Source organism: Elgaria multicarinata, chromosome 9, assembly GCF_023053635.1.
Source record: "Elgaria multicarinata webbii isolate HBS135686 ecotype San Diego chromosome 9, rElgMul1.1.pri, whole genome shotgun sequence".
Taxonomy (NCBI): domain Eukaryota; kingdom Metazoa; phylum Chordata; class Lepidosauria; order Squamata; family Anguidae; genus Elgaria; species Elgaria multicarinata.
Window position 1 is genome coordinate 78091515 of NC_086179.1, and position 144179 is coordinate 78235693.

A 144179-nucleotide genomic window follows, 5' to 3' on the forward strand; every position below is an offset into this window, starting at 1 on the left:
ATAGATTAGCCATGTGACAATGCAGCCGTCAACTGAAGAAAAGGTGCCCACCCCTGCTCTAAGGTTGGACAACACGCAGCTCACAAGCCCATGCGGCCTCCACCCTTTCTTGCAGACCGTGCCATCGCTAAATTACCACTGCTGTGCTGCTGAATTCTGGCATTGTGCAGGGGTGGCAAGAACAAAGCTGGTGGCCGGTGGCTACTAGGAGGAGGGCTTTCTCTGCTGTGACATCCTGGCTGTGGAATGAGCATCCCAGAGAGGTTCACTTGGTGCCTACAGTGTACACCTTTTGTTGCCAGCTGAAGACCTTTTTATTTTCTCAGCATTTTAACGCTTAATTTAACTTAAATTTAAACTTTGCTGTTTTAATTCTATATTTTAACCTATATCAATTTTTGCTGTGTGGTTTTAATCCCGGTTGTGCTTTTTATATTGTATTTTGTATTCATGTTTTTAAATTGTTGGTTGTTTTTATGCTTTTCATGGTTTTAATTTTTGTGAACCACCCAGAGAGCTTCGGCTATTGGACGGTATAAAAATGTAATAAATAAATAAATAAATAAATAAATAAATAAATAAAATAAACACTTTCCCTTTAAAACAAGGTGCACAGAGTGCGTGCACCTTGTTATGCTGCAAAATCACACTTCCCCGGGGCTTCCGGGAGTGCGATTTTGCATTAAAACAAGGCCCATGCTGCTCACGCACTAGTTTGGAAGGGGAAATGCAGCTTTGTTCTTGCCACTGAATTTACTGCCAAAATTCAGCAGCATGTTTTCAGTTGTGGCTCCCAGTGGGTTCCAGAGCCAGAAATTGGCTCCTGGAGCCTCCAAAGTTGCCAACCCATGGTCTAGACAATTCAATTATTATTTATTTATTACAGTCGCAGACCAGCAAAATCAATATAAAACATACAAAGGATAAATAAAAAGTGACATAAAAACAAAACACAGCTTTGTGAAGTCCTCCTCTCAGGAGGATTGCAACATTATTTTTCTAATTTGCATTGAGGTCATAGGAAACTTAGAGACCCTTTCAGTACTATGGGAGGGCACATCCCTTAAACAAATTAATAGCAAGGTTGTGGGTTTACATCCAGAAAAGTCTGTTTATAATGGAAAGATTAAATTCTTTCTGCATTCTTCATATATGTTACAATGGCAAAACGACATGCTGGACAGATTCTATTGCTCCAGAACCACAGGGACATATCTGTTACGGATGGTCTAGACAAAAGCAGAATGTTAGTAACTGGTTCTCTATATAAGATTTAAGACATAGGAGGTGGTTTTTTAAAAAAATAAAAAATAAAATGTTGATTATTATCATTATTTCCAAATTGTGGAGTTATGGTTGAGAACACCTTTTTGCACATATGTTAGACATGCCCTATTTTGGAACACTTGCTTATTTATCATTCCATAACTGTAATCCGTTGTACCAACTGGTCTCTGTAATTATATAGTCCCTGCCTTAAATCCAAACAACAGTCTAATAATTCCATTTCCACTAACTTTAGCCTGCTTAAAGAACGTCGCAGGGAAATAATGATAATCGCTGCTGTGTCTTTCTGGTTGTCATAGCTTTCTAGACGTCATGGAAACCAACAAGCAAGGATGCAAAAGGACTCACCTCTAGAACTGATGTTGATGTTGCTATTAAAGAAATGCTTAACTGCCAATATTTCACTGAGTTGGCAAACAGAGATACCATCTGCTCTGAGAATATTCTGCTATCTGCAAAAGGAAGCAAATCTGTTGCTTTTAATGGTTGATGTGCTTCAGCGGCAACCTTAGCATTTGGTCAATCTGGACTATTTCGTATCACAGAAAAAAGAGAGCCTTTTTACTGTTAAACCAACATTTCAGAATTGCATTTGTAAACGGCAAGGCCGATTGTCCAGGGAAAAACCTGGAAAAACATCAAGTTTCTGTGGATTCTTATCACTTTCACCTCTAGGCAAGAGATTTATATCCCTAGTATTTAGATAACACTAAGTTATCAGTTAACTAGCTGATCTAAATTCTCCTAGCGAGGAAATGCAGCCTAACAGCCATTTTATCATGGCTCCAATAGGCAGTTCAACTTGACAAAATAAATACATCAAATGCTTGAGATTTGTTCTTTATAAGAAACCAATTTTAGATCCTATGGTTTCAGATAAGTACCACCCTGTGTCAAATTTGCCATTTTGGGACAATGTGCCGGAGCATGTGGTGGCCTCAGAATTCCAAGCCATTTTGTATGAAACTGAGTACCTAGATCCATTCCAGTCAGGTTTGGTAGCACTTGTTGATGACTTATGCCAGGGAATGCATGTGGGGAGTGCAACCCTGTTGGTTCTTCTGGACCTCTCAGTGGCTTTCAATACCATCGCCCATGGTATCCTTCTGGATTGTTTATCTGCATTGGGATTGGAAGTACAGCTTTAAAGTTCCAGTCCTTTCTGGAGGAGCAGTCTCAGAAGGTGATGGTGGACTTCTGTTCCCTCCCCCATGGCCATTAGCCTGTGGGGTGCCGCAAGCTTCTATCTTGTCCCCCATGCTCTACATGAAATGCTAGGGTAAGTCATCAGGTGGATTGGGCTGAAATGTAATCAATATGCAGATGATACTCAACTCTACCTCTTGTTTCTATCTGCACATCTCAGGAAGGCTGTGGAACTCTTGAACCAGTGTCTGGCATAAGTGTGTACAAGGGGTGTGCCCAGGCACACACTAATATCTTAAGCAGTAAGTGCTGAATTGAGGGGGCGATTGAGTAAGGATCCAGAGGGGTATCTAGACACAGTAGGAATGGTCCTCTGGCTGCCCTCTGGCTGCTCCGCTGAGGTGCCAAAGAACCTCCGAGAGAGCACCATTGCTTCCAGCAGCAGGAACGAAAAAGGAATCGGTCTTATTTTTCCTTGCTGAATGAAGAGGGCATGTGAAGCGTTTAACATGGCTTTCATAGAGAGTTATTGTTGCTAGGGGAAAACACTTAATTGCTGGCCATGACCTATTTGGCTAGTCTATCTATTTTACATCACTGGCTCAACTGGAAGGGGGGGGGTGAAATGTGCTAGATGAATTCCATGCAGTTCAAACATTGCTCATATCTGTGCCACTGAGTCATTTGAAGCTCGCCCAGCGCTTTTTGACAAAACAGGTCAGTATTAATGGACTTGATTCTACTCTTTTATTAACCCGAATTAAACTAGCATGTATATTCCAACTAGGAAATGCAACACACTGAAAAGAAGTTCAATATTTGAATGGGCATGAATTCTTTGGGGAGAAGCCATAAGCAATTGAGAAGGCAACTATTTTGCCTGTCTTTATCCCCTCAGGGCAGCCGTTAACTAGACAGGGTAAGACACCTTACCTCAGGCAACAGTAGTACCATCCAAAGGCAGCAAATACTTGATCATTTCATCTATTTTTGTAATATTTACTACCCTGGAGATTTCTGTGCAACCTAAGCACAGAATCGCCCAGAGATCTCTGGCTATTGGGCGGTATAAAAAATGAAATAAATAAATAAATAAATAAATAAGCTTCAGTTCTTTCCAAGGCTGGCCATATTATGCAAGTATATCAGGGTGCAGTACAACTCAAGGGATGCTAACCACGTTGGAAGCTGCATCTCACATTCTCACATTGCTGCCTCCAATACAGCCAGATCTCCACATGAATTGAGAGCAAGTCCCAGAAATGGAACTGCCAGATGGAGGTGTCCTAGCACTACCAATCAAGAGGCATTGTGGAGCTCTTCTGCCTTTTCCTCCTTAACAGATTTTTTTTCCTAGTAAGAAAAAAGATGGAAGAAACAAAGGAGGGTTACAAATGGAGATAATGGCACAGTTCAGACAACACGTTTCTCAACGGTGCTTTTAGAACTCCACAGTGGAGTTTTTACACCACCTTTGAGAAATGTGTTGTCTGTAGGGAAAACTCCATGCAATGGTAGAGTTGGGTGTTTTTTTAGAAAATCCTCCACGCTGAATATCCACGCTGTACAGATTTGAGTTCCTGCACAACTGTTGTGTGTAGGGCTCCGTGGAATTTCCCGTTGCGTTGACTTTTCCCACTGGCTACAGAGTTCCCTGGCAAGAGCGTCAAAAGGAGCAAGTGCTGCTCTTGGAGAGCCATCGGGATTTTTAATTCTTTTTTTACATAAATGGCTGATGGGATACCATCGGGAGGACTGGGGGAGGAGAGAGGGTGGAGGAACTATCAAAATGTCGCATTGAGTTTTAGTCAATTCCACGGAATCCCCCAGTTACACAATGGTGGAGTTAGGACATGTTGTGTGGTGAGTACCCCCTACAAACTCAACCATTGAGTGGATTTTTCCCACTGCATAGAGAAACGTGTTGTCTGAACTGAGTGAATGACATCTAGATCCCCCTGTACATTTCTGTGTTTGAAGAAGGACCAATGCAAGATAAAAGCTTGGTCTGGAAGCTCCCAATTTCTTTTCATGAAGTAGGTAGTCTGTGACACACTCTGGCTTCACGTTGAGATGCTATGGCTCCAGTGTACCAAGGGGAGAAGGAAAATACTGAGGCAGCTCTGAATCCAGCGCCGAATCTACATTACTGTAGCTGTAACATTATAGATAGCCCTGGATGACGTCAGTGATCACATGATGTGTTCCTTATAACGTTATACAGAAAGGTTTTGTACCGTTTTACCTTTCGTTGGAACACTTCTGTGTCGTTAGACTTCTTTCAATGTGCTCCATTGTTACTATGCCTTCTGTGTCACATTGCAAAACTAATGTCACATGATCCCTCACCGGGCTTCCTGTCTGATGTAACTTCCTCTACGCGCCTTCAGTAACCGTTGTTAGAACTGGTGAACGGAATGTGTTAAATCTTCCTCATTTTTAAAACATTATTTCCTTGGCATTACATGCAACCTACCTCGGGTAAAAACTTTTTTTAAAAAAAAAAATATTAAAGGATGCGCATGCTCTTAATTTCAAATTTTTGTGGCAGGAGTTCTTCAGAGAGAGTGGTTTGTGGATTGTCGGAGTTGTCTGTCTCTTGAGGAAAGTGTAGGGATGCCTGGTGAACGGAATGTGTTAAATCTTTCTCATTTTTTAAACATTATTTCCATGGCATTACATGCAACCTACCTCAGGTAAAAACTTTTTTTAAAAAAAAATTATTAAAGGATGCGCATATGCGCATCCTTAATTTTTTAAAAAATAAATTAAATTATGCGCATATGTGCATCGTTTAATTTTTTTTAAAAAAAAAAAGTTTTTACCTGAGGTAGGTTGCATGTAATGCCACGGAAATAATGTTTAAAAAATGAGAAAGATTTAACACATTCCGTCCACCTGGCATCCCTACACTTTCCTCAAGAGACAGACAACTCCGACAATCCACAAACCACTCTCTCTGAAAAACTCCTGCCACAAAGATTTGAAATTAACAGCATGCGCATAAAGGAATGTTAGCTAGAGAGGCACGGAAAATACAAAAACAAGGAAGTGGGAGGCGCAGAGAAAGGACAGTCTGGGAATTGCAAGGATCACAGAAACGAGTAGAAGAAACAACACAGACAACAGGGCAATGAACAGTGTGCTCCGCAACAAGGTTACAAGAAAAGGTAAGTAACGCTACTGAGCAACGGTATACAAGTTACAATGTTACAAAGGCTCAAAAAATTGATATAAAGAGAAGTGTAGATCCACACCCTGGCACTTCCTGTTAAAAGTTTTGAAGTAGAAGATGTGGAAAAGCCTTCTGCCCAGGATTCTGAGGAGTTGTCAGTCATGGCTAGATGGACCAGTGACAGAATTTAGTGTAAGGCAGCATCTTAAAAACACAAACATTTGCCCAACAGATATTCCTGACTTTCCAATAACTGTTCTACTTCAGGGTCTTGGCTTCCACTGGAAAATAAACAATCACCACAAAATGAGTTATTTTAAATAACTGTCATCTGCCTGAGGTGGTTGTGATAGAATTGCTCTGTTTGACTCAGCGATTCCCCAGCTGGAGAAGGGGGGCCTGACTCAGCCAGCCCAGGCACACGCCCCTTGCTGCCGCTTGTTAACCCTTTGTAGTCTACGTTCTCAAGGAAACAATGCCACACTCCAGAAATAGGGACCAAACACTTTTATTCTTCAAACTACACACTTTCATAAGGGCCCACATATTAAGGTAAACACATAAGAGGTTTGGGGGAAAACATGGACAAAGGAATGACACACTTAGGACAGCAGGGACTAATACCTTATCCTCCCCCTTTATACGCTCAAGCCTAATAGAATTCGCACTCACTCCCCGCTTTTACCACCCACCAGCTGTATCTCCGGCAAGGTCTCTTGCCCAATTGTACCCAAACCTGGACTAAAACAAAACAAACATATAACTCTGTGACTCAGCCTCTTGTTGCTCACTCCGACTTGGCTTCACGCCACTCGAATTAAGACTCCTTCCCTCAGCAGCTGCATGGAGCCTCCACCATCCAGCCGGCCCGGCCTGGATGCTCTGACTCATCACACACACACTGGACTCCTGACACCTACAGGAAAGAGAGTGGACCCTTAGGTGCCTAAGCCTTTTATCCCTTTCTGGGACACCCTTGTCTCCAGACCCACCCTGACCAATAGAAACCCCATAGCAACCCACACCTCTCCCAAAGGGAGGGGGAATGCTCCCGGACATTGCACAGCTGCAACTTGTTACTTTCCCTCCGGTACCAGCCCGGGGAGGCGTTATCAGATGCCAGGTGCTTCTCGCCCAGCGCAGCCTTGGCATTTCACTTGCTACTTCCTTTTCAGACACAAAGAAACCCCACTCCCTCTCCCTAGGATGAAGCAAAATATGTTCTCTTAAAGGAACCATGGGCTCAGCCCATGACAGTGGTCACTTTCCTTTGCCTAATGGTATGTCTGGCCCTGCTGGTCACCACCCCTGTATGAATGCCCAGAGGCATCTGCTGAGTCAGAAACAGAATTCTGAACTAGATGGACTTTTGAATACTTTTGCAAATTCAATGTTCTGCATGACATTTAAATACTAGCAACCATATAAAAAAGTTGTGAACACAAAGCCTAGGACCTTCTTCTGCAGATATACCATTATACGTTCTTGACATGTCTATAGTCCAGACTGACTTATTTATAAGCAAAACTGCAAGAAGCACAATCTTCTCAACTTGCTGACAATATTTTCTGAAGAGTGGCGGAGATAAAGCAGGACTTAGCTGCAGGATTCCATCTCACACAGTCTCTCTCGCTCCTGCACCAGATGGAAATAATGGAGGAAACACCAAAAATAGTGCTTTCCACTGTGGGCTTCAACAGCAGCTTTGTTCATTATCCTGCTGAGGCTGACTTTAAGTACAGTCAACTGCTCTGGGAGGTGGGGGGAAAGGGGGGGGTATTTTCCCTGCGCTTCTTGGAACAGATTGTCCATAGAATGAATAGACTGTTTACATAACGATTCAAACACTGGGGGGGGGGGGGAATTAGAATGTAAGACTGAAAGACAAGAAAGAAACACACACCCTGAAATAGGAACACCATTGTTTGGAATTCACAGCCCACACATACAGTCCATGACATGCAGCCATTCAAGACTCTCTTTCAGAGGAATGACTCAAGGTTCAGATGCTGACCGGCCTCCAGAGCAGCAGGGGGTGCTCTGATCACAGTGGTGGAAATGGGAAAAGTGTCACTGTAATAAGAGCGCAACATACAATGAGTACTGGAAAGAAGGAACTCTTTGTTTCTCTGCCTCAACTATAGATCATGCAAAAAAAAAAAAAAAAAAAAAAGCTTCAACTCATCGGCTTAGTGGATGTTGATGTACGTAGCATTCTTTCTCCACATGTAAGAGGGATGCTTCCCACTGAAGTAAACAGTATTATGTGGGAAACTAATTCAAATATCATTAGAAAAGTGATTTGCAGAAACAATTACATCTGCTTAACTAGATAGATGATAGATAGATAGATAGATCCATCGATAAGAAACTGACTTGTTCCCATAAATTTTATGCATAAACCATGGGAGGCTGATGGCTTTTCAAGACTAGGGTGGGTATATTCCTCCATATGAGGGCTGACTTCCCTCATGGAAAGGCTATCAGAATATCAAGTACATTTTCCATGAGGTCTATGTGGTAGAATAGTCCTCCCAAAGAGTAATCTAGCCACCCTAGTTTAGAATGTCCATCTATCAGCCCCAAATGCTTTACAGCAGGGGTGGGCAACCTTTTTGCCCCTGAGGGCTGCATGATATGGAGGTTGGGGCCCACATGCTGGTAGTGGGCATGGCCAAAGCTGGGGGTCCAGTTCCCCCCCTTCCTCTCTCTGGCCTGGTTTGGACAATATATTAGGCAACAGAGGGGGGAATAGCATGTTTAGCCTGGAGAAGAAAAGATTGAGGGGATACATGATAGCACTTTTCAAATACTTGAAAGGTTGTCACACAGAGAAGGGCCAGGATCTCTTCTTGATCATCCCAAAGTGCAGGACACAGAATAATGGGCTCAAGTTACGGGAAGCCAGATTCCGGCTGGACATCAGGAAAAACTTCCTGACTGTTAGAGCAGTACAACAATGAAACCAGTTACGTAGGGAGGTTGTGGGCTCTCCCACACTAGAGGCCTTCAAGAGGCAACTGGACAACCATCTGTCAGGTATGCTGTAGGGTGGATTCCTGCATTGAGCAAGGGGTTGGCCTCAATGGCCTCATAGGCCCCTTCCAACTCCACTATTCTATGATTCTAATACTCACTGTGCATTATTTTGCTGGTACTCACCACACGACATGTTGCCCCTCCCCCTGTCACACAGCTGAAAGTCCCGGTGTCCTTCTGGTCTGCTGGTGCTCCTTCCTCCCTCTTCCCTCAGTCCTCCCGGCCATATCCCATTAGCCATTGCGAATTATGTTGACTGTACAGGAGAAGCCAGGGTGTTTTTGGCTGCTCCTGCCAGAGAACTCTGTGGCCAATGAATCATCCCAAGACTGCAGGAAAAATTGAAAAGGAAGGGTAGGGCAATATCCTGGGAGAAGGCTTCCCTGTGTGCTCCCAGGATGCCTTGTGCGTCATGTGGACGCACAGGGACAATCCCGGCATGATCCCCAGAATATTGCCCCATCTAGACATGCCCAGAGATGTACTGTGCAGCTGCTGAAGATGAATGGGGGGGGGGGGAGAGATGCAATGCACAGATGTTGAAAGAGGAAGAACAATGTGGACCTGCACCAGAAGGGTCCTCTGTGGTAGCGTCTGTGCCAAAACGGCTCCTGCTTAAAAAAATCACTTCCCACCTTTTGTGTCCTTTGGCTGACTTGTTCCCGCCATTTTGATGCTGAATTAAGATGGAGCTTTTAAAATGAAAACAAAGAGGGGTGAACGGGCAGTGAGAGACAGGAGACGTTTTCAGTCCCCCACTCACATCCTCCTCTGTTGCCTCATTCCTTTGCCCACTCACATTTCCTCCCCTACGAATCTTCGGAGCTCCGCAGATAAGATTTATAGCTTCGTTCGGCTCTACTCTATAGCATCGTGTATGAACTAATGTGATAACGCGTATGTGCGCATTAATAACGGCACTATAAAAAAATTCAGGAAATAAATCGCTGTGTGACGCTCTTTACCTAGATGCCTACATCAATGAAAATTTGGGTTTATACTTAATGAGGAGCAATCCCATTGTCATATAGACGGGGGCTTGCTGTAGTCCTCCCAAGAGCTGGGGGGAATGAATTTTACAAACAATATATTATTCCCTGTTGTAATGCAAAGTCTTCTCAGGTCTCTTATTATTATTTATTTTTATTTATTGCATTTTTATACTGCCCAACAGCCAAAGCTCCCTGGGCGGTTCACAAAAACTAAAACCATTCAAAGTATAAAACAAACAGTATAAAAACATGATTGGCCTTGAATGGGCAGTTAAACCCCATTCACTTTGGAAAAGACCTGCTGCTGGTGGAGATGAAAACTGTGAGAACTGGTTTGTTGAAGTGTATCTACACAACTGGAGGCTCTTCTTGGAGGCGTGTGGCTATGGGAATTCTCGTGGTGAGAGCCTGCATTCCATGTTTAACACTACACCACTGCTCTAGAGGAAGGGGAAGAATCTACAAAGTTTGGTCATCTTCAAATATCCATTTGCCGAGGGTTAAGTTAGCCCCGTAACCACTTGATGAGCGACTGCGAGTCCTGTGGATTATGCCACCAGGTGGAGATGAGAATTTAGCACATATCTGCACTCGTCAGAAATTGAGGGAAGCAGGGATGACCCTTACTACTTGGAAGGCGGTTACAGGTGAACAGCTTACCGCATGCTTGCATACATACTGGGGCCAGAATTGGGCACCTGCTGAGACCCAAACCCATGCATGGGGTTAACTTCCAGTTCCATTGCTGGCAGTTTCCTGGGCCCTGTTGCTTTTCATTGGTGTCACTGCCTGTTGACATGCATGCCTCGCCCCACCCTTCGAGCATGCAAGCAGCCGCAAGAGTGAGGAGGCAGAGTAGCTCCTTTCATTTGCCTTGTGCTCGTCTTCTGGGCAGTGGTAAAGATTGGCCCCAGAGGAATGGGTACAGGGGCAGAAGTGAGGATTTCTCCTCCCAAATCTGGAGCCAGCTAATGTATAGAAAAATAGAATGCTAACTGGTTATCTATTTAACCCTGCCTGCTCCATAAGTAGACATATTGCTTGTTGTTACTCTTTATTTTTAATCCAGTGTTTCCAGGATCAGATATGTATTGTGGCATTCTTATTGCGCTTCCTCTTATATTCTGAGTTCTATAGAGAGAGTTATTTTCTTTAGCAACCATAGCAGGATCAACTGCTGGGCAGGCTGACTCTATGCATCAGATTGATCTGCCAGGCCATAAATAATGGTTTGTGCTATGGCAGCTAAAAGCAATATGGCAAATGGAGCAGAAATGGCCTGCTTAATCTTGCTTGTCATAAAATCCCCTTGCTGTGGTGGGATATGTTTGTCTTTCTGCGTTCTAGTTCAAAACTGTCGTGGCTTCACCTGAGTGATGGTTTCATTGCCAGGGCTCACGTGAACTGGTGGACTGGTAACTATCGATTTGTGTGTGCAGTGTGCAGTTCTCCGCACATAAACAGCCTCTGCCCTCCCTGTCCTGCAAATCAGAGGATGCAATTTCAAAGCAGTTTTGAACCTCAGCACCCCAAAGCTTCCTGTGATAATGCAAGTACAATATTTTCCCCAGAGAACATGGCTTTTCTTCTCTTTTCCATAGAAATTAGCACAAAAAAGCTATCATTCCATCTCCCCACCCCCAAAATAGAAGTTCATCGCCTTGAGCTTAAACATAACCAATCTTGTGTCCATGACAGATGGATTTAGATCACCCAGGCCCAAAGAGGGGACAAATGTTGTCAAAACTCACAGCGTCATCCAATTACATCAGGGGTTGGCAACTTGGGGCCCTCCAGGTGTTTTGGCCCATCATCCCTCACCATTGCTTATGCTAACTAGGGTTGATGAAAGTTGTAAGGTAAAACATCTGGTGGGCGGGGCCACAAGTTACCCTCCCGATTGACATGTAGTGTTCCCAATTTGGAATGGGAGCTACGCAGACAGGCCCACTCTTAAAGGCAATGATCCTGGTCTGTTTTCTGATCCAGGAAGAGATGGAGTAGAACCATCTTCTATGTGCATTTTGTTCCTTCTGAACCAGGGTACATATCTTTCACACCTTGTATACCTGTGTGTGACTGTAAAAGAACACCTGTCACATTATTATTATTATTATTATTATTATTATTATTATTATTATTAGCATTTTTATACCACCCAATAGCCGAAGCTCCCTGGGTGGTTCACAAAAACTAAAACAATTCAAAGTGTAAAACAAACAGTATAAAAACATGATATAAAATACACATTAAAACGAATTAAAACATACCATACATGATTAAAACATCTTTAAAACATTCTAAAATTTCACTGGATAGGCCTGCCGGAATAGATCAGTCTTTATTGCTTTTTGAAATTCTAAAAGACTGTCAAGTTGACGAATCTCCCCCGGCTGGCCATTCCACAGTCTGGGAGCAGCAGAAGAGAAGGTCCTCTGGGTAACAGTTGTTAATCTAGTTTTTGCTAGCTGAAGTGGATTCTTGCCAGAGGACCTGAGTGTGCGGGGCAGATTGTACGGGAGAAGGCGATCCCGCAGGTAGCCTGGACCCAAACCATGTAGGGCTTTAAAGGTAATAACTAACACTTTGTACTTCGCCCGGAAACTAATTGGCAGCCAGTGAAGATATTTTAAAACTGGTGTAATGTGGTCACCCCTAGGTGTACCAGTGACCAGCCTGGCTGTGATATTTTGAACTAATTGAAGTTTCCGGACTAGGCACAGAGGTAGCCCCATTACAGAAGTCAAGCCTCGAAGTTACCAGTGTGTGCACTACCGTCTTTAGGTCTTCCAACTCTAGGAAGGGGCGCAGCTGGCGTATCAGCCGAAGCTGATAGTAGGCACTCCTGGCCATCGCATCTATCTGGGCTGTCATTTGGAGCGATGGATCCAGAAGCACCCCCAAGCTGCGAACACAGTCTTTCAGGGGGAGTGTAACCCCATCCAGAACTGGTTGACGCACCTCCAAACGCAGGTTGTGGACTTTGACAGCAAGCACCTCCGTCTTGCCTGGATTCAGCTTCAGTTTGTTTTTCCTCAGCCAGCCCATTACCACCTCCAAGCATTCATTCAGAGGAGACACACTATCCTTAGCTGACGCTATTATTGAAGGCATAGAGAAATATATTTGGGTGTCATCAGCATACTGATAGCACCCCGCCCCATGCCTCTGGATGATCTCTTCCAGCGGTTTCATGTAAATATTAAATAGCATTGGGGAAAGGATGGCACCTTGCGGTACACCGCATAGCAGCTCCTTTTTTGAGGAGCAGCTATCCCCAAGCATCACCATATGGAACCTGCCCGAGAGGTAGGACTGGAACCACCAAAGGACAGTGCCTCCAATTCCCAATCCCCTCAGGTGATCCAGAAGGATACCGTGGCCAATGGTATCGAAAGCCGCTGAGAGGTCCAAAAGTACCAGTAGGGACACACTCCCCCTGTCAATACTCAGGCATAGATCATCCGCTAAGGCGACCATGGCGGTCTCAACTCCGTATCCTGCTCTAAAGCCAGCTTGAAATGGGTCTAGAAAATCTGTGTAATCCAAAACTGCTTGGAGTTGGTGAGCAACTGCCCTCTTGATCACCTTGCCCAGAAATGGAAGATTTGATACTGGTCGATAGTTGTTAAGATCCAGAGGGTCCAGGGAGGGCTTTTTTAGAAGTGGCCGTACCACCGCTTCTTTTAAACATGATGGAAAACTCCCCTCCCTGAGAGATGCATTAATAATACATTGTAGTTGTAATCTAACTGCATCTCCTCCCTGGGCGACCAACCAAGAAGGACAGGGATCGAGAGGGCAAGTCGTCTTCCTCACCCTTCCAAGCAGCTTGTCCACATCCTCGGTACTCACCAACTGAAACTGATCCAGTGTACTTAACCCTCGGCAAATGGATATTTGAAGATGACCAAACTTTGTAGATTCTTCCCCTTCCTCTAGAGCAGTGGTGTAGTGTTAAATGAGTCATAATCTCATTTATTTATTCTAACATGCCCAGCAACACATAAAGGATTAATATACATTACATTAAATGGGTGGTGAAACCGCCCTCCCCAGATGACCCCGCCCCTTTCCTTAGCCCTGCCCCTTTCCCTGCCTCCAACCACTGATCATTTGGTAGTTTCCTAGCTTTTGTGGATCTTTTCTCCCTATTCTAAAAGGATGAAATATCTTTCCTCAGGCTTAGTTACTGGCAATATCCTATATCAATTTCTGCTGTGTGGTTTTATCCTGGTTGTGCTTTTTATATTGTATTTTGTATTTGGGTTTTTAGATTATTGGTTGTTTTATCGTGTTCCTCATGGTTTTAATTTTTGTGAACCTCTCAGAGAGCTTCGGCTATTGGGCAGTATAAAAATGTAATAGATAAATAAAATAAATAAATAAATAAATAAAAGCTTTAAACTACAATATGCTGGTAGTTTTTGTATTCTTGGCCCTGTTCCCTTTGGCCTTGCTCATCTTTGCATTCAGCCCCTGAGAGCTTCTCTGAAACTGAATTTGGCCTTCGGGATGAAACAGTTTGTCTACCTCCAGTGTGGTGCAGTGGCTAAGGTGTTGGACTGGGAGTCAGGAGATCTGGGTTCTAGTCTCCTCTCAGCCATGCAAACCCACTGGGTGACTTTGGGCCAGTCACAGACTCTCAGCCCAGCCTACCTCACAGGGTTGTTGTTGTGAGGATAAAGGGAGAGGAGGAGGATTATGTATGCTGCCTTGGGTTCCTTGCAGGAAAAAGGTGGGATATAAATATAATAAATAAATAAATAAAACATTTTAAAATAAAGATAAATGCATATGTGAAATAAAAGGGATGAAATCAATAAAATCATGCAAAGCTATGGTATAAAAAGTAAAACCAATTATGCTGAAATACCTGGTGCCAAAATGATCACAGGATTGGTGTCAGGCAATTTTCCGTAGGGGTGGCCTTTCACAGCCATGGGCACCACAAGTGGAAAAGTCCACTCTGTGGCCACCACTGGCCTAACCTCAGATGGGGGGTGACCAGGAGTGAATCAATATGGCTGCTTTAATGCCGAGTGGGAGCAATTTTGGGTTGTTCGTGACACATGACGTTGTCAGCAATCAGCAGCAACCCTGTACATTCCCTCTGGAAAAGGCACATTTTCACTGGGTCTGTTTAGTCCGTCCCCCCTCTTAATGCAGCTGCCGTGCCGTTCAGCTGCTGTTTGTCTCATTCCTCCAGATTAAAACCGGCATGATGGGTGTGCCCAGGGATGCGTCTTTCACCTGGCTGTGACCTCAGTCAAGTGGTCCCAACCCTGTTGTGCTTTTCCTCTATTTCGGGGTAACCTGCGCAGATACAGCTCAGGTTTTTGTCATTTGTCACTCACTATAATTTATTCTTCTTTCTTTCTCCACCCCTCTGAAGTTAACAATCTGGGTTTAGCTGCCCAGTTTTCTAGAAGCACTAATTCTCTAAATCTCTAAATTGCTAAACCTCCAAAATCCCCAAACCACTGTAGTGCTTTAGTGGTATATCATGGCTTGCTATGTGCGATATATTGCTGTATGGTTCCATCTAGCAGTAGGGACATTTCTGTGGAGAAAGACTGGCAAGCACACTTGTTGGTGGCATGTAGGGAAACATTCACACAAAAGGCTCTGCTCCTCTTCTCTGGATGCCCGATATGCCTTACAATACATTTCCTTTCCTTGAGCAGGGGAAGGGGGGCGGGTACCAAGCCTCCCATACCTGGTTCATGACATTCATTTTGACTGGCAGGGCTGCAGCCAATCCACCCAACATAAGGCGGATTTCAGTGCAGTGTGATCTGTGCCTTTGGCTCTGCCCTATTTGTATTCACCCCCCAAGAGTTTCTCAGCCCTTTTTCACCTAGTATGCTGCTGACGGACCAAAGTCAATTTCAGGGGAAAACGGAGAAAAACTGAAAGCGATTCCCAATGCATTGCTCTGGAGAAGGGCCTCAGAGGAAGGAAGAAAAGATTTAGGCAGGCTTGTGTGGAAGAATAAGATGAAGTTATTACATAGGCTAGTTCCGTTCTTTGGCCTCAGTTAAGCCACCAAGTATTGTGATCTTCTTTGCCGTTGCTAGACAGCTCATGAAGGCTCTAGCAGTTAATTGAAGAAGGGATGAAAAGAAGAAAAATACAGAGCAGAGGACAAAGGGATTGGGAAAAAACAGTTTAGAGTGGGAAAGAAATGAAATGAAATGAAAAAAGGGGCAGTGTTATGTTTGCATCTATCATATCGAACTGCAGTCATGTAGCACATCCATAGCAAAGTGCCTCACTTCTAAGCTGTCCGCATGTTGGGTATTACTCTCATTCTGTATGTTGGACACTTACGGCTCATCTACACCAAGCAGATATTCCACTATGAAAGTGGTATGAAAGCGGTATATAAAAGGCAGGAGCCACACTACTTTATAGTGGTATTGAAGAAAGTGCACTGACAACTGTTGGCACATAATATATACCGCTTTCATACCATTTTCATAGTGTTATATCCTGCTTGGTGTAGATGTGTCATGGGCTCCAACAGTTGTCAGTGCACTTCAGTACCACTATAATGCAGTAGTGTAGATCCTGCAGTGCACTTCAATACCACTATAAAGCAGTAGTACTGACGTGCACTGCAGGATCTACACGACTGCTTTATTGTGGAACTGACAACTGTTGGGGCCCATGACACATCTACACCAAGCAGGATATGAAAGTGGTATGAAAGGGGTATATGGTATGTGTCAATGGGCCCCAACAGTTGTCAGTGCACTTCAATACTACCATAAAGCAGTAGTGTGGCTCCTGACTTTTATATACCGCTTTCATACCACTTTCATAGTGGAATATCCTGCTTGGTGTAGATGAGCCCAAAGAGATTTTCCCTGCCTGGGAAGGGGGAGTAGGCCAGTGGGCGAACCCCTGCAGGCAATACTGCTCCAAGGATGGGAGATCCCCATCTCTGAAGTCCAAACCCAAGCTTCCAGCATTCAGACTTCATACCAAAACACAGGCAATCAGAGAGAGAGATTGGTGGAACACAAGGACATAAGAAGAACCCTGCTAGATCAGATGAAAAGTATATCTAGGGCAGCATCCTGTTTCTCACAGTAGTCAAACTGGAAGGCCACAAATAGGACATGAAGGCAATGCCCTCCCCTGCTGCTGCTCCCAAACAACTGGTATTGAGGGGCATACTGCCTCTGAACATGGAGTTTGCAGATAGTTATCATGACTGGTTGCTATCAATAGAACTGCTCTTCATGAATTTGTCTAATCCCTTTTTAAAGTCATCCAAGCGATTGGCTGTTATCACATTCTGCGATAGCACATTCCATCAATGAAAGTTGCACTGTGTGAGGAAGGTATATTGTCGATAAGGTGTATTGAGAGCTGACTTTCTCAGAAGGGTGACCTGAGAAATACAAATTAGACTTCTAAATTGATCATATGTATGCCTTGGCAGAGAGAGATTACTTGATTGATATCATGGCTCTACGTAGCACATGTCAGCAAGAGATATGGCTCCTTGAATGCCTCTTTCCCCTCAAACAGATGTGAATCTCCCCTTAGGAAGCCATTAATTATTACAGATAACCTAATCATCTGCACAGAGGTGTGTGTGCAACTCAGGATTAACTGACGTTTCTGCATGGTCAACATGACACAACGGAATATTATCTCTGAAAACACTTAGAGCTGCTATAAGAGCTCATTTTGCTCAAGCATTAATTGGGGGGATGAGGGGGAGATGAACAGTTTGCTGAACTCTTCCACTTATGTCAAGCTTTTTCTGTTAAGTATTTAATTAATATGTTAAAATGATATTAATCCCAGTCCACATCCTACAAGGCCAGCAATCAGTTCTATCCATTTAACTGACTGGCAGTAAATTGGTATAGTTTATAGACTATAACCAAGGGCGGTATCTAGGGTAGGCATGGTTGGGCTCATGTTGAAGGTCCACACCCAGCTGGGGCCCACTGACAAGAGCCCCCTGGACTTGCTCCACCTCTTCACCACTGCAGCCTTTCTCTCACTCTGGACCAGACAACGGAGGTGGTGAGAAGGAGGAGCAATAGAAGCCATGGGGGGGATCCGCACGTCGCTCCCAGAGCGCTTCTATGCGACCCCAGAGCACCGCGAAAACGATAGTCTGACTTCCCTGTAAAAGAAACGAGGAAGAGCCGTCCATGCCGATGACGACGACGACGACGAGGAGAGCTCTCCGCCGGAGAGGAGAGCTCAGCAAAAGAAGGCGGGGTGAAGAGCGGAAGAAGCTCTCTAACCCACCTTCTTTTGCCGAGCTCTCCTCTCCGGCAGACAGCTCTTCTCGTCGTCGGTGTCGGCGGCGGCGGCATGGATGGCTCTTCCTCGTTTCTTTTACAGGGAAGTCAGACTATCGTTTTCTGGGTGCTCTGGGGTCGCATAGAAGCGCTCTGGGAGCAACGTGCAGATCCCCCCATGGCCTACTTGCTCCCTGGTTTTTTGCCTGTCAAATAAGCAAGTAGTAGCGATGCTAAGAAAGGGTAGGAGGAGCAATAGCAGCTAGTGGTGATGGTGGTGAGAAGCTAGACTCACTGAGGGAAGGTTTGAGACAATATAATAAAGATGGCTTTCCTTTCTTTAAAAGATAGAGGTGAGGTCGTTTTTATCTTAATTTTTTTTACCTCATAAATATTGAGAGAGTCTTGTCCAAGGCCTCTCCAAAACCTTGGAGCCAGCACTGACTGTAATATCTCCATGAGGGAAGCTTTTGAGGATCTTGAATAAAAGTGACAGTTTCTGTTTATGAAGTAACAATTTTTAAGATAAAACTCCCTCACTCCTATCATTTATAGAAAGGAAAGCCATCTTTATTATTTTGTATCACACTGCTGAAGTGATCCAATGCTCTGAGCTTCCCAATGTTGTGTCTAGCTAGGGATCCCACCCCCCATCATCCAGTGTTCATCAGCCATGACATTAAACACAGCAAATTGCCAACTGCCTGTTCATAATGTCAGCTGCAGTGAACATCCGTTCCCAAGGGTGGTCTTGATTTAAAGGCAATTTTCTTTGTCAAGCAAAGATACTTTTGGGAATGCAAAGGGAATTCTCTCCACAAGGGTTATTATCTTTGTGATTCTGGTAAGTTTCTTAAATCTCTGAGTAAGGGTAGGATCCAAAGAAAGCTGAAATATTTTTAAATCTAAGATTCATGCATGTGTTTACCTATCAAGTGGAAATCCATAGGACTGAACATTTCCCAAGGATAGTTAAACACATACATAAATTTTAGATCTAAAAATGCTTAACTTTGCTTGGATCGTGTCATATTGTTTTAGTTAGTCACTAACTAAAGTTTCCAGGTCAAATTGCAAATTTCTGTTGTAAATAGTGTTGCCAGGCCTGGAAATGTGTGGGTAGCTTTACATTCCTGAGGGTAGTACCGTATTTCTTCGATTGTAAGACGCCATCAATTGTAAGACACACACTAATTTCCGTACCACCAGCAGAAAAAAAACACCCAAGACACACCTGCGATTCTAAGACGCATCCCATTTTTAGAGATGTTTATATGGGGGAAAAAGTGCATCTTAGAATCGAAGAAATAGGGTAGATGAGGCATTTTTCCCTGCCCATTTCCCATCCCACCTCATTCACTTCCCCACCCCCTGTGCAGAATGTAGAGGACTCTAGGTGAGAAAGAAGCAACAGGGAGGGAAAAGCTGCCACTGTCCAGCAGCAGTGGCTGGTACCCACTGGGACTGGTGGGGTGGAAAACAGGGCTTCCAGAGGTGGAACCAAGTGGGCCACAAACTCATACACACATTCTCTGGGTTACAAAATAGCACCCCTCTTTTAAACTCTGCTGAGTCAATAAAATAGTCTGGGGAGTTGGTGAAAGAGCAGTTTAAAGGGGAAATTGAAAGACAAATTCAATTTAAAACACCATGAGACGTGATTTTCATGTTTTTGTGGTTCAGGGCTATTAAACTGCTTGTTGATCTCCGTGGATGAAGTCTGGAGTTTCTGTGGATATCACTTCTAAGAGTAAGCTCAGAAATTCTCACAATTTGTGTGCATGTTACTAAGGTGGAAGAAAAGGAGAAGGGTTACAGATTATTGCCTGTGTTATTTCAAGACATATACCACATACAGGCTCCCAAGAAATACACAGGAAATGCTCCGTTTTCAAACTTTGTGGGGGAGAAAACCCTTGAAGTGTTTCTTTCTACAGCTCTGCCCTCACCAGCCCTGGAAGCAGAATCTTGGAGTAGCTACAAGCTGTACTGTCACTGCAAAACAGAGCAATCCCTCTTGAAGAAGCACCCTCAGTCATCCAAGCCCTCTGTTGTCTATCAATTGTGGCAGGCCTGGATGTGCCAGAGCAGGAAAAGGGAAGGAATCAGGATTTTTATCAGTAAGCACTCAGGCTCCTAATGAAACAGGCCCTGTTATTAGAGTGGGATTAATGTGAACAAGGCTGCATGTGTTTTCCTTTCCCTGCTGCTGCTTTATTCCTGATAGAACCAGATAATGAGATGCCTGGTGCCTACAATCGTTTAGTTTTCATTATAATCATCATCATTTAAGCACTCCACAAAGGGCGACGGCTGAGAGTAGAAAACGGAAACTGGAATAACATGTAGAGTTGAGGTTGGCGTACAAGTTTGGTGGAGGAGCCCAGCTTCGTCGGGGCTATTTGGGGTGCATAAAATTAAGCAACCTCTACCCAGCTCCGTGTCAACACATGGGAAGCTTAGAAGGGCTTGTTTGAATGTAATAAAGGTTCAAAGAAACAGCGCATGGGGGGGGGGAAACTTGAATGCGCAGTGCAGCAAAAGTAGGCTCTACTAGGGATGTGCTCCGCTCCGATTAGGAGCGTAGAAGCAGTAGCGGATTGGCCTGCTCCGCCTTACCCAGAGGCGGAGTAGGAGCAGACCGCGGACCCCCTAGAAGCAAGGCGAAGAGAAGCGACCATTTTTCGGAGCTCCGAGTTCAGGCGGAGCGCTCCGGTCGCCATCTTGAAAACATTTCGCCATAGGATTGCATTGCGGCAAATAATCGCGCATAACTACGTTGTTTTTGAAGCTATCATTCTGGAAATTCTTGTGCACAGAGAGTCGTGGATGGGGGTCATTTTGAGACCACTCTCAACTTTCTGCGTTGTCTGGGTCGCGGGCTATATTTTTGTGAAAATCGGGTCAACCGCGCGGCTCAAACTGCGTTTTCGGCTTTTCGCCCATAGGATTGCATTGAGGGAAAGAATCGGGGATAACTGGGGGGGGTTTTAAGCTATCGTTCTGGAAATTCTTGTGCACAGAGAGTCGTGGATGGGGGTCATTTTGAGACCACTCTCAACTTTCTGCGTTGTCTGGGTCGCGGGCTATATTTTTGTGAAAATCGGGTCAACCGCGCGGCTCAAACTGCGTTTTCGGCTTTTCGCCCATAGGATTGCATTGAGGGAAAGAATCGGGGATAACTGGGGGGGGGTTTAAAGCTATCGTTCTGGAAATTCTTGTGCACAGAGAGTCGTGGATGGGGGTCATTTTGAGACCACTCTCAACTTTCTGCATCGTACGGGTCGCGGGCTAGACGTTTTTAAAAAATCGGCGGGAAAAATACCTTTTTCAAAGGGCTGAGGGGCAGAGTCAGCTCCCGGTCATGATGATCCCAAAGTTGGAGGAGGGCATAGGCAAAACAGGTAACTTGGGATTCTGGGAAACTTCTCTTTCTTCATCTGAACGGGCTTTTCCCCGTGTTTTTTAACACAGTAGCCCCACCAAATGCACAAACACAACCTGAAATCATATACTAAGCCAAGAATAAGAGATAGAAACACAGCACTGCTCTCCATCCTAACCTTGGGGAACAACTGAATCGATGTGGTGCAAGGGGATGAGCTCCCCTAGGGCATCTCATCGTGGACGTGCCCCCACTCTCTCCTGCACTGGAAGGCCATTAGAGCCTTCCAAAGAGAGTAAAACGGTGGAGCAATGCCTATCATGAGTTGAAGTGAATGGTCACTTTTCAGTGGTGGAGCAATGCCTGTTCTGAGTCGAAGTGAGCGTTTTACTTCTCAGAGCTGTGGCTGTCAGTGTCTTGAACTGGCAGCTACTTCCCCCTCCCCCGGGCACGTCCCCCTATTGCTGGTAAAAGACAGATATAGCCTTTTAAAAAAAGTTCTTCTTGTTGTTTATTGAGCAACACTGCTGCTTTTAATTCCACCCCTCCTTTGTTTATTGATTGATTTATTCCATTTTATATGCATTACTGGCTTATCCTTGGCTCACTTCCTTATGCCCCCAGAAATGCCAGCTGCATGCCTGCCTGCCTTCCCTCCCTCCTCCCCTGCCCACCTCGCAGGGATGTTGTGTGTGGGGTGCCCGATTTTCAAAAATTCGCCAAAAATCAGGGGATGATGGGATTGCTTTGAAACTTGGCATGCGTGTGTATATCCCCATGAGGTGTCATGGTGCCAAACATGAGGTTTCTAACTTGAACAGAAAAAAAGTTGTATAATTTTTTAGCTTTCAATGCAAGCCTATGGGGGGGGGGGGAAACGGAGCTCCGGATCCGGATCCGGAGCTCCGGGCGGAGCGGAGCGGAAGTGGGCGGAGCGGGGGCGGGGCGGAGCGGCCCGATCCGGAAAATGGCGGATCTGCAAGTGAAGCGGAGCGGGGGGTCTGTGCACACCCCTAGGCTCTACATTAGTATTATAGGCTGATTTTAAGGGAATGCAACTTTGAGTCTGTAAAGCAGGGTGGGCAACCAAAGCAGGGTGGGGTTATTTGGTCCACTCTCTGTGGGCCAAATAACATCAAAAGGGGCTACTTTCCTGGCATAATTTGGTTCCTGGTGGGTGCATTGGAAGTATGATCCTCTTGGCACATCCACCAGGAACAGGCTTTGCTGTGCCTGCTCTGTGCCTTCTCACACCGGGGAGATGAAGCTGTTCATTTGATCTTCAGCAGGCATGACAAAAAGATGGTCCTCCCAGCACATCCCCTTGGGAACTGGCTTTGATGCCCATGGGCCTCCTCCCATTGGCCAGAGGTTGCCATCCCCTGGTGTAAAGGCATCCTACAATATGTATACAAATGGCAGAATTTCACATATTACATTTCATCAGGTGTACACCCAAGTTTGCCTGTTTGTACATCTAAATTGTAATGTGTGAATATGGCAAGTGTGTGTGTGTGTGTGTGTGTGTGTGTGTGTGAGAGAGAGAGAGAGAGAGAGAGAGAGAGAGAGAGAGAGAGAAGAATATGAGATTGACCCCAGCTCCCTGGTGTGAACATTCAGTACAATTTATATACATGTGTGAAATGGCTCGAGAATTACAATGTATCCCCCCCCCCCAAATAAAATAAAAATATAGCAATGTATTTGCCCTATTGTCAGTACTAAGGGATGTGCGTACAGACAAAACTCAAGCTCACCAACATTCACCAAATTTCACCTTGAGGCTCATTCCATCTCATGTCTGTATCAGATTACAAGCTTTCCCCCCCCCCACATGAAAACCCCTTATTTTTCTACATATTTTGCGCTCTCATCCATATGATCTCATGTAGTTACAGACTACATATGCATTTATGTAGCATATGATCAAATAATTAAGCCAGGCTAGAAGGGGAAAAACATTTTAGAGATGGAAAACACCAGTGGAAATTAAAGATTCTAAATATTACTGTTTTCTGCTAACCTAAGTCAAGCAAAAAGATAAATACCGAGAGCCCATGATAATAATTTGGTAGGTTGGACACATCCTTTAAAATAACTAGGTGGTCAGGGGCCACCCTAAATTCCACCTGTGATACGATCATCTTGTTACTCAGCTTATTCCTTCTCAGTCGGAAGGCTTTCAATTACATGGCACTATTTTTCTGTTAAACAAGTATAGCTCCTTCCTTTGACAAACTCAGTCAATAAATATCTTTGTGTAATCTGCCATCTGCAAAAATTGCTCTGTATTTATCGTTGGTCTATTATGGATGTTTTCCTCCACCAACAATGCAAAAATATAGTAACTTGCACATCTGGCACAGATTTATGACTTCAGAAGGAACAGCAAAATTATGGTTTCTATAAGAGGAAGTAACTGAATGTTCACGGGAAGAATGGAAGATGAAGAGAGAAGGCAAGGGAAGGTGACAGTATGCAAGCACAAGGCTTGTGCCTATAGTACCAAACTACAGCCTGGCATGATGTGTCAACCATCCCAGTGTATTACATCATCTCCTGCCCTGTCAGCTCAACTCCAGTTATGTCCAAAACACATCACTGCTATTCAGCATTTTGTCTAAGCCCTGCCTAGGAACACGACTTTGGGACTCACTGTAGGGTAAGAGTATAGTTTGCCTCATGCTCAGGACGGCTTGGCATTTGATTTATTCTACTCGGCAAAAGGGCCAGTTTAACTATTGACAGCTTTTGCAAATTATATTTATAAATTAGATTACATGGTCCCAATGCAACTTGGGGGAGAGGGGTGGGGGGCAGCTAGTAATGAATTTGAAAACAAATCTAAGTACCACAAGCTAAGAGCCAAGTGTATACAGAAGTATGCTTTCATACCTGCATCCCTAAGATGCATGGGTAATCTCATGCATAGATGGGATTTACATGTGCAATTCTGTCTGAAGTGGCACAAATTTTAAATTCCTGCCTTCTTTCCCAATCCTAAACATATTTATGTAGATGTAAATCCCATGGATTTGAATGGAACTGAATGTCAAATTACATAAATTGAATAAAGAAGTGTGCAGATGACCCTCCCTTCTTACTGTGAAGTATGTGGGGCCATGATCCAGATTAGGACCACCACATAGACAAGGAAGGTTTAAATTTTCTCCCCATCCCCTTGTTTTCCAGAATTTCCCCCCACTCTGCACAGGGGCTAAAAAAGGAGTGGGGAGTTTTTGTTGACACCCACATTCACGGTGGGGTGAGTCAGAAAACACATACGGTAGTCCCAATCTAGATCAGGGCCCCGCATGCTTACTTTAGACTCTTAAAGTTTAGAGCGAAAGACAGTGAGCTGCACAGTACGTAGTTAATATACTGTATAGTTTTTGTGTGAATTGTGGGGTGAAACATTTACTTTGTTACTTGCAGTTTTGTACAACTGTTTTGTACAGTTATACGTAAACCTGTTCAGTTAATATTCTAGCAATGCGTTCACAACGCTCATCAATGAGATTCTACAAAGATCCATTTTAATTGGCTGTCCTTCGTGGTGAAAAAGTAGGCAAGGAAAAGTAGATATTTTCAGGCAGTCAGGAAAAAGTAAAACAAAGCAGGCAGAAAGGGATAGGGTTAGGGTACCTGTATCCTGTCCATAGCACTGGTTTCTGTATTTTGGCTGATTTCAACAATGAGATGTGGGACAGGGACGCAAAGGAGAGAATAAGCAGGTGGCTTTTGAGCTTGAGTGCTTTATCTTTTAATCCTGTCATCTTGTACTTGTCATTTTCTGCCCAGAGAAGACATACCACTGTTTCTGAAGTGAAAAAAGGAAACTATATATCGCAGGGAGTCAAAAAATCCAGGTTGAGTGATTAGGTTGCTTCTGAACAAACCTAACGAGAAGGGAGGAATGATTGAGATGAAGGATTAAGACAGAGCCTCAGATGGCAAAAGCATTCCCTCATGACCACCAGAGACATGGGCTTGAAAAGCAAAGCAAAACAAACAAAACAAAAAACCAGGTGAGTGCAGATGCTTCTGCAACTGAGTTGCATTGCCAGGGTTGCCTTAAAATAAAGAACGAAATATTCAATTATAAAATGTGTCCATTTCAAAAAGCCGTTCAACATTCTTTATCGCTATTCAAGCTTCCTTGAAGGCTGTTTGCAAGGTTGGCTCTACATTTATGCAGGGTGAAGTAGCTGCCTCAGGTAGCCAATTTAGGGTTGTCAGGGTGCCTTCTGTGTCCTGGACCCCCTGAGCAACTCCTTAAGAATCTCTGCTTCCTTAAGAGTGCCACCGTCATTCTTCTACCTTCCCCTTCCCAGTAACATGGGGTTTAGGCTGTAGATGTGGGGCAAGTGACACTCCAGACACTTGTGGCTTAACACAAGTTTACGAGTGAATTAAAACAAGCAAACTGCATCTTCGCGGAGGTGTTGTGAAAGGGCAGCGAAGTGTTATCGAATTCATTAATATTGTATTTTTACTGGCAGGGAGGAGGAAATGCAGGAATGGAGTTTAGGGCCAAACCTATCTAGTTATTATCTTAGGGTCTCAGTATTTAACCATTTACTTGTGTTACATGTATTTCAACTATAAAATCCATTCTACCTACCCCCAACAGCCCGTTTTCTAACATAAAGCTATTTTTTTTCCTCATTTTACAAAAGCTCAATTTCTTGATAATATGCTACATATAAACCTTGGTAAATCATTGTTCCTATTTTTGTCTTTGAGAGAGATGTTAGGGATCATATATATATATATATATATATATATATATATATATATATATATATTAGGCAGTTTGTTGTATGCAGGTTCAGCTCTTTCCCCTAATATTTTAATGGGTTGCTACATGTTATCTCTAGCATACATCATTTAAATGCATGCATATAAACACAGGCACTGTAGAATTCACTGTTTATCATTTTACATGCTGGTGAGACTCCATTTTGAACTGCTTAAAATATACTGTGGGACAATTGTGACTTTTCAGCATATCTTTAACCTAAGGAACATCTTGTTTTGTCTTTATAAACGGAACAGTATTGGCTATTACAGAGTAAACGAATACATCATACAGCAGAGAAAGAGTGGTCTTTAGCAATGTGTTTTATGGGGCAACATTTGGGAATTATTGTTTTGCATGAGAATAGGGGTATTACAACTGTGTCCTTATTTGTGAGATGTTGGTAAGTATACAATGGCAAGCCCTTATAGGCTGTTTTGGTGGGGATCTTTATAAAATCCTAAATAATTCTGTTCTACCACTGGTTAGTCTCTTTCTTTCTCCCTCTCTTTTTCAATACATATGACATCCATGTACCCATCCCTATTTTTGTGAATTAACTTGGTTACTTAGAATTGGCTGTCTGAACAAGTAACACCTGTTTACAGGCTACAACGACCCATCAGGGGGGGAAACTATGGGTTATCATGCATGGGTGGTTGTAGCAGGCCCACCTCTTTTGCTTTTAACCCACAGCTGGCTCCTTTATAGGTTGTGGAGCATGACGTGCAAACCCGGACCATTGGGTTGTGTAGGGGCTAAACAACCCAGCAGTCTGGGTTTGCATGTCACGCTCAGCAGGTGCCAATCATGGGTTGCTGAGTAAAAACAGAAGGGGCATGCATTCTGTAGGCAGTACGCCCACTCTCTCTCCTACTTGTGCACAACCTACCAGGTTTTTTAAAGTAATGGGTTGTTATGTGCAAAATGGAAACACTCAAGTTTCAGATTCACACCCATTTCCCCAGGGAGCCTTCAATGGCCAATACTCATTTTTCCTCAATTGCAGTTTACTCAGAATGCAATGTTGTTCTCATTTGTTCACTCAGAGACCAAGCATGCACACCACTTTGTTAATTCACTACTATATGACAGGTCAAAGTTGTTGTTTACATTATCCAGCACAGTGCAAGCCTGAACAATCGAAGTACCATCACTCTTAAAACTGATCAGGGTAATCTATACCCTTGCCCTCAGAAGGTATGACACATTCAACCTCTCTTTAAAGTTGCTTGCATGAACAAAGTTGTGCAACACAACATTGCTCCACAGCTACACGGAAATATACTGAGAAGTATCTGATTGCTTATGTGAATGTCCTTTAAAACATAGCCAATTGTTAAAATAATGTTGGCGTGAGTGTTTATGGGACTGTGAACTATTGAAAAATGATTTCATTGTTTGGTTCTCTTTGTAATACTTTGGATTTGATCTCTTTAATTTCAAAGCCTACGACATGATTAACAGAAATATGGTGAAAGCAGCTATCACAGCAAAAATCAATTGCGGAACTCTAATCTTTCCACTTGGAATCAGACACACTCAACTACCACGGCTCTTTTAAACAAAGCAAACTAAGACTATTTCATTTCACATATTTTATACCATATGTTATTAATGCCATGGCATCTTGGGATACAGATATTCTACTGAAATGTGCAGAAATCAGGGCCAATTCCTAAGCCTAGGTATAAAATGATGATATAGGAGCACTTTGCAGGCTGATGAATTAAGACAACTTATTTGACATGGAATTCAAATGCATCTTAACAATCCTATGGTCCCTGAGAGGGCATTGTAGGAAGCACAGGGCAATACAGATTCCCTGCTTTCATACGCCGCTTGTTATTGAAAGGGGTGGGATGGTGAGCAGAGAGAGGAAATGTTTTTAAAGTGGAATATTCCACCACAAGCCTCTGCTTGCAAGGCTTTGGACAGGTGAAGGACTCCAATTCCAGAGCTTTTCATCTAAATTCATTAAGAAGGCACATTGTTTTAACTGCTTTTACTGCTTTTAAATTATATATTGTTTTAACTTGGTTCATGGTTTAATTTGTTTTTAACTGTGCATATTTATTGTTTTATACTGTATGCTTTATATCTGTACGCCGCCCTGATATCTTAATGATATAGGGCAAGATAAAAATGTTTTAAATAAATAAATAAATAGCAGCAATCCTGTTGGACTGCACTCCAAGTGAAATAAACAATTATTAAATTATGTTAGAAAAGTTTGTGGAAGACTTTTTGCATCTTACAGTATACATCAAAATATCGTTCATCAGAGAAAAGATTCCAACTGACATGTTAGAAAATTGCCTTTTTGATTTTGATGTTGACACAAATGAGAAACAGGAGCACTTAAATTTACTTGACATGTAATCTGAGGCAACTCCTTTGGGAATCTTCTGAAGCAATAAAGACAAAAACTTTGCTGCATTATTTGATATTTAGAGACGATATATATTAACTTTGCTCTATTTCTTACTCAAGAGAATTTTTTTCAGTGATTGGCAAAACTCTGTGGTCCTGCTTTCTGTTAATGAACTGGTTCACATGTAATGACAAACCATTGTTTAATTAAACAAGGTTTGTTGAATAGTGGTTTGTCATGTGTGAACCTGAAACTATGCATTAAGTATGGGTTGTTTACCATGAGCAACCCATGAAGAGAACCCATTGTTTGTTGTTGGATTGTGAACTGTGGGTTGTTTAACGCATGAGTGGTTATGTGGGAACCCAGAATTGTGGGCTGTTCATGGATTATTTCACCAGGCTACAGAAGCAGCAGGCAAGAGTGGTAAAAAAAAACCCAGTCTCTTTATATCCCAGTATTGCAGTGGCAATTGGGATACAGGGACAGAGTAGGCGAAAGAAAATAAACAATCCAGGAAATGAAAAAACAAACCATGGCTTGTTCAACAATCATCAGACAAACCCTGGGCAAGGTAACAAACCATGGTTTAAATAAACCATAGGTTAGCATTAAACGTGAACCAGGCCAATGTCTTTTCCATGGACTGGCTTATTCTGAAAAGTGCTGAAACAATCCAAGTTTTTGAAATACTTACCAACCCTACCAAAATAAACTCGACAGCTCTCTCAGTTTTGCAGATTCAATATTTGCAGTAGGAGTTGCTAATTTGGCTAAACTGATTGGAGCTCACCTCAATGGTTATAAAATTCAGAAAAGCAATTTCCAATATGAGAATATTTTAAGGACCTTTAATATATTTAAAAATGGAAGATTCTGTATTACATAGGATTATACGCCATTGATGTCATTTATATATGTTTTTCCAGAAAAAACCCGTTCATGCTTAAAAAATGCACCTTAATTTAATACTGTTCATTATAACATATATAGTAATAAAGGAAGTAGTAAACAGGTTATGTGCCAAAAAAGAGAGCTACACGTTACAAGGCAATTACACTTTTGACACAAAAGTAAAACATCTTTTTCCAGTATCTGAAGGCAATTCACAATCATTTCCAAGGTATTTGTGAGATTTAAGGCCATTTGTTCTAATTAAAAGTTTTAACACAAATACTCACAAAAATGTGAATTTCTTGTAAAAACTGTACATGCAAAAACATTTGATAATTAGGATAAGAACAAGCATATCATAAAATACTTGAGTAGTTCTATACACAAAGTTGTGCACAAAGCAACGTAGCTGTGCAATTTTAACCCAGTTAATAGGTTACCACTTGTGTGCCCTATATGTTAGTGTGACTAACAGCCAGTTCAAAATGAACCAGCATCCCTTTGAATGGACAATCTAGACAAACCTCACAGCAACTGTCAATTTGCATAAGAGCTTTAAATCACTCAGAATAAAAGATTCACCTGCAGAAAGCAATATAATGCCAAAGCTCTACTGTTGTTATGCAGGATACTCTACAGATTTCACACATTACATCAGCTAAACTATAGGACTCAAAAGTTATTTGATGCAGCCATTTCCTAGAATTGAACCGTTGTTGTTGTTGTTGTTGTTGTTATTGTTGTTGTTGTTGAAATTTATTATGCCAGCATAATCAGTCTTAAAAAATGTAAACACAAGTTATTTCAGGATCTGGAATATCTTGCAAAAATACATATTCTTACAGTATTCACATCTTGGAAGCTTATTCTCAAATGTGTCAGATGAATTCTTTACTGAGCACTTGAGTGAGGTGTTTCCATTATCAAGATCTATGAATGAATTTGTCCCCCTGCTATCCACTGTTAGTTTTGCATTCACATTTTCCTGGACAATCATTCAAAGAGATATTGCTTCTCTTGTGGATTTTACTATTGCAAGATAGACAATTCAATATTCCAAATTCTTAAGATTAAGAACAATTATTAAAAAAGTCGTTCAATTTGAAAAGTAGTAACATGTAAACATTGATACAGAAGAATTGCATTCACATCATATGTACATATTAAATCAGGAAAGACAAGGACTTCTGAGTAGAACCCGTGACTTGTGCTTTCTCTCCAAACACATGACAACAGTAGCTTTTTTCTGTTAGAAACAAAATAAAACTTAGAAACAAACATCACCATTTTATTTTGCTCCTTGTTGCGCATGCAACCAGACTGAACATTTTGGTATATGAAGCTAACTTATTTTGCTCCAAAGCCCACCAGAAGCTCCACTGCTTACAAAGAGGGACCCTGGGCCTCAGCTTATTGGCTCTTTAAAGTGCACCACTGTACTGGAGCATTTTCTTAGCAGCGCTCAATAGTTTGTGAAAAGCATTAAGTATTTGGCCTGCTCATATCTGAGTCTGCACTACATGAATAGGTGGTGTGTATGGAGGAGGTGCAGGAGATGGCTTGATTCCTCTGACCCTCATATAGGAAAGAAATTGGTCTGGGATCTCAGCTAAGACATCTCTAGCAAGTCTGGCCATACTTAATACGTGGTTTCCACTTCTGTCAATGTAATCTCGAAATGGTACAAACTGAAATGAAATGGAAAAAAAAAGGTTCAGCATTGCTACTGTGGTATCATACAGAAAGAAAATTAAAGCCTCGTCATAAAATATCACTTATTTAAAAAGACAAATATTATTACAGGTCTTTTGCAGATATAGGTTGCATCCAATGTTAATCTAATTTAAGCCCTTTCTACTCTAAGTGGGACTAACATTGGATACAACTCATGATATTATATTTGTATTTTTAGACTGCTTTTCTGCTGGAGATCTTCTAACAAATAATCATAAATAAATCACCACAGTACTATATTAAAACACACTGAAAATATACAAAAAAGCAAATACAGAGCAGTAAATATTAAAATCACAGCAGCAAAATATCAAAACTGCAAACCAGGAAACATTTACTACCAAAGTTCTGATGAAATAAAACTGTTTTCACTGGGGTTCAGAATACCTATAAAGGGAGAAGGGAGCCGAGTCTTCCGGGGGGGGGGGGAGTTTCAAAGCCTATGGGGCTGCTACTAAAAGGACCCTGGATTTTGTCACCACCAAATGTTTCTCTGATGATGGTGGGACATAATAATAATAATAATAATAATAATAATAATAATAATAATAATAATTATTATTATTATTTCATCCCACCCTTTAGCCAAAAAAAGGCTATCAAGGTGGCTTACAAAAATATTTAAGACTGGCCACAGGCTTACAATCTAAAACACCTGACACAAAAGGAAAGGGGATGGGGAGGGAGGAAGAAAAAAAAGAAGCAAATTCAGGCACTAGATTTTGTTATATCTGTTAGCTGTCTTAACTATTAGCACAGATAGAAAAAAAAATTAAATAGATTTTCGATAGGATACCTATGTTTGATAAGCTGGACCAAGGCTTTTCTACAATTGCCTTTCCCTGCGTTGTGACAATCTGTGGATAAATTGGGATTTAAACCACTTTTTAAAAAATCTCTTGATGTTTGATTTTGGTATGCCTGTTTTTTACCCTCGATATTCGAAGGTGACAATTAGAACACCAAACAATGTAAGTGACTGAAAGCTCATCTTTATTTTATAATCCTACAAGGTTGTATACTCTTAGAAGGGTGTGTGGCTGTGAGGAGGCATGACTATACTTCTGAATTTGCCACTACTCTATTGCACTTGAGTAAAAAAAGCTTTAGGATTGGACAACTCAGAAACCATTCTTTCTGGCTCCATCAGATCCCTTCCGAAGAATTGTCTTTAATCCTGATTTTCTTATTCAAGCATTAGTACAATGTATGCTAAGCTCTGAGGTACACACACAAACGCACACACACACACTAAAGAGATCTGCTAGGCAGAAGTACTTTCTTCTCACCTGAACAATATCCCTTTCTGCATATACTCCTCTTGAGGATACTCTTATTTCATCACCATCCAATTCTTCCATAGCTTAAAAAAAAATGTTATATTACAGTTTGGATTGCATATAGTTACATAGTTTTGTTATTAAATTGGCTTAATCATAATATTTGTTGAACTATCAACAAGCAGTTAGGACCGTAGATTCTATCAGACAATTCACCTGCACTGTTGGAAAATATGATCCTTGTACCATTCACAAGCATAAGTTTGTGAATTAAGTGATTTTGATACTAATTTTACATACTTGGTAGTGAGGTTGAAATATAACGACTTGCTCAAGACCAGCAGAAAGTTGGCAGCAGAAAGAGAAGAGGGGAAAAACCACCTTTTAGGGTTTTGTTTTTTAAAACAAACATGCCCATCTTTTCCTTTTCTCTTATGATTAAAAAAAGTTGTCAACAAAAACAAAATGATGAGTAGTGCAGTTACCAAGAGCAACAGGCTAGGATAGTACTTAACCCTGCTATCTACAAGGGTGTGCCATTCTGAACATTTGTTAGTATTATAGATCTACTGCCAATTCCACAATTATTCTTAACATCATCCATTTTAAAAATGCAACCAATAATTAACCAAAGCCATTATATACAGACATAAGTAATATATTACATGATTGTTATTTTATTGCACCACATTTCCTTTGTTTTCAGTTAAATATGGCACAGCATAAATTTACAAAACTAAGCTTTAACATCTAAATTCACAAACTCATAAAAAGAATCAGAGATCAAGTATTCAAGGCCAATGATTAATTTTAGTAACAAGATAATCTAGCAACATCTATTTTATCTCTTTGTATAAAAGCTATGCCAAGAAATAATGATCCAAACTTTCAACTAGCTTCCTTCAAGCAAAACATACCTATTCACCTTTCCAATATTGCTTTGGGCGCTGTCTAGAACCTAATTATTTGTATATTACAGCTTACTAAATAAAGAGCTTAAAAGACTGTTAGTACTGTGTTGCCATTACAGGGCAGAAACTTTTCAATCCAATCCACTGTATTATGGTATTTTATTTGGTTTGCAACACAATACTTAGCTGCAATGCAATAAGCAGCACAACACTATGAGAGAAGGTTCAGTAAAAGCAGAAGTGCACTGCTTCACCTTGCATGTATGAATGAGGAGGACATCTTGCCACTCCTTCATGTCCTAGTTACATCCACGTTAGCGTTAGACTAAACATGCAGTTTGGGTTTGACCATGAAACTTCAACTGGTATAAAATGCTACTGAAAGGTTGTTGGCTGGGGTTTGGTGCTCAGAACATATTATTTCCATCTTGTTTGATTCACACTGTTTGGTTACTGGTTTGTTCTGGTCTGAAGATGCTGATTTTGAACTATAAATCACTAAAGTTTAGAGTTTAAACATGTGCTCCATTTAACATCTGAAGCCTTGCTCCAGCTTCCATTGCCGAATGAGAAACAGTGGGCAGCCATCAGAAATAGAACCTTTTCATAATGGCACTCAGCCATCAGGAATAGGACCTTTTCATACTGGCACTCACTCTATGGAATGACCTCCCCTGGGAGGTTTGTGTTTGACCAAAACCATGGCTGTTCCTGAAGTCTTTTAGCAGATTATGTGTTTGAGGTTTTGGTTATTTTAGTGATGTTACCTCCATGAAAGATATTATTTTATTATTTGGTATATTATTTTATTTATTTTTATTTATTTATTACATTTTTATACTGCCCAATAGCTGAAGCTCTCTGGGCAGTTCACAAAAATTAAAATCATGAAGAGCATAAAAACTACCAACAATTTAAAAACACAAATACAAAATACAATATAAAAATACAATATATGATTTTTGTAATTTTATTTGGATTTGCTTTTATTAATAATATAATAATTACAATATTTATTTTATTGTATTATGCTTATTCTTTGAGCTGCTATGAGTTCACTTTGCAAAGAAAAGCAGGATCTAAGTTTATAATTAAATAAATACAAATAAATGTACAGAAGTGACATTTTGCCAGTTTTGTGAACTGGCTCCAAATTCCACTGATATCTAATGAAACATTTCCCCCAAAAAACATTCTAAAACATGAATGCTCACCATCAAATTCTGCTGGTCCAACTCCCACTATTATTATTGACATTGGAAGCTTTGCAGCCTTCAAAAGAGGAAGAAACAGGTATTACTACATTAAAGTGGTTCTAAAATGTACATTTTTTATATGCCTGGAGATTCCAAAGAGCTACATATAGCATGTTGGAAAAAATAGCTAAAAATAAATTATTTGTTTTATTTTCTTCAACTTCTGCATGACTTAACTTAGAATTAATTGGTCAAAGCACACAGAAGATTCTTTCAGGTCTTCTTTCCCACCCCTCTCCGTGTGTGTGTGTGTGTGTGTAATAAAGTGGCACACTGTTGAAAATAGCAGAAATGGTCAGAGTATTCAAATATAAAGGAGAAGGATATGAAAATGTGTGTGAAAATGTGTGTGAAGGAGGTGGCCAAGGAGATGAGTACATGACCAGTTGAAAATACAGACCTTCATTCTAAGTATTGAAAGTTTGGCTTTTGAATCATGTTGGAATCAGCCTTTATAACTTAATAGTTCTATCTTAAAAAATACATTTGTTTAATCCACTGTCACATTTAAACACAACTTACATTCACTATAGACTCCTTTGCTTGAGCCATGTCAGAAATGACCCCATCTGTAACAATGAGAAGAACAAAATACTGGGAGCCATCTTTAACTGAGGCAGCATACCTAAAAAACAAAACACAACACACAATCAATATTTTAATATCAGAAAATAAAACCTTTAGAATGCATTTAACCCTCTATTATTAATTATTCCTCACAACCTAACTTTTTCCAAAAAGCCTTGAAACCTTGTTCCTAAATATGCATAACTATTGTTGCTCACAAATCTCCTGTCACTCCCTCCGCACCCAACTGTATACCCTTGCCACCCTGGAGATTTTTTTAATTTTTATTTGGCTTAGGAAACTCTGTACAGCCAATGTATACTAGTGAAGCTATAGAAATGATATGAGTAATTAATACAGCATTTGTTTTGTTCTAGAAAAGATAATTGTTCCCAGGACTCTCCCACACTAGAGGCCTTCAAGAGGCAGCTGGACAATCATCTGTCGGGGATGCTTTAGGGTGGATTCCTGCATTGAGCAGGGGGTTGGAAGGGGCCTTGTAGACCCCTTCCAACTCTGCTATTCTATGATTCTATGAAATCCTCCTTTAGAAAGCACTTTCTATGAACAATCACATCTTTACTTACTTATTTATATTGAAATATGTGGATTCAAAAATTAAACTCTTCTCAGGCAGGAATCCCATACCCACTTAGCTGGAAATAAGGTCCAATGGATTCAATGGGACTTCTAAAAGTTTATGTATAAAATTGCCCATCAGGTACATGCCCACCTACAATGGCAGTCTAACAGAAGAGATGGTCTGTGGACATCCACATCTACTTCACTGAGAGAATGAGATCCACTTCTCTTGTGACGGGGCAAGACACGTATTAACAGTACCTCAGTATCATTTTTTTTAAGCAGCAAAGCATGTTTGGGAGGTAAAATTTAGAGAGAAGTGGTAGAACGAAGAAGGGATACCTAATCCTTTGCCCACTACTATTTTTGGCTGCAAATTGCACACCCTTCCACTGTAGCTTTTCCTCCTGTTGGACTAAACTGTTGGACCACATTTAGAATCCTGCAGGACCAAAACCCAGGGTGGTGGTAGCGGTGAAATATGATTTGGAGCAAAGAAACAGGCAATGAAAATATTAAGTACTCCCTTCTCTCTCCCACTGCTTTCCCCCTTCCTAAACATGGTTACTTAAAAACAAACTCATTGGAGCAAAACATGTATTGCTGCATAGCTGATGAAACAACATGAAGTTGATGTCATGATTTTTTTTAGAGAAACCTATTTTGCTAAAGGTCACCAATAAGAAACTGCAGTTTGGAAATCTCAAAGAAAAACTGATTCAATTTTATGGGGCCGGGGGGGGAGGGGACTATTTAATGTCTTGGTCCCGCCAAAACGCTCCTCAGCTTTAGAGGTTTCCCGAATCAAGGCTCCGCACAGGCACAGAGCCCATATGTGTGATGCACAGAAACCACAAAGAAGAAGCTGAGTTTCCTCTAGATTAAAAGACAGATCAGAATCTACTGGTGGATTTGACTGACTTTGCAGTAGATTGGCAAGAGTAGTAGTAACAACTAAAAGCCTCTCTTTCTTTGCTGAAACATGGAGTGTGGGGAGATGGATTTTTGTGGGGAAAGGCTGAAAAAACAAACAAACACCAAAACTGATTCAACAAGTCTGAAGTCGGGCAGACTTCAGACTTGTTGAATCAGTTTTGGTGTTTGATTGTTTTTTATAAGATCCCCTAGGTCAACAATCATAGACAAGTGTTTGTAATTAAAGAATTGTAAAAGTTGTTGTTGAATATATGCTCAGCCCAAGAATTTTGTTCCTTACCGGAACTGAGCTCTCAGCCTTTTCCCACAAAAATCCATCTCCCCACACTCCATGTTTCAATTCTGTAAATTCTGATGATTAGGAACATGACCATAAGTAGTACTGTACAAAGAAGGAACCTGCTTTTTCAAAGTAGCATCTCACTGCTGAAGAGATTAAGGGCTCATCTATACCAAGCAGAATATTCCACTATGAAAGTGGTATGAAAGCGGTATATAAAAGGCCGGAGTCACACTACTGCTTTATAATGGTATTGAAGTGCACTGACAACTGTTGGGGCCCATTCAAACATACCATATACCGCTTTCATACCACTTTCATAGTGTGATACGCTGCTTGGTGTAGATGTGTCCTGGGCCCCAACAGTTGTCAGTGCACTTCAGTACCACTATAAAGCAGTAGTGTGGCTCCTGCCTTTTATATACCGCTTTCATACCACTTTCATAGTAGAATATCCTGCTTGGTGTAGATGAGCCCTAAGAAAATAGCCACCAGTTGAGATATTTCAACTTTAAAAAGTCTGAAATCTAGTCAACATACAAAATCTGCTCTTTATCTGCTTCTGAGGTTCAAGAAAATATGTTTCATATTCATGAAAAACTAACTCCATTTTAGGAAGGTCTTATCAGTGCTTCGAGAATAAAAATAGAATGTTTGCACATGTTATACTTCAACTGGTTCTTGATTCAACCAGTTTGTACTGTGAATATTAAACTATCACTAGTTAGAATGATCATAAGAACTACAAATGCCTCTCTTTCATTTATATTTTTCATTAATAGTTAAATATTCTCATGAATAGCAAAGATGCTTAAATTAATCCTCTTGTAAAAACATCCAATGTGACACACAAAGGCTGAAGAAACTGCATAACAGGGCAGAGTGTTAGCACTTACTGCAGAAGAAAGATGTAATTGTACCTTTCTCATCCTTCCTTGAATATAATTATATTGGCAATATAAGGTCACTGAACTGGATTTTCCCAGAATAGCTGCCATAATCATTACCTTGCTACATGATTAATAACAGGAGCAAAATTTGTTGGTCCATAAAGCTGTACGGATTTTAGACTCATGTAGTATGCTTCCATTACACCATCTATTCCACTGCAATAAGGATTTTGAGGGTTTCCGTTCTATAAGTAAAAATAGGAATAAAGTATTAACTATTGTGAAAGTTATGGAATACCGTGTATATATAGTCCACACTCTATAGTTGCAGGAAAAAATGTAAAATTACACAAAGTGTAATACATGAAATGTTGCTTGATGAGAATTGTACAGTTGCACATTTTGGAAGAAATGGCATTGGTTCCTTTCGACTTTAATATTTTCAATTCTTCATAGAGACTATAGGATGCTCTTCTGTGTTCAGAGGCCTTCCACTCAACCAGTGGGGCATAGCAAATTCTAAACATCAACCTTGGATGCTGCTTATTTCACCTTAACCAGTCCAGTCCATCTTGTACAACTAATACAATTCGTGTGACAAGACTGTTTTAATATTTCATTTATACTAATGGTTAAAACAAAAATCATGTATGGTATTTTACATTTTTTTAGCTACTGCTAATGTTATTTCTTTAAGCTAGGAGCATTTATTATGAATACTTAAACAAAGAACCAACAGTGTTGTGAACACTTTTAACTCATTGCTCAAAGAGTTTGAGGACCATGTAGACAGGCTTACAAATAAGTGCCCTTTTTGGAAACTAGTAAACGTCTTCAAGTTGAGTAGTTGTTAAAATGAAGTATGAAGATTTCAAGGGTTCACCTCCTATTTCCTTGCTACATGATTAAAATTTAAAATATACTGCAAGAAAAAAGGGCAGAATTGTTTGCAATAGTACTAAAAATAAATGAATGATTTTAAGCATCTGCAGAAGAACAAAAAATATACGAGGAACACAAGTGAGTAGGTTGTTGTTGTATTTTAAAGATGATATATCAATTTCTTACCAAGGCAAATTCATGAGATATTCTTCCATCCGGAGGCAGTTTTGCACCAAAACCTAGAGCTGGAAACATTTTGTCACTATCATAGTCTTGAATGATTTCACCTACTGCCTTTAGTGCCATGGCGTAAGAATTTAGCTGGTATGGGTTCATATAATGGAGTGAAGTTGGATGTGCAGGGTTACCTGTGGAAACAAAAAAACTTTATTTAGTAGGCTTTACCAGGACACAAATTTCAGTGGGGCATTAGACCTGTAAGTGGGGTTCCAAACTAGCTCAAGTCTTAACTATGAATTTGAAATGCAGTGTATCATGATGAATTTAGATTTATGTATTTTGCTCCAAATATTTTTTAAATCAGCATTTAATTTAGGTAAATGATGGGCCAAAATCCAGAAAGCTCCTGGCTTGCACAAGAATTTGCAGATGCTTAGTATGGCTTTTTGAAGTGCAGCCCTTCAAAACTGCATTACCAATTGCTCTGTTTCTTTAAAAGTGATATTACATCTGGAATGAAGAATTGCTGTTAAATAAACAGGGGGGTGGGGAGAAAAAGAATAAGCTAGAAATCCTGCTTAGAACAACACGTCTGCATTTGGACATCACAGGAAAATATGGTTTAGCAAGATATGAACAAACCTAGACTCCCCATGGGCTTCCCCTCCCCACTCATCTTTCTATGATTCTAGGATGAGAAGTTCAGGAGTTTCTGCTTCTTCTTTTGATTAACTACAGGTTGCTATGTTGGTCCAAAGCCAGCAAAGTGTGGTCTACCTTGATCACAGCTGGTTTCAAACAAATGCAGGTTGCTTACCTGTAACTGTAGTTCTTCGAGTGGTCATCTATGCATTCACACATATGGGCTTTGCGCCTGTGCAGAGACCAAACTGGAACCTTCTATAGCTACGTGAAACGTTTTAGGCGGGAACCCCTCCCCCACGCTACTGCGCATGTCTCTGGGGTTCCCGCCCTTACCTCAGTTTATAGGAGTCCGACATTGTGGCCCCATAAACATGAGTGAATATATAATTATTTCAATTACACATGCTACCACAGATAATAAATGTACCAAACATATACCCTGTATGTCACCAAGTGGGGATGGTGGGTGGGTTGTGTGAATGCATAGATGACCACTCGAAGAACTACAGTTACAGGTAAGCAACCTGCATTTCTTCATCGTGGTCTCTATGAATCACACATATGGGCGAGTAGCAAGGTGACATACCTTGGAGGTGGGTTGGTGCATCATCTTAGGACCTCAGAGAGCACTGTCCTCCCAAAGGAGCAGTCCTGCCTTGCACGGATGTCCAAACTGTAGTGTTTTACAAACGTGGATGGAGTGGACCACGTTGCAGCTCTACAAACATCTGATAGGGAGACACCTCTGCTGAAAGCAACAGACGTTGCTATAGCCCTTGTAGAGTGGGCTGTCACAGGCTGTTTCAACTCTAATTTTGAGAGAGCGTAAGCCAATTCAATAGTTTCTACGATCCAGCGTGATAAACGCTGGCATGACACAGGTATGGTTCTCCATAACAAACAAATAGCTGATTTGTTTTCCTAAAGTTCTCAGTCCTGGCCTTGTAAAAGGCAAGAGCCCTTCTTACGTCAAGTGTGTGCATTGACGCATCCAGTGGTGTTGCAGGATTCGGGAAGAAGGCTGGTAATAAGATGTGTTGAGAGAGGTGAAAGGTTGACCCCAGGGACATGTGCAGTAGCGTGGGGGAGGGGTTCCCGCCTAAAATGTTTCACGTAGCTATAGAAGGTTCCGGTTTGGTCTCTGCGCAGGCGCAAAGCCCATATGTGTGATACATAGAGACCACGATGAAGAACTACAATTTGAACTGTGGTCTACAAAGCTGACTTGTTTAAACGTTTTATATTATGTTTTTTATTATCTTGTATTAATTTCTGTGAACTGCCCAGACAGCATTGGCTATTGGGCAATAGAGCAATGAAATAAATGAAATTACAATGTCACTCTTTAAATAATAAAGATTGATTAAAGGTTCTTAAGTTCTCAGTAACTTTCCCTTCAGACCAGATTTTCCAAAACTAATCCATAAGTTTCCTCAGAAACAGGAGTAGTTGCTATATACCTGTCTTCCTCTGCCTCCAACTCATCTAGTTACTAGGATGACTCAGTTGTTTCAGAACTTAAAACATATTAGGTATAACTCGGTTTGCTCATAGCGTTATCATGGTTTGTGTTAAACTTACAAGTATAGCTTATTCACACAATAAATAGAAATCTACTGAGTTTATTTTTAAGTGTCTTTAATATAAAGGATCATTTTACGAACAAAGCAAATTATATAAAATACATTTTATGTTCCCAAAGTAAGGAAGTGACTTTAGATTGGTAAAGAGCACTAAAAGTAAGTATTGCACTTTTTCAATTTTTCCCAAAGTGTTCAGGTTTATTTTCACACACACACACAGCATAGAAAAATATGTGTGTTTTTTCCGCATGGCTTTAAAATTTCCAGAAATTTTACATCTCTAGCTTGCATCCCAATTTCTGTAGACAGTCATGCACACAGAATTTGATGGCCTTCCCCTTCCAGTAGGGGCTCCATCACGAAGGAAGAATCAACCGAAATTCCCTCCCCAGCTCCACATTAGCACAAGTGCCCTTCTGCTTAACATAGGAACCTTTGGTTTCAAGACATGGTAACTTATTTGCATTAGTCTGCCATAACAGGCCAAGCAAAAGTTAAAGAAATTGATTTTTTTTAAAAAAAAGAAACTGATACTGTGTGACTCCTCAATGTAATACAAAACAAACATACACTTACCATTTGAAGCTGTGAAATCAATAGCCACAGTGAAATTGATTTGAGTCCTATGAATGAAATTAAATAAATACAAAATGAATGTGGCTATATGAGGAATAAATCAAGAAAAACTAATAAAGTGCCACTTAGTAGTATATATATGGAGGTAACAAACATAGAATTATGAAATAGCATCCATCAATAATTAAAGCCATACAGGCATAAAGCTGCCTTTACAAGTATTATAAGCATTTATTATTAAATTGATATTTAAGAAAGTAACTTCTCTAATTCAATATGCTGGAATATCTTGAGCATCCCACAATTTAAAACGTACTTATAAATTTATTCAGCATACTGCAATGAAGAAGCTATAGTGTAACCATTTAAAAAGGGCTAATCCATGGAAATTATTTTTTTCTGAAGTAAACTGATTTGAAATATTATATAGTCATAAAATACACATGAATTTACAAATAAACACCACCTCTATTATGCGTGTACAATGATTGCTAGTTAGTCAATCAGGATCCCCCCGCAAGCTTCAACAGGGTAATACCTTTATTAGGATCACTTGAGAACCAAATTACATGCTATGTAAAATGAATTATCATATTTAATGTGTCTGGGTGTGTGTGTTTTTGTTTGTTGTTTGTTAAACATCAAACATGGGCTCCCCATGTTTACAACCTTTCTCCCTCCTGCAGTCCTGATGAAAATTGGTCCCGCCCAGCTACCATTTAAAACAGCTAAAAGCAATTAACAATATAAATAAAAAGACTAGATAAAACAACTAAATGAAGAAGTCCATCATATACTGTCAAATGCCTGGGAGTAGAGGAAAGTCTTAACCAGGCGCTGAAAAGTCGATAACATTGGCACCAGGCAGACCCAACTAGGGAGACCATTCCACAGTTGGGGGGGGGGGGCACCATTCAAAGGATCATCTCCCTTGTTTCCATCCTCCAAATCTCCCTTGGAGGAGGGCCTCAGATGGTGATCATAGTGTACTGATAGGTTTATATGGGGAGAGGCACTCTATTAGTTGTGTTATTTTAGGGTGACAAGGGCATGAAGTTGTAGATATAGAAGGGTTATACTAAATTGAGTACAAATTTCTACGATCTGATATATCTATAACAACATCTCTAGTGTAAAACATCCTTGGCAAGGAACAGTATAGATATTGATAAGTCTTGATACACACGTTTATTGTTCAAGATAAAATCTTAATGTTGCTATTATTGCTCTACTGCAAGTCACAATTCAGCAGAATTCTGGAGTAAAGCATCACTTACCCGCCTTTAATATAGTCAAGAAATGAAACTTCTGTTTCCATTAAGAAGGAAAGTAATGTTACCTGAGAGCAAGTGACACAGAACAAGTAATGAACACTACTTTTGAAAACAGGCCCAAATATAAACGCTTGTGTACAGTATTTTAGAATCTTGAGGAATTATTTAAAGCAGGGTGGATTGATTAAATCTTGGTGATTTAAATTAATGATTTAAATTAGCCCCCACCAAAAAGGTCATTTAATAAGCCGTTTTTAATCCACTTTGGGGGTTTTTTAAAGCATCATTTTTTATCTACCCTGCTATGTCTTTCTGTCTTAACTTTGTCCAACTCGACCAACATGTAAGCACAGAATAAACCTACCTAGACTATGTCTTTGCACACATTACTTCAAAGATACTGAAAGCCCAGAAATTTCAAGAAGCAAAAGCTGGTAGTAAGGCTGGACAGTGCCATTTTCATGACTTCAAACACTGAAATTAATGCCCGTGTTTGATTGGTAAGTAAATTCAGTTTTATTAGACTGTAATTGTAGGTTAAGCATGTTTTCATGAGATATAATTGCAACTGTTAGCTTTATATGAGAGAAATATTCAGTATTTTTTATATATATATATATATATATATATATATATATATATAAAATTAAATTTTAAAAAAATCCAATTTAAATATTAAAAATCTGTTGTTGTTGTTGTTGTTGTTGTTGTTATTATTATTATTATTATCATTATTATTAAATTATTTTTGTGAACTGCCCAGAGAGCTTCGGCTATTGGGCAGTATAGAAATGTAATAAATAAATAAATAAATAAATAAACAAATAAAAAATTATTTTTATCCACTCTGATTTAAAACTTCTTCAATATGCAGGAGTAAAGATAATAAGCATTTCACGTGGAGCTAGCATGTATTAGTACCCCCTTCTCTCCCCCCTCAACATTCACAATATCTATCTATCTGGGGATAATCCTTTCCCTGCCACCCCTTTCTTCTCTCCTCCTTTTGTTTGGCTACCTGAACCTTGAGTGACAAAGATGACCCCAGGCGAACCCTCAAGCTATGAACCCATGAAGGGGGAATGCAACACCATCCAGAACAGGCCGAAGACTCTCCATCCCATCAGAAAATCCACCCACTAACAGCATCTCAGTTCTGCATAGATTTAGTTTCAGCTATTAGTCCTCATCCAGTCTACTGCCACAGCCGAGCACCACTCTAATGTATCCATAGCCTACTGATGGCAATGTACTCCAAAACTCCAGATGACCCCACGGTAAATTCATGTAGATATTAAATAGCATGGGGGACAAAACTGAGCCCTGGAGAATTAATAAGGCTGAGCAAACAAACACCACCTTCTGAAGCTGGCCATGCAAGCAGAAGCAAAACCAATACAATGCAGTACCCCCAACTCCCAGCTGAGGTAGTCACCCCAGAAGAATATCATGATTGATGGTATTGAAAGCCATTAAGAGAACAAAGAGAATCAACAAGCTCATACTCCCCATCTCTCTCCCAACATAGGTCAGCACATAGGGCAACCAAACATTTTCTGATGAATACAGTGGCGGACAAAATTGTGGACACTTTTTAAAATTTTCATGTTTTGCAATTTTGCATGCTTATAGAAAATGTTCTGTTTCACGAAATTCAAATGTTTATATATCAATTGAAAGACCTGATTCACGTAATACAACAATCCTGCTTCTTTTCCAGGGTGTCCAATCAACTCTTTTCTTTGGTGCCATTGCTCTATTCATGATGTACGTACACACACTTTTAATTTGAGAAATACTTCAAATATTCACACAATCTCCAACTGCGCTTCAGTTACAGAACAAACAGCAAAACTGACTTTTCCCAACATGATGTATCACAGCTACTGCCATGTGATTGGTCCCCAGAACAAGGACTGTGATTGGCCAATAGGGTTTGCAATTCTAATCCGCTTCTTCACTCAATCACACCTGTGTTTGTTTTTAGACTAAAGTAAGCATAGCCTTTTTTGTCTTGCAGATATGTGCATTCTGTTTTTTGTATTGAATTCAGCATTAAATTCTCTTTCAATTGATATATAAACATTTGAATTTCGTGAAACAGAACATTTTCTATAAGCATGCAGTTGCAAAACATGAAAATTTCAAAAAGTGTCCAGAATTTTGGGCACCCCTGTACATTAAAAATGTTCATTTCAAACTGTATTACAAAGCATGTAAGAAATATTACTGAATAGAAAATCATGTACTTAACTGTTCCTGAATTAACATATTTTTTCTTTTTTGCCTTTTTCTTTGGATTTATTACCTAGAAAAGCAGTTAAACACAAGTATGTTAACTTTTGCATGTTAAAAAAAATCACTATTCTTCTGCATTTCTTAGTTTTGAAACTCAGCGCTATTCCTTTTAAATTCTACACACACACTTCAAACAACCCCACCCCGACCCAGCACAAACTATTTGCATGACCCTTGCATGGGCCCCTGAGATGTATCATGCAGCTGCACACATTCATATGACAATTGGGGTAACGTGTTATTAAAATACTTTAGTAGGAATGCTTCCTGCTTTCCCTCACCACTGTCACTCTCACTGTCTTGCAGTTAGAGGCACAGGCTCATCTAATGAGCTCAGAACTGGAATGCATTTAAAAGTGCAGTATTCCACCAGTTCTTGTCCCTGGAATCACAGTTACAGCGAAAAAGGAAGAATTCAAAGATAAGTCTGTGCAAATTTCCCAAGAGGAAAAGAAGGGTTCTGGTATCCCTATGTTGTCTGATAGGCAACTGGAGTCACTCACACTGTCTCAGGGCAGAAAAAGAGAGAGAAGGGGAAAATGAGTGAGACTTGCAGTGAGAGAAGGCTTGAATAGCGCTTACTCTGGCCTCATTGTGACTGGGTAGTTACAGAGGGAATGAGGCTAAGTGAAAGTAGCACTGATGTCAGGAGAGTTAGCTCTGCTCACTCATCTGGAGGGTCCAGTGAGTACATGGTGAAGTGCTGTGAGAGTAGTTAGAAGATAAGAGGTAAAGTTAAGCCTGCCTATTGGTCCAGATGTGACAAGGTGAACAACTCCTTAAGCTTATTGCTGATTTTGGACAACCTGCACATGGTCTGCAAAAGAGAAAGCATGCACATACCCAAGGGTCAGTGATCTTTTAGCTGGAAGCAAAAGAACACTTGAAATCCCCATCAGCTGTGATCCCCCTAAAGTTCCCCTATTCTGCAGTCATCCTGCCCTAAGTTGAAAAACACCAGTTTAAAGTTATGACGTAATTTACACAGCTTTGCAGCTAAGTCACCAATTCAAAGCTAATCTTAGTAGCCCACTTGTGTTCCATAAGCACTGGAGCAGTAAAAATCAAGGGAGGAAGGGATTATTAACTGTGAGGCCAATGCACTTGTGTTTTAGTATAATCCAGCCTTGAGTGTAATATGTTACAGCTACAATCCATCTAGTGTTAGTTGCACTTAATCTCTAATGAAATCAATGAGGGAAGTTAGGTACAACTATCTGAAGCTATATTGATTCCAATGTCAATTAATCTCAACTAATTTTAGATGGACTGGAAACCATAAGTCAACTTATGGGAAGCTGCATTAAAATCGTACAGTATGGAATAAATAAATCAATCTGTTTTTCAAAACTGAAGTGTGGAATCCTGTAACGGATTACCAAGAAAAGCTTCCATTTATTTTTCTTTTTGTAAATCCTGGTGCATGAGACCAAGTTCCCTCTAGTCCATTATCCTATTTTTAAGAGTGGTCAGCCAGATGATTTGGGAAGCCAACAAGTAGACTATGACCTGTTTCACATGCTCAGGGTTTGTCTGGCAGACGATCAAACAATCCAGTCCCTGGGTTGCTTTCAGTCCTGGGTTGCTTGCTTCCCTCCTCCTTCACCTGCTCCCTCCCTGTATCCCAACTACCTTTGCAGAACTGCAGTACTGACATGTAAAGAGGTGGGTTTTTTTATCACTTTTGCCCACTGTAGCCTGGCAAAATAACAAACAATTCTGCATTCACATGTAACAGCAAACCATGCTTTAATCCACAGTTCAGAACCCAACAACAAACCATGGGTTTTCTTATTGGGTTGTTTGTGGTAAACAACCCATAGTTCTAGTTTCCATGTAGTAACAACCTACAATTAAATTAAACCAGCTTAGAGCCTTAACCAAAAAGATGCTAGTAGTTTTAGCCCCTCCTCTTTTGCCTTTGGCCCTGCCCACCACTGGAACGCTGCCCCCTAGAACTTCTCTGAAATTGAATCTTGCCCTTTGCTGAAAGAAGTTTCACACTCCCAATATAACCAAATATATCAACATCCAATTTTCCCAGCACTCCAATAATGAGGACTTTCAATACTCTTAATTGAAATAAAAGCAAGGACAAGGACTTCAGCTAATTGCAACACATTCAGGGAGTGTGAAAGAATGGGAACAATTGCAAAGAACCTACCAATTTTAGCAACACCTCAGGATGATACTTCAGAGTAGAAAGATACCAACCTCAAATTTCTAAGTGAATTAACATTTTCCAACATGATAATAGCACATTATCATACATTTGAAAGGGGGAATTATGATAACGTTCCTATTCCAGTTTAGAAGTGCATCATAATTATTAGCCATTTATACCTAGAGTCACATACAATGTAAAGCCACAGTAATCTAATAAAAATTAAAAATAGTATTGTAGAGCTCATTCAAATTCTAGAGAAAATGGTACAATAATTAAACATGAATCAAATTGAGCCTTATAACTATATAATGGATCCACATAATTTACTGCAGCTGGTCATGTAACGGGAGTTAACTTAAATGATCAAGGAAAGCTAGATAACATAGCTCCATTCTTAGAGAGCCATTACTAGAATTATAAGAATTCAACATGCATCTCTAGGTCACTTTTTAAATGCTAGAGTGAAAGCAATTGTGCAGTCATAGAAAGGTGAAGGCCCAGAAAAAACTAGAAAAATTCAGAAAAACCCAGGTTAAAATTTCTATCTCTATGCAAACATGTAAAACCAATGTCACTTAAAGAAAATTAGTTCTAATTCTAATTTTCTCTAATTGACATTATTTTACATACCTTTTACATACCTTCTAAGTTTGATGGTATGATATAATGTAGCAATATTAACAGATTGTTATTTATCAATTAGAAACAAGAAACAATCACAATCTTTAAGGCTTATATTCTAAACAAAACCGTACCTAACAAGTGTTGATTTGAGTGCTTATATCAATTGACAACTACTAAGGAGGCTTGGACTATTCCCTGACATTTCTTTAATGCAAGTCTTGACTAGATTAGGAGACAGAGCAATGATTACCACAATGTATACACGATCTGCCTCTTTTTTATATTTGGTGCAACTCAGACCACTTGGTTGACTTAAGAATGGTTTACTATGACATAGTTTTGGAACCTCTAGTTTAAATCGTGAATACATAGAAGTATACCATTTTAATAACTGTATATTTAAACATATACAATACTTAAAACTGTGCTGAAAAATTATGACTATTCAATAAAGTGGTGTTTATTTTCTAAAAGAAGTCCACAAATATATTGACTGCACACACAGAAAATGTGTATACACACAAATAAACTTGTACCTTTGTTCCAGATTTTCTGCACTCCATAACCAGGTGTTTAAAAATGATAGGAACTGGCTCCTGGCACATGTTACAAAGGACACACAGGCAGTACAATCTGTTCATAATCTGCTTTCTAAGAAACAATTCAACACTTACCTCATACACATTAAACTGTGACTGTCCTCTGGACAATTCCCTATAACTTGTTGTGAATTCTCCAATAAAATCATGACTAGAAACAAAAACAAAATGTACATTTCTAGTTAGGGTAAGAATAAAACATTGCGTAACTCTTACCAATACAAAGGAATCATAGGAATGTATCTAAAGAGTTCCCACCAGCCCATGTCTGGTATTTTGAAACTGCTCAATGAAGTTCACTATTGGACTAGTGTTACTCAACAAAGCTAAGAGTTAAGAAACAATTTCCTATCTAATATATTTGCATGACTGCACTCTATTTGTTATTTTGATATTGTATTGGTTTTATATGCTCTTTTAATTAACTTTATGTATTCGAATTATATTGTAGTGTTGTACTAATGTTGTTCCCTGCCTTGATCCAAAGGGAGAGGCGGGTAAGAAATAATATTAATATTATTAATATTAATAATAATAATCCCACATTCAAGTTTTTAGACATAGGATTTACTGGTGGAAACACTTCCATAACTTAATAACCTACCAAAGCTGTACAAACTGTGTCTATAATGAGAATATAAATAATGCAACTCATTTTTGCACTTTTAATTAGTGATGTGCAATAAAGAAATTACCTTCCATCTCTATCCCAGTCATACACTTCTATCTTAATTGTTCTGTAAAGAAACACACATAAAAACATTGAAAAGCCATAAACAAATATATAAAAATTCTGGTCAACAAAAAGAAATAAGTAATGTGCTTTATTGCTTGAATTGTCCATTTACACATCTAATTATTAACTAGTAAAGTTGACAGCCATTTTTGCTCCTTTTGGATAAATATAAGAGACTATAATCATTTACAAAAGTTTTCAGCTGTCTTTCCAACAAATACTCAAAGCAATGTACAATAAAATTTAAAACCCATAATAAAAATCTACTTAAAAACAAATCAGTACCCTCAACAGACCACAAACAAATACAATTTATATGATGCTGAAGCATATACAGGGTGTCTAGCCTATATGGTCTCCCAGAAGAGTAAGTGCCGAAGTACAAATGCCACAATGGAGGAAGTCCTGCTCCTCCATAGTTTATGAGGGAGTGTGCAGCAGGATAATCAAAATCTTAACATTAAACATGGAAATCAGAAAAAACACTAAGAATAGGAAATAACCAAATTTTCAAGTACTGACAGTTGGTTCTAAAACATTCTTATTGATGGCAGGTAACTCTTGGCTGCTAGTCTGAGCTAAAATGATCTTATGGCACTAACAACTTTTTCTGTTCCATAGAATGCATATCAGGACACGTGAAGAGATTTTGTTTGTTTGTGCTAGAGAAGTGTTTGGAATAGAGAGACCCAAACCATCATAAGTCTACAATAGTGTGGAGACATGAAACATGGGTAGAATGTAGAACATTTTCCAACTGTAAGGAAATAGCATATGTTTACGGAAGCTGCACTTTAGAACACACAAGTACTGAAATAAAATGCTTTAATCAAATTGCCATAGTAGGTGAAAAATATTTAGATTTTTCCCTACCTGTAAAATACATTTCTGTGAGGGTAGGTCCAGTTATCCAAATAAATAGCTTCTGGCTCCATAGATGACTGACGGGCAGATGTAGCAATGAGACGTAAGTACTGCTGCTAGTGTACATAATAACTTGGAGAATGATATTCTTTAAATAACACATGGCCCGAAAGAGTTAATAGGAAACATATGGATTGTTGGATCTACTCTCAGAGAAATACTTACTTTTGTAGGTGAGAACTAATTGTTTGTCATAGCAAAGTCACAAGTAATTTGCATGAATGGATAGTATACTGTATATACCAATAGCCATAAGCCAAACAAAGGATAGGAAATACATCATCTTGTTGGATTAATGAGAATTAATAGTTTCTTAAAAATGTATCTATTACATCTTATAATGAACATTATATATGAAGATTCCAGTGACAACTTTGTCCATCTCTTCAGCAGAGGCTACAGCCCATCCTAGGCCAGTGGTGAACTTACTGGGAAGGGCAACTTTCCTGAAGGAATGCTTCACTAAATTAGTTGTCATCAACCACAGAAATCAATACATAAGACATGGCTTTGACCTTTTGCTTAGTTCAAAGATAGATGAGGGTATCAACTTGTCCAAAAATACAAGTTGGAGTCGCAGTCATTGGACATCAGTTACTGAATAAGGCAGCTCAGGCACAAACTACGTTATAAAATGAATCTGCTTCTGAAGCAGTATGGTTAACTGTTCATGCAGAAACTAATGTTAGATGCAGTTTATGCATGAATCATTTTTATACAGATGGAACCTAATGAAGAAATAAAGGTTTGGATGTGTAGAAAGTTATTTCAAACCAGGGGTAAAATATCAACATTTTCTATGAAGGATTATCTTCCTGATCCATGTCCAGATGGATACTACCTGTGCCCAACAACTCTATGGTTCCAATTTATACATGCAAGATTTACTAAGATAAATCTATCAATTATGATATTTAAGGGAGCTCTGCTAGTTCTCTGGCAGTGGATAAGTTGCTTTCAAAGCAAATATTTTAACAATACATTTTAAGGTAATGTATCAAGAAAAGGAAGAATAGTAGGACTTCCACAATATTAAGAGACAGTATGTTTGATGTCAGTGTTTTTAAAGGTATGACTACATTCTCCTGACTATAGTGCTTCTTTTGTAATATCGATGGATATAAATATAGGCAGTATATAGTTTTCCCAAGCAGCTCTCAACTGAGCACTGGTTGGGGCCAACTATTTATTTAAATCCAGAAGTGTCCAGCGGCATTATTTAATTTCTCGTGGATTGTAAAGATAAAAATCTTGTTCTTGCTTGGATCATAACTATAGGCAAAAGTATTGCACCAAAACCAAAAACCCATAAGTTTGATTGGGATCAAATATATAATTCTTTTGACAAGCATAAAAACCAAAGGAAGACACATTGGTATTGTCCAACAATGTCTTTTAATAAAGTAGAGCTTTTGGGATATTAATTAAAAGTACCATCTTGCCAGGAGTTATGTCTAAGATGAACCAAATCAATTTCAAGGAGACATGTTTTTTAAGCAAAGCGGTCAGATAACAAAGCTGGGCAATTTTCCTAAGGATTTAATTGGGCTTTTAAAAATTATTTACTTAAGTTATTTTATATAATTAAACATCTTGACTCCTGAAGTTTATTTTGATCAAGTTCTCTAATTTGGAAAAATATTTCCTCTGACAATGAAATGAAGGAAAGGACAAATGTGTCCTTAGGTTTTCTAGAACACATGTGTATAACTCAATTTGACAAGTGCTGGTTCTTCTTACTTTTATTTAGTTCAGAATGCCTTGATTTTGGCTAGGTGAGATATAGCCTTGGAAACTGCTGTGAAACTTTTGTCTTCTGTTCAATTTCTTATAATTATAATGTATCTTGCAGTTTCACACTGAAGGTGGCAAAGGAGGAAGGAGATGTGGATCAACTGAAGCAGAGATTTTATCAGCAATGTCTGAAAGCACCTCAGTGAGTTAATTCATAAAAATAATTACATGAAGTAGCCAAGATGAGGAAGAAACCTTTCCATCCATTTTTCTTTTACCAGATGTTCACATAATATATTGCTACTTATGAAAAGGAATGAAGCACCAGCATATTCTATTAATTGCTCCTTAGACCGATTTTTATCCCATGTATTCTAAACAAGACAATACTTCCAGGAAGCTTTAACAAAAAGAGCCTTTCTTGAGGAAAGTAGTATCATCAGTGTTTGCTTTTCAGTAACAGAGAGCAGTAACTAGTTTCTTAGTGCACTAGCAGCAGTGACTCCTTGTTTCCAGATATTTTGCCTTTTATCTGCTTGTCAATCATCTGTGGAGAGAGTGGGACCTATTAGTATACTGAAAATGCTGCTGTATCTCATGTATCTCTTAAGATGCAATCTTATGCACACTTACGTAGAAGAAAGGCCCAGTGAACATAGTGGGACTTACTTCTGAGTAAACATGCGTAGAATTGTTCTGTTAGATATACATATTTAAATAAATGAATAAAATATTAACATTTACTATGAGATTTGAACTGATATCACCCCTTCTAAAAGGATTAAATAAATTGAGGAACTTCAAATCTTACAAAAGTTAACTTATGTGAATTCGTAGTTTATAGGAAGTCATACTAAAAATAAAAGTTCAGTTTCTATTACCTGTCATGATCTCCATTACAAAGTGCTCTCACAGATATCTTGAATGCCTGCCACACTGGATTTAATGTATTCTTTATAACTTCTGTCTTGTGGCAGATTGTAAAACTAAAACACAAAAAGAATTTTAATTTATGTAAAGCTATTTATAGGACTTGTTCACACATCATGTTAATCCATAGTGGCTTATAAAATTTGCACAGTAGCCTATTTTGCAAACACCCTACTGAGTCCTGACAGACGATCAGACAAATAAACTACACAGAGTATTTTAGTCCCCCGTCCTTGCCCCTCCTCACCCTGTAATTCCCCTCCCCAGCTGGCAGGTATCCCAGCTTCCTTTGCAGATTTTAAAGCCTTTGCTAGGTGTCCTTTCTCTGCTCACATGCAACAAAAAAGGGGGCTCTAACTCCTTGAAAGTTTGCAGATGTACAAGTTCCCTTATGGGGAGCCACCACATGAACTAATGGAAAAATGCAGGATTTTGTACTTTTATGGAAAAGTGAGGATTTATCCACATGTGAAACCATTTATGAACCATGTGTGAGGGTTGTGTGTATCAGAGACATGGCTGTATGTGGCAGGAAAATAAGTTTGCTCAGAGATTGCTTGAGAGGAGCAGAGTGGCAGCATTTTTGGCTGTTTTTAGCAAGCTGCTCTGTAGGCGATCTCTGTAACCCACGCTGGCATGACAGATGACACACTAAGCCACCATAGGTAAAACAACCCTTACTGGAGACCATGGGTTTCTAGGGTGGCTTATTTTGGGGAGAAAACCCACCATGGTTGGGAAAAGAGCTCACAGATGACACACTAAGCCATCATGGGTTAAATAAACCATTGTGGTTTATTTAACCCATTGTGGGTTAACATGTTGTCTGAACCCAGTAAGAGTCTGCTTGCCAAACTGAAAACAAATTGTTGTAATTAAAGTGAAATAAAAATGCATTTTTGTTTTTAGTCATATGACCACCCTTAAAACTCAGTTGCATATATATAATGCACAAGACTAGGATATGGTGCATTAGTGTCCCTCTTTCATTCTGCACATCACAGGCATATTTTTAACAAATCAAAAATGGAAAAATTGGTATTCTAAATTAGTCATGAAGCTGCTAGACATAAAAATTATGTTCCAACCAACAACAACTGATGCCTGCCCCCACTATCCAACTCCATCCCTAGTTCTGGGCTCACAACCACCAATAGAGAGTAGGATTCCACATCACTTTTAAAAGCATGCTTGGAACTATGGAAAAAAAAAACTTGATTAAGAGCATGACGGAACAATGAAAGGACGTAAGTGTCTAACTTCCATGTTAAGTGATCTTAAATATGTACTGTGTATGTGCTAAGCCATACTGGGTTTTCATCTTCACAATATTTCAGACCCAAACATATGACAACACAAAAAATGGATGCCAATGCCAAATTCTCAGGGATGAATACAAATGGTCCAGTTTCCCCAATGCAGTTTTAGACAGTGGGGGGTAATTTGACACCATCATAAAGCAGTATTGCAAGGATTCTGAGCTCGGAGTTTACAGAGTCAATTCCCTCTTCTTTATTCCACAACTTTTGTCAACGTAACACAGAATGTTTCTAGGAATGTGTAGAGTGCTATTCCCCATTGTATCAGTCTTCATTACAGAAGCTGTTGGCAGGATACCAACACCTGAACAATTTTGAAGAAAAGAAATCTGAGGTCCCAAGACATGAAGCACATGAAGCAATGACCTTGCCAAAGCTAAGCAGATATGGGTCTGGTCAATGCTTGGAGGGGAGACCACCTGGAAACCACATGTAGCCACCTTGAATTCCATGATGGAAGAAAGGTGGGATATAAATGTAATAAATAATAATAATAAAAAGAAACTATGTTAAATATAGATAAGAAAGGATGAAGTTTGATGGCTACCTGACAAATTAAAAAGTCACTCACACATGAGAGTTCCTAAGGAATTCAAATGTGAGATGGTTCTCTTTCTAACATAAATATACAACATCACTAGAACCAACCTCATTAGAGGAGATTAGACAAATTCATGAAGTCTATTGTCCGTGATATCGAAATAGAATCTCCAACTTCAAAGGCAGTACACATCTGAATACTACTTTGGGGGGAGGGGAAGAGGATGGTTGCCTTCATGTCTTACTTGTGGGTTTCTCAGAAGAATCTGTCTGGCCACTGTTGGAGCACCGTCCAAGTTCCTTTCTCCATGCAGAGAGAATGATAGTTCTGTGTCTGTCCCTGCATAGATTTTCTTTTAAAAAAACGGGGGGGGGGATGAATGTGACGGTTGGGGCAGGGCCTGGAGGAAGTGGGGCACAGAGATTCCTCTACAGGGTAGTTTAGGAATCTCTGTGGCTGGAGTTTACCCACCCCTACATTATAGTATGCAAATTAGGCAAACATGAAACAAACAACTTGGGAACTTGATGGTCCCTTTTTAAAAAATCAACAGCACTCTAAAGATGAAATATTGTTTAAACTATTTCTAAATATTGCTTTTATTCCTCTTGATATTTTCTATATACCACTTCAGTTATTTTGATAGCAAAGTAATTTAAGTGGACTTTCTACAGGTCCCAAATCACTTTTGTTTTGTTATACATTATATTGAGAGATTAGCTTGTTGAATTCTATTAAAATAGTAATCTTATTAAAACTTCTATTTATTTTTATTTGAACAAACACATCTTTGCAATTGTATGATTACAAAACATCTGAATTTGTTTATATAGAGGAAATATACACTCTCTCATCATTCATAATGAATGGTGATCTATATTGATTTATATAGTATGTTGATTTAAAAAGAAAAGATAGCACTGTGCTACATACAAAATCCAAATGCCACCAAAACTAAAAATCCTTCCTTGAAGAAGAAGAAGAAGAAGAAGAAGAAGAAGAAGAAGAAGAAGAAGAAGAAGAAAGATGTACCTACCTGCCATCTTCATTGCTGCGAAAAAATACCAGGAAAGGATCTGATTTTCCAAAGAAATCTTTCTTGTCTAATTTGTTTGCACAAAACTGCATCAGCACAGCATCCTAACAAAAGTGTACAATATACACATAATGCATAAACTATACAAACCATTTAATGACATAAAGAACAATTTGCTTGACTACATGACTTCAGATTTATTTTATTCTAGTAACTTCTCTTTTGCTACTAAACTGGAACAGGTGTCTTTTGCACTTGGATTTGGTTGATCTTGAGTTTCTAGTGAAAAACAAAGTAGATCCAAGAAGCTTGAAGTCTCCCCACCCCTGGTTTAAAATACTGGTACCCTGCTTGTAAGGGCTTTAAAAGTTAACACCAGAATCTTGAATTGTGCCTGGAAACAGACCAGGAACACCAGCAGCTGTTTTAAGAATGGCGAGATGTGCTCCGTGCATCCAGCTCCAGTTAGCAGCCAAGCTACAGTATTTTGTACGAAGAACAGATTGCTTACCCATAACTGTGGTTCTTCAAGTAGTCCTCTGGGCATTCACACATATGGGCTTTGCGCCTGTGCAAAGCCTTGATTGAGGAAACTTCTAAAACTGAGAAACCTTTGATGAAATCCCTCTCCTACCATTCCACTGCACATTTTCAAGCAGCTTCCAGACTAATTCCTCAGTTCGGAACCAAGGGAACTGACATAAAACCTGCTAACCTCAGCCAAGCATGTCTTCTAAACGCGACTGCCCTGATCATTGCCTTTGCTCCATAATCCATCTGGTGTCAAGCAGCATTAATTTTTTGGCTTGCTAGACGTGATACCTCCACCTGGAATACTCTGGCCAATTCTCTTTGATCTTCAAGTACGTGGTCACAAAGTGAACCTATCTTCTCCCATAAAAGCATCTGGTATCTCTCCACCGTAGTCTGGTAGTTTGATACTTGAAGGTTGAGAGCCAACAATGAATAAATCTTGAGACCCACAAGATCCAGTCATCTTCCCTCCTTGTCTAGAGTGGCTGAAGGAATCTTGTGACCCAACTCTGGGCAGATTCAACAATTATAGAGTTGGATGTGGATATGTGAACAAAAATTCAGTATCCTTCTCTGTATATGCTATTAAGCCTTTTAGAAGTAGAGTTCATGGACGCCGGTGCTTCCACAACTGCAGTACAGTCTGCAACAGTGTTGGCAAAAAGGAAATAGCCACCGGCATCAACATTTCTACATTTACCACATCAGACACTGGATCTTTCAGCTTCTGAACAGGCTGCTGTGTTTTGATCCCCAAGGATTGTGCCATACTCAGGATCTGTTCCAAGAAATGACCTAGATCATCTGAAGGGGTGATAGGGTCCTGCTACCCTACCACCTCATCTGGGGATGAAATAGATGGGACCACTGAAGAATAGGATGCAGAGTAAGATTGATAGTCATCATTGATGCCTCTGGTTGAGAAGACGGCCCCTCTCCACATCCCCAGCAGAAGTTGGAACTACAGCCTAATAGAGTACAGTAGGCTGCGGTGCCACTGACGGTGGCAGCATCCGTTGAAGTGGAGCAGTCAGTTGGCTGTGGAGGTAGCAGGGACAAATCGTCTGGTGGCGGCCCATGAGATAGTGGCAATGGTATCAATCCATGGTGGAATGAGGTTGTGTCCATATAATTATGGTAATAACATTCATCCCTTTCCTGTCTATGCCTCCCATCATCCCAGTAATAAGTAGGCCTAGGAATGACCACTCCAACCTCCTATCCCAATCAAACATTGGTGATCTGGGACAATGTTGATAGCAGGGGAAATGCCAGTGTCTATCTACAGCTGTTAGGTTAGTATAATGAGGATCGTGAATCAGGATCGAGGAGACTGAAGATGTCGAGGTGATTGAAAAGGCCGCGGATCTCATCCTCATTCACAAGTCGAGGGTACAATCCCTAATCCCTCATTCAGATGTTGAGGCAATTCTCGGTACCAACACTTCACTGTATCGACCCTCGGTACCGACAATTCAGATCACATCAGTATGGGTGAGTTTAATAAAGGCAGTAGTGCAAAGAGATCTTTCCGTTGATCAGAATGCTGCAATTTTTTTGCTTCTTCTTTTTCTTCACCTAGTCTGTTGTTTTAGGCAACCAAGCCTTCTTCAATAATTTTTTGCTGTAGACACAGCCAAAGACCACCCCGGAATGAGAGGTTTTTCCATCCTGCCCATGGCTAGAGCTGGCACAAAGGGGTCGGCACTTGTCCTGATCTCTTGTCACTCCTCAATGGCCTCTTCAGTGGCCTCTTCCAAAGCTCTGCTCGAAGTCTATCTGCCTGATTTCTCTGGGCCTGCTTGGAGAAACCTTAACACAGCGGGCAAGCCTCTACCACATGCCTTTCTCCTAAGCAGAACAGACAAAGGGAGTGCGCATCTGATGGTGGCAATTTACTACCACACTGTGAGCACTACCTAAAGGGCATCTTCATGGCCACAAGCCCTGGGGTAAAAAACATGTGATTGCTCAACTAAAATCTCAACATAAATCTAAAAAAATGTAGTCCTGTAAGTTGCCAACAAGGCACCAAAATTGGTGGTCTAAAAGAACAGAGGGATTAGGTGGTCGAAGAAGAATTGAGGGATTAGATTAACTTTCTCAGCTTTAGAAGCTTCCCAAATTACAGGCTCTGTGCAGCTGCAGAGCCCATATGTGTGATGCACAGAGATCACGAAGAAGAACTATAGTTTCTGAATTGTCTTCAAGGGCAGTTGTACATGCAATGCACTGAGCTAAACAGACATCAAAACATGGATAACTCTGGGCATACTATTTGTTTATTTATTACATTTTTAAACCGCCCAATAGCTGAAGCTCTCTGGGCGGTTCACAAAAATTAAAACCACAATAAAACAATAAAACAACTTTCCTATATCTCTGTATAGGAAAGGTGATAGCTGGTGCAGCAGCTTTAGGTGGTTAAAAGCAAACTAGACTTCTAGAGATAGGGACAGATTTATTCACACACACACACACACCCAGATTATAGGCCCAGTGCAACCCTATCCAACACAGGCAAATGTTATGTCCCAGCAAAGCAGAACCACCAACTAACAGCTTCTTTGCCTTACTGGGACTGAGTTGCAGATCGTTTTTAAGAAAACTAAAGGAATTTGTTTATTAGGAAAAAAGTTAGGTTATATAGAAATTAGGAAATGTTATTAAGAAAAGGAAAGTTTGAGAAACGAATTATTGTACTAATAATTATTGTATTGTATTAATCATCATTTGTTTTAATAGCAAAGTTGGTGGTTCTGTGCCAGCCAGCATAACAGTGAAAAGGGATCACAAAGGGAGGTGGTTCATGCACAAAAACTGTTGGGTGTTTTTTTTAAGGCTCTCCTGCCCATGGACAGACCAAGGGCTATTCATGCACAGTACCCTCACATTGCCACGGAATCATGGTAGCACGCGGTCAGAGGTTCTGGACCAAACAGTATTTTTTCCTTGCAATTCCAGTTTTCCCTCCTTAAGGATCTTTTAAGCTGTTAAAATGTCTGCATTTGCTCAGTCTAAAATGTACTTTGGTGCTGGTTAATTGGCTTCATAGGGAGAAATGCTTCCTTTGATCCCAGTTAACTACTAAAGGACCCTTGAAACGATGAAGGTACATACTGCCTAACAGCTTAACAGATTTAGAGGGGACTGGAGCTGGATGAACTGTACCATACAGCACAGGCAGAGGAATAGATGATTCAGTGTCAGTTGCCCCAACCCCAAACTAAAACTCTATTGCGTAGAAGAATTTCCTGGTCATTTACCCATCATCCTGCTACCTACAGTCATTCTCTACTAGCCATGTTAACAAGGTAACTTCTTTAAAATTGCAGACAGTACACTCTACCTATGATTATAGATACTGATTTTGCCAGAGAAAATTTTGTAACATTTTCACACAGATTATACTTATAAAAGCTAATATTTCTACCATCCACCAGTTACACTGAGCAATATGGATATAACCAGCTACACCACAGAGACATAACCAGCTACACCACAGATCCCCAAAGGTGTAATGAGCCCTGTTTTCACCCATATCTGTGATGCAAATAGAAAATGCCCAATGAATTTGTAGAAATATTTCTGGAAAAAACACAGATGGAATAAGTAGCATGAGAGGAAACACAAAATCCTTCCCCCACCCCCCACAGCAAATGCCCTGATATCCACTTTTCAAAGACTGTTAATTTAGCATGTTCTTGTTCAGCCTTCCCCAACCTGATGCCCTCCAGATGTTTTGGACTACAACTCTCATGATCCCTGCCCATTGACCATGCAAGCTAGGGCTGATGGGAATTAAAGTTCAATACATCTGGAAGGCACCAGGCTGGGAAGGCTACTTTTCAATTTTACTAATGGGCAAAAAGTTACATACTGTAACTTTGATAACTGGTAGGAACCAAACAGTATACTTTAGCAAAAGAAAACCAGAATTTTAAGTTACCCGGCAACAATTCAATTCCTCTGCTGTCAGTATTATTATGCCACAGTTCCTCCCAGGAATTCCTCTGTAACAAAACAGCATTAAGAAATAGCATTAAACACTGTTTACTCAAATATAAATGAATGAAGCTTTCTTAACCAATAGACTAACCAACTGACCCAATTGATCCCTTCCCCTAGAATTCCCTCTCTACACTCCCCATTAATCAACCTTGTTCTCTCTTTTATATACAGCTCATCACTCTAAATTGAAAGCATACAAGGGAAGCAGAAAGTCAGTGTACCACTGTCCTATACTGTCTTAAATTTTTGTATTCCCCCAGTCTGCATAAGATGATGATTGGGACTGAACAATCAAGGGAATTGTGGATACACCGAGGTTGAAAGCAAATACAATATATGAAACTGGAGAAAGTGTTTACTGCTTCTGTACATAGCACAGAAATTGAGGCAGGTACCTTAGCCTACAATTTCCATGCTTTGTGGTGCATAAATGAGTTTCTAAGTGGCTTAGCTCATCTCTTAAATTGAAGGTTTTTTGAAAAGAAAATTCTCTGAATTACATAAGCCCTTTCTGGTGTGGGTGTGTATGTTTGTGTGCTGAACTTCACTGTTCACTTGATTACACAGCATTTATATTACGTCTAAGGTATCAGAAGAACTTCACATGCATTATTTGTTCATTTAGAAAGGTATTTGCACTCTTCAGGGCATCTTACAAAAATTAAACACAAAACAGGTCTGTACCATTTAAAAGGGGGGAAATCTGCATAAAATAGAAACTGATTCAGCAGATTAAAACATTCTAAAATGCGAGTCTTCCACATAAAAATTACCTGTCCAGCAAAATAAAAGCTTGCCAGAACAGAAAGTTTTAACCAGCCAAGGGAAGGCAAAGGTGAAGAATGCAAGTGGTTGACATCATACTTCCAATAATCTTGTCCACATCCTCAGGATACATAAACGGAAAACTATTCATAATAGGAAAAGCAGCTGCAAATGTACCTCCCTAAGATTTGCAATAGTCATGGCATCTAAGCGTGGATGTGAGCAACTTTATCTGTGAAGTGTCTATCAAAATGGTCACAGTGGACAACCAAGTCTTCTTCCCCCAATTGACCAGGCCCTTGCTGTAACTTTTCATAGACTAGGCCAGTTGACTCTGTTTGGATGCAATGGTGGCAGAAGATTTGTTTTCTGCTGTCATGTTTGATCAGATTCAACTTGAGTTTTCCTCAGCACTCTAGTCACTGCGCTTGCCACTTCATTGCCCCAACGCCTCTGGAAAACTGCTCAATGACTGAGTTGGCTTCCAACAGCACAAATTTCATGCTGAAGTTGTTGCTACCAAAGTATCCTGGGCCTTGACTGACAGGTGAACTAGAGGGCAGGGAGAAAAACTTATGGCCATCCCTTTCTCCTGTAACGGCCAGTCTGCCTTCCCCTGCCATCTCTCTGCCCACTACCCTTGCAAAGGCCACTCCCTACCCCTCAAAATCCCCTTCTTCCATAATACATACCAGCCAATATCTCAGTTATCTTTACATTAACCCTGTACGGTAGGCCATTTTACAATTATCCCCATAACATTCCTGCTTTTATTATCTTTACAATTCACCAAATAGTTCAAAAAGTGTAAAAAGCATGCAGTGTAGTCTATTGTTTAGTTCCAGTGTGAGGGAGGAGCAAAAGCTAAGACAGTGGCATTCAATAACTCTGCAATATAATCCACTGTTATCACAGACTGCAGATCAAGTGGATATAGCAGAGATATCAAAGGAGATGTACAGCAGAATATTAGAATAAGTGAGCCAAGCCAGAGACTGCTAATCTGGTGAAGACAGGGCTGCTCCACCCTCTCTCTCTCTCTCTCAAACACACACAAACGTGAAGAGATATGTCATATGCAAATACATACAACATCACATACAGGAGCACACCACAGGCAAACGTGCACAGGAGTAGGCCACACACAAACATGTAAAGCAAAACATAGGACCACATTCCACGCAAACACAGCAAGCAATTCTCGGGAGCATACCCAACAAGTGGAACAACACAACACACAGCGGAATGCCACATGCAAACATATGGAGGGACATGTGCATCACATGCAAATACCTTCACCAGCACTCTACACGCAAATACACATGTCAACAGGCAATAGCATGGCACCTGCAAAAAGCATTGCAACACAGTACAAAGCTATGCAGGAGTATGACACATGCAGATGTACATAACAAGTAGCAACATGCTACATGCAAACACACACAATATGCAGCAACATGCAAGAGCACACCAAATGCAAATGCATGGAATCATTACACAGCTCACTACATGTAAAGATGCCCAGAAGCCAGCCACAAGCAAAGACACACAGATCACACTCATACCTACAGGAACACAAGGCACCATGCTATATGCAAGCACATGCAATCAGTTACATCACCACATGCCAAATACATGCAGCAACCACTCTTTTCAACAAACAAACACAGCCCATCCTCAAATACACACTTCTGCAGCCTGCTCGCACCAGCAATGGCCAATTTTGTTTTGGCTACCAGGTTCCACCAGGGAAGCTTCATTCTGCCAAACAGACATGAGGTATAATATTTGCCTGTAGTTCAATGACTAATTTAAATGGGAACTTTGAAATTTCATTAACTCTAGAAATACAAGGATTTTCACCGAGCCAGCTAAAGGTCTTGCAATACTCCTGAATTTTTGACATAATGTATATAAATTGACAAAAAAAGAACATTAAAAGACTTTTCATTTTATTTCAAGTATTTATATACTACCTTTCATACAAAGATATCCCAGATGTGGTTCAGAATAAGAAATTACAATAAAATACAACTACATAGTTAAATTACTACCCAAAAAATTAAAATAAAAGCACATTCCAAATTCACCATCACTTTAAATCTAAGTCAGATAGCAGCATGGATTTCTCAATTAGTGTTTAAAATATAACTTCTTTTCCGATAAAATCTTAGGGAAAAAATCATTTAAAAGTGCCTGGGAGAACAAAAATGTTTTAACTTGACAGACATTGTAAGCACCAAACTTCCAGAAATCCATAACCTGGGCTCCACAGGTAAACCACCACTCTCTCTTTGGGTGGGCAAGAAAGTTTGCAAACAATGACTTCATTTGGATGAAATGCTACACCATGGTTAAGCATTTTGAGAATGAGCTGCAGTGAGCCTCGTGCTCAAACTCCCTCCACCTCCTCTAGTTGCTGTCACAAGGAGGACTGTGGAATTTTTCACTTCCATTTTAGTTTAACTGCAGCCTATGGCGATGTCCAAAGCCAGACAAATTGTTTGGCGAAACAAGCCAACTTCAAACTATAGCTTATGAAGTTGGCTCAATTCAATGAACTGTAGTTATGATTAATCAGACAAAATGACATGCTGCAGTCAATTTAAATTAGAAGTGAACGCTTCCAATCTTCTCGCATCTGTGCCTGGGGAGGACAGGGGTATGTGAGAGTCCAATGCTCACTGGGGCTCATCTAATAACAATAAGGATGCAATTCTATAGGAATGGCTGTAAGCTTCTGAACTCAGAGGCTTACGGCCATCTAAAGCTGAGTAGGAGGCGGTCCCCAGGCGATCTTCACCTCCGGTTTCTTCCCACTCTGAATTTTCATTAGATGTGCTTTTTTGTCTACTTAGCTGAGGTGTCGGGGAGGAGGAGGGAAGGAGACTGGGGAGGCCTGGGGTATGGCATCTCCTCCCCTTCCCATCCACTGGTGTCTTTGTGACCTTAGAGAGGAAGCCAGAGCCGTTCTCACCACATTGGCTGCAAGGAGGAGGGGGTGAAGAGCTCAGACTCCTGGCTCCAACCTTGGATCCAGGAATCTGAACTATCCTATGCCCCCTCCAAGACTATCTAGAGCCGTAGGACTGCTCTCTAAACCACAGTTTAGTGTTGCGTTTAAATGCAGCCAATGAGAAGGCTGTACTTCAAAGAAAACTTTTGCTACTTCTGTAACACAGCCATTCTTCATTCAATATTTCAGAAATTTGGTAAGATTACAACCCCCAAAAGGTAGGTTTGCCATGTCAAATTTCCGATCGACAGAGCAGATTGTATTCATTTTGCCTTAAGTTCAATGAGCATATTTTGTATTTCAATGAGCAAATTTTGCCTGTAATTCAAGAACAAATTGCCTTGATTTTTGAGGATTAGGATTTTCAGGCTTTATAATGACAGAATGCTGTAAAGTTTATTCACCTTAATTATAGACGATTTTATAATTAATTTAAAACACCACCACTCATATTCAGTAGGTAAAATAATGCCATTCCCTACGAGTATTGCCCGTCTAGAATTCTCATTTGTCAAACTCCAGAAAACGCAAGGTCTGCCCTAACCCAAAGGCAACATTAGTAGCTATTGGTAAGGACATAGAGAACACAGGAAGTTTAGTATCAATTGCAGCTATTACAATGCTTGCTGCTCTCTTCTCTCTCAATTTCATTTTCCTTTGTATCATGCATACAAAGCCTGTGAGCCCCCTGGCAGGGACTATTTTATTATCTACACAGTGCATAGAAAATTTTGGGCACTTTGTGAGTGTTAAAAGAAATAACTACTTTTAAAAATTATACTTACACAACTGGCTTTTCTAATCTGCTCCCTTGTGAACCAACAATCTCTCCAAGTGTACAGAAGACTTGTCCCAAGAAATCCTGAAAAAAATATAATGTAAAATTATTACGCTCCAATATTTTTTTCAGAGACATAGTTTAATTCTACCACCACATTCACAGTTTCCCATTATTAAGGTTATAGGAATAGGAAATACAGTATTTAGGAAGAATTTTATCACATATTCTGCAGTCAGACATAATGATAAATTATGGTTAATTGTCATGGGAATGAGCCTAAGGGAGCCTTGGGTTCAACCTCCACCCCTCCTCTGCTGCACCTGTGAGGAAGAGATCAGAAGCTTCTATGCAAATAGCGTTTTTCTTTTCTGTTACTTTTGTGGTTTAGGAACTTGTGGGTATCAGTGGCATGGATTTGTAGCAGAGCTTGATCATGTGACTACTGGAGATTATATTATTAGTTTGTAAGACTTTACTTGGCAGTGGTAAAAAACAACAACACAGTTTCTTTAAAATGAAGCAGCAATACAATGAACCTATGTGAGGACCAGATGTTCATAATGCAATAAATAAATCATACCACACACTTTTAAGATTAAAATGAAGTAGTACTTACATGTTTTGATAGGTTTGGACTCTTTGAATCAACATCATACCTGAAATGAAAAGGAACAAATATTTGAACTTATTTACATGCACAATTATTTAGGAAAAACCAATAGCATTTTGTTGTTTGTGTTGTTGCAGTTATAGTTTGGATAGCTGATTTTGAAAGAGACAAGAGAAACATGCATTTAAAACTCAGCTCAGCCCTGGAGCCTAGAGCTAAACTCAGCTACAGTTCCCTACAATTCTCAATGGAGAACAAACAAGCAAACTGTTACAGCTTGCAAAGAAAACTGGTAGAAACATAACCAACACAAACACTAGCAAACTACAAAGTGAAGCAAGCATAACAGGTAAGGTACAAAGTGAACCCCCGACCCTGAAACTGGAGGTAATCCAGGCTACCTGTTCCCGCCCAGGGTTCCAGTGTAGTTGATAGGACATAGTCTGAAGTGTACCCATAAATGAGTATAATGAACACTTAATTATTATTTTTTTTTTTTTACATTCAAAAGATACTGTAATTATGATTGTTATGATACAAATTATAATATTTGTATTTACAGCAAAACAATGCATGCATAATTCGAGGGGCTTGTTGCATATTTTATCTATTCTACCAAAATCTAGATAGTTTTAAAAAGCAGCTTTAGAATTTTAGAAGTTTTAGATGCTACACAGAAAGGGTGCTTGTTTGGCCTAATAGATGCCCTAATAGATTCTGGGCTTGCTACCCAGCGCTTGCTTGGACTCATAGGCCTTAGCTAGACCTAAGGTTTATCCTGGGATCGTCCCGGGGTCGTCCCTGCCTGCTTCCAGAATCCCCTGTGTGTCATTTACGTGAACAGGTATGACCCTAGGATGATCCCGGGATAAACCTTAGGTCTAGCTAAGGCCATAGATGCCCTGGATTCGCAGCGTTCCTTTTAAGAAAGCCAAGTCTCTAGCAATTACATTACCAGAGATACAAGGCAAAAAGTGCAAATAATATTCTGTCATATCATTTTGTGTTGCCTTCCATTGTTTTTAGGCATGGCCAAGTTTGCATATAATGATAACAATTCCTGGCTTATCCTGGTTTACTGTGAACAAGCAGCATGCAAGCAAATTGTTTGTTCTTCCCTTTGCATTAATAGGTAAAACTAATCAGAAATGGATAGTTTATTGTGATGTTAAACTTGGGATTTGGTTGATGCTCCCAAACAAGTTAGGATTCATAAATCAACAATAAAGCTTAGCAATCCTGTGTCTTTTGAGAGAAACAAACCAGGATCACTGTTCAGAGGTCACAATAAGCTATGTATTTTTGAGTATTGTTACCAATTCACACAAAGTGGGAGTAAATGTTTTATTGCTCCACCATGCTGCTCATTCACATTAAACCAGTGGCTAATGAGAGAAGTTACAGCTATTACTGAAATAGAAGAACTGATATCCACAGAGACAGAAAAAAGGTGCTTACGGTAGGCCAGAAGATAGCAAACACACACGTCTTTCCATTTGCCACCACCACAGAGCTGAGCCACATCAGCTATGGTGGCAGTAGCAGGTGGATTTGCCCAAGTATGTTGTGTGGCCTGATTTCATATTAAATATGCACCAACTGTTATGAGAAGTTTCATTGCAAAGTGCTGGTTTTGCATATGTATATCTGGTTCAATTGAGGTTCCACCACATTAGATTGCCCACTTTATTTGCAAGACAAAACAAAATGGTTAACCTCAATATATGTCCACAAACTGATAACTTGCTAAGGCTGCAATCCTGTACCCACTAATCTGAACTCAATGTGGCTTACTTCTGAGTAGATGTGTATCGGATTGCACTACTGGACACAAAAATCTAGACATTATTAGCTTTATAAAATATACAGTGCAATGGATGTAACCAAGGGGTCATCTATACCAAGCAGGATATTCCACTATGAAAGCGGTATATAAAAGGCAGGAGCCACACTACTGCTTTATAGCAGTATTGAAGTGCACTGACAACTGTTGGGGCCCATTGACACATACCACTTTCAAACCACTTTCATAGTGTTATATCCTGGTTGTTGTAGATGCATCATAGGCTCCAAGAGTTGTCAGTGCACTTCAGTACCACTATAAAGCAGTAGTGTAGATCCTGCAGTGCACTTCAATATCGCTAGAGAGCAGTAGTGTGGTTCCTTCCTTTTATATACCGCTTTCATTGTGGAATATCCTGCTTGGTGTAGATGAGCCCCAAAATCAGTTTATGGGTTATGTAGTTTTGAGTACATACAGATATGCAGGTTGCTTACCTGTAACTGTAGTTCTTCGAGTGGTCATCTATGCATTCACACATATGGGCTTTGCGCCTGCGCAGAGACCAGACCGGAACCTTCTATAGCTAAGTGGAACGTTTTTGGCGGGAACCCCTCCCCCACGCTACTGCGCATGTCCATGGGGTTCCCGCCCTTCCCTCAGTTTACAGGAGTCCGACATTGTGCCCCCATAAACCTGAGTGTAATTTTAATAAAGTACATTCCACACATAACTGTGTCATTTGTAAGTCTCACACCACCAAGTGGGGATGGTGGGTGGGTTGTGTGAATGCATAGATGACCACTCGAAGAACTACAGTTACAGGTAAGCAACCTGCATTTCTTCTTCGTGGTCTCTATGCATCACACATATGGGCGAGTAGCAAGCTGACATACCTTTGGAGGTGGGTTGGTGCATCATCTGAAGATCTCGGAGAGCACTGTCCTCCCAAACGAGCAGTCCTGCCTCGCACGAGTGTCCAAACTGTAGTGCTTGACAAACGTGGATGGAGTGGACCACGTTGCAGCTCTACAGACTTCAGTCAGTGGAACACCTCTGGTGAAGGCCACCAAAGTAGAAACAGCTCTGGTGGAATGAGCTGTCACAGGTTTCACTAACTCCATTTTAGAAATAGAGTAGGCCAATTCAATTGCCTCCACTATCCAACGTGACAGTCGTTGGCAGGAGACAGGGAGTCCCTTAGAAGGCTCCCCATAACAAATAAACAACTGTTTTGTCTTCCTAAAATTGTCCGTTCTGTCCTTGTAAAAAGCAAGAGCCCTTCTTACATCGAGAGTATGCAAGGAAGACTCAAGAGGTGTAGATGGATTAGGAAAGAAAGCAGGCAAAGTAATGTGCTGGGACAGATGAAAAGTAGACACTACCTTAGGTAGGAAGGCTGGATCTGTGCGTAGCACAACCTTATCCTTATGAAAGATAGTGTATGGGACATCTATCCTAAGAGCTCTAAGCTCACTTGCTCGTCTTGCCGATGTAATGGCTACTAGAAAGACAGTCTTTAAAGTAAGTAGCCTAAGGTCTGTCGAAGCCATGGGCTCGAAGGGCTTGCGTGTCAGTGCTTGCAGCACAACTGACAGGCTCCATGGCGGCACGATACTCTTCACAGTCGGTATCGTGTTCTTCAGACCTTTCAGAAATTTCTTGGTTGTTGGATGGGTAAAAGGTGTAAACCCATCTATACCTTGGTGAAAAGATGTAATCGCAGCAAGGTGAACCCTGATGGATGCGAGCTTAAGTCCTTGCTGGAAGAGTGTCAATAAATAATTGAGGATGAAAGACAAATGGCAAGATTCTGGTATTTGACCATCCTTTGAAGCAAAGTTCTGAAATCTTTGCCACTTTGCCGCATAAGCCTTTCTTGTGGAAGGCTTTAGTGCTGCTAATATAATGTGGTCCACAGTCAAAACTCTGATCCCAGAGGAGGAGTGGCTATTATCCTCCATGCAGTCAACTTGAGGGTCGACAAATCTGCGTGTCGAACCTTGCCCTGGTGTCGAGACAGGAGCTTCGGTATCGACGGAAGCCTGATGTAATCCCCTCTCGATAACCGAAGAGCGTGGGAGAACCACGTCTGTCGAGGCCACCACGGCGTGATCAGGATGCAATCGGAGTTGTCCATCTGGATCTTGGCTATCACTCTTGTCAAAAGTGGAAAGGGAGGAAACATGTACAGGAGATTTCCTCTCCAAGTCCTGGTGAAAGCGTCTCCTAGAGAGCGCTTTCCTTTTCCTGCCCTGCTGCAAAACTTGGCGCAGACCGCGTTGTTCTCGGTAGCGAAGACATCGACAGCAGGGCGGCCCCAGTACCGAAAAAGGCTTTCCCGCACTTCGACGTCGAGCTCCCACTCGTGGTCGACATGGAAGGATCTGCTGAGAGAGTCCGCAATGACGTTTTCCTTGCCGGCTACATGGATCGCAGTCAGGTAAGTCCTTCTCTTTATGCACCAGTTCCATATCCTGAGTGCAGAACGGTTCAGAGGGTGCGATCTTGTTCCACCCTGCCTGTTGATGTATGCTACCACGGTAGTATTGTCCGTCGCGATCAAGACATTCTTGCCCTCGATCAACTGTGCAAATGCTCTTATTGCATTTTCTACAGCCATGAGTTCGAGGTGATTGATGTGCTGTTCTCTCTGTGATCGAGGCCAACGACCTTGAGCAGTAAGGGAGTCGCAATGAGCTCCCCATCCTTCTAAGGATGCATCCGTCGTGATCGTTACCGAAGGCGCCTGTTGTTGGAATGGAACGCCTTCGAGAAGAGTCGACATCGAGAACCACCATTTCAGCGATGCCCTGACTTGCTTCGGTAACGAAAGGTAAGTTCGTCGGGCATTGAGCCTGAGATCGAAAGTCCTTAAAAACCAGGCCTGCAATACCCTCATTCTGAGTCTTGCAAACCTGATGACTGCCGTAGTGGCTGCCATCAGGCCTAATAGTCTCTGGACTGTCCAAGCCGATACTTTCCGACGACTTTCGATGTCGATGGCTAACTGCTGCAAGGTGTTTGCCCTGGTTGAAGGTAAGTATGCTCTCCCATCTCGAGAGGATAGGGTTACCCCTATGAAGTCCAATCTCTGCTGCGGAGTCAAAATGGACTTTTCGTGGTTGACCCACAGTCCCAACGAGTCCAACAGGTTGAGGGTGGTTAGTATATCCGACTGGAGCGCCTCGCTGCTGTCCGCTACGAGAAGCCAATCGTCCAGGTACGGATAAACATAAATGCCTTTCTGCCTTAGGTGGGCGCATACCACCGCCATGACCTTCGTGAAGACTCTCGGTGCCGTGGCCAACCCGAACGGAAGAACGGTGAACTGGTACTGGGATGCACCGATCGAAAACCGCAGGTAAGCTTGATGCGACTTCCTGATGGAGATATGGAAGTACGCATCCTTCAGATCCACCACTGCGAACCAAACTCCTTTTTGTAGAAGCTGCAAAATTGAAGTAACCGTTGTCATACGGAACTTCTTCGGGGTGATGAACTCGTTCAGTTGTCTTAAGTCCATGATCGGTCGAAGACCTCCATCTTTCTTCGGGACCGTGAAGTAACGGGAGAAAAAACCTTGGTTGATTTCCTCTGTAGGTACGGGAGAGATGGCTCCTTTCGATAGCAAGGTCTGCACCTCGAGTAGCAGAGGAGGGGATGGAGTCGTTACTTTCACGCCGGAAAAAGGAGGAAGGGCATCGAGCTCGATGGCATAGCCCGAGTTGATGATAGTGAGCACCCAGGAGTCTGATGTTATTGACTCCCATTGATGGTAATGGGGTGCTAGGCGGTTCGCAAAAGGGAGTGGATCTGGGGCCGAAGAGTCAAACCCGCTGCTTTTTAGAGAAGTCGGGCTGACGTTTTTCCTGCTGGAAACGACTCTGATAAGGCCGTTTCCTTTGAAGTTGTTGCTGCTGCTGCCTTGGTTGCTGGTATTGAGGCCGCTGCTGGTATTGTTGTTGTGGGGGAGGCCTTGTCCATCTTCTAGGTTTGTATTGTACAGGAGGGGCAGAAAAACCCATCTTTTTAGCAGTCGTACGAGCCTTATAGATGGAATCTAAGGTCTCGTCAGTTTTTGAATTAAACAACCCTTCGCCATCGAAGGGCATGCTTTCGATTCTGGCTTTTGTCTCGGTAGGGAGGTTGGCTGATCGTAGCCAGGCATGCCTCCTCAAAGAAATGGCCCCCATCATATTCTTTGAGTGGCAATCGACTTGATGCCTCGCAGTTGACAATTGTTGCCTCGCAATCGCCGAAGCCTCCGTTTGGAAGACCCTCGCTAAGTCTCTTTTATCCTCTGGGAGGTAGTCACATAGTGACCCCACTTTCTCCCAGAGGAAGAGCTGGTACCGTGCCATCGTTGCTTCGTACGTTGAAGCTTTGATACCGAGGGAGGATGCCGCGTAGATCTTTCTGCCTGCCAAATCCAACTTCCTACCCTCCTTGTCAACGGGAGCAGCATGAGCTCTTTGAGAATGACCCTGGGCTGATTCAACCACAATGGAATTCGGTTTTGGGTGCTTAATTAAAAATCCAGCATCCCGTTCTTGAATCCTATAAAGAGATTCTAATCTCTTTGAAGCTGGTTGTGTTACCGATGGTGTCTCCCATGCGAGTTGTGCTGTCTGTTTGAGTGCCGGCGGAAAAGGGATCGCAATTGACAGACTAGTCTTTGTTTGAAAGACATCGTAGATGGGATCGACCTCCGGTTCGACGGCTTGTTCCAGGTCTAAGCCGAGTGCACGGGCCATCCTTAAAATATGGTCCGAAAACCTCACCATATCATCCGAAGGTGATGAGGGGTCCTCCCCATGTACGTCATCATTAGGTGACGGTACCGATGCTGCTACAGTGTGTATTGAGTCCGAATCAGATGGGTAGTCACCCTCTGGGGATGATACGGTAACCAGTTGCATAGGATCCCGCTCCGTCGGTACCGTGGCAGCTGCAGCAGCTGGTGTCGAAGGGTGGCTTCGACGTCGAGATGGAGATTGATATGGTGATGGAGGCCGTAGCGGTAATTGGCAGACCCTAGTGGTAGGAGGAGGATGAGGAAAACATTCCTCCTGCGGATAATGATAGGCTTGATCTGTATCATAGTATCTTTGGGTCCGGTATCGATCCCAATCATAGAAACTCTGCCTGTCTTGGGGCTCAGAATATCGGGAGACTCTGTCCCAATCACGCCTCGGTGTTCGTCTAGGCGACACCTGCAGAGGGATTACATTCTGGGATGTTTGAGGTCTTGTAGGCTCCCGAGCCGAAGCTGCTGATGCGGAGTCTCGTAACTCACCCTCTGATAGACTAGGAGGGTGTGTCGGTACCGTCTTCCCCGGTATCGACTGAGGTCTCGGGGTCGAGACATGCCTCGATACCGTAACAGCGGTAGGAGGAGTTGTTTGCCCTCGAGGGGGCTCAGATAGTCTGGGAGAGCCATGAGAGGTTTTCTCCGCAGATTTCTTCTTCTTTTTCTTTTTCTTCTCCATTTCGGAGGAAGATTTTGGCGTTCTGGCCTTTTTAGCAATCTTTTTGGCTGCAGAACTTGCCAAAGACCGGCCAGGCGTCAGGGGTATCTGTGCCCTATCAATTGCTCTGGCTTGCACATTCGTCCCTGTGCTTCGGTCAGAAACGGACTTATCAGTTGCCGTTTTATCCATTGGAGCTTCTGTAGCTTTGAGGGCTTTCTCCCAAAGTATTGAGCGAAGGCGGTCTGCCCTGTTCTTTCTGGTCTGCTTCGTAAAGGACATGCAATGGTGGCACGCCTGTACAATATGGCCTTCGCCCAAACAAAGGACACAGAGGGAGTGTCCGTCCGTAGGAGGTAGTTTGGCTCCGCACTTGACACACTTGCGGAACGGGGCCTTTACTGCCATGCGGCAGTCGCGACCGTAGTCGCTAAGATAAACTATCTACAAGAATATAATAATAAATTTTTTTTTTTATTTTTTTTTTTATAGATGAAAAGAGAAAAAGGGCGAAAAAGAAGAAAGCTGAAGAAAGCTGAAGAAAAAGGTAAGTAGAAAATATTTTTAAACAGATTTAAGCAGAGAAACGCTAGAGGTTCAGTCTTTTGGTCTAGGCACGATGGCGGACGACGAAGAACTGAGGGAAGGGCGGGAACCCCATGGACATGCGCAGTAGCGTGGGGGAGGGGTTCCCGCCAAAAACGTTCCACTTAGCTATAGAAGGTTCCGGTCTGGTCTCTGCGCAGGCGCAAAGCCCATATGTGTGATGCATAGAGACCACGAAGAAGAACTGGTCTGCACATATTTTATTTAAACAGTGGCGCGTTGTCCTACCAAGGGTTTGTATGGCAGACAATTGAATGAATGAATATATTTTATTACGGTCATTGACCAATTCCAACTATGATTTGTTTTCTCAGTCTGTGGGTTGTTTGTATCTCTCCTGCTTCACCTGCTCCCTCCCTGTATACCAACTGTCTTTGCTGCACTGCAGTAGTGCAATGTAAAGAGGCTGGAGATTTTGACCACTCCTGCCTACTGCTTCTGTAGACTGGCAAAACAACCCATGAACAACCCACAATTCTGGGCTCAAATGTCATGATAATCCATGGTTTAAACAACCCATAGTTCACAACCCAACAACAAACCATGGGTTCTCAACACCCCATAGTTAACCATAGCACCAAATTCACACATAACGACAACCTACAATTAAACCATTGGTTGTTGTTACATGCAGCCTCGTGTGGCGCAGCGTGGTAAAGCAGCAGTTTCTGCAGCTGAAACTCTCCCCACAGCCTGAGTTCGATCCCAGCAGAAGCTGGTTTCAGGCAGCCGGCTCGGGTCGACTCAGCCTTCCATCCTCCGGAGGTCTTAATGAGTACCCAGTTAGCTGGGGGAAAGATAATAACGGCCGGGGAAGGAAACGGCAAACCAGCCCGCTGTAAGGCCTGTCAAGAAAACGTCAGCGAAAGCTGGCATCCCTCCAAGAGTCAGTAATGACTCAGTGCTTGCACAAGAGGTTCCTTTCCTTTCCTGTTGTTACATGCAACACAGGTAACTGTTTTATTCTGTAGGTGATATTATATCTGCTATATCTTTATGATCTAGCACTTGAGGTGTTATGTCTTCTGTTGTGGCCTGTACTAATTTGTTTAATGTCATATTCTGGTAAATTTGTGACGACTGCCATGCCTCTGGCAAAGTAGAATACAAATTGCATTTATATTAACCTGGAAATACAATAAAGTATGGATAGCTGTAATTTTGGAGAAGATGTTTCATATGAGAACATAAGAAAAGCCACGCTGGATAAGTCCAAGGGTCCATCTAGCCCAGCATTCTGTTCATACAGAGGACAACCACCAGTTTACCAGTAATCCACAAGCAGGACCTGAGTACAGCAGCACTGTTCCATCCATGTTCCCCAGCAACTGGTGTACATAGCCTTACTGCCTCTGCTACTACATAGCTATCAGGACTAGAAGCCATTAATAGCCTTCTAGACATCTACTGTAACTCAAACTTTCATTTAAAACAACAACAAATAATTTCAATTTTGAATTCTAATTACAGTGTAAGCTGCAATCCTATACACACTCATCTGAGGCCATAGCTAGACCAGGCCTATATCCCGGGATCATCCCTGTGCATCCAAATGACACACAGGAGATCCCAGCAGCAGGCAGGGACAACCCCTCCATTTGCCTGCGATAATCCTTAGGTCTAGCTAAGGCCTGAGAGTAAGTCAGGTGCATTTCTGAGTAGACATGCATGCATACGATTGCATCATTAGACACATATTACATGTCATAGCATTCAAGAAAGCTATAAAGACTGATCTCTTCTGGCAAGCCTATCCAGTGGAATTTTAAGATTTTTAAAAATGTTTTTAGGATGTTTTTAACAATGTATATTATGTTTTAATTGAGTATTATGTATTTTATCGTTTGTTGTTGTTCCCCGCCTCAATCAAGGTGGAGAGGCAGGCAAGAAATAAATTTATTATTATTATTATTATTATTGTAGTGATGAAAATTGTGGAGCCATGGAGTGAATTTGTAATAACTCAGTATAATCTTGAGAATTGGCTAGACACACATTTTACTGCTATATTAAACTATGATCTTTATAATGTCAAAACGATTTAAAATTCCACTTCACTAACTATTTGTACTCTGGTAGATCAATACACTGTCGTACTATCGAAGTCCAAAGTATGTAAATAAACTTACAAATCAAATCGTAGGTTCTGTCTCTCTTCAAAAAAGTAATCCATTATAAATTTTCTTACAAAATCTGGGTTCAAAGTATTGTCGATTACTTCTGTTCTCCCAAACTATAGAAGAAATTTAGCACATCAGTAAAAGCTACATATAATGCATATGAACACATGCACAAGATCAATGATGAATATGAACCTATTTAAGCTTTCAATGGCAAAGAGGGGGGAGGAATAAACCTCAATTAATAGCAGCTCCTGGTATAGGAACATTCAATATCCAGTAAAATAAATCTTTACTAGAAACTGTTACCAAATATTTATTTTATCTATTTATATGCTGCTTTTCTATTTAAAATAATTGGCTTACAAATTGGCTTACAAAAGTCATTCAATTATAACAATTAAACACACAACTAAAATAAACAATGCAGGGCAGTTTTACAGGTTAAAAAAATCCATGTAAAATTACTTAGATAAAAACACACATTATCCATTAAAAGCTATGAAGAACAAAAATATCTTAACCTTTCCTCTTAAGATAAAGATTAAAAAACACGGTATCTAAAAACAATAGTACCATTTAAGAATGAGTAGTTCATTTGTAATTATTTCTCAGAAAAAATCCAAAGGGTGTTAACTACAACATTGCTCTTTAAAACTGGAATACAACAAGAGGACACATCCTAGCCAAATCCCTTTGTCCCAACCAAAGCCAGATAACCCAGTCTGAATAGCAATCACTTTTTAGCGATCTTACTGAATGCCATGTTTCTTCAAGCAACTAAGAGCCAGACAATACTTTGTTTTAGCAAATCCAGTTTCAATTCTACAATGGTAAAAATAAAATATTGCACAGGAAGGGTAATGTGTGTGTATGTGTGTCCCTTTCTTATTCACAAACACATTCCTACCTATCTAGATGCGCTTACTCTCAATTTCAGAGTCCAGCTGCAGGAGAAAAAACTAAAAATCGCTGGGGCCGCAGGTTGAGGAAAGCTAAATATCCCTTCCCACAAACTGATCCTCCCTACTAACTTTCCCCCTTCCCAGCTATCACATTAGCATTGAGGGAGAAAGGGTTTGGGGACCTGTGTTGTTCTTGTAATTTCTAGTTTGCGAATCCTATGCAGAGTTGAGTATGTTTCAACACACTGACCTGGTTCGCACCTAACGACAACCCATCCATTCAACAACCCATGAGGCATCATGCACAAACAGCGGCAAGCGGGCATGCTGTCTCCTGCACACCTACCATTTCTGCTTTTACTGCACAACCCACAATCAGGTCCTTCATAAGTTGTGGAATGTGATGAGCAAATCTAAACCAGTGTTTAGCCCCTACCACATGTTAACCCACTGTCTGTTCTTGGGTTGTACAGTAAAAGTGGAAGTGACAGATGCTCTGCAGGAAGCCTACCTGCTCATCTCCATCAACCCATGGACTATCATAACGTGTAAATAGAGCATCTGGACCTGGTTCCCAAAAAATGACAAACCATGGCTTAATTAAGCATGGTTTGTTGAATCATGGGTTGTTATTTGCAAACTCAGAACTATGGGTTAACTACAGGATGTTAATAAGGATTGGATCAGAGAGGATACATTCCTATAACACACATAAAGAACCAACTTCTAACTATTTTGTTAAAACTAACCATAGTTTGTTATAAACCATTATATCCTAGTTCAGACATCACAATAAGCTGGGAAAGAGAAATTAAATACTGCCAAAGTCTTTCTCCTGGCAAGAAAGGAGGAGGCAAGCTCGGGCTCTTCCCAATTGTGACATTATGCTAAAACCTTGGTTTACGATGACATGTGAATGCAACAACTATTATAAATTACTTCCAAAAATGTGATTCCAAGTCTCCTTTATGTAACTACTTATTTAATTTTTATTGAAACTAATCCAAAAGTTTTTCCTTCTACCATTACAAATAACTAACTGTTATACATATATATTTGTAACAAAAACATTACCTCTCTCCATTCTTTATTTCCCATACCTTGTGTATACAAAACACAGACTGTGGGGAGAAAAAAGGAATAGGCAATCAATTTCAGAAAAAAAATGTATTTTAACATTTCCATTTATTTATTTATTGCATTTCTATAATGCCCAATAACTGAAGCTGTCTGGGCAGTTCATAAAAATGTAAACCATTCAAAATATAAAACAAACAACAGTATAAAAACACAGTATAAAATACAATATAAAGCCATACCCAGGATAAAACTTAACAGCAATGCACAGATTAAAACAGATTTAAAATATAGATTTAAAACAGAAAAGTTAAAAATTAAGTTGATAAAATACTGAGAAAATAAGTAAATGCAAAAGCTCCAAAAATATCTTACCTATAAGGTAGATTGGGCTAGGAATGAAATACATACAAACTTGCTAAACCTTTATAAGGCTATGCCAAAAAATAATAATCCTACAGTATTCCCTGACAACCTTCTAACAGACTAACAAATCTGAGTTCAAAGTTATCATAAAATTATACCAATAACCATTAAATCAGTCAATTCAACAGCCAGCCAGTTAGATGGTTAATTTATTCATAACAGCAACACCACTGTAAAGTCGTCAAACATAATATAGTCAAATACTATTCATTCAACTCAATGATATAGATGCATTGTTCCAAACATTCCAGGTGTTGAAATTCTAGTCCTTTTCAAACTGCCCACATGACACGTTGCTAATAAAAGTCATTCTACCTATTCCAGATAAGTGTTGTGGATTGCATCTCCAAATGTTTCCCTATTTAAGAACACATGCACAAAAAACCAGCATGTCAATGGAATTCTAGAGGAAATTATTCCATGTGTTCCAACAGTCTGGCATAAAGAGGTCGGCTCTTCTGGTCTGCTCATCAAACCCAAGCAACATTCTAAAGCACTGCTACTGGCAATGTGGGGAGCAAGGGTTTCTGGAGTTTCCTCCCCACCCCTTTAACATCTTAAAACATTATTTAGAATACCTCATTAAATATTCTTTTTATTTGTGCACCATATCCTCTATCAAAATCTTTGTGATAAAGGAAAATCCAAGCTGATTAAAAAAAGGTAACCTTCATTGCAGACCTGGTTTGCACATGACAACCTATCAGACTGATGGGGTTGTCATGCACGAATGGGCATGCACCTGTTCTACTTTACTGCACAACCCACAATCAGCTTCTTCGTAGGTTGTGCAATATGGTTTCCGAACCCAGTCTGCTGGGTTGTTTAAGGGTAAACTCCTCAGAAGTTAACCCACAGTTTGTTGCTGGGTTAACCACTAGCAAGTTAAACAGAGTCTGCCATTTTAACTCCTCCTTACTATCTCAAAGGCCCTGATAGAACGTTGTTCGAGTGACCTTACATCAGAGACAGGCCCCATAGGTATTAGGGGGACGGATGATGGATGATTTCCTTTGAGAAAGAGACAGGTGGGAGTGAGACCCTGTTACTTCTTCTTGATCTCTCAGTGGCCTTTGATACCGTTGACCACAGTATCCTCCTGAACACCACCTTTGTGGGTTGGGAGTTGGCAGTACTGTTTTACAGTGGTTTGACTCCTACCTGTGGGGTTGGTTCCAGAGAATAGCATTGGGTGGCTGTACTTCAGCTTCATGGCAGCTCAACTGTTGAGTACCACAGGGCACCATCTTTTCTCCAATGTTATTTAATATCTATATAAAGCCACTGAGAGTGGTTATCAGGAGATTTGGGGCAAGGTGTCACCAGTATGCTAGTGACACCCAGCTCTATTTCTCTGTGACATCTGAATCGGGAGAGGCTGTGCAGGTTCTGAACTGGTGCCTGAATAAAGTTATGGCTGGGATGAGGGCCAATAAACTGAAGCTGAATCCTGTTAAGACAGAGACCCTGTGGGTTAGTGGTTCCCAGGTCTGGGAATTGGGGTGTTTGCCTGTTCTGGATGGGGTTACACTCCCTCTGAACAAGCAGTTCCATAGTTTGGGAGGTACTCTTGAATCCATCTTTGATACTGGAGGCTCAGGTGACCTTAGTGGCCTGAAGCGCCCATTATCAACTTTGGATGGTACACCAACTAAGCCCATTCCTGGATAGGTATAGCCTTGCCATGGTCATTCATGTACTGGTAAACTGACGATTAGACTACTGTAATGTGCTCTATGTGGGGCTACCCATGTGTGTGTTTCAGAAGCTGCAGCTAGTGCAGACTACAGCAGCTAGGGTGCTCATGAGGACACCTAGCTATGCTCATATAAAACCTGTGCTAAAAGAACCACACTGGCTACCTATTAGTTATCAAGCCACATACAAAGTAATGTTATTATCTGATAAAGCCCTAAACAACATGAGACCAGCATACCTAGTGGACCGCCTTCCCTTATATACACCCACACAACAGTTACAATCTTCAGAGGAGGTCTTGCTGGCCATTCCAAAGCAAGCAGAATGTCACCATGAGGAACCTTGACAACAGGCCCTCTCTGTAGCAGCACCCACCCTCTACAAAACCCTCCCTTGTGTGGTTTAGGAGGCAGAAAATTTAACATCCTTTCAACACCTCCTGAAAACATACCTTTTCACACAGGTTTTCTCTGGACTGTAACTTATCTGGTTTTATACTGTCTTTTTAAACTTTTATCGTTTAAAATTTATTTGGATACTTGTTGTATTTTATGGTTTTAATTGTGCACTGTCCAGAGAGCCTTGGTTAATGGTCAGTATAAAACTGTAATAAATAAATTAAAATGACAAGCAACAGCAACAGCTCTTGCTAGGCAAATAGCTTTTTCCTTCTTGCTGGAAGCTATTTGCCTCAAAGTAAGGGTAATGGAGCTGCCACCATTTGAATAGGCAGCTTTGCTGCAGTTTCCTTCATCACCTCTGTTCCCACACAGATGGGTGCCTTTGATGCCTGCTTCTCTGATTCCTCTGCTGCCCAGATGGGTGGCTTCACCTCCTCCTCCTCAATTTTCAACACTTCCTGTGCACTCAGTTTAAGAACACAGCAGGCTGGCAGAGTAGGCAGGCAGCACTTCATGCCTCTTCTGCCAGTCTGCTGCACTTCTAACCTGCAAAAAGTTTTAGATGCCTCTTTTTTTAGTCATAAGAGGCTGGCATGAGAGGAATGAAGTACTCTGTCCATCATCTACTAGTCCCTTTTATGAGTAAAAGGCAAGAAAGTAACATTTTTTACAGGCTAGTAACTTTTGAAGGTTTATTAACAACACTGCTTTATAATACTAGGGTCTGGATTTATTTAGAAGAACTAATACTATGTCATTATCAGCAGTGATTCCTGAGCGATATAGTATATGTGAAAGAGGCTTCTAAGCCTTTTATCTAATCCCTTGTTGAATTCAGACTAATCTAAAGAGAAACATTTAGCTATGTGGTGAGAAGCGAATAGAAGAGATAGTTAAGTTGACAGCATCATTTCATCACTACCTCATTCTAATTAGAGAAGCAACAAGAGAATATAATACTTACTTGGATCAGATTTCGAAAATGTGTCTCTGTCCAAAAGATTCCTATTAAAAGAAAAACAAATTATGTCTTTGTTAAACTATAACATTACTATTTATTTATTACATTTTTATACTGCCCAATAGCCGAAGCTCTCTGGGCGGTTCACAAAAATTAAAACCATAATAAAACAACCAACAGGTTAAAAGCACAAATACAAAATACAGTATAAAAAGCACAACCAGGATAAAACCACGCAGCAAAATTGATATAAGATTAAAAATCAGAGTTCGAACAGTAAAATTTAAATTTAAGTTAAAATTAAATGTTAAAATACTGAGAGAATAAAAAGGTCTTCAGTTGGCGACAAAAAGAGTACAGTGTAGGCGCCAGGCGGACCTCTCTGAGGAGCTCATTCCACAACCCGGGTGCCACAGCGGAGAAAGCCCTCCTCCTGGTAGCCACCTGCTTCACTTCCTTTGGCAGGGGCTCACGGAGAAGGGTCTCTGTAGATGATCTTAAAGTCCGGGTAGGTACATATGGGAGGAGGCGTTCCTTCAAATAACCTGGCCCCAAACCGTTTAGGGCTTTAAATGTCAATACCAGCACTTTGAATCGGGCCCAGACCTGGACTGGCAGCCAATGAAGTTGTAAAAGGACTGGTGTAATGTGTAATGTGATCTCACCGGCCAGTCCGTTATTAAATGGGCTACCCTGTTTTGTACCAGCTGACGCTTCCAGACCGTTTTCAAAGGCAGCCCCACGTATAACGCATTGCAGTAATCCAAACAAGAGGTTATCAGAGCATGGATAACTGTAGCTAGGCTATCTCTGTCCAGATAAGGGCGTAGTTGGTATATCAACCTAAGCTGATAAAAGGTGCTCTTTGCCACTGAGTTCACCTGTGCCTCAAGTGACAGTTCTGGATCCAAGAGCACCCCCAAACTACATTACATTAAAAAAACTTCAAAAGACATTAAAAATCATTATTGTCTTCAGGAATTATTCCATCTGAAAAACAGACAAGGCAAGTTTGGGATAGTAGGTAAGTGAGAAAAGTAGATAGCAACAAAAGAGGCAAATATCAACAGTCTATACTTGCAGGAGCCTCCTCTCTGAGCGGAAGGAGCCCCAGTGACAAATTGTCATACAAATCAAAAACTATATGCTTATCTCCCACAAACATAATTGTAAACCATAGTCTGATCATACAAATAAGCAATAATCAGACCAAACAGCTTAGTAGAATAAAACAGTAGAGCTGAACTTCACACTGACATAGTTCACACATAACGGCAGCAAATTGTGGGTTAAGTAACCCATGATCTGCCACAGTGGCCCCATTCAGTGGCCCCATTCATGGCTTTAAAGCCATGGTTTAAGGTGTCTTCTGAACATGGCCCGGCTTTCTGGCTTAACTATCGTGGTTAAAGCCATGGTTTAAGGTGCCTTCTGAACGGGGCCAATGACTGAGTTCAGACAACACGATAACCAACAGTGGTTTAAATAGTCGATGGTTGGTTATTTAACCCACTGTGGGTTATTGTATTGTGTGGAGGGATTTTTTTAACCAACAGTTGGTTATTTGACTGAAATAACCCACATGAAGAACCAACACTGTGCAGAGTTGGCTATTTGAACCACCATTGGTTATCATGATGTGTGGTGGGCAACGTTGGTTATTCTGTCCGCTAACAAGTCACAAGGCAAGAGCGGGCAAAGCAGCGCCTGTCACTCTAATCCAGTTGGCAGGATACCTTTTTGGCAGCAATGGCTGATAGGATACTAGCAGGAGGACTGGGGGGAAGAGAAGATGGGGGATGAGTGAGACAACTCAACATGGATTAATGCAAGAGTTAAGAGACACTTTCAGGCCCCGATGGGCATAGGGGGAAGGCGCGGGAAAGCGTGCCTTTTGGGCCTCTGGAAAGTGTGCAGATTCCCCTGGCCATGGTAATGCTTGCATTAAAAGGCCCTTTCAGGCACCAATGGGAGGACTAACACAATTCTCCAAGGCTAGGGAAATTGCACAATTCCCTCTGTGCCCAACCAATCCCAGGGAAAGTGTGCACTATTGGGGTGTGCACTAACAGTGTGGTCTCTGAAAATTCATGCAGAGACAACTAAATTCAAGAGCTGAGGTGTGCTTCATTCATTTTAAATTATGACTACTCCAAGAAAATAGTCATAGTTATAGCTTAGTTAGTGTTGTGTCTAAAAGGGCCCAACTAGAATGATTGCTAAAAAACATAAATCAGAAATTTCATGTTCATTATTACAGGGTTTTTTGTATGATATGGATTTTTTTACTGGACTCTGTCAAAAAGCTGAAATTATGTCAGACATAATGTCACTATAGTCATTGATTACAGTCTTAAAATGAAGTTAACTCTACAAATTTGTACAACTGTTGTGCTTGCCATGACTACTGCAGTTTCTATGAACAATACTGCTTTAACGAGCCAGAACTACACAAGATGTAAAAGCCTTGAAAATAAGCCCATAGAAGTTGCTAACCACTGTGGAATTCAATATACTCAAGTTAGGCATTTGTAACCTGAGAGAAACATACATACACACCTATTTTTGTACAGCTTCCTTGCCCAGCTGCCTGAGCAACAAGTGGTATGACCAATACAAGTCAGCATGGAACTAAACAGAAACATGAATTGCCACCAATTGACATTTTGACCATGTAACAAACCAAACAGGTTAATTAACTATACTTTCAGTTTTTAGCTTTCTGAATTTCTGAATTACTGGAAGTTTATGATAGTGTATATATATATATTGTGTGTGTGTGTGTTATATACACAAAATCCATGCTTAGTCTATATATAACATATATAGACAAAATCCATGCTAGGGATTACTAAAGGGATTGAAAATAAAATGACTATTATTCTAGTACTCTATTGCCTTTACACAAATTTATAGTGCAGCCACTTTTGAAATACTATAGCTCAAAAAGTTTACTATAGAGCTAGAAAAGGTGAAGAAACATGTAAGTGTTAAGTGCTCTTTAGTTTAGAAAAAAGAAGATGGGGAATGACACATGGTCAATGTATTTAAATTGGTGGTGGTGCAGAGAAAGTTGAGAAAAAGAAATTTTTCACATTTATCATAATACTAGAACTTAGGGTCACCAAATTAAATGGGTGAGTAGTAGATGCAGGTCAGACAAAAGGAAGTATTTTTTCTTGATACAGTTGTCACCAGGTCACTCAGTTTTAGAGCGGACCACACATACTCTATCTTGGCAAAAGAACAGTAAGCTAGGTGTCTTACCTATGATATTGGCTGAGGATGGAAAACACAGACAAAGTGATCATGCAAAACAGATCCGTCACATGCACAAGGCTAGACTGAGCAGTATCAGATTCTTTTAAAACCTGCAAATATGCATATGTCCAAAGCAGGACAAGAGGGTGAAACTGAGCAAGATATGCATGTCTTCTCTCTGGAATATGTTCTAGGACATCTAATATGCTATGAATGTCATGAATAGATTTCCTCACCATGTATCTTTGAGACAGCCATCTTCACAAAGCCCTTTTGTTATAGAAATCGCTATAGCAGGAAAAGCTATCTAGTCTTTTGTTTTAGGGCAAGATTTACCATTTTCAACTCTCAGACTAGTTTTGCAAGTCTTTACTTAGGGTGTCATACTGGTTATGATGCCTTTTTTATATAACGTACTATCTGTACACTGAAGCTCAATCCAGACAACACAGATGTACTGCTGCTGAGTGATTTGACTGTTTAGGTGAGTGGTGTTCAACTGGTCAGAAAGGATTGTATTCCCCCTAAAGGAGCAAGTCTGTAGCTTGGGGATGACTGGAAAGTCAACTCTGTCCCTAGAAGCATACTGTAAGTGACAGAGCACCTTTTACCAGTTTAGGCTTATACAACCAGCTATAATACTACCTAAATAGTAAGTTTCAGTGATCTATGCCCTTTTAACCTCACAATTGGATTACTACAATGAGATGCATGTGGGGTTCCTCTTGAAGACAGTCCGTAAAATTCAGTTAGTACAAAATATGCCAGCTGAGTACTGATTGGAACTGGGTGCTATGACCACATTACACCAGTATTGTACCATCTTCACAGGCTCCCAGTGGAGCCAGAAACCTCAGACTCTTGAGTTTTATGTTTAATATCCATTTCTGGTGTTCATAGCTGCAAAAATAACTTCAAACGTATGATGGCAGTCTTTTTAAAATGGGAAGTTAGCCTCATTGTCTAGAATCAAACATCATGCCAGCTCATGTTTTAAGAAGGGTAATTTTAGTTTAGTGCAATGTCTGAATTAATAACTACTGTTGGCAATTGGCCACAAATCAGAACCATGGTGGGTTTGCATTACCTACAGTTTGGCATATTGTCTGAATTGACATACTACAGGGCCACTACTTTGTCTCCAGAGGTCACTGCATGTAGAGACTAGAATGCAGAGCACAGAAAATGAAATCAAACAAGCATCTGTAAACCATGTTTTGCCTGTGACGCCAATTCATGGGTTGTTTCATCCATGAATAGGCAGGGCGAGCTACTTCCTGCTTCTGCTTTGCATTAGCTTTCATAAACAACCCATTCCTGGGTTGTTTGATACAACATCTGATCCCAGAACTCTGGGAATTGAGGGAGAAACAACCCAACAGCGAGTTGTTTATGAAAATCCGATGCAAAGCAGAAATGGTGAGCAGGTGAGAAGCAGTGAGCTCACTTGCTGCCATGCAGCCCCAACTCACTCTGGATTGCTCAACACACTCGTTACAAATGAACCAAGCCTATATGATTAGAAACTCAAGCCATAGCTTGTGTTCTAACTGATGTTAGTACAACCATATTACAGCATGATGTCTGAATATGTTTTTAAAATTATACCACATAAACTCATTTCATGATTTTAATTTACAAAGGGAAATCTGTATCAGAATTTTTTCTGATGCCCCAGAGAGTGATCTAATTTAGCATGTTTATTTAAATTGTATGTATCATTATTTATTATTATCATTATTCTTATTCTTATTAACAATATTTATATACTGCTCAATTATCTAACACAGATTCTAGAGCACTTAACAGTAAAAGATTAAAAAAGCAAATTAAAATTGTTCAGTTTAAAAAACAAAGGAACCAGAAAAACTGTGGCTAGTCAGTTGAGAAAGGCTTCTCGAAACAGAGTTGTTTTCAGGAGGCGCTGGAAGCAGCCTATTGTTGGTGCCTGCCTGACCTGCAGGGGCAGAGGGTTCCACAGAAAAGGGGCCACTACACTAAAGGCTCTTCTCCTGGTAGATTCCAGTCGGGCCACAGGTCCATATGGAACCACCAGGCGCATGCCCTCCAACGACCTCAGTGGTCAGGCAGGATGGTAAGGGAGAAGGCACTCTCTCAGGTATCCTAGTCCCAAGTTGTTTAGGGCTTTGTACACTAATACCCAGGGTGGATAAAAATCAATGCTTTAAAAAAAAATTGGATTTTTTAAAATTTAAATCATTTTTTTTTTAATAAAATGCTTTTTGAGGAAAAATCTATCTAGTTTTCTATTTAAAATACATTATAGTCCAAAGGTTATTCATCATGAAATAAGGATTAGTTTTTAATTATGTAGCATGCAATGTTTAATTTTTTTGGTAAATGAATTCCATTAATCCATTCTCAATGTCATGCTCTTCCAGAGGTTTCTGTAAGATTATTGGGCAATTTTTCTATCTAGAAGATATCACAGATGCTTGGTTTTACAGTTTTCAAAACTGTGAATTTGTGTCTGCAGAGATCACAATCCCATTGTTCCTTTGCAAATCTATGTACACAGAATCAACCCCTTACCTCTTAATTGCTGAGTTTCAAAAAATTCAATGAATAGAGTGCACTTTGGGGGAGGGGAAGTTACATGATTAAATCGAGTTTTCTGAGTAGTGATTTACTCTGCTAATACCAAAACCTTAAACCTGGTCCAGTAGCCATAAGTAGCCAGTGCATTTCCCTCAGCAAAGGAGATAAATGCTGAAAAGAGGCAGCTCCTGACAACAGCCGAGCTGCTGCATTCTGCGCTAGCTCCAGCTTCCGGAGCAGTCTTAAGGTGCAGACTCACATAGAGTGCATGCAGTAATCCAGTCTTGATGTTACTAATGCCTACACCACTGCGGCGAAGCTACCCCATCCAGAAGAGGCCATAGCTGGCAAAAGGCACTCCGAGCTGCTGCAGCCACCTGGGCTTCCAGAAACAATGATGGATCTATGTGTACCCCCAAACTACAAACCTGATCTTTCAGATGGAGTGCAACTCCATCCAGAACAGAAAATGAGCCTATTTCCCGGACTCGGGAACCACTCACCCACAGGGCTTCCATCTTGCCAGGATTCAGCTTCAGTTTATTGGTCCTCTTCCAGCCCATTACTGAGTTTAGGCACTGATCTAGGACTTCCACAGCCTCTCCTGATTCAGATGTCACAGGGAGATAGAGCTGTGTGTCATCAGCATACTGATGGCATTTTTCTCCAAATTCCCTAATGACTGCCCCCAAAGGCTTCATATAGATGTTAAAAAACATTGGGGACAAGATAGTGCCGTGTTGTACCCCATCGCTTTATTGCCAAGGAGCCAAGAAATGATCACACAATGTTACTCTCTGAAATCGACCCTGCAGGTAGGACCGTAACCACTGTAACACAGTGCCTCCAATGCTCATCCCACAGAGTCGATCCAGGAGGATACCATGGTTGATGGTATCGAAAGCCGATGAGAGATCAAGCAGAATTAACACGGTTGCACTCCCCCGGTCTCTCTCTCAATAAAGGTCATCTATTAGGGCAACCAAGGCTGATTCAGTCCCAGGTCAAAACCCAGATTGAAATGGATCTAGATAATCAGTGTCCTCCAAGTGTGCCTGCAGTTGTTCCGCCACAACCCTTTCCAATACCTTCCCTAAGAAAGGGGTATTTGCAACTGGGCAATAGTTGTCGAATACCATTGGGTCCAGAGCGGGCTTCTTCAGGAGCGGTCGCACTACCACATTCACCACACCCTGGACCCACCCAGTCAACCTCCTCAGCTAGCTTTTATTAGCCAGGAGGGACAAGGATCGAGAGGGCACATGGTCAGCCACATTGTTGTAAATAGCTTGCCAACATTATCAGTCCGAAGCAGCTGAAACTGATCCCACAAAATTGGGCAGATGGGGGTATCAGACACCTCGACTGGAACTGCGCTAATAACGGCATCAAGTTTGGTGCGGAGACAAGCGATGTTATCCTCAAAGTGAGATGCAAAAAGGTCACAGTGGATCCTTGAGGGAACCAGGGGCCCCCATTCACTGTGGAGAGTGTTAACAATCCCTGAACCACTTGAAAGAGCTCCGCTGGACAGCTACTTGAGGACGCAATGGAGGCAGCAAAGTATGCCTTCTTTGCTGCTAGCACTGCCACACAATGGGCACAATTATGTGCTCTTGGTCATTTTCGCTTCAAGTCTTGCACCATTTGTACTCTAGTCAACATCCAGCCTGTTTCATTGTCTGCAGCTCCCCAGTATAGCAAGAAGCAGGCTACACTGTGCTGGAGAGGGCACTCCGGTGCAATCAAGTCGATTATTTATTATGAATAATAAATAATCAACATGTGATGAAAGAAAAAATCAAAGCACACTTAATGTGATTTAAATGTTTTATTATGTAGTGACCTCAGAGGGAAAGTAAAGAGGGTGTTTCTGTGGGCGGGGAGGGAGGAGACTGGGGAGGCCAATTTATGAGGAATTGTCCAGCCTCCCCAGTTTCCTTCCCCAATGCCCCAAGGCAAGCAACAACAAAAAAAAAACCAACAACAACAATCCATCTACCTGAAATGCAGATTGGGAGGAATGTAGTGTTCAGAAGCTTTCAGCCATCCCCATAGGATTGCACCCTAATACATCTGAGCAACCCAAAGAACTGTGCATGATACATTGACAACCATTCATTTACCACTGTGAAACTACCAAACTTGCCTAATATTGTATCTGAAATTGGCATCAGTTTGTTGTTACTAAATTTCCAGGAAATGTTCACCCATCAATGCTGGTAACAGCAAAATGCAGAATGGGCATGTTTTGAAATGATTTTCTGGAGAAGTTTATTTAGAGGGTACTCCCCACACAACATAATAATCAACCATGGCATGGATTAGATCAGCGTTGTGTTGACTATTAGTCCACGCTAAGTTGATGCATTCATCCCCTGTACTCTCTATCCCCCTGATAGTTCCCCATCAGCCATTGCTTCCGAAAAACTATCCTGCCGGCTCGGCTAGAGTAGCAACTGCTGCTTTGACCACCTTTGCTGAACAACTGATGGAATAACCAACGGTGGGTGACAAAATAACCAAGGGTGCCTACCACACAATATGATAACCAACGCTGAGTTAAATAGGCAACTCTGCACAGTGTTGGTTCTTGCTGTGGGTTATTTCAGCCAAATAACCAAACACTGGTTTAAAAACTCCTACCACACAACATAATAATCCACAATTGGTTTAATAACCAATTGTTGACTATTTAAACCACCCATGGTTATTGTGTTGTGTGAACCCTGTCATTTTCTCACAACTGATAGCACTCTTTATAGTATGGAATATAGGAAGCTTCTTTATTCCATGTAGGACCACTGGTCCATCTAGCTCAATATTATCTATGATGACTGGTAGTGATTCGTCAGGATTTCAGATAGGTGTCTTCCCAGACCCACTTGAAGATTGAACTCAAGACCTTCTGTAGGCAACTCATACATTCGACCACTGAACTATGGCCTCTCCTGCAACAGGTTAAGTATAACAAGATGGCAAAAATGCTGGACAAAATTAACCATATAACAATAAGTAGAGGACTACTATGCAAACAATATGCCTCTCAATATCACTTACTGGGGACACACGAGCAGAACCTATTGTGGGAGCAGAACACTGGACTGGATAGGGTTATCTCTGTCTAACTACCGACCTGTCTCTTTGTTGCCGTTTGTTTCAAAGATCCTGGAGCGGGCGGTCTACTCTCGCTGTCTTGACTTTCTTTCTAGTAACTCTGCTTTGGATCCACTTCAATCTGGATTCCGTCCTCTGCATTCCACCGAAACAGCCCTTACTAAGATCACCAATGATCTCCTTACTGCCAAGTCTAAAGGCCATTATTCCGTTCTTATTCTCCTTGATCTAACTGCAGCCTTTGACACGGTTGATCATGATCTTCTCTTAGATTCCCTTCATGACCTTGGATTTTGTGGCTCTGTCTATAACTGGTTTGCCTCCTATCTAGCGGGTCGCTCTTTCAGCGTGTTGGCTAATGGCAGCTCGTCTTCCTCCTTTCCCCTTTCAGTAGGGGTTCCGCAAGGCTCGGTGCTTGGCCCGTTGTTGTTTTCCTTATACATGTTGCCCTTGGGCAAGCTTATTCAATCTCATGGCCTCCAATATCATCTGTACGCCGATGATACACAACTATATCTGTCATCTCCGGAACTTTCTCCTGATGTTCATGATCGTATCTCGGCATGTCTTTCAGATATCTCAGCTTGGCTGCTTCATCGTCGTTTGAAACTCAATATGGCAAAGACTGAATTGCTCGTTTTTCCTCCTAAACCTTCTCCTCATCTCTCATTCTCTCTTACTGTCAATGATGTTACGCTTACTCCGGTCAAGGAAGCTCGTAGCCTTGGCTTTATATTTGACTCCTCGCTCTCCTTTATTCCTCATATTGAAGCAGTAGCTAAATCTTGTCGATTTTTCCTGTATAATATTGCCAGGATTCGATCATTTTTGTCTGTCTCTTCCGCCAAGATGCTTGTTCATGCACTGGTTATTTCACGGTTGGACTACTGCAACCTTCTCTCTGGCCTTCCTTCTTCTCACATCAGTCCGCTGGTTTCTGTTCACCACTCTGCCGCAAAGATCATCTTCTTGGCTGGCCGGTCTGACCATGTTACTCCGCTTCTGAAATCTCTTCATTGGCTTCCAATTCACTTCAGAATCCACTATAAACTTCTCCTGTTAACCTTCAAAGCTTTTCATGGTCTAGCTCCTTCCTATCTCTCCTCTCTCATCTCACACTATTGCCCCGCTCGTGCTCTTCGCTCCTCTGATGCCATGTTTCTCGCCTGCCCAAGGGCTTCTACTTCCCTTGCTCGGCTCCGTCCATTTTCTTCTGCTGCCCCTTACGCCTGGAACGCTCTTCCAGAACATTTGAGAACTACAACTTCAATCGCAGCTTTTAAAGCTCAACTAAAAACTTTTCTTTTTCCTAAAGCTTTTAAAACTTGATGTTGTGCAGACTTTATACTGTTAGTTTTACCCTACCCTGTGCCTGCTTACCCTACCCTGTGCCTGTTTGCATTCTCTTCCCCTCCTTATTGTTTTACTATGATTTTATTAGATTGTAAGCCTATGCGGCAGAGTCTTGCTATTTACTGTTTTACTCTGTACAGCACCATGTACATTGATGGTGCTATATAAATAAATAAATAAATAATAATAATAATAATAGTTCTTTGGTCTGATCCAGCATGGCTCTTCTCTGAACATAAATTCCTGGCTACCAGTGGAAATTTATTCGTCTTCTCCCTTCCCACTCAAATCCGATTCAAATATGTGAAGGACCAAGGGAACTCCCACTGTCCAACGTTCCATCCCATCTTTGTACTTGTCTTGCACTTTGATAGAATGTTGTACTGTGTTATGAAGTAAAATTCATGTCTTGAGTTTTGATCATTAGATACAAACATCTTGTTTCAAAGTTTTCCTCCCTAACAATCAAAACGTCTTAGAACATATGCCCTAAAGTTCAGCTTTCTAGCCAATGCAGAGGAGCCTTAACTATGCAGTTGTTGTTTTTCACATCTCCCATTTTAAGAGAGACACATGGGCCACAGCTAGACCTAAGGTTTATCCTGGGATCATCCAGGGTTCGCCCCTGCCTGAGCACTGGATCGCCTGTGTGTCACCTAGATGAACAGGTTTGACCCCTGGATGATCCAGGGATAAACCTTAGGTCTAGCTATGGCCATAGAAGAATCCTGTTTAGGGACTTTTCTGATAGTCCAGATATTAAATTTTGTGAACATCTTGTTTCAACTCTGAAGTTGGTAAGTGCCATAACAAGTGTTGATATCTCTGTGAGCAAGTGAGTTGGTTACAAACGTATTATAATAAAGAAATAAAGGTTTATGCAGAACCAAATGTTTACAAATGGCAACAGTGTATTTTTTTAAAAAGAACATCAGATTCTGTTTTGGCAGAAAACACCACCAGGAAAAGAAACAGAGACACAATAAGATCCCCCAAGGGTGAAAACAAGTTGTATCCATCCAGGACTATTTGTCACATCTCCAAACCATTTTCTAGCACCCTCAGTTACACCAGCATTTCTGTTTGCAACATTCTACATTGGGCCATTCGAACAGTTAATTAACCCATGATTTGTTGAGTCATGTGCCTGGTGCATGTCGCTGCCACTTTACATAACCACCTTTGGATCAACCCAATCGGAAGTTTTTTCATGATGTGCGAACCCAGATACTATGGGTTATTTATGAGTTAAACAACCCACAGTTAACATAAGAACTAATTGTTGGTTAACTGTGGGGTGCTTAGCCAATGAATAACCCGTAAGCCCTGTTCAGAAACAACAGTTGCCTCCACCAGTAAATCATAGATTAACCCACAAATTGTGGGGGGACACACCATGCCTGAGCTGCACAGAAGCCGCTTACTGTTTCCATTAAAAATCCTCAAATGTTCATGGATTAAGCATACCATGTTCTTGGGTTAACCCACAAACAACCCCGTGGCCCTGTTCGGACATGCATCATTCAAAAGTTGTTAATGGAAACAGGAAGCGGCTCACACACAGTGCACTTCCCCACAATGTGTGGGTTAATTGACACACAATTTGCTGCTGGATGCTGCCATTACATCCAAACAGGGTCATAGCGTTATGTTCAAATGCCAGGAAATAATCTCTGATCATGCTGATTAACCCATGATTTGCCACTGTTATGTGTGAACTGGGTCAATGTCTTAGCGGTTGGTATGTCCAATCACAAACTTTTTAGGAAAAAAAACAGCATTTTAGTAACAAGAACAGTAAAGTTATTCAGGTTAGAACATTAATTCAAATTCCTAGACTTCCACACCAGTTGTTTTTTGTTGCTTAGAAAATTGCATCAAATGTGTAGGTACCACCTCTGCAAAGAGCTTAATAAATGCTGCAAATTTCTAGGCCTCAGTGTCAAATTTCTAAGTGCCTAAGAATCCAGGTACCAATAATATTTCCAGCCTTGCATTAGCATCATTATGCTCTGTCCAATATTCATTGTCCATTTGTAGCTATCTCTAAGAACGGGACAAAGGTTTCCAAATCATTAGGAGGAAAATATACATCTGGAGTGAGCAAACAACTCTAAAATGTACTACTACAGTACAAGAGACAGATTGTTATCTGTCACCAGGGATTTTACTCTCCATGACAAGTAAAACCTGGCTTCCAAGACGTAGCAAAAACTGGATTAGCCATGTTTTGTCAACATCTGACACTGGTCCCTAAATTTGCCAGCATCTGGCACCTACATTTGTTTGGTTACATGAAAAAGCTACCTAACCAATGATGTTCCTAACAAATACAGAGTTGTTGTTTCAGATGTCTACTTTATAATACAGCATTACAAAAATAAACACTATAAGGTTTAGAAAACACTCTAAAATAAGATAGTAATATGCTATTTTCGTCTGATTTTCTTGAGGATAAACACATCTGAATATGTAGTGAAGATGTAAACTAAACCAAAATCTGAGACTCTGTAAAATTTCTATTAAAATAAAGAGGCAATAGTAAAAACAAACAAAACATTATGAATGCTGACATCATAATATGCATTACCAATTTCATTTGTATCTCTCCATAGTTTTGTTTTAATTTTGGGGTTCATGGGTAGGATTGAAGAAATCATGTTGAATGACCTGCTCCCTAACAAAATTTCAAGGCCATTTCTTCAGGATACATCTGTTTGAGATAGCTTTGTCTCCATAAGCAAAGTAAATTAGAGCAACACACACTTCTCTTCCCATGTTTATATTGGAGTAATACAGTCAACATTTCCCTGTCATTTCCTTCTCTCTGTAAAAAGGAACAAGGAAACATGAGTATTCAATGTTTCGGACCCCAATTTACAAATTCTTGGCTGACTCATTACTAAAACAAATAGCTCAGAAATCAAGCAAATGCACTATTTCCTCATGCCTAGTGTATGGAGAAAAGCTAACACTGTGGCCTTAGATAGACCTAAGGTTTATCCCGAGATCATCCCTGCCTGCTCCCGGGATATCCCGTGTGTCATTTACATGAACAGGGATGACCCCGGGACAATCCCGGGATAAACCTTAGGTCTAAGGCCTCAGTTTCTGGAGTTTTATAACCTTCCTTATTCCAACACAAGTAAAAGAATGGCACTCCTTAGCCTTCCTGTCATTTCACTCATATCCTAGGAGAAAAGAAATTTTATTTTTTTTATTTTTAACCCTACTCCTGCAATACTTTACACGTTTTGAGGGGGGGGTCCACCAGAGCCAAAAAATACATTTCAGACCCGATCCTATTCATCTCACTCATCAAAGGAACGTGATTTCCATCTTAATCTACCACAGAGAGATGGGGATTCTCATCCCATCCAAACCCAGGCGGTTACCAATGGAATTTTTGTCTCTCATTCACATCAAGGAAATACTGTGGTATAGAGAGGCACTGACTCTGATCTTCTCTCATACACAAGAAGCAATACTGATAAAAGAAATGATGGGGAATAAAGCAAAGCAGTTTCCTACCAAGTTACATACAGGAAGCAACACCACAGGAAAATAATTTCTGATGTATAATGCAAGGGGTTTTTCTAGCCTATTACAAGTGTGATACCTACTGGAACAACATGCAAATACAACCACAGGTGGAACAAGAAGTTGCAGCTTACTACACCCAGTGAACGGGAACAGGTTAGGACAGAGAATGTTCATGTTCTCCGAAACCACAACACAAGAAACAGAGGATAAGCATTTTACAACTTCTCAGGCAGCATAGTGCTGAGAAAAGAAACCTACCACAAGTAGAAACTGCTGTCAAAGCTTGCTACACCTCCAATATCAGGGGATGTAAGGAAGGGTGGTGTTTTGTTGTTGTTTTTAATATTTGTTTTAATTCTCATTTCCACAGTCACTCCATGCTTACCCCACCCGTTTCTCTAGCTTCTTTTTAAGTGATCTATTTTTTTAATGGTGGTCCATTAAAGCACGGGGGGCGGCATACAATACAAGACACAAGTTACTGATGTGAACTGCCCTGATATGTGCGTCATACGCACTCCCCCATTCCCCCATATTGCATAGAGGAGGGATTTCACACTCCATGAACTTCCAGGGGTAAATAAAATCGTACTGGTATCCCCATCGGTGGGTCACGCTATAATTTGGGCGTACCCATAGTGGACCACGTTCTTGGAGGTGGCAAAATTGCTACCCCGCTCCCCTTCGGCTAGAGGAATTGCACGCGCCTCGCTCCTTCCCGTGGTCGTGGAATTCCACATCCAGGGGGCACCACAGCAGGAAGCCATTTCACCTCCCACCCCACCCCCCAAGGGGGCAGCAACACCAGACTAAATCACGCTTTCTCGTCCACACGTTCGTCCACCCGCACAAACCTGGAAACGCGGGGATTTCTCTGTCACGCAACACTCCACCCCGCTCCTGCTTTCCCGTCCACCAAGACACATAATCAGTAGCGGGACACACCAAAACCGCCGCCCTCCCCGCACCTCCTGCCCCCTTTCCTCACCTGCAGGACACGGTTATTTCCACCCTCGTAGCCGGGATGTTGGAGCTGACCGGGTTCAAATCCCCCATGGACGCCATATTCCCGTATCTATCCAGCTTGGACAGCTGCCCCAACAGTTTGTCCGGACCGAACATGGGGCAAGAGGCGGGGCAGAGCGAAAAGGGGGAGAGGTGGCGCCAACGGGAATTTCCCGGGCAGGCACAGAGAGGGCGTGGGGCGGCTGGGCGGGCGGCGAGAGAGAGGGGCGGGAACGAGCGAAGCGACTGAGCTGCGCTGAGGAAGCTCGCGGGCGAGAAGCGCCGACAGCGGACTGACGGAAAGGGACCGGAGGGGGAGGGGGCGAAGAGCAGTGTGTGTGTGAGAATATGACGTCACCACCGTCGGGAGTCGCGCGCGACCCCCCCCTCTTTCCCGGTTGACCAGTAGAACTGGAGGGGGGAGGGGGGGCTTTCTTATAACGGTTCCCAAGAGTGGCGCGAGGCTTGTTTGCTCTCCTTCCCGCCTCGAGGAAGGGGGGGGTGAGTGGGAGGAGTATCCGCGTGAGGGGAGAAAAGTTCACATTGTGTTCCTGGTGCTTGGCACGGGCGAGCCAGTCTGGATGTTACATTCACAGGAAATAAGAAGAGCAGCGGCCGTATTAACTGTTAACTGTCAAGAAATTCTCTTATTTTGCTTGGCTACTCGTTCTTACTTTTAAAGCTGTAGTCCTATGAGAGACATTTACTCGGGAGTAAGGCGCGTTGAACTGGATGTTTACTGACGGGTAGGATTGGGAATGTAAAAACACCTCAAACAAGCGTTACTCGAGACGTGTGTTGTGTAGCGGAGGGGGGGGGTCGTCGTCGTCGTCCCCCGTCCGCTGCACAACACACGCCTCTTCCCGCTACTATTTTCAGAGAAATACTTTGACGTGGAATGAGAATTCTGAATCTGAGGCGACAATCGAAGCAGGGCGGTCTTTTATTCCTGGTTAGTAAATCCAGAATAAACCGTTAGCAAACCGGCTGTGAAGGGGCAAGAGCCGCCTTTGGAATGTCGGGAAAGAAGCACGAGAGGGGTGGGCCCAGGGACGCTGTCTGCCGCCCGGACGGAGCGGAGGGGAGCTGAGGGGAGGGGTGGCGGCCGAAGCTCGTGACGAGGGCGACGGTTTGCCACACCTTAGACCGAGCCTGGACGGGCAAGGCGCGCGCGACTTACTGCTCCGAATTCGGCCTTTCCTCGCAAGGGAGAGGCGCTGTAAATCGGCGCGTTACCACCACCACCACCACCACTATTTCTTTGAGGGAAAACTCATGTTACATCGAAGTTTTCCTCAGCCAATATGTAGAGAAGTTTAATATGGCAACACGTGCGGCTTGGGACGCGTCTGGGACCACACTTCACCAACATCCAGGATCTACGCTACTGCTTTATAATGGTTTATAACAGCATTGACAATGGTTGGAGCCCACTGGACGCATTCCAAATACCATTTTCAAACCGCTTTCAAAGTGCTATATCCTGCTTGGGTGTAGATTCTGGCCCCAGCCACATTTGCAACTCCCCGCAGTAGTTGTGGTGAGCAGTGCAATGCAGGGCTGCCCATAAATCAGGCTGCAATCCTATGTTAGTTTACAGGGAGTAAATTCCATTGAACCCAACGGGATTTACTTCTGAGTAGGTGTGCACTGGACACATGAGTGGCTGCCGCCTTCCCCGTGTGGGCTGAAACCACCAGCGAAACAGGGAATCCCCACATCCAGCATTTCTGCTAAAAGAGAGGAATGGAATGTAAAATAAATCTTCGTACTTGTAAAGCGAATTGTAAAGCGAATTATAGGGAAAGCTCCGGTATGCGGCCTCGTTCCTGTGCATGAAAGGGAGTTGAGTGTTAGGAGCTCTCCCCCCTCCCCACGCAGATTCTCTCGCACACGAGTCTGCAAAAGATCCTCACGTCTCCCCCCTCCAAATGCGTGAGTCATTTCATACACGCTAATTGAATTTATATAAATACCAAGTTACACACTAGGAATAAATATAGATACGCTATTCCCAGAGGATTTTTTCTCTTTTTGTGTGTGCTTAAATCAAACTAGATAGAGTTCAGCACCGCTTCTTAAGAGGTAGGGATATTACATGTATGTGAGAGAGATTTTTTTTTTCCAAATCATGGTTAAAGGGAGGAAATGCTTAGCAAAGAGGCCAGGGATGAGCGGGGACGCAAGAACACCGAAGCATTGAGCAAAGCGAAGGAGCAAATGGAAGAGGAAATTGCGGAAGTAGCTTGCTTGGCGACGGGCGCGGCGCTGCAGGATTGAAAAGAGGAACCCTTCCACTGCTTGCCAAAGACGGAAAGTGCTGCATGATTTCCCGTAAGCATTGGGACAGAGCCAGAGGGTTTCACAGGCACAGCAGTAATTCTGGAGATGCGCCTGCAGCGTTTAGAAAATGTGAAGCACCATTAAATCGCTCCTGTTACTTCTAAACAATATCTGTAATGATTTTTCTTCACCAGTCCACCATCCCCTTCTCAAACACAGTAGTTGCCAACCAACATCAAATCCTACTGAAGTTGAGGCCATTTTCTCAAGTAGGTCACTTGTTACTGTTAAATCATTTGGGGCCTGGGTAAAACAAGGATCCATGAAATAAAAAGGATCCTCTTGATTTCATATGATTTTTAAACAGGACACCCTCAAAACCATCCAATCACAGTACATCTGCTTCCATGGACAACCAGAAAAATCACAGATCCATCACACAGCACAAAAACGTGGATCTAAGGCAGGGATCCTCATGATTTTTACAACAGACCGTGATTTTTCTGATTCAGTCTGTGGAAGTAGATGTGCTCTGTGAACATGCTAGTGTTTGGGGGGATTTGCTCCATAAAAAATTATGAGGATCCCTGCCTCGGATCCATGTTTTTGCTCTGTGGTGGTGTTCATGAGTGGTGGATCCATGATTTTTCTGGTTCACTGGGCTCCATCACACCAGCGGTTTATCACACACTCCCCATGCTTGGTATGCAGTTTTGCAGCCCGATACCCACATGACATTGTCCATGTCCTGCACTCGTTTCGGCTATTATCCTCCATGTTTCATTTCTTTTTGGAGTGCAGAAAGTTTGGTTTATTTTCCCTCCATGCGAAATAAATGCTCTCCTCCCTCCCATGTATTTCTGTGGTTGTGTTCTATCGACCATCCCGTTCTTTGTTGGGGGCATGTGTGTCTAAGGGCGGTCTTGCTAACAAAAGAGGAGGGTGGTGTGATTCTCCACTCAACTGTGAAGGGGGAGGGAGACAGGTCCCATTTAACTCTATGTTTTTACTCCTGAGTAGGCATGACTAGGGGTACATTTTCACCTTAAAAGAAATGTGGAAAATGCACCCTCCTTGGCCACAGCTCCCTCATTTTTAAAGATAAAAGAGATCAAAATTGTGATAGCTCTTAAGTAGAGTTTTCAGCATGCTAAGTTTGAATGAGGTCAGTCTATCCCTTGATTTTTTAGGTTTTTTTAAATTCCCCTCCAAACACTTTTCCAGGTAGTCGGCAAGTGCGAAGGATTGATCCTTTGATCATGCTAAGCTGTGCATTTCCAAGTTTATAAAATAGAGATCTGCTGATTCCCTTACTCAAGAGTAAATCCCATTGATTTTAACTGCATTTGCATCCATTTCATACCAAAATCCCATGCATGCTTACCTTTGAGTAAACCCCATTTTAGTAACTCTGTCTCTGTTCAATGGGGTTTACTCAAAGATAAGCATGCATGGGATTTTAGTATGAATTGGATGTAAATGAAAAACTGAAGTACTTTGGCCACAAATGAGAAGACAGGATACCCTGGAGAAGAGGCTGATGCTAGGGAAAGTGGAAGGCAAAAGGAAGAGGGGCCGACCAAGGGCAAGATGGATGGATGATATTCTGGAGGTGACAGACTTGACCTTGGGGGAGCTAGGGGTGGCGACAGCCGACAGAAAGCTCTGGCGTGGGCTGGTCCATGAAGTCACGAAGAGTCGGAAGGGACTGAACGAATAAACAACAACAACACAACCCTCTCCAGTTCATGCTCCAAAGCCTCCAGGCAGGGTGAGGGGAACGGGTTAGGCAACGGAATAGCCACAAAAGTACATAGGAGAGAGACAGTTTTCTTGAAGTGAGATCAGTAACAAAAGAAGCTACTAGGGTGACCATATGAAAAGGAGGACAGGGCTCCTGTATCTTTAACAGTTGTAGTGAAAAGGGAATTTCAGCAGGTGTCATTTGTATATACGGAGAACCTGGTGAAATGTCCTCTTCATCACACCAGTTAAAGCTGCAGGTGCCCTGCTCTCTTTTAAATCTGGTCACTCTATTATAGCTCCTGCAGCTTTAACTGCTGTGATGAAGAGGGAATTTCACCAGGTTCTCCATATATACAAATGACACCTGCTGAAATTCCCTTTTCTATGCAACTGTTAAAGATACAGGAGCCCTGTCCTTTTCATATGGTTACCCTAAGCTACTTCCTAGGAAAAAGAAGTGCAAGACCAGGAGTGCCCCATGTTGATTACTAGGGAGGGCTACCACCAACCAATGAACTGAGGGAGGTACAAAGGAGATCTGAGAGTGCATCTCAACGGAACAACATCGATATGCTGGTGCACAGGAGAGGTGTAAAGATGAATGAAACATAAAAGTGCAAAGGTGTAAGTGCTCAGGCTTTCATATGCTATGGAAATGAAGGCAGATAATTTCAGGGCAAACACGTAGGTGTGATGGAGCTCACTCTGGAGGCAGATGCGCTCTGCGACTGGATGATGGTTTTTTGGGTGTCCTCTACAAATCATGAAATCATGAGGATCCCCTTTTTTCCATGGATCCTTGTTTTACTTTCTTCCAATCATTTGTTATTATTGATCTTACTGAGGTTACAGCTTGCTCTAATCCCAAAGGTTTAGGAAGGGGTAACCATTTGCAGCAAGAAGCCCATTAGCAAATCGCTTCTGTGCATATTTACCTAGAAATTAATTCCCCATGTGTTCAGTACAGTTTACTCTCCAGCAGGTGTGCAGAGGATTGCTTACCACAGCAGTTGGAATTACCTCATCTTTCTGTATCAGAAGCTGAGTGAGTGTGGGTCCTTATGTAGCCAAAACTGCACCATCCACAAGAGAAAAGTATCAGCAGAACTGAGGAACTCCAAGGTGTGCGGAAATACAATCTTTAGCCAGGGAGACTTTTTTGGGGAATTCCCACCCACTCACCCAAAACACTGAGGATGTATGTTCAGTGGGAACAATGCTAGCTGACTTGTAGGGGGGCAGGCATGGAAATGGAATGGAGTGTTATGAAGGCATGGCTGAGTACTAGAACAATGAATAGGTGCACCCCACACTATAACATTTCATTGAAGGCCTCATTTATCCTTAAAGCCCCATGCATCCACAATAATCGGGCAATGGCTGCTCCCAGTTCCTTTCAGAAATTCCTGTGCCAGTATGTCTTCAGATCACCTCTGGGAAGGAACTCCCCTCCTTTTCATATCCTCTAATTCAGCGGTTCTCAACCTGTGGGTTGGGACCCCTTTGGGGATCGAATGACCCTTTCACAGGGGTCACCTAAGACCATCGGAAAACACATATTTCCGATGGTCTTAGGAAACTGTATTGACTGAACTATGTCATGTATCATCTTTTGTATTATTAAAGCTATTATGTATTATTTTCATTAGCAAACCATTCCATGACAATGGATCGTGTAGAGAAGAATGAAAATAATTTTATGGTTGGGGGTCACCACAACATGAGGAACTGTATTAAAGGGTCGCGGCATTCGGAAGTTTGAGAACCACTGCTCTAATTGGAGGCCATAACTGCCCCACCTGTTCCCACACATAATATTATATATTCACGCATATATTGAATTTGAAACTCAAAGCCTGCAATCAAATAATTGCTTATTTAGTTCAAATCAGTATGTGAAATACAGCTTCTCTACCACCTCATAAGGCTTCTTAATTCTTATTTCCCTCTGAGGTTTGCCACAGTGCTAGGGTGACCATATGAAAAGGACAGGGCTCCCGTATCTTTAACAGTTGTATTGAAAAGGGAATTCCAGCAGGTGTCATTTGTATATATGGAGAACCTGGTGAAATTTCCTCTTCCTCACACAAAGCTGCAGGTGCCCTGCTCTCTTTTAAATCTGGTCACTCTAGTATAGCTCCTGCAGCTTTAACTAGAAAGAGAGAATGAAGAGGGAATTTCACCAGGTTCTCTTTATATACAAATGACACCTGCTGAAATTCCCTTTTCTATGCAACTGTTAAAGATACAGGAGCCCTGTCCTCATTTTCATATGGTCACCCTACACAGTGCTGCAGTAGAAGACATAACTGACAGAAATCCAGCGTCACTATAGGCCAGGGATGGGCAGCTTGTGGCTCAGCAGATATTTTGGCCAACGATTCCCAACATCCCTAGCCAGCATAGTCAATGGTGAGGGATGATAGGAGTCGTAGACCAAAACATCTGGAGTGTTACAAGTTGCCCAATCTTGCTTTAGGCCTAAAAATATTATGCCTCCTTGGATCTCTTTTCTTGTCCATTCACTTAACTCTTGCAAATAGTTCACAGCCCCAGTCTTACTTTCCAGTTTCTGACCTTTATTCAACTTACTTTCTCTTTCCACCACCCATTGTTATCTTTAGGTCCCAGTTTTGAGGCAACTGCCCAATTGGTACCACTTCCTTTAGGATACATGGTGGCTGAGGAATGCTGGGAGTTGTAGGACTGTTTTTTAATGTCTAAACATACTTAGGGTTGTGCCTTTAACCACCTTATTTCATGACTATCTTACATAGCATTCTTCTCTTCTTCCCACACCACATCAAATAACTTAGACCCTGCCTTCACAGCACCATGTTGGCACCGCTCTGCCACCAAACCCTGCGGTGTCGCTGCTGTGGGGTGTGTGTGTGATTAATCCCTACTGGAGGAGTCAATGTGGGCTTTCCAGGACCATCTCCCAGCTTCCAGTGACCAATCAGAGGTCACCTTCCACCCAGGAGTGCGAGACTGGGGAGAGGACAGACAGTGGAAGAGCCGTAGTGACCTCACTCTGGTGGGAAAAGTCGGGGTAAGTCCCCAATTTTTCCAGTGTGCAGAGCCACCATGCAACCACCACAGTGCTTATAAAATGTATAGACATCCCAACAGTCTCCTCTGCTCTTTCCCACAAACCTTATTTTCCACCTATCCTTTAGATTCCTCTTTCTCACTGTATTGCTGACTCAGCGCCAATCTCCTTGTCTCTAGCCACCTTGTCCCTTAGTCTCCCTAAGTCAAGGGTAGGGAACTTTTGGCCCTCCAGATGTTGTTGGACTGAAACTGTCATTAGACCTATCAAGCACAGCCAGTAGCGAGGGATGAGGGGAGCTATAGTCCAACAACATTGGGAGAGCTACAACTTACCACCCCTGCCCTAAGTGCTGGGATTTTCAATGCTCAGCCATCCTGGGTGAGGTTTCAAATCCAACTAAACTAGCAACTATTCCTTCCCTCACAGAAACTGAACTACAGACTATTTCGTTCCTTTAGCAACTGAGCATTCCAAGCCATTCGCCAGGTCAGCCAATCAGCATCAAACGCTTCATTGCCTGGAGCACAATGCAATATAGATGGTTCTCTTCTGCTTTCTAAGCTGTGTTAACATTCATAAATTTTGTATTCCAGTCTGAAAGTCATTCTTTTCTGAAGCTTTTAAACACAGTAACTTTCTTTGGCAATGTCATTTTTCCACAGCTAGACCTTATAGGGTGCAAAACAGTTTAAAATAGGTGTTGAAAGCTCTCCTTGGTCAGCACACTGGAATAAACAAATGGATGCATGCTCTGAACTGTAATGACCTCATATGAAATCTGTGGGACCACCACTCATCTGAAACCCTCTTTAGGGCTCTTTGCCAAGGTTCGAGAGCAGAAGCCCAGTAGCTGCGACTGTTGACAGAACAACAATCGGAATGCAGGGCTGAGTTACAGCATAACCTTCGAGACTTTAATCTTATTCTTTCTTTCTTATACACACAGACACATACCCACCAGTGTTTTCAGTCGAGATGTGTTTATTCTTCAAGAGCACCTCTATGACCAGCTATATTATAGACATTTTAATGGGCCTATGCAGACAACATATAGTGGGGTATATCAGCAGCAGTGCAGCTAGGGCTGGACCTTGGGCCCAAAGGATAAGGCCCTACAGTCCAGCCCCACCCACCAAATGGCCAAGGAGTGACAGCTGATGGGGACAACAGAAGCAAACTCCATTTTATTCCCGCAGTCATGATGATGCTATAATCAAGTGAGTTTAAAATGTGAAACTGCACACGCTCAGGGTATTTCTTTTCTTTTTTATTATTATTGTTGGCAAACTCTTGGCTTTTTTATTGTATCGGGAATGTAGAGGCAGTTGTAAAGCACAGAATGATGGATGGGAGTGAAGTGAAACAGTAGTTATGTGCTTCACAACATGGCTGTCTAAGGGCCCCTCCCATAAAACCATTAAGGTGCAGTCCTAGGGAATGCAGCCTGGGTAATGGTATGCCTCCGAACTCAGAGGTTTATGAGTATACAATACAGGGCGGGAGGTGCATTGCATCTCCTGTTCTACATTTTAGCTAGACGGGCAATTTCACCTGTCTAGCAGAGGCTTCGGGGACAAGGAGGAAGGAAGCTGAGGATGCATGTGCAAGTCCCCACCCCTGGGAAAATGTTTGTGAGCTCATAGCAGAAGTCAGCACAATTATTTCCACACTGGCTGCAAGGAGGCAGAGAACTCCGAGCCAGGAAACCAAAATATCCTATCTCTCCCAGACATGGGATCGCTCTCTGCCCAGAGTCTAAAACTGCCTTAACCAGCGTGTAAAATTGCCTAAACGGCTTGGGGCCAGGTTATCTGAAGGAACATCTCTTACCATATGTACCTGCCCATACCCTAAGATCATCCTCAGGGGTCTTTCTCCGTGAGCCCCTGCCAAAGGAAGTGAGGCAGGTGGCTACCAGGAGGAGGGCCTTCTCTTGTGTGGCACCCCAGCTGTGGAATAAGCTCCCTAGAGAGGTTCGCCTGGCACCTACATTATACTCTTTTTGATGCCAGGTGAAGACCTTTTAGTTTTCTCTGTATTTTAACAGTTTATCAACTTAATTTTTAACTTTGCTGTTTTAAATCTGTATTTTAAAGCTGCATTAAACTCTGCATTGCTGCTCGGTTTTATCCTGGTTGTGCTTTTATATTGTACTTTTATACTGTGTTTTTATACTGTTGTTTGTTTTATACTTTGAATTGTCTTCATGGTTTTAATTTTTGTGAACTGCCCAGAGAGCTTTGGCTATTGCATAATATAGAAATGCAATAAATAAATAACTGCATCACAGTATATCAGTACATGCTGCAATGTCCAGCAAGGTCAGAGCATCCCCAGTAGCTGTCCCAAGCCACTGCTACCCATAAGCCAATTCAGAATGACAAGTTTGCCCCCTAAATGAGGGATGAGGAAGGTGTGGCTCTCCAGATGTTGTTGGATTGCAACTTCCATCATCATCCCTCACCATTGGCTATGCTGGCTAGGGCTGATGGGAGTTACAGTCCAACAGCACGCTCCCCATTCCTGCCCTGAACCTTTCTCAAAGGGCCAGTTCAGAAGACACCTCAAACCATGGCTTTAACCATGGTGGTTAAGCTAGAAAGCCAAGCCGTGTTCAGAAGACACCTTAAACCATGGCTTTAACCATGGTGAATAAGGCTTTTTGCTTTATTCACCATGGTTAAAGCTGTGGTTTAAGGTGTCTCCTGAACACAGCCCGGCTTTCTGGCTTAACCACCATGGTTAAAACCATGGTTTAAGGTGTCTTCTGAATGGAGCCATACTAGTTGCAACCAATGAATTTGTGGTCGGCAAGCCAAATTTGAAATTGCACCCATTAAATGATGGGTTTCAGCTTGCAAAGTTGCGCTCTAGAGAAAGCAGTGATCCATGATTATTAATGATGGAAATTAGCCTGCAAAAGACTAGTTTAAAAATGCTGAAATCAGGGATAAGATTTACTGCGTGACACAAACTGTTTGTTAATAACAGATGCTAAATTCAAAAGCTTGTTTAGCTCCAGCTGTACAATATCAAAGATTCCACTGCTGCCCTGGGATATGTTTTTCATCATACCATGTTTCAGATATGAATAAATATTCAGAGATATTCAGAAATGAATATGAAATACAAGTATTTTTAATCAGTTTGGATTTGCCTGCCTTATGATAGATTATCCAAAGAAAGATTGAAAGCGGTGAGTTTGTTTCATTATGTACTTGGGTTTGGCTTTTGAACCTTTGCTAATATGTGCCATCTATTTAATTATGTTTCTACAAGCATAGTTGAAAATACCAAGTTGGTCAAAATAATTTCATGAACATATGAATAAAGCCAAGCAAATGAAAGTAAAATGTCCGAGTTGCATTTCATTTGGAATAGTGCTCAAGATTCTGTTTTTCACCGAAGTCATGATTTCTTCCAATAGTTTGGGCATAAAACTGCAAGATTCAAGGAATAAAAATGAAAAATTATCCAATTTGTGAGATGGATATGCTTGAAATTTAAGCTAAACCAACAGATAAAAGGTGTGCACAGTCAGAAGTCAATAATTTACTCCAGTATTACCCCAATACGTTTCCAACACAGCTCATTCATTTATGTAGTTTTAATGGCCCCTGTGCAACTGAATGTAAGACAACTTTTCTTGCATCCGAAGGTGAAAAATCTAAAAGCATTTTAGATTTGCCTACTTTAAAAAATGTAATGTTAAATTGACCTAGATTGTACCCAGTGATGTTAACCAGAGGGTCATACTTGAGCCATCACAAGCGTTTTGTTTTTAATAACCTCATACACTTTTCTGCCTAGTTTTCTTTTGTATATTCATCTTACATTTTCTGTTCTCCATCTTGTAGTTCATATATCACTTGGAGAAAAATTGCAAGTAAACAAAGCTCTCTCTTCATTCATATCCAATGGTGTACATGTTTTTCTTATGCTGAGGGATATCTTCATGTAAGAAAAATGTCAGAGATGAAGTGCATAAAGTTCCAAAGCATGCCCCGCCTGTCTACATGCGGGGCATCCAATTTGAAAAAGCTGGGGATTTACTTCGACTTTTTCAAAGGGAGTGACGTCAACCTGGCACTTCCACTGTGAAATGTCGCTCCACAGCCAACCCAGGGGTGGAGCCTGGTGGAAGGCGACCAGTGATTGGTCACCTTCCACCAGGAAGATGGCAAGGGCAACTCTGGGACTCGGATGGCCACCCAGAAACCCCATGCTCCCTCCTCGGCATCAGGATTACCCGACGACGCCCCAGGAGAGGAAAAGCGCGGGGTTGAGGAGGAAGGCGGCGCTAGCCCAGCGCCATGTAAATAGCTTCTTGTACTCGGGTTCAGCCCAAGATATTTTACTTCCTGAGATAGACGACAAGCCGTCTCGAATTCCACATACAGAAGCCAACTCGAGTGGTAGTTGAAATTTACTTCACCGCTAGGGACAGGAGAACACGCCCCACTGCACCTGAGGACAGCAGGCTTATGGCAAGCAGAACTCTATTCTCCAACTTCTTGCCATGCTCTGCCCCCTCCCCTTTGCCTGAAGTGGCTGCTTCACTCTGCCAAATGATAGGGCTGGCCTTGATAGAAGTTCTTCGAAGCATGGCATGGTGTGTGTTGAACTGATGTCATAGAAAACATTATAAACGATTACAAGGCATGCTAATAAGCAATATCGTCCTGGCCTAATTAAACACACCATAGTTGTATTAGCATTTAAACAAAGTAGTTATAAATATGGGAATGAATATAGGAAGTAATATATATTAAAAATCAATATGACACAATAAGGTACATAGGAAGCTGCCTTATACTGAGTCAGGCCATCAGTCCCATCTAGCCCTTTATTGTCAACACTGACATGAGAAAAACACTCTGACCAGGTGCAAGGCTGGAAAGACAGGCAAGGCAACCCTTTGATGCCATTTAGGAAACTATTCTTAGCTGTTATTACTAATTAACTGGCACTTGTCTTGCCAGCTTTAAGAAAAGCAACCTGATTTCAGGGGAAAGGGAAATATGACTTAGAAGAAGCAATCTATCCAATCTAGAATAAATGAAATGTATAGCACTGAATAAATTACCTTCTAACATTGCTCCTTCCAAATTTCAGGGTATAATTGAAGTTGACTGCTACAGGATGCAAACATCGATCACTCTGCCGCCTCCGCCTCCCTGCCTTTCTTCCTGGTAGGTCATTAATTAGTACATCTCAAGAAAAAGACAACTTTCATGACTCAGTCTTTGCACTCCTAAACAAAATAACACTCTTGTTTAATGAGAAGAAGCATGGAATTGCAAATAGAGTTATAATACTATTTATGGAAAGATTTCCCACCCATCCCCACCACCAGTATTTGTTTTTTCCTCCTTTATTACTATTATTCAGGAGCCCGTTCTGACTACAAATAGCAACATTTGTTCTTCTGCACCTCAGGTTTCTTGCTGTACTTCTTTCTTTAAATCGTTTTTCAAATGCTGCTTGCTAACACAACCCTTTTTGGGTTGGTGGCCACATTTGGAATTCTGAGAGTGTCATTGGCCTTCTATGGCTGCCATGGTGGTCATGGCTGGTCACAAGATATTCATTTCCTGGCGGGCAAACTGATGACACTAGAAGAAAAATAAATTGCCCAAATACCAAAGTACAAGTCAGAGATGGAGCCTGAGCTCTAAAGCCACTCTTTAGTACCCAAATAAATTTCGTGCTAGAGGCCAGCCCTTCACTTTGCAGCATGTCAGCCCGCCCCCCGAAAAAAAATTATATATATATATATATATATATATATATATATATTTAAAAATAGAGTAAAAATCATGAGTGTAAGAAATGAAGGGGTTAATTGAACTCTAAGCTGCCCTTTGTGCTTTCTGTAGACCCTGCAAGAGGAAGTAGCTGACTCACACATTCCAGAGAGATGTGGAATGGCAGGGAAGGGGGATGGGACTAGGTAAAGGTATCCTGTTTAGAAATGTATCCCACTCCTCTCGTACACAGGTTGTGTAAATGTATCCCACTCCCCTTTTTCTTTGTGTATCCCACCCCCCTTCATCCCACTCCCCTTTTTCATTGTCAGCTGACCCTATGTGAATAAAAGTGGTGTGCAAGCTCCGATCGGGGTCCGACCCTGTTCGAGTCGCACCTCAGTATACTGATACGTGGTGTCCTCTGCAGTGTTTTCTACGCTCATCTTTCATACCTAAGGTCAGGGACAAGAACCTGCCATATTTCTAACAATGAGGGGTCTCGAATCTGGAGGACACCAACACAGATGTCCACAGGCACATTGGTGCCCTTGGACAGCACATTGAAGACCTCCCCGAGGTGTTCAGCAAACCATTATTTGGCAGCGCACTGCGTCCCATTTTGTTTTTATTGCTAATGGAAGCTGTCCTGTGCAGCAGGACTTAGAGGCGCGCACGAGAAAGGAGGTTGTAGTCCCCGTGCGCCGGAAGAGGGGGAAAAGAAAGGTGGGGTTGTAAGGAAAAGGCCGTCAGCGCGGATGCTGGCGATGGGCAGAAGGCACACACCGCTGTCGCCTCGGTCCGGCTACTTTGGGCTTGACATCCAGCTGGAAAGCAGAGGCTGCCCACTTGGTTGGCTCCTTTGGGGCGCTGCTGCTGCTGCTCGGGTGCAGGGCCGCGGAAGCGGCTCCTTCCCGCAAAACCTGCACTTGCGCTCCTTCCCATTCACAAAACAGGAAGGAGCGCCAATGTGGGAGGTTGAGGTCTAGCGGCGCGGTGCCGTCGCCATCAAGACGGGCCCCAAGACTAGGCCTTGTTATCCGACTCTGCAGGCATCCCAGCCAACTAAGGAATCCAGCTGCTCGGCCTCCACACTTGATAAGGACAGCCATAAATCTCCTGGCAAATGCAGACAGTGCCTTCCAGATGTGATGGACTACACCTCCCGTCATGTTGTAGTTCAACGCATCTGAAAGGCACCAGGTTGGGGAAAGCTGCTCTAGTGTTTTGTATTTCGATAAGCTAAAGATCCTGATGCAAGATAGAGCAAAGAAGGTGGATAGCTTGAATTAGATGACCCCTGCCTACAGTCAAAAGGAAATGAAAGGGATGAAATGATGTTCATGTGTTGCATATTGTGATCTCTAGCGTATTCATTGGTCCCCAGCACTTGAACGGGGCAATTATTCTGGGGTTTAATACCACACATAATGGGCACTGCTGGACTTACATATTGTTATTATGCACTATCATAGCCCTAATTAAATCAATACTGTACAAAACCAAAAGCATTTTGGATCAAATCCATCCACATTCTCATTCCGTTCAGGAGAATAGCATTATTTTGACCTATTGGGTTGTGTGTCCTTTATTCATCTGCCTTATTGCTCATTTCCTCCAGTGAATTATGAAGAGCTTATTATTTAGTTTAATACCACCACCCATGTGCTGCGCTCCCCCCCAATGCTTTTATTTTGTTTGTTCCTTACACAAGAAACACATGTTACATCTTATTAATATAGCTCCTTTGAAAGTGTAATGACATGGCAATAAAGGAGAGGGGGAAATTCAATTAAGGAAATGGAAGAAGTTAGAGAGAAAAATTGCTAAGTCAATTTTGCTGTTGATTTAAAAAGAAAAAAAATTCCAAGAGAGTATTTAGGCCTTGTCAGTAATTTGCTCAGCAAAGATAATCGGATGAAATGATATACCTGTGATTGCTATCTACACAGGGAAATAATTCTTGTAATGATTGCACATGGAGGGCAGTTAATAATGCTGCTACTACTACTACTTTTTATATTGCGTATTTCTGGGGTTCAAAGAGTTTCTGAGTATAATTGTCACAACATCCCTATAGGAGCAGTATTATTATTCCTGAATTGGAGGACAGGGGACGAGGCTCTGAGAGTGCTGGTTGTATTGTGAGGAGTATCTTAGGGATCTCCAACACAGAGAAAATTCTCGGCATCACACTATATTTCCCAGAATTATTTGCGGGATGCCATTATAGTTTAACTGATATAAAACTTGTACAGGTTTGTAAAGCAGATAGGGCCTTAAACTGCTACACTACAAGATCAAGTGTCCGAAAATAAATCCTTGGTTTGGCAATTTTGTTTCTATCTATTCCAAGCTTAAATCAATGAAAGAAAATACTGTAGGGCTAAGCAGTTGTGAGGTAATCTGAGTTATGATCTCTCCTACATGGGATTTATATTCCAGTAGTGTAGTGCAGTGATTAGGAGCTGAGCTACTATCCACTGTCGTGGCAATGCTGTCATGGCAGTATTTAATGCGGGAGCTGCTGTTTTAACATTTGTTCCCTCCCATTGAAATCAATGGGAAGAAAATTCTTTGCATCAGGTCAACTGGATCATGACTGGGGTATAGAATATGGTGTAAATGTACTCCTCCCCTGTGCCACCTACATCCTGCCACAACTCCACCGCATTTCAGCTATTCTGTTGGCTTATTTTCATTGGCGAAATAGGTCCGCCAGTGGAGTGTCTTGTCAGTGTATATGGGATGTTCCGCCAGTGTTTTTTCCCCCAACTCCCCTTCTGAGCTCGGAACACTGTCTCTGACCTTGGAGGGTTTCCCGAGCCATCCTAAAGTTCCTGAGATGCTCGCCCAGGGACCGTGGGATTGTTCTCTCCATGGGGCTGCCTAGAGGGTCTGATAGCCCCACGGTGGCTGCGAGGTGGCGCTGTGTCTATGATATGATGCAGCAGCCACCTCACAGCCATCACAGGGCTTTCCCATGAAGCTGCAACTTTAAAAAGTTAGGGTCTTACTTCAGATTCCCACCCCACCCCCAGAACAAGGCAAGTACTGCGCATCTGCCATCTATCCTTGCTCCGGAGTCGTGGTGGAGGCATTCCTGGGCAGATAGCAACCCCTGATTGGTCATCGTCCACCCAGGCAAACAGAAGGCCCAGTGTGCCAATGACTGCCGGAAACCCTGCCCCCCACTCTGTGTCAGCATTAGCCACTCCCACCCCGCTGCAGAGAAAGCATGGAGTTTTGCTTAAGGCAGCGGCAACCTGCCGCCATATAGGTAGCTCCCATGTCCTTCTGATTTCACTGTTTAAAATTCCTGCCCAATATGTCCTGTTCAAAACCTGTCCGTTTTCCTTTTCTCCCTCCACCCCCCTGAAACCTACATGCATTGCGCAAGTATGGCAGTTGGTCCTGAGCATTGGTTGTTGGGCTGTTTTTGTTTTTATTATTATTCTTTCTTTTGACATACAAACTACTCTCCTTCTTCTGCGGGCCCAGAGAATCCCATGAACCTGCAGAAACCATGGTTTTATTTTTGACCTGCCTCATGTCACTACGAAACTGTCAGGCCCTTGACTGCCCAATGCCATCATTAGAGGGAATGATATATACAGATTATCGTGACAGAGGGCGGTTGAAAGGGAATGCAGTTTGCACTCACGGGGCATTTGGAAGACTGAGCTGTTAAGCTCCAATTGTCAGCATCAAGTTTTACAATTGAGATTTGCATGTGATAATTGCAGCTGAAATGAAACTGGTGTGAATGAAATGAAAGCATGACTATGTCTATAAATCCAGTTCCACATGAAAGTAAGTCGTTAGCTAAGTAAATGTTTTTATAGAAGCATTATCCTACTCCGCTAAGCAGATCTTTTATTTAAATGTTACCACTGGAGTCATACACTCAGTTCAGGATGTTTAAGCACCCGTGTAATCAGTGGGAATGAAGGATTTGCATATACCCAACAGCATTGCAGCCCAAATCCATGTACAAAATGGCTGCAGTCCCACACTGTTGGATGCACATAAACCCATTGATTTGGGTGGGCTTAAGCATAGCTAACCCTCTTCTGAATGGAGGCTAATATGTACTACTGGAATTTGGTTTTCAAAGACGTGTTCAAGCAGATTTGGTTGCTTTGGCTTCATGTGAACAGAATCTTGCATCACATTTGGGAGAGGGAGAGAATGAGAAAGCAGGATTAAAATGCATATCCACAATTTTAATAATAATAATAATAATAATAATAATAATAAAATAATCTAGTATGTGACACAAACTAAAAATTGGAAAACATATCCTATTTTTAGTGCTTCACCCTTATTTTTTAATTTTTTTTTACTTAATTCTTTTCTTAGTCACAAGCTTCTCATTACGTATGCCATAAGGACAAAATCCCTGCAACAAAAAGGTCTCCTTTCACAGCTGCAAAATTGTTTTAATTGGCTTTAATTGTCTCCTGATTGCTTAATCTCTTTACTGGCTTGGTGTGTGGGGAATGTGCTTGCTAAACCTACTCCCCTCCACCCTCCAGGGTAATGCTCTGTATCTCTTACTGTTTCCAAAGAAAGTAATTCAAAGATGGGGCTGTTGAGCTATGGAGAAGTTGTTCTATGAGCTTTAGAAAGGGCTTGATTAACTTAGTAAAATGAATGTGTGTGGTAGAGCATGAGTGGGCAAATTCTGGGGTCCTGGGGGCCAATTCCCCCTCTGCAAACCCCATGGGGGGGGCTTCACCCCTTCCTGCCGCCATGCTAAAGTAATATTTATAACACTTCAGCATTTGACATTCTCTGAATGGGACATAGGCCATAAAATGCTGGCAATTTCAGTGGGGTGGGGTGGAGCCCCTTGTGGGTTCTAGGGTAGCAATGTGGCACCCAACCCCCAAATATCACCCACCCTTGCCCTAAATAATAAAAAAAACCTTAATGATTCCTTAGTATGACTAGGCCCATATATATTATTCAGGGCCAAAGCATGGAGGACTACTACTTGAAATAAAGAAACACATTTTTTTTCAAGATCCTGTGACATTGCGGTTGCTTGTATGGCGGTGGGTTGCTGCCACAAAAAACAATCCCCCGTGCTTTTGCTGTGTTGAGATGGTGGTGGCTAAGCCCGACGCGTCTGCCCAGTCACACCTCCACTGCAACTCCTGAGCGAGGATAGATGGTGGATGTGCCATACTTGCCTTGCTCCGGAGAAAAAAAAGGCGGGATAAGTCCCTGACTTTTTTGCTCTGCAGCTTTGCAGGAAAGCCCCGCGATGGCTGTGAGGTGGCTGCTGCGACATATAATCGACGCGGTGCCACCACACAGCCACCTCGGGGCTTTTGCTGCATATAGACAACCCCTTTGTCTCTTTATTCCATCAGCCTCAGTTGAATTGCACTTGCTGGATGTGAAGCGGACAACAAGGGGTAGAGCCACACTCCTGCCCCCATCCCTACACATGTCAACACGTTCGCATGCTCTTACACAGAGGAAAATCTTGTGCTTGAGCAGCTAATCATGTGTAGGCTTACATAAGAATTTAGGAACACAGGAAGCTGCCTTAGAATGTGCCAGATCATTGTTGCATTTAGCCCAGTATGGTCAACACTGACTAGCAGCAGCTCTTCAGCAACTCAGGCAGGATTTTTTCCTGTCTTGCCTAAATAACCCAGGGCTCAAATGGAGGCAAGTCTGCATGCAAAGGGTGTTATTTACCCCCAGCCTCCGTTGGGATTCTCCTGTCTAACTCAGCAGCCAATACATGTCACATAGAATATATAGCAGGACATCAAAGGCGAGGCCACGTTACTTTGCCCTCGCTTGTGTCGGGAGAATATCCCTCAGGTTAATTTGGAAGTTGCTCAGTAATTACAGTCTTTTCTTGTCCATTTCCAATCCTGCCTTGCCAGAGAAATCTGCCACATCCCTGCAAGACATGGTCCTTTTATGCAAGCATATGGACGTAGGGGTTTTGATCCCTCTAAATATTCTTGCATTTCCCTTTTTCTAAGTCTAGTAAACAAGCTTAAGGGTGAACTAAATTGGTGCCTGCCTGAAGCTTTAAAAATATTTAATATTCCATTGTTTTGTAATGAGACTAAGTTACTGACATCGTGAAGCACCAGAACCACAACCTTTCTCTAATTGCATGCTGTGGGAGGTGGTGGACTGCTACTGGCTTCAGCGTAAAAGGCAGCACTATTGAATGTTCAGTAATTTGGGGATAGCGTTAGCGGGAAAGTAACCAGTAAATGAATGGTTTGAAGTAATGATACTTAAATTAGAAACACTGTGAATGCTGGGTAAGAGAAAGTGTCCATAATTAAAGCAGTAGTACAGGCAGGCAGGAACTAAATGAGGTTTAAAAGTTGGGGGAGGGGAGTGTATTGGGATAAGAATACCCCTAAAGCAAGAACTAAATACAAAGGTAACTTAGGAAAATGCAGTCCTTAGAAGACCTTTGAGGCAGAATCCTATGCCTGTTTAGACAGAAAAAGAAGTCGTACAATCCCAGGATTCCCCAGCCAGCATGGGGAATGCTGGGAGTTGTGGGGGGAGGGGTTCTTTATAAACATGCATAGGATTGCAGCCTAAGCTGCTAAGCAGGGTTGGGCCTGTTTAGTACCTGGATGGCAGACCGTCTGGGTACATAAAAACATAAGAAGAGTTCAGACTAAGGGTCCATCGAGCCCAGCGTTCTCTTCCACAGTGGCCAACCAGCTGTTGACCAAGAATCCACAAGAAGGACACAAGTGCAATAGCATCCCCCAACCCATGCTTCCAAGCAACTGGTGTACCACTAGAAGTAGCCCATAGCTATCAGGACTCGTAGCCATTCATAGCGTTCTCCTCCAGGAATTAGTCCAACCCCCTTTTAACGCCATCGAAATTGGCGGCCATCACTACATCTTGTAGCGAATTCCATAGTTTAATTATGTATGAAGAAAGACTTCCTTATCTCCCACTAATCAGCTACATGGGTTGACCCCAGGTTCTAGGGTTTTGAGAGAGGGAGAAAAAGAGTACAAGGGTACCCCATAGATAGGGTGACCCTATGAAAAGGAGGACAGGGCTCCTGTATCTTTAACAGTTGCATAGAAAAGGGGATTTCAGCAGGTGTCAGTTGTATGCATGTCGCACCTGGTGAAATTATGTGCTAAATAAATGACATATAAATAAATACATCTTTTTTAAAAAACAAAATACTATTCCTTTTCCGTGATCCCCTCAGTACATGGCCATCTTAGAAAAACGTTCATTTTGTGTTGATTCCCAACCACATCATAACTGTCTTTCAGACTGAGGAAATCTTCAGTTTTCTTTCATGAGTAGAGGAAGCTCCTAAATGGTTGAAATGACATGGCAGAGGTGGCCCTCCAAGCTGTCTTTCATTGTTGAATTGTTCTATTGGCTCAGTAAGCTGCAGTGACAGTTGATGAAGTGACCTTCAGTTCTAACGACTTCCACTCCAGATGGCTGGAGCAGCACTGATTCTTATGCCGCCTGATAATCTTGTCTATCCTGGAAAAACCTCAGGGGTCTAATTGTGGAAGTTTTGAGAACTTTATATTTCTCTGGAGAATTGGAGTGAGAATTTCCCCATCTTTAAAATAGGTTAAAATCTTTGTTACGATGGTGGAGTGTTCCCAACAAACCCACTGAAAATAAACAGACTTTATTGGATAGAAGACCCTAAAATGTTACATCCTAAACTTCATTGTCTTGCAAGGGATTTTCACTAAACTTCACATCTGGGAATTTGCAATTGTAATGAATCTGAATTTCCAAATATTGTGGTTACGCCTCTACACACACGCACACACACACACACACATTCTGTGCCCATCTTTCATGGATTTTCCCCAACAGTCAGTTGGGTGTGACATGAGGAGCTTTCCACCAGGGCCGGCCCAAACCATTGTGCTACCTGAAGTGACAGACAATATGGCACCTCCCTCATTCTATATACAAAAGCCAACTGGACTGGTAATTGAAACTCCAACATGGCAGCCAGGTTGGTCACCGGTACATCTAGGGGTAGCAATGGTATAGCATCCTCCACCACTCTTGAGGGTGAGATGTTAGCTTAGGGGGCACAAGGCAGGGCACATGGCATACTTAGCTCCAACCACTTCTTATCCCGTAATATCTGTCACCTGAGGTAGCCTCTTCATTCTGCCTATTGGTAGGGCTGGCCCCACTTTCCACTACCACTGGTGAACAACAAGAGGGAGGTAACCGTAGGGTGACCATATGAAAAGGAGGACAGGGCTATGCGGCAGGGTCTTGCTATTTACTGTGTTATCTGTACAGCACCATGTACATTGATGGTGCTATATAAATAAATAATAATAATAATAATTAACAATTGCATAGAAAAGGGAATTTCAGCAGGTGTCATTTGTACATATGGAGAACATGGTTCATCACAACAAAGGTGCAGGAGCTATACTAGAGTGACCAGATTTAAAAGAGGGCAGGGCACCTGCAGCTTTAAGTGGTGTAATGAAGAGGGAATTGCACCAGGTTCCCCATATATACAAATGACACCTGCTGAAATTCCCTTTTCAATACAACTGTTAAAGATACAGGAGCCCTGTCTTCCTTTTCATATGGTCACCCTAGATAACAGCAGGCTTAGGGGAACCTATGATTTTCATAAATACAAAAAATAAATTAGGGGAAACCCTCGGGTTGGTAACACACACATTCATACACACCCAAAAAACTGCCCAATGAAGACTGAGCATGCTCAGTGGGCATGGAATGCTGACACAACTGTTATGGGGGGATGGAATTGGTGGGAGAATGGACCATCCCAGCCCTCAGAGCTATTTTGTTGCAGGCTTCACTTGTATTTTGTTTTGTTTTTAATTTCCCAAAATTGGAAAATTATAAACCTGTCAGAAAGAGAAAAGATAAGACTACTGTCATAAAACATACCAAAGGGAAATAATATTTGCATGTTTATCGAAAGAAAATAGTTAATATGTTGTCTCATATCTTTTAACTAATAGATGTAATAGCAACTGTAAAACAACAAACAAAAAGCTGTCTTGAAATTGCTTTATGATTTCTTGCCAGATAAAATATTCATACAAACCAGGGATGGGCAGAAGGTAGATTATAGACTATCCTCCAATTTCCGGTGGACCATGTGGCAGCTGGACTAGATGGACCTTGACCTAATCTGTCAAGGGATTCTTATGTACTTAAGCAAAACTGCAGCCTCAGGAGCACTTAGCACAGGTTAGTTGTGCCTTAACTGTTAAGAGAACCCGACTGTGCATGCTAGCTTCATACGTTTAGAAATCTATACATTTATTTCTTTACAGCACTGATACCTGTGGCTTTGATTACCGTCAAAGGCCCCAACCTGGGTTTGGAGGTGTGTCAACCAGTTCTGGATGGGGTTTACTCCCCATGAAAGACTGCGTTCGCAGCTTGGGGGTGCTCCTGGATCCGTCGCGCCAAATGACAGCTCAGATAGATGCGACGGCCAGGAGTGCCTACTATCAGCTTTGGCTGATACTCCAGCTGCGCCCCTTCCTAGAGTTGGAAAACCTAAAGATGGTAGTGCACGAGCTGGTAACTTCGAGGCTCAACTTCTGCAATGTGCTCTACGTTGGGCTACTTTTGTGCCTAGTCCAGAAACTTCAATTAGTTCAAAATATGGCAGCCAGATTGGTCACCGGTGCATCTAGGGGTGACCATATTACACTAGTTTTAAAATCATTACACTGGCTGCCAATTAGTTTTCGGGCAAAGTATAAGTGTTGGTTGTTACCTTTAAAGCAGTACATGGTTTGGGTCCAGGTTACCTGTGGGATTGCCTTCTCCCATACAATCCGCCCCGCACACTCAGGTCCTCTGGGAAGAATTAACTTCAGCCAGCAAAAGCTAGATTAACAGCTGTTACTTAGGGGGAATCTGCACGTCGTACCGAGATCGCTTCTAAGCGACCCCAGTGCGGCGTGAAAGCGATCATGTAACTTGCCTTTGGAAGAGCCGACAAAGAGACGTCCTTCCCGCCGCCGCCGCCGCCACCCGCAGACCTCCTCGCCGGCTGGGACGGAGAGCTCGGGGGAAGAAGGCGGGGTGGAGAGCTTCTTCCGCTCTCAACCCCACCTTCTTCAGCCGAGCTCTCCTCGTCGGTCAGCGAGGAGGTCTGTGGGTGGCAGTGGCGATGGCGGCGGCAAAGACGTCTCTTCGTTGGCTCTTCCAAAGGCAAGTTACATGATCGCTTTCACGCTGCACTGGGGTCACTTAGAAGCGATCTCGGTACGACGTGCGGATTCCCCCCTGGAGGACCTTCTCTGCTGCCGCTCCCAGACTGTGGAATGGCCTGCCGGGAGAGATCCGCCAACTCAGTAGTCTTTCTGACTATAAAAAAGCAATAAAGACTGATCTCTTCCGGCAGGCCTACCCAGTCGAATTTTAAGACCTCTGGCTGTTATTTTAATAATATATTAGTTTTTATATTTTAATCAGTTGTATGTATTTTATAACGTTTTGTATTTTGTGTTGTTCCCCGCCTCGATCCAGAGGGAGAGGCGGGTAATAAATAAGATGATGATGATGATGATGATGATGATGGTTCAGACAGAAAGTTTCCCAGAGCAACTTACAGATCAATAAACCCAAGAGAGCCACTGTCCTCAGGTTTACAATTTAAAAGACATGTCACAAAAGGAAAAGGAATGAGGAGGGAAAATGAAAACAAGAAAACTCTGGCACCACGTCTGAATGTTATAGTTAGTATAGCGGTTCTTATAATACCCAGGTGTAATGCTGTTGCAATGGCTGTAATACAGCCAGAAGTTGTGGATCTTCTTATCACAACCTGGAAGGTAAACAAATTCAAAGAGAGAAGGAGCCAAAAATTGCTGGTCTGTCAGCAGAGCTGATGGCGGCCTTGCTTCCCATTTCTGCCCCTGCTACAGCCATTTATAGTGAACTGTGAGAAATCTATGAGAAAAAAGTGTGTGAGGGTGGGTGGGGTGGGGAGAGGGGAGAGATCACTCAAGACTGAAATCAGCCTAACCCTGATGTAACATCTGCAATACACAGGCTAGATCTACACTACTGCTTTATAGTGGTGTTGAAGTGCACTGATAACTGTTGGGGTTCAATCCACCTTCCATACTCTGTTTTCATAGTGTTATTTCCTGCTTTTTATTCCACATTCATAATGATTTGACACAAGGTGTAGATCTGGCCAAAGTATGCAATCCATGTGAACCATTGCTACAGACATGACAGAAGAACGAATATTCCCACCAAGGGTTTAATGTTCTCTGTGTAATTCCCATTGAAATGAAAAACCCACTCTCAGCATCCCCTTGGGAGTTGTGATGATGGGAGTTGTGGTCCAACCACAGAGGGGAGGGCATCTGATTGGGGACAGCTGCTCCAAACCTTTGCCATGCAGGCCGACACATACAGAGCCACATTTTCCAGTATTGCCCAACGCATATGAGGCTGTTCTGTTTTCCCTCGGCGCATTTCTGGCAGAGAATATTCTTGGTAACACATTTTGTCTCGAAAGCAACTCATTCGGAGCTGGAGCTGGCCAGATGCCAAGTCACGCAATAGTTTCGGGAAACCAGAGCAATCTGCATACCGATGCCTCTGCTCAGTGGCTGTCAAGCAAGATAGAGCAGGCAGATGCTGACTTGTGGAGTTTCAGAGGGGAGCTCAATTTTGGTGGTGGCACAAAATCCATTCCTCAATTTATTATCAGACAGGAACAGGCAGCTGAGCAGATGAGATGGCAAAGAGGCGCGCCGGCCACGGAACTTGGACAACAGCAGGGCTTTGACACAGCATAGTGGGTTGTAAGAGTTCCCAAGAATGGGAGCCTTGCAAGAATTCTGCAGAGTTCAAATTATAAAGGCACATTGGGATCCGTCAAACAATGCCAGCGAAAAAGTACAACACACCAGGGGAGGGACGGTGCATTTGTACCACAGTAATAGTTTGCTGCTACTTTAACTTCAGTGACAAAGTATTTGAGTTGAATACTTGGCAAGGCCAGAACAATGCTGATTGAGCCATCTGCTAAAACTGTTTCTGTCGTGTTTCCCGTTTCCTCTGGCATTCAGACGACTGACACGGGACACCCAATCCATGAGACTTCTTTTATTCAGGGAACTCTCATGGTGAAAAGCTTAATGGTTACACACTTCAAAAATACTTGAAGCTGATAGATTGTCAGAAAGCTTTAGGCTCCAAGAGAACGTAGAGTCAAACTGCTACTCACTACAATAACAACCTGGTTTTCCAGTTGCCATTTCAACAGTTCCAAAAACAGTTTCCTAACCAACTAAGGGAGGGGAAAGATTCCTAATATGATCCTTCAGGCAATTGCAATGGGGAATTCTTAAAAGGGTTAACAAATCATGCCAAGTCCAAATGCAGCCACATGTTGGTAACTCAAGGAGCATGGCCAAAGCCTAAACAAGATCACAGGGTGGGTAAAAATCTCAGGCACAAGATGTCCCGTGCTGGTGCTTTCGAACCAGGAACTCCCTGCCACCTGAGTCTGCAGGGGAAAAGTCCAACAATAAAAATCAACCCCAGTCTACCCTGAGTGGTTGATTACACACACAATCACAGGGATGGTAAAACCTCAGGCTCAAAGAGTCCCGTGCTTGTACTTCAGCCCAGGGAACTCCCCATCACCTGAGTCGGCAGAGGAAAAGTCCAACGGTCAAGCCCAGCCTGCCGCTACGCTGAGCTCACCACAAACACACAATCCACAGCAAATACAAGTTCAAGTCTATGAAAAGCCTCACACTACTTTTCATGGCACAGTAATCCAAAGTCCAAATACAAGAGAGTCCATGCGCAGAGTGCTTTCAAAGTCCCAAACGGTGATAGATCCAAACAGGGAGGGGTTTCGTGCCATGAGTTGAAAGATGATCTTAGCAAAGGCTCTTTGCCTTTGCTCCAGCTTAGAAAGGGAGGCATAGGCCTGCCTCAAACCACCCAAGAGACAGGGCTCTGGCTCATAAGCCATGTCCGTGTCCAAACAGGGCAACACTGCTCAGCCTACCAAGATGATGCTACAATCCGAGTGACTCCTTCAACAAGGGCTCCCCACCTTTCTAAACACTCTTATCAGTTTCCCAGAGAAGTCTAACAGCTTCAAGGCTGAGACAGTGAGTGAGTGAGCTACTTCCGTGAGAACTCTGACAGAGATAAATTTGCACAGATTCTGACATTCCAACCTAGTTCTAATTAAATCTAACCTACAACTTGCAAGGCCTTGCTGAACCCTATACCTGACAATTTCTGTCCCAGCTTTTGTAATTTGTAATTAAGAACTAGTGTTCGAATTTGCTTTTCCCACCTCCTCCCTCCCAAGCTTTTTTCCTTTTGTGCAGTGCCTTTTAGATGATAAACCTGAGGGCAAGGACTAGCTTAGGTCTGATCTTTGTAAACTGCTTTCAGAGATTAAAAGCCTTACAAACACGCCCAGCATAGCTTGGGCATGGTGAGGTCATTGAGGGTGGGGGTGGTGCGACGAGGCGTGGTGGTCATCTATTGGATGGCCTCTCATCAGGCCACCAAGGAGGGGAGGGGTCCCCACGCTTATTTAAGGGGGAAAAACTTACTCTCCCCTCCTCCTTCTTTCAAAGCGGCTCCCTCCCGCCCTTCCCTGTAGGTAGTGTGGTTTATCGGTTGTCACTAGGAGGCCAAGTAGGATTTTTTTACTTATTACCTACTGTTATTATTATTATTATTATTATTATTATTATTATTATTATTTATTTATATAGCACCATCAATGTACATGGTGTAAGGTCATAAGTTTTTTCGCCTACTTCACACTGCAAGACAGGCTAGGGTGTAATAAATAGGTTGATTGGCGTTCTGTTTTGGTCACATTGGTTGGCAGGGAAGCGGACATCTCCATGTGGTTAGGGCTGGTGAGCATTCCACGGCATCTAGCGGTGATGGGTAAACACCTGAGGCTCAACAGCTGCAAACCCTACGGTCCAGCTGGGGAGATAAGGGTTACCCTTGAGACCGACCCTTCTCACTCACCCGCACACTTACGTCACGGGGAGGGGTGACGCCGGAAGGTCTCCCACCCCAAAAGGGGGAGCCAAAGGGTGGCAGAACATTTCGCACCACCCTCTGGACAGCCCAAGAGAATACGGCTTGAAGCCGTTCTAGAGGAGATGCCCGCTTAGGTTACCCTTCTGCAGTTGTGTTCAATAAATGTGGCCCAGTTTTAACCCAAACTCTTGTGTCGCTTCGTTATTTCCACACTCCACTCACCGCAAAGAGGGGGTATCTCTAATATAAATCAGTAAGTAAGTAAATAAATAATGCTCTTCCTCTTTGTCCCCTTGCAGAGAAGAAAAAAGTACATTCTTTTGTGGATGGAGCAGGACCAGCTTTTTCAGGGAGTTGATGGGGATGTGAGAGAACCTTTGTTTCCCAGGACTGTCTCACACAGAGAGAACATTTCTATACCAGGAAATCCCACAACTTTACCGTAGCTTTCTGCTTCCGTTTTTGTCCCACGATCACAACGTGCGGACTTTACACATGCTTCCCTTCCCCCTCTCCTTTTCCCCTTTAACCACGAGACCTATACATTTTACTTGTACAAGATGGCGCAGTGGCCTGCCTCCTCTTATAGCACGATTTCCTCTTTTCATGCTAAAATGGAAAATTAGTCTCTTTGTTACTAGTTTATTTCCATTTCAAATTAAGCCGCAGAAATCCTTGGAAAGTATGAGAGAGGCACTAGAGGTTGGCAGTGTCATATAATTGCCCCGCAAACTTCCGTGAGCGTGCTATAAATCACTCCTTTAGAGAAGCCCACATCCATTTCTTTTGTCCTATTATCAACTTAACTCTTGGTGAAGAAGCAATAAACCACTTCTGGATCTTCCAGCTGTAATTTCATACCAAACTGCCACTAATCAGCTGCAAAACTTGCAATAGTGGAGACCCGGGTCTCCACTGAACATGGAGTTCTGATTGTAGATGTCTTACTCAGAGCAACAATCAGCCAAGCAATTTTTCCCCCTGGAAATATCACCAAAGATTGGGTTGACACAAGGATGTCTCGCGGGGGAGGGAAAGGAAAAAATATTTCTGTTTACAACTTACTCTAGATTTTTCATGCCTATGTTCGGCTGAATAGCAATATCAGCAGTTAATTTTATTGATAGTTGCTTATAGGTAGGTCTCTCAAAGTAGCTTCATACAGCTGTCATTTTGTTTTGTATTGTTATTTCTACTACTGTCCCACCAAGGGCTTCCCCATGATATTTTTGCTGCCTGAGGCAAAGAACAAGATGGTGCCCCCTCCTGTTGGAACTATGAAAAGCTAATTGGGCTGGCAGATGAATCTGCCTTCAGCACTGATGATGGGAGAACTTCCTCCACTACACCTGAAGGCAGGAGGCTAACTTGGGGTGCACAGCAGGCCACATGGTACATTGCTCTCTCCCTCAACACCTTGCTGCTACCTCCTAGCATCTGTTACCTGAGGCGACTTCTTCACTCTGCCTAATGGTAGTGCCGGCCCTATTTTAACTGGGTGCCCTACTCCCAGTGCCCTTGTCAAATGAGGTGAAACAGGTAACCCTTAGGGAGAGGGTTTTGTAGTGACTTTTTTGTAGTGACACCAGAGAGATATGCTTGGTGCCATCTCTATGGTCTTTTCAATGCCAGATGAAAACCTTTTTATTCACCCAGGACTTTTGAATGATGTATGTCTCACAACCAGGACCTCTCTGTTTAAAAGTAGTGTTTTAATACTGCTTTAGTTTTAGTTTTGAATCATTTTCATTGTTTTATATTGCACTTCCATGTGGTATTTGTTTCGTGAGCTGTCCAGAGAGCTTCCCTCACAGGGAAGCTATATAAATATACAGTAAATAAATGCAAATGCAGTTTGTTTCTATAGAATATTAGGAATGGGCTCGAAAGTCTTTTTAAAGAAAATCTGTTAGGGCCTATTTATCCTTATTATAATTGATGTCACAAAATATCCAGACATTTTTCATGGTGATAGCCCAGCTTAGTCTTATGTGAAGTTAGAATTGAGCTTGATTTTTTCCAATGAATTTTTATGCCATCAGGGCCTGAATCAACACCTGCCATTGAAATAAATGAGACATAAATGTGCTTAACTTTGCCCTAATCATACCTATTGACCTTAACGCCAACTTTTGTAGCTATTTCAATAGTTTCATCAATTTAATTTAGGCTCCTTTAGGCTCTACTGTCTACTGACAATTCTGTTCGTTGCAAGCAGAGTGGTTGCTGGCTAAGGCAATAAACATGAAAGAGCAAATTCTGCATTCAGTTATGCCAAAACAACCGTGCTGAATATATTATCTATTTTAATTTGAGAAAAACGTGTAAGCATTTTAATGGAGTGCCTTAGGTCATTTTTTATGTTGATTGAAAAGTTCCTATGCCCATTTTTCCAAACCACACTTTTAGGAAATAAGTACACTTTTTGGAAACATATCCCAAACCCTTCCTATGAGGTTAAGAATTATAGTCCTGGTTCACATGAATTAAAGTCCAGAGTATGGATTGGGCATGGGTGGTCATTGAATTGTGGGTTGGCCTTACGTGCAAAACCTGCATTGTGGTTTAACTATGGGTTGTTAACCATGAACAACCCAGGACGAGAACCCATGGTTTCTTAACAACCCATAGTGCGAGGTTGACATGTAATGACAACTCTTTCCCCTCTGCAAGGGTGGGGGGGGCTATTAAAATGGTCCGCCCCCGGAAGCTAATGGACTCCGATGGATTCCAGAGGGCTCTGGGGGATTTTCCTGCTGATATGGCTGGTGCTCCTGTCGAAGCCCAGGTCGCTCTGTGGAATGCAGAGATGACTCGGGTGGTTGACACGATCGCACCCAAGCATCCTCTCCCTCTGAGCAGAGCCCGGTCAGCTCCTTGGTATACACCTGAGCTGAGGGCAATGAAGCAAGAGGGGAGACGGCTAGAATGCAGGTGGAGGAAAACTCGTGCTGGGTCTGATCGAACACGGGTTAGAGCTCACTATCGAGCCTACTCTGTGGCAGTGAGGGTGGCAAAGAGGCAGTTCTTTTCCACCAGCATTGCGTCTTCTCAGTGTCGTCCGGCGGAGCTTTTCTGGGTGGTTCGCGGCCTGTTACACTCTGGGCCAGGGCGAGAGATGGTGGAACCCTCGGTAGCACACTGTGACGAGTTTGCACGGCACTTTGAAGATAAAATCGCTCAGATTCGTCATGAATTGGACACCACACTTAATGCAGCTCCACTAGTAGAGGCATTCAGAGCGCCGTCCGGTTCAGTTTTATTGGATGAGTTTCAGTTATTGAGGCCCGAGGATGTGGACAAGGTGCTTGGTCAAGTCCGGTCGACCACCTGTGTGCTTGACCCTTGCCCCTCGTGGCTCATTACATCAAATAAGGAGGGGATCGCCGGCTGGGTCCAGGAGGTTGTAAATGCCTCCTTGAGAGAGGGAGTGGTGCCGGCCTCTTTAAAAGAGGCGGCAATTAGACCACTCCTGAAGAAGCCTAATCTGGACCCGGAAGATGTTAACAACTACAGGCTGGTGGCTAATATCCCTTTCCTGGGCAAGGTGCTTGAGCGGGTGGTTGCAGGACAACTCCAGGCACTCTTGAATGAAACGGATTATCTAGATCCATTTCAATCAGGTTTCAGGCCTGGTTTTGGAACGGAAACTGCCTTGGTCGCCCTGTGGGATGACCTCTGTCGGGAGAGAGACAGGGGGAGTGCGACCCTGTTGATTCTCCTGGACCTCTCAGCGGCCTTCGATACCATCGACCCTGGTATCCTTCTGGATAGGTTGTCTGAGCTGGGAGTTGGAGGTACTGCGTTGCAGTGGTTCTGCTCCTACTTGGATGGCCGATTCCAGAAGGTGGTGCAGGGGGATTATTGCTCTGTGCTGTGGCTCCTAAGCCATGGGGTTCCACAGGGCTCTATCCTATCCCCTATGCTGTTTAACATATACATGAAGCCACTGGGGGAGTTTATCCGGAGATGTGGACTGAGGTGTCATCAATATGCGGATGATATCCAGCTCTACCTTTCCTTTTCATCAAACCCAGGGGAGGCAGTGACTGTTCTGAACCAGTGCCTGAGCATGGTAATGGACTGGATGAGGGCTAACAAACTGAGACTCAATCCAGACAAGACGGAGGTACTGTTAGCGGGTGGTTCATCTGTCCGGCGAGGTGATGTTTGCCCTGTCCTGGACGGGGTTGCACTCTCCCTAAAGGATCGGGTCCGTAGTTTGGGGGTGCTCTTGGATCCAGAACTGTCACTTGAGGCACAGGTGAACTCAGTGGCAAAGAGCACCTTTTATCAGCTTAGGTTGATATACCAACTACGCCCTTATCTGGACAGAGATAGCCTAGCTACAGTTATCCATGCTCTGATAACCTCTCGCTTGGATTACTGCAATGTGTTATACGTGGGGCTGCCTTTGAAAACAGCCCGGAAGCTTCAGCTGGTACAAAATAGGGCAGCCCGTTTACTAACAGGGACTGGCCGACGAGATCACATTATGCCAGTCCTTTTCCAGCTTCATTGGCTGCCAGTCCAGGTCCGGGCCCGATTCAAAGTGCTGGTATTGACTTTTAAAGCCCTAAACGGTTTGGGGCCAGGTTATCTGAAGGAACTCCTCCTCCCATATGTACCTACCCGGACCTTAAGATCATCTACAGGGGCCCTTCTCCGTGAGCCCCTGCCAAAGGAAGTGAGGCAGGTGGCTACTAGGAGGAGGGCTTTCTCTGCTGTGGCACCCCGGTTGTGGAACGAGCTCCCCAGAGAGGTCCGCCTGGCGCCTACACTGTACTCCTTTCGTCGCCAGCTGAAGACCTTTTTATTCACTCAGTATTTTAACACTTAATTTTAACTTAAATTTAAATTTTACTGTTTTAACTCTGTATTTTAATCTTATAATCAACTTTGCTGTGTGGTTTTATCCTGGTTGTGCTTTTTATACTGTATTTCGTAATTGTGTTTTTAACCTGTTGGATGTTTTTTGTGGTTTTAATTTTTGTGAACCACCTAGAGAGCTTCGGCTATTGGGCGGTATAAAAATGTAATAAATAAATAAATAAATAAATAAACCCATGATTCAATAACAAACAACAATTCAATAACAATCTATACTCAGCCCATAGTCTGGGTTGATATTCTATGCAAACCAGGTCATGATGTTTGTTCTACCCACATACCTTTCTATCCACGTGGAACAAATTAGTCCTGTTTTATTGACTTATAAAGCACTACATTATCATGTAGAGCAGGCCAAGTTTGTTTTGGGAGGCTTGTTATGGTACCCGTGATTTTATATATATATGCTTCTTTCTCCTTTCTTGAGGCTTTATAGCCATTTTTAGGTTTTCCAACGATTGTGGGAACTTTATTTCTTTTATACTTTTCAGAGAGAGAGATCCCCTCCCCTCTCTCAGGATGGAATCCTACGCATGTTCAGACAGAAAAAGAAATCTTGTGAATCTGCCACTTAAGGACAATTTGCCTAATGGTCAAACCAGGGGCTTTTCTTTACACTCTATATACCGCATCATGGCTGTGCAGTTGCACTGTGTTGTTTATATGATGCAGCCACATCATGCTATTCCCCACGAAACTGCGTTTTTTCGATGTGTCATTTTGCTGCAACTTTTTACATTGCTCCGATGTCATCACAGCTGCTTCTTGTCTGCCAGTGGTGGCTGCAGTTTGAACTGAGAGAGTGGGCAGAGTTCGGGGCGGATCCTAGTGCAGGGTACAAGTGGGAATGCAGGGCAGGAGCGGTCTCAGCAAGCCTAGTAACAGCCGCCATGGCAATAGTAAAGTCTGGGGAATGAAAATAAGGGCAGTTAACGATGAATATCACATAAATTCAATGAACTGTAGCAGCACAGGTATTGCTGCAGTGCTACAGGCTTTCCAAGTTGTGCAGAGTTGCCAGAAAACAAACATGCAAAAAATCAGAAAACAGTTGCCTCACGCTGCCTAATGGTCAGAGTAGATTTATACTGCAAACCAAAGGAAAACTGGAAAACCTTTAGCTGCTTGGCTGCCGTATGCCAATTCCCACAGCATGCCAAGTTTCACCATAATGATTGGCTGCAAATATTGCTATCAATTCAGGCGAAGACTTGGAATCAAATACAGTTGATCGATTTGATTTGTACCCCACGTTTCTACTAGGATAATGGCACTCAAGGTGCCTTACAATCATAGGAACTATTAAAAAGTTAAATTAAAACTCAATTAAAACAATAATACAAGAAATACAGTAAAACACAACTACAACGTAAAACAGCACATTGTTATATGCCAGTTTCCCAAGCAGTGAAAAATTCCAGGGATAGTACCACTGAGGTTAGGGTTGTTGTTTTTTTGGATTAGAAAACACTGAAGACTTTGGTGTTATTGCTGCTAGGCAACCAGTCATAGGAACATAAGAAGAGCCATGCTGGACCAGACCAAGGGTCCATTTAGTCCAAGATTCTGTTCACACAGTGGCCAACCAGCTGTTGACCAGGGACTCACAAGCAGGACATGGTGCAACATCACACTCCCACCCATGTTCCCCAGCACTGGGTGTATATAGATTTACTGCCTCTGATACTGGAGGTAGCATAAACATCATGACTAGTAGCCATTGATAGCCTTCTCCAGGAATTTATACTACCCCCTTTTAAAGCCATCCAAATTGGCAGCCATTACCATGTCTTGTGGTAGTGAATTCCATAGTTTAACTATGTGCTGTGTGAAGAAGTATGTCAGGCTTTGCCAGCTGACCAAAGCGTGATTATGAGGATGGCAGTAAACCCGTCAAGGCCAGGAAAGGAGGGAAGGCAAGATGAGGCAAGGCTGTATGCAGGGCTTGGAAGTTTGCCGGTTCCACAAAGTAAACTCACTGTGGCAGAGAAGAATCCTTTTCCAGTCCAGGGTCCCAAAATCCAAGGAAGTCAAAGTGTGCTCAGTCTGAGGAGACCTGGCGTATAGATACCACGTTGCATCTTCAGCACTGGCCTGTGAATTCCAGCTGCTTTTAACTTCAGCTTCCTGGAGCAGCTGCTGGTAATTAGTCCCCCCGTCTTCTGGAAGGCTTCTTGACTTCAACGGACAGGCATACACCTCTGTTGCTCTTTTACACAAAGCCTCCTTCGCTCTGCAGGGCTCAGCGGAACTTGGGCCTCTGAATCCGACAGAGGGGCTCCGGCAGGGCATTGATCATTATCTGGCAGTGAGGGCTCTGGGGCGGTTTCTGTGCTAGGCCCCTCACCCGGATCTGCAACCTGCCATTCCTCTTCATCCGAGAAAGAATCTGAGGAAGGCATGACAAAGTACTTCCTTTTATTTGTCCCGAATCTCCCACCAATCAGCTTCATGGGTGGACCCTGGGTTCTAGTATTATGAAAGAAGGAGAAAAATGTCTCCCTATTCACATTCTCTACACCATGCATTATTTTGCACATCTCTATCATGTCTCCCCTTAGCCTCCTTTTTTCCAAGCTGTTGTAACCGTCCCTCTTAGGGGAGATGCTCCAGTCTCGTGATTATTTTAGTTGTCATTTTCCGCACTTTTTCCTGCTCCACAATACCTTTTTTTAGTTGTGGTAGCCAGAACTGCACACAGTATTCTAAGTGTGGTCACAATCCTTTCTTAGGCAAATTAACCAACTTCTGAATTATCTGGTATTGCCATCTGAAGCCCCAAATATTATAAACTTTCCTCATAGGGGAGTTGCTCCAGCGCTTTGGTGGGCCTTCTCTGCACCTTTTCTAGCTTTTCAATATCCTTTTTGGGATGAAGTGACCATGGGCGGATCTACACTAATCTTATAACGTTGTTACTGTGCATTTCTAACATTGCTATCTCTTTCGGTTTTGATCATCACAGGGCACACTATGGGAATGTAGTGTTACGTTTAGCTTTTACATTATTCATTATTCCAGGGCACACCGTTTGTTCTTTCATTGTAGCTGTTCTCCCTCTTCTCTGTGATTAGCCGAGCTGCTCAGTTTGCTCCGCCCACTTCCTGTTTTCTTTCCTTCACTTCCCCCCTCCCCTGGTTTGCTAGGATAGGATGTAGGACTAGTGCAGTCATACATCATCATCATTATTATTTATTTATTTATTTATTTATTTATTTATTTATATAGCACCATCAATGTACATGAGGCAAAACGCTGTACAACAGTTGCTAAAGGTGGGTAACGGAAGTAGAAATGTCCCCAGGGAAGCAATTGGCTGACCAACTCACTTTAAAATTTCCAGAGAAGAGCTAATGTCGATAGAACGGGGCACATGCAATCAATACAAGCACTACTACTGAGCAACAACGAAAGGGGACAACGAAATAAAACGGGTAAGTACAACTCATTAACAACGCTAGATACACAGGGTCATATGACGCTGTGCGTCACAGTAACCCATTCATAACGTTAGAATAACATTAGTGTAGATTCCCACCTGAACTGTAAACAGTATTCCAAGTGGTTGCGCCATAGATTTATATAAAGGCATTATGATATTGACATTTATTTTCGATTCCGTTCCTAATGATACCCAACATGGAATTTGCCCTTTTCAGAACAGCCACACATAACAACTTTGAAATTCAGGATAAACACAGCTGTGGCTATCACAACAGTAAGGGATGCTAGTTATTTCCTTCTGAAGCAGAATTGACATAGGCCCTTTCTACACCTAAGGATTATCCCAGGCAAATAGAGGGAGCTTCTCTGCCTGCTCCCAGGATCCCCTGTGTGTCATTTGGATGCGCAGGGATGATCCCGGGATATAGGCATGGTGTAGACATGCTCATAGTTTCCAGAATTTAGAATGGCCAGAGAGATCTTTTGTGGTTCTCTTAACGGAGGTGATGTGATCTTTAAACCATTCCATTGTAAAGAGAAAAACAACAAAGAATCTTGTGGCACCTAACAAATGCATTCTGGAATAAGCTTTTGTGCATTTTACCCCACTTCATCAGATGCAGTCCATGGAAGCTCATGCCAGAATAAATTTGTGAGTCTTTAAGGTGCTATAAAACTGTTTGTTGTTTTGCCTGCAACAGACGAACATGGCTACCCCTCTGGACATTGTAAAGAAGTAATCTTCAGGTTTAGCTGTACCAGATGATGTTTGCATCACCAACAGGGGAGTTCCCAGAGAGACAGCTAATGAGACCCCTTCCACACGCTGTACTGAAGGCGCATGCATATGCCCCAAGTACGACCCCAAAACGATAGTGTGCACTACAGCCAGAAGAGACGGAGGAGGAGGAGGCTGGGGAATCCGGGCGCGTCCTTGCCGCCTCCTCCTCCCCGCCGGCCTCCTGCTGCCTGGGTAAGAGCGACCCGGGTCGGAGAGCTCGGCTTCCGCCTCTGCCGAGCTCTCCGACCCGGGTCACTCTTACCCCGGCAGCAGGAGGCCGGCAGGGAGGCGGTGGCAGCAAGGACGCGCCCAGATTCCCCAGCCGCCGCTGCCCCCCCACCGGCCTCCTGCTGCCTGGGTAAGAGCGACCCGGGTCGGAGAGCTCCGAGCTCTCCGACCCGGGTCGCTCTTACCCAGGCAGCAGGAGGCCGGCGGGGAGGCGGAGGCGGCAAGGACGCGCCCGGATTCCCCAGCCACCTCCTCCTCTGTCTCTTCTGGCTGTAGTGCACACTATCGTTTTGGGGTTGTACTTGGGGCGCATGCATGTGCCTTCCGTACGGCGTGTGGAAGGGCCCAAGGGAACAAAGTCTAGAGAGAGCGGCACTTAATGCGATCCAAAGAAGCTCAATCCAAAGGAAATGGCCAATGTAGTGAAGGCAGCCGCCACATCCTGCTTAAGATGCTTGCCTGTAAACAGACAGGGAAACTGAATTTCTTCATGCTTTCTCCCTAAAAATTAAGTAAGAGGCACCAAACTGTCATTTCCCTCCAATATCAGGTCACCCTTAATTATAAGTGTCACCTTCCTCTTCGTAGAAATCTTGACAGGTATGAACTCTGGTGGCTTTGACTGCATAGTAATATTTCATCATGAGCACATGGGGGTGGGGAGTCCTCTGTGCAATGGCTTTCTCCCAAAGGGAGGTAAGAATGACCTAAATTGCAAAGGTTTTGCATGTCTTTGAAAATGAAATGAAAAAGAGGCTGAAAATCTTCTTTTGCATTTCAAGGCTTCTGTGATTCTGCTTAAGCCATGCATATTAAAACGGGCGCTAAAACACCCTTTGCTTGAAGCAAAGTAAGGCCTCAATTAAAGTTTTACAAGTGACGCCTTTTTGTCTCTAACAAACATTGTGAATACAGTTAATGCAGGAAGGCCTTTTTTATTTGAGTGCTAGGCCTTTAGAATTCAGGCTATTTAATTCAATTTAACTGCTGGAGATATGTTCTCCTATTCCTAAAAGTGGTGTTAAAAGGCATACATTCTCAGTTGTTGATTATTATTATTATTATTATTATTATTATTATTATTTATTTATATAGCACCATCAGTGTACATGGTGCTGTACAGAGTAAAGCAGTAAATAGCAAGACCCTGCCGCATAGGCTTACAATCTAATAAAATCATAGTAAAACAATAAGGAGGGGAAGAGAATGCAAACAGATACAGGGTAGGGTAAGCAGGCACAGGGTAGGGTAAAATTAACAGTAGAAAGTAACAGTAGAAGTCTGCACAACATCAAGTTTTAAAAGCTTTAGGAAAAAGAAAAGTTTTTAGTTGAGCTTTAAAAGCTGCGGTTGAACTTGTAGTTCTCAAATGTTCTGGAAGAGCGTTCCAGGCGTAAGGGGCAGCAGAAGAGAATGGACGAAGCCGAGCAAGGGAAGTAGAGACCCTTGGGCAGGCAAGAAACATGGCATCAGAGGAGCGAAGAGCACGAGCGGGGCAATAGTGTGAGATGAGAGAGGAGAGATAGGAAGGAGCTAGACCGTGAAAAGCTTTGAAGGTCAGCAGGAGAAGTTTATATTGGATTCTGAAGTGAATTGGAAGCCAATGAAGAGATTTCAGAAGCGGAGTAACATGGTCGGAGCGGCGAGCCAAGAAGATGATCTTTGCGGCAGAGTGGTGAACAGAAACCAACGGACTGATGTGAGAAGAAGGAAGGCCAGAGAGAAGAAGGTTGCAGTAGTCCAACCGTGAAATAATCAGTGCATGAACAAGCGTTTTGGCAGAAGAGACAGACAAAAATGATCGAATCCTGGCAATATTATACAGGAAAAATCGACAAGATTTAGCTACTGCCTCAATATGAGGAATAAAGGAGAGCGAGGAATCGAATATAAAGCCAAGGCTACGAGCTTCCTTGACCGGAGTAAGCGTAACATCATTGACAGTAAGAGAGAATGAGAGATGAGGAGAAGGTTTAGGAGGAAAAACAAGCAATTCAGTCTTTGCCATGTTAAGTTTCAAGCGACGATGAAGCAGCCAAGCTGAGATATCTGAAAGACATGCCGAGATACGATCGTGAACATCAGGAGAAAGTTCCGGAGATGACAGATATAGTTGTGTATCATCGGCGTACAGATGATATTGGAGGCCATGAGATTGAATAAGCTTGCCCAAGGGCAACATGTATAAGGAAAACAACAACGGACCAAGCACCGAGCCTTGCGGAACCCCTACTGAAAGGGGAAAGGAGGAAGACGAGCTGCCATTAGTCAACACGCTGAAAGAGCGACCCGCTAGATAGGAGGCAAACCAGTTATAGACAGAGCCACAAAATCCAAGGTCATGAAGGCCAGACAAGAGAGGAAATGCTGCATTTTGGTAGTTTGCAATCTATTGTACTGCAACCTGTAAAGTAATCTTTTTAGTCTCGCAAGGCTAATCATCAATTCTCATTGTTCTAGTCCATAGTATTCTGCCAAGCAGGTAGAGTGGCCATGTATTTATTTATTTATTTATTACATTTCTATATCGCCCAATAGCCGGAGCTCTCTGGGCGGTTCACAAATGTATGCTACTCAACAGAGGGCAGCCCTCAACCTAAAACTCTATTAAATAGAGTCTATTTAAAAGTACACTTTGAAGTGCTGTCCAGTCGAAGTCTGATTTAAACAGAATGAACCAACAGAAGAAAGAGCGGGGGGAGGGGCTTGGTATTGGCTGTCAATAATTAGCACCTGGACAGCAGACTGAGTAGGCTTATAGGTCATCTGGCCACAAGGCTTTTCTCACCACTGTTTATCTCACCAATGTGACACTGTTTTTTATTCCCGATCATGTGTTGACAATGTACACAGACCAATGTTATATCAGTACTTCCTGATTTATCTGTACAGGGGTGGGTGGAGCCTCTGATAAACATCACTCCTAAGGCCTGCCCCTTTCCCCTATCATTATTGGTTACAGGGTTGGGACTGACAGACGAGGGCTGTTCCTCCCCCCTCCAAGAAAACCCAGCTCCTCTGAATGACATCTTTTTTGGAATTTATTCGGCCTTCCACAGTGGCATAGGTATTTCTTGCCCTCACGGTGAACAGTGTATTGAGGCACTCGCACATCAACAGTGTACGGGTGAAGTGGCATACCCGTGTACCAGGATACTGAAGGGTGACACACCTACCCAAGCATCGTCACAACCCAACACCTGCCTACACCAGAGTACGTTGTAGCACGAATGCAGGAATACATTGCCATATGATGGCGGAAAAGTGCTGTGTCTGCAAAAAAAAAAGCACTTTCCCTGATCTTTTTAAAAGTGAGATTACAGGGGGGAAAGTGTGGGAGATGTCCTGGAGGTTGACCGCAAATGTCTGTGAGTGGCCAACCATGAGCATGCAATAAATTGCTGATGCAGCAATTTATTTATATGTTTTAATTGTACATGTTTTAATTTCGTAATGCTGCCTTGAGTCCCAGTATTGGGAAAAAGCGAGACACAAATGTAATAATAACAATAATAATAATATGCAAAATGTCATGCAAATCTGTGCCCCCATCTGTCCTCTTTTTTGGCTATGCATTTCCTCTTTTTTGGCAGTGTTAAGTGGCCACTCTACGAGCAAGCAATCAAATACTGATCTCATTCTAGGTCAGGTAGGGCCCAATTTTAGGCTTTCATGATTTACTGTTTTTTATTAGAAATCTGAAGTCCACAAAGTACAAACTAGTGGTGGATGGATAGAGCCAGTTGCAAAATGGTGATTTGGAGGGGGGGGCAATAATTACCTTACCCCAGAAACTACTTACACAGGGATCCCCTGCATATAACAAATACAAATCTGCCTGTGACTTGCCATCAGGGATTCTACTTTGCAGCCTAACAGCCTAATCTGCAGGGATGAAAGTAAATGATAAAACTTTTTGTTGATGCTATTGTTTTATAAAAAATAGAGTCGGAATCCCTTGCCAATCTACTGCAAATTATCCAGCAATTTACTAGCAGATTTCAATGTATTTTCTGCCCACTTATTCTAGATAGCAATTTTAAACTAGACATTATGCTTGGAGAACTATGATTGATCTGACATTTTTTTAAACTGATATGCAGCCTTTAACAGATATGCTTCAGAACTAACCATGCAGAATGGTGGTGGTAGATATTTATTCCTTATCCCCTTACCATTTTCCTGATCAAATTCACACATCCCTGGCATTCGTTGATGCTTTGATTTATTATTATTATTATTATTATTATTATTATTATTATTATTATTATTCTAATGGATTAACATAACTGCAAATATTTTATAAATTGACAATTCACTTCAAAACTTTATTTTTTTTACTCCTTGTATTGCAAAATCATGAATTATCTGTCATGTATTTTGGAGCACAAACCCTGACCTTTGAAAAATCATTAATCAGATAGTATAGCGTTCTCCTGTTTTTTGTAATGCTGGTGCTAACAGCGATATTACCAGATTATCTTTGAAAGCATTAGATTGGAGTCCTATGATGCATCTGGCAACCTTCCTTCATCATCATTTGCCACAGACATACTCTGTATATTGCGAGCATTTTCATCTTGGTTTTGTTCAGGCAATACACTTGTTGGTGTATTTCCTGAGCCAGACTGCAGAAAGGCTTGGTCTGTTTTGAAGAACTGTTTCATTCCTTTAACTTAGGCCTTAGCTAGACCTAAGGTTTATCCCGGGATCGTCCCGGCGTCATCCCTGTTCATGTAAATGACACACAGGATATCCCGGGAGCAGGCAGGGATGACCCCAGGACGATCCCGGGATAAACCTTAGGTCTAGCTAAGGCCTCAGATACAAGGGAATAAATTTCCATAAGTATAAAGCATGTTCCTAATAATACGCTATTTATTATTGTTGCAATAATCCTATGCACAATCAAATGCATGTCTACTCAGAAATAAGTCCTATTAAGTTCAATGGGACTTACTCCTAAGTAAATGTGTCTGAGATTGCACCTTTAGGGTGAAATCCAACATCAAGTGAGTAGACTTCCATTTGCGAAATGGGAGTTTCAATTCCTTCACTCCATCCTTCTGAACCTGGAGCAGATTTTGAGGGCATGCAGCAGGCTGCAGAGGGGAAGGGCTTCGGCTATTGGGTGGTATAGAAATAAATAAATAAATAAATAAATAAATAAATAAATAAATAAATAAGGGGTATAATTTTTCTCCCCATTCCACTGAAAAAAGCCATTTCATTGAAAGGAGGGGTAAAGTGGATACAACCCCTGGAGTGTAATTCTGTACCCACTTATCTGGGACTGGGACTAGATCTCATTGAACGTAGTGGGGTATACCTCTGAGTAGGCATGTGTAGCATTGCACTGATAATGCATGTTTTTAAGCTCTTCTCTATAGAGTTAATGTGAAGTCTGCCCCTGTCTATCCCAAAAATGCAACATATGTGCGAAGACCAGAGATAATGGCAGATATTTTTGCTGCTCTTCAAATTATTATTTTTTCTTTATTTATTAAACTGTCTCTGCAGAGGCCACCAGTGAGGGAGGAAGCAGCAGCCAGGCACCTCTCCACCGTGCCTGGGTCCAGCTCCAGCTGAGAGCCCCCTCCCTCCTGCTACCAACTGTCACTGCAGAGGCCACCAGTGAGTGAGGAAGCAGCAGCCAGGCACCTCTCCACCGTGCCTGGGTCCAGCTCCAGCTGAGAGCCCCCTCCCTCCTGCTACCAACTGTCTCTGGAGAGGCCACCAGTGAGGGAGGAAGCAGCAGCCAGGCACCTCTCCACCGTGCCTGGGTCCAGCTCCAGCTGAGAGCCCCCTCCCTCCTGCTACCAACTGTCTCTGCAGAGGCCACCAGTGAGGGAGGAAGCAGCAGCCAGGCACCTCTCCACCGTGCCTGGGTCCAGCTCCAGCTGAGAGCCCCCTCCCTCCTGCTACCAACTGTCTCTGCAGAGGCCACCAGTGAGGGAGGAAGCAGCAGCCAGGCACCTCTCCACCGTGCCTGGGTCCAGCTCCAGCTGAGAGCACCCCTCCCTCCTGCTGTCACCTGTAACTGCTGAACTTTCCAACTAAGATTGTAGTGCCTGAATTTGCTTTCCTTTCCCCCCTCCTCCTCCTCCCTCCCAATCCCCTTTCCTTTTGTGTCATCTCTTTTAGATTGTAAGCCTGTGGGCAGGGACTGTCAAGAAATACTTTTGTAAGCTGCCGTGAGAGCCTTTTTTGGCTGAATGGCAGCATAAAAATCCTTAAATAAATAAATAAATAAATAAAATAAACTCTATTTAACAAAGCAGTTTAAAAAAGTTAAAAATATATATAAAAACATACAAGTCAGACACCGTACACAAACACAATTTCTGTAGATGCCGAACCGAGCTTGTATCCTTCAAATTACTGTGGTCAGAGGAAGATTTGTTAAACCAGAGTTGGATGCCGCATCTGTACCATTGATGTAATCGAGAAAAGGAGACCATATTTCATTGAATGGGTCATAGCTAAGTTGGCCCGACGAGACTCTGCGGTGGTAGGTTAATTTTTCAGAGCAGGCTATATCCCACACTTTCCCTTTCCATCCAGTGAGTGTAGGGCCCTTCGGATCCTTCCAATGTTCAGCGATTTCTAAACGAGCTGCCGTAAGGAGGATAAATACCAATTCTTTATGGATAAGGGAGGGGTTTAGAGCATTGGGCAGGGACAGGCTTGGTTCTGGAAAGATTATCTGATCAGTGGCCTTGGAAAAGGGCTTTTACTTACATATGTGGTGGGAGTGTAAGGCACTGAAGCAGTTCTGGGAAACTATCTTCGATATAATTTCTAAGGCTGCTCTTCAAATTATTACCCACCCAATGTATTATTTGCAAACCTGTTTATGGTTGGAAAGATCTACCAGATGTATAGATTTTTTTTTGTTTCTTATTTGTTTGCATGGGATTGAAACAATGCTTGTACATCCAAAATACCCAATGGCCTGACAATTTCCAGATGAGCTGCTGTCTTAGAGCATTGCAGCAAAAACAACAATGGCACTCACACTCACACGATCAATCAACTCTTGATTAACAAAACATGGGTTGTTTGTGAGTGCACTCAAGCAAGCTGCCTTCCACCCACTCACCACTTCCGATTTCAGTCAGATTTCGGAAATGACGTGCTGGTACTCTGGATGTTCAGTAATTTCTAAGGGTTTATTTAGGAGCTTTTAACAAACTGCCCTACATGAAAAGAGACTAATTCATTATGGAGAAGTTAAAGTTTGGCAAAGAAAAGTAAGTGCTTTAAAACATATCAGCTCATTCAAGGAGCTAAGTTGCAACATAAATTAATCATTTTAAAATACATTGCACTTTGTGTTAAGAAGCTGAATGTATTTCTCCTCTAGGCATCAAGGCATAGAAGAAAGTAGCTTTTAAACACATATTAATTGGATCTGTGAAACGGCCCAGAGAGCTAGAGAGCTCCAGCTATTGGGTGGTATAAAAATGCAATAAATAAATAAATAAATAAATAAATAAAAAATATATTTTTCATTCTTCTAAAAACGGTGACAAGTAGTTACAGATTACTTTAGCATTTAAGCTTGGTTCACAGATAGAAGCTCGGTATTGGTCAATTTCAACATCAAAGGATGAGTTGCAGGTGTGAAAGAGCTATAAAACATCTAATCCTGCCGAGGAATGAACCTTTTTTGATGGGTGCTTCAAAATAACTTGGCCTACAGAAAGCCAGACTAGAATACTGCATGAAAGTAGATATGGCGATTACAACACTCTCCTAAGAGGCTCACAGCAAAATGGCACAGATGCAGCATTGTTAAATGGCTGTTTACCTATTTATCTTTCTTTGAATTCAGACCTACATTCACATTAAAAATGATATGTTGATTTGTGCTTCTCAGTGTAACCTACCATATAATTCTCCAGAAAATGAACACTCACAAGATATGCAATAGACTGAACTTTTAATTTAATTCAGAGCATCAAGAAGACATGCAAATTGCAGGTTAAATCATATAAGAAATGATTTGATTATTTGATTTCTTCAATCTTTTATTGAAGCATGATGTCCAACTCTTCACCAAGTGGTGCAAAAATGTTTATGGTGAGTTTCTGTTGAGAGGGAGAGAAAGAGAAATAAAAGTAATTAATGCAGTATGAAATGTTTTTAAAGATCACCTTCAAGTTACTGATAGGGATCATCATTTTATAAATAAATCCTTTTTATGTTATACACTTTAAAGCCTTAATGATTTCAATGGGGATGATTTAGGTAACAAGCTTATATCTACTTATCTAGGAGTAAGAACTATTGAACTCAACAGGACTCACTTCTGAAAAGTTATATATTGGTTGTTTTATTATGGTTTTAATTTTTGTGAACCGCCTAGAGAGCTTTGGCTATTGGGCGGTATAAAAATGTAATAAAATAAATAAATAAATAAATAGGATTGTGCTGTAAAGCATGTGCTTAGTTCCTCTATAAAACCAGTTAGTGCTTCATTTTAGAAAGATCACATCATTATATTTTGACTGCCTTAACGTCTGTAACCTGATGATCAGGAATGATAGGAGTTGCAATCCCAAACCTCTGGAGGGCACCACATTAGGAAGGGAGCCACAGTGGGGGGTGCAATATAGCTTAGTTATTACATGCAAACCCAACAATGATGGTTGGTTGGAATGGTTAATCTATCAGAATAATGTTATGCTTTAGGAAAATAAAGAAGTGTCTCATAACAATCCAGACTGTTGGACAATATGGCCCAGTATTCTATTCTGTCAATGGGTGCATCAGACAAGTGTTTGATTGCACCCTCACTATTGCCCACTCAGAGTTCTTCACACATCCTTCAGACGACACCATCCACCTCCCGCACGCCTCCTGCTCCTTCTTGCCTTTTTTCCATCACAAAATAGACCCCTTTTAATCCAACTTTTTTAAAAAAAAAACCAGAATGTGCCGCTGTTTCCTGCTGTGTGCAGGAAAAGGTGTGTGATAAAAACAGCCCCTGAATGGGCTATGTGGTCTTTGTTTACTTCCTCTTTCTTCTCCAGGAAGAAACAGGAAATAATGTGGGACAGGAGCGGGGGTGGAGAAGCAACGGTAGGGAACTGTGATCCCCCCTGCCACCCCGATCTGATGATGCTCAGTGGTTCTCCAAGGTGAATGTATTTTCCATCATATGCTACCTGTTATTTCTTGAATACCAGCCCAACCTTGTATTTAAACAACTCGTCTACTAGCCATAGGTGAGTAGGAATTCAATGCAGCTGAGCAAGTGGGTTGGTGGTGCAGAGATGGACCTCTTCATTCCTCTTCTGCCAGTCCAATTGGTTTCCATGCTGACTGTCAGTGGAGAAAGGGCTGTCTGTCCCTCCTCTGCCAGTCTGTTTGGTAGAAAGCCATTTCTTCTCTGTAGCCAGCATGGAAATACCATCTACTAGCCTCTTGGCAGGCTAGCAAACATTTGTAGGCTAGTAACTTTAGTGGGATTACTTACAAGGATTTTGAAGCCTCGAATGGGTTTTTATGTGTATTTTTCCTTCTAGTAAGTTTTCTAGTATCTTGTCACACAGATGAGAAAAAAATTATTCCTTTAAATCAGGGGAGCGGAACCTATTTCAGTCCAAAGGCTGAATTGGCTTTCGGTAAGTATGTTGTGGGATGTATGCTAACAATAGGTGGAGTCACGGCCCCAAGGACGGTCATCCCAATAGCTGACATGGGCCTTGATGCTCTTGCACATTCATACACACACACACACACACACGACTCACTTCAATTATTAAACTAATGACAATGATAAATTCTGACTTTTCAAAAAGGGATTTCCCCCTTCCCTTATTTTTCTTCTAGATTTTCTTCCAGGCAGAATCTCTTTCTCTTTTATTTGCTTTGCTAAACCAATTTGTTCAGTAATGTAAACAACAGAATGGAGCTTCTTAATCTGACTTCATTTCCCAGATAGAAAAGAACAGCAATATATTGCTTGTATCTTTGGGGATATACGTATATCCAATGAAAAAGGATGGTAGGTTTAGATGAGAATTCTTTCGCTTACTTCTTGCTTGCTTTACGGGCTTTCTGAGAGCAGAACAATGGCAAGATTTACTATGTTGTGTCCTAACGGAATCCCATTATGTAATAGGAAATATTTGCAGTGGAGTAGTATTGGGAATAGTACCTTCTTTCTCCATCCCCTGATTTTTTTTTTACTTTCTGAAATGACAGGCCTGCCTAGAAGCTGTAATCAGTAATCCCAGGCATGAAAGGGATATATGTAGTCACTATGTTCAGAAAAAGGCACTCTATGCATGCTCAAATAATATTCTTCGATATTACTTAATATCGGGGCTGGGGAACCTGTGGCTTTCAGACATTGTTGGACCATTTCCCATCATCCATGAATATTGGCCATACTGAGTAGGACTGATGGGATTTGGAATCCAAAAACAGCTTGTAGGGCCACAAGTTTTACATGCTGGTTTTCATGCTGCCAGCCTGAGTGTTTATAGTAAAGGTAAATACTGTGGCTAAGCCCTGGTTGCTCCAAGTAAGCCATGATCATACCTAAGTAGGGGTGGGGGGAACCTTACTGTAATCAATATGATTGCAGCCATCAGTCCTATATCCTGCGCTTAGTTGCCAACAGCTACATATGAGGCAAAAAAACCAGCAGGTGACTTTCTCTCTCACTGCATCTCCGTGCTGGAAAAAGCAGCACCTGTTAACTTCTGCAGCTGTAAACAGCACCACACCTCTGCCCATAAAAGGTGCTTCCTCAGCATGTATCCCACTCGTTCTGCCTGTCATTTTCCACAGAGAAAATCCCCACCTTTGCCCTCCTCCTGGAGTCCCATTATGGATTTCCAGATTTGAATGTGAGGTTATAGGAACAGACACCTGAGTACATTCAACCTGTATTCACTTTTGTGTTATAGTCAACCCACTTACTACCCTCACCCCACCCACAATTCATAAACTATCGGGAACATGCACTTAAAACCATTAAGGCAGCAACCCTATATCCACTTTCCTGAGAGTAAGCGTGACTGAACACAGTGGGACTTACTTTTGAATTGATATGTATAGGATTGTGCTGGTAATTCTTTTTAGCAGCTGCTAGCTAAAGGATATTCTGGCATGAGTGTGTGTATGTGTGTGTGTGTGTGTGTGTGTGCATATTGTGTGGGATGGATATTGAAGCACCCCAGCCACAGCTCCTGCTTTGCCTTAGCCCGAACTATGTCATTGTGATACAATGCCCTAAGAATTTGTAGGAAGTTGCCATTGTATAGCCACTTGGAACAGATCTAATCGTGAGTTTATGTAAGTGGCAATCCAAAACAAGACAGGCAGCCTTCCCACGTATGAACAGGGGAAAGCCTTCCATTTTTGAAAAGCTAACTGCATGTTCTGCCAGATGGAACAGAAAGGCCTATTCACACGCAAGAGCTAGATAAATATTAACACTACGGGAAACAGCCAAGCTATTCAGCTTTGATAACTAATACGCCACGTATGCTCCAAGGTTCTTGAGCTACTGGTCTGTTCAACAGTAGGCTACATTCCATTGGCTGTAGTCATCACAAGCCACCACCGCCCCCTGCGCGCACACACACTCCACACCTCCATTCCACTCCTCACACTCAAGGGATTCACAACACGTGACTACAGGCACACAGGGATGACCTGAATATTTCATGGTGGTTTTCCCTTCTTGCCACAAGCCAATAGTATGAAACCTTCACCAGGCTTGTCTAGTTTTATACACCACTGTAAATCATCCATAGATCTCACATGGCCTTCCAAGAACAGGGCGTGGGTATAGAGCCACCACATACTGAAAATAAAAACAGCCGTCATGTGCACTATGGGTCATGTGCATCGGCTCTGGTGCAATCCTCTCTTCTTTGAAATTGATTGATTGCCTGGGAGATTGTGCCATTTGGTAGAATAAGATGACTGCCTCAGGCAGCAGACAGGGGAGAAGGTCAACAGGAAAAGCCTCCTGGCTGTTCTACCTGAGCCTCCCAGACATTCCCCTCAGCTGGAGGAAAGAGCTGAGAATGCCACACGGCCTGTCCTGGGGCTCCTAAATTAG

At 42.0% G+C, this 144179-nt stretch overlaps 1 protein-coding gene and 1 long non-coding RNA gene across 5 annotated transcripts in view; both read right to left on the minus strand.

The window, feature by feature from the left end:
- Positions 1–29307: 29307 nt before the first annotated feature.
- On the minus strand, positions 29308–95999 carry CPNE8 (copine 8). 4 transcript variants are annotated; one of them, XM_063134136.1, is made up of 21 exons: positions 95834–95999; positions 81016–81056; positions 77524–77570; positions 75554–75657; positions 65574–65613; positions 64962–65038; positions 62850–62921; positions 60334–60397; positions 55851–55954; positions 52906–53010; positions 49326–49367; positions 48706–48781; positions 45197–45250; positions 42946–43007; positions 41669–41715; positions 38871–39052; positions 37920–38047; positions 35070–35172; positions 34506–34563; positions 32390–32463; positions 29308–31054 (listed from the first exon to the last, which is right to left on the minus strand). In XM_063134136.1, the coding sequence occupies exons 1-21, from the start codon at positions 95965–95967 to the stop codon at positions 30866–30868; spliced, it is 1803 nt and encodes a 600-aa protein (XP_062990206.1). In that variant the 5' UTR covers positions 95968–95999; the 3' UTR covers positions 29308–30865. The 4 variants fall into 4 exon arrangements, with proteins under 4 accessions (XP_062990206.1, XP_062990207.1, XP_062990209.1 ...); XM_063134137.1 differs by lacking the exon at positions 62850–62921; XM_063134138.1 differs by lacking the exons at positions 29308–31054; positions 32390–32463 and having other exon boundaries at positions 35070–35116.
- A 44140-nt stretch (positions 96000–140139) lies between these two features.
- The window catches only part of LOC134404324 (uncharacterized), a 13045-nt gene continuing 9005 nt past the window's right edge, over positions 140140–144179 (minus strand). The window contains exon 3 of the long non-coding RNA XR_010025859.1: positions 140140–140184. This is a non-coding gene — a long non-coding RNA (uncharacterized LOC134404324). The remainder of the gene's footprint in view (positions 140185–144179) is intronic.

Coding starts and splice junctions, on each gene's coding strand:
- CPNE8 (XM_063134136.1), bottom strand. CDS start 95,967: ATGTTCGGTCCGGACAAACTGTTGGGGCAGCTGTCCAAGCTGGATAGA. Junction 53,011..55,850: donor CGCAGCAATGAAGATGGCAG/GTAGGTACATCT, acceptor TTTGTGTTTTAG/TTTTACAATCTGCCACAAGA. Junction 45,251..48,705: donor CACAGTTTAATGTGTATGAG/GTAAGTGTTGAA, acceptor CTGCTTTTCTAG/GTAATAAATCCAAAGAAAAA.